Below are 131,771 nucleotides of genomic sequence, written 5' to 3' on the forward strand. Positions count from 1 at the left end.
CAGATGCTCTTTTTTTAGTTCGAGGCAGCTATCTGTGGCTACAGGTAGGCACACTGCCTGAGAGGGCTTGGGGTGATAAACTGGGGAATATCAATGTGCAATCCAGTCCTGAACCTGTGCACCAGGCGATCTCTTGGGGGCCAGCTGGACAGTGGTACCATGATTATCCAGCACTCCAACTGCCCCACCATTATTTTAATCTTCAGTCCTTGGCAGAACCTCTGATAGACCCCGGATCTTAGCAACTTGCTCCCTGCCTTCTTCCTCCTCACCCCAGTCACCCATCTGTCTCTCTCCACACAGAACTGAGGGGGTGCATGATCTGCACAAATCCTACTCTCTGCTCTGCCACAGGAACGATGAAGTCAATTGGTTCTGATGATGGATCTCAGCCCAACACATAGACTGTTCGTTTCCCTCCATAGATGCTGCATGTCGTACTGAGTTCCTCCAGAAAAGAAACAGCTCTCTCCGATGTAGAGGTTCAGAGGGAGTCAGTAGGCTATTATCTTAAGGACACGGTGTTAATGAGGAAGTGGAGACCACCTACTGTGCCTGTAAATGAGGATTGGGCCACTGTGCACCAAGGTTTGGTCCTGAAAGTGTAGAGGGCTGAAATTAGAAACATGGTTCATAATATGCCTTTAGGTGGACATTTTGGGGTGAATAAGACTGTGAAAAGGACTGTGAAGGAAATTTACTGGCTTAATTTAAGGAAAAATGTTGTGACTTTTTGCAAGACCTGTCACACTTGCCAAGTTGTCAGTAAACCTAATCAGGCCATCCCAGTAGCTCCATTTCAGGGGATACCTGCTTATGGTGAATCTTTTTCCAAAACCATTGTGGATTGCGTTGGCCCATTGCCAAAGTTTGCATCTGGCCATCAGTATTTGTAAACCATTATGTGTGCCGTGTCTAGGTTCCCCGAAGAGATTCCTCTCAGAAATATTAAGGCTAGAACTGTAGTGAAAGCTCTCATCAATTTTTTTTTCACTGTGGTTTGTCTGCCCAAAGAGATTCAATCTGACCAAGGCAGTAATTTTACCTCAGGAGTATTCCAACAGATAGTTTGTACCCTGGGAGTTAAATAAATTGTATCATCTGCATCGCACCCAGAATCCCAAGGAGCATTGGAAAGATTTCATTCTACCCTTAAGACTATGATTAGGAAATACTGTATTGAGAATGGGAAAGACTGGGATGAGGGAGTGCATTTATTTTGTTTGCTGTAAGAGTTTTGATCCAAGAATCCTTGGAGTTTAGCCCATTTGAAATTATGTTTGGTCACAGAGTGAGGGGACCTTTGACCTTGCTCAGACAGCAGTGGTCTGATGGGAAGGTGCAAGTAAGTTTGTTGAGTTGTTATGTACCCCTAGGGTTTGGACTGTTACTTTAAGGACAGAGAGAACTGTGACTGACTTTTGGACACTGTTCGAGCTGCTCCAGAGAGAGAGAGAGAGAGAGGTGGAGTTATTTGATGGACAATCGATGTTATGGTTTCACTGCAGCGTGTTTACTTTTTACAAGGACAGTTACAGACACAGAGAAGCACATGCTCAGAGTCAAGAAGGATTCGATCAATGAAAGACACCAGTGAGTGAGGTCCTGGTTTAAACTTACAGTAGACCAAAAGTGGTGAGTTGAGATCGATCCAGAGTATTGATAAATGACTCTCACAAGTTTTATGCAACTAGAAGAAGTTTGCAGAGGGGAGAGGAAGGTTTTAAACAGAAGAACCCTAGTGCAAAGAGGTCACTGTTTGGACTCTCTCCTCTGCAGCCCGTAAGGGTAAGTTTGAGTTCCAATTGAATATGAAGGTGTGATTGTCACCTAGTTAATCCACAGGAGTGGGTTCTCTGGTGAGGGGAGTACATTTGTGAATACCACTTGTGTGTTACCTTTGTTTGGGTGTAATAGTTCACTGAAGAAAGGCACTCCTGTGGAAAATCACTGTTGGAGTTATTTCGTATGTCATGGAACTGGATAAGTGGCTATCACGTTGTGTGCTTGGGGTAACCTTGTGGAATCTACCAGTCTGTCGACCTTTGCCTGGGTTGGTAGTTTTACCGCTTGAAGATGGTTCATCAGTGATAGCTACTATTGGTGATAATCTATACGTGGATTCTTTTTGAGTATCCAGTGGCCACCACTTTGGGATGACCCATAGCTGAATTCGGGTGTGGTATCACTTGTGTTGAAAGGATATTCATTGAAGATCACTGTCGGTGATACCTCGTGTGTGGAGCGGAACAACTTCGGAGATAAAACTTTCTACAATTGTTATTTTGTAATGCTGTCGTGGAGTATGTGGAATATTGATGTAATTGCCTTCTCACAACATTTGCCTTTGGATTACAAATATCTCTCATTAATTAACCTGAGCATTGAACTGAACTATCTTACATTCCATCGTAAGACTGTATCCCTTACCACCTAAGCTTGAAGAAGTTTGGTGTTCTATAGTTACACACCTGTATATGCATAAGTTCTGCTAACCTGTTTGATTTTCCTGGTTGCATATTACTGTTTTGCGTAGTTGCTAAGAAAAATAGCATTAGTTAACAGCAAAACCAGACTCCAGGTATTTTTCCATTTCTGCTGGTTCTATAACCTGTTACGGGGTACGTAGCAGAGTTATGTTTTGGAATTCAAAGACAGACTTAACAATGTTTGTGACCTTGCAAAGCAGAACTTGCAGAGTTCTCAGGGGCGGATGAAGGTCTGGTCGGATAAACCAGCTCGCGAACAGACATATAGTGTAGGAGATAAGGTCTTGGTGTGTTTCCAATTTTAACCAACCTGCTCCAAGCGAAGTTTAGAGGACCATACCAGATAATTAAGAAAATTGACTCTCTGAATTATGTTGTTGGAACATCCGATCGTAGGAAGGCCACTCAAGTGGGGGAGGGGAGGAGCAGATGGCAGCGCGACACAGCACGCGCAGTCGCTCCGAAATGATATCGTATGTGTTAACTAGGGGCCGTGCACAATCCTGATTTGATGGAGACAGACGTGAGAAGCACGGAGGAACACCTGGAGAAACTTCTGAAATGCCTGCTTTGCTGCCGTTGCAACTGTGTGATCGAGAGTCTCCGGAGGGGAAGGCCCCATATCCTCAGCTTTGCCTATTGCCTGTTGCCGGGGCCAGGGTCAAAGCGCTCGGCAGAGATGGTGCTCGGTGCTAGGTTTCGGAGGGCTGGTCGGAGGCTCGAAGTTTTCGGACGGGCTCAAGAGTCGGCTGTGGTCGGGTGCTTCCAGGATGCTGCATTGGCAAGTTTGCAGTGCTGGAAGCTCATGGCAGGAAGAGTTCTTTTTCTTCCTTCTACCGTCTGCATGAGATGATAGGACTTTCGAGAGACTTTGAGCCTATGTTTTACCATGCCTATGGTCTGTTCTTCATCAAATTACGGTATTGTTTGCACTGTTGGAACTATATGTTATAATTATGTGGTTTTTGTCAGTTTTTCAGTCAGTTTGTCTTGTGTTTCTGTGATATCGTTCTAGAGAAATATTGTATCATTTCTTAATGCATGCATTACTAAATGGCAATAAAAGAGGACTGCGTGTCCTCATAATCTAAAAAAAAGTGGTTCATCTCAACATGATAAAAAGTTATCATTGCCTAGACACAGTATCTGTGGGTATTGTTATGGAAACAAATGGGGCCGTGGAGACTGGGAACATGGTACCAGATAACTTTAATAAGCTGAATATTGTTCCTACCAGGCTAATGAATTCTGCTGTTTTGGAAAACATTAGCGATAAAGTAAAACATTTGGAGCCTGAGCAGCAACAATTGAAGGGACTAATTTTTAAGTATGAGAATTTGTTCCCTGATGTACCTAAATAATGTACAATTGCTGTACCTGACGTAAATGTAGGTCAAGCTGACCCAGTTAAACAGAACCCTCACAGATTGAATTTAGAAAAGAGTAAATTGGTTGAATGAGAGATTGAATGCATACTGAGAAATGGTATCATTAGGCCATCTACATCTGATAGAGTTTCGCCCTGCATTATCCTGCCAAAGCCCGATGACAGTGTGAGTTTCTGTACTGATTACAGAAAAGTAAATGCAGTGACAAAGACAGATGCTTACCCTATCCCTAGGGTGGATGATTGTATTGATAGGGTTGGGAAGGCTAAATTCCTTATGAAGATTGACTTGTTGAAAGGATACTGGTGTGTACCCTTGACAGAGAGGGCCAGAGAAATTTCTGCGTTTATAACAATCTCTGGATTGTATGAGTACAATGTTTTACTCTTTGGAATGAAAAATGCTCCAGGGACATTCCAAAGAATGATTAATTCTGTGATTCGAGGATTAGAAAACTTAGAGGCTTATACTGATAAAAAATGCTGGTGAACACAGCAGACCAGGAAGCATCTATAGGAAGAGGTGTAGTCGATGCTTCAGGCCAAGACCCTTTGTCAGGACTAACTGAATGAACAGATAGAAAGATTTTTGAAAGTGGGAGGGGGAGGGGTAGGTCCGAAATGATAGGAGAAAACAGGAGGGGGAGGGATGGAGCTAAGAACTGGAAAGTTGATTAGCCTAGGGAGAAAGAAAGGGGGAGGTGCCCAGAGGATGGGCAAGGAGTTATAGTGAGAGGGACAGAGGGAGAAACAAAGGGAGAGAAAATAAATAAATAAATAACAGATGGGGTATGAGGGAGAGGAGGGACATTAACGGAAGTTAGAGAAGTCAATGTTCATGCCATCAGGTTGGAGGCTACCCAGACAGAATATCAGGTGTTGTTTCTCCAACCTGAGTGTGGCTTCATCTTGACAGTAGAGGAGGCCGTGGATAGACATATCAGAATGGGAATGGGACATGGAATTAAAATGTGTGGCCACTGGGGGATCCTGCTTTCTCTTGCGGACAGAGTGTAGGTGTTCAGCGAAATGGTCTCCCAGCTTGCTCGGGTCTCACCAATATATAGAAGGCCACATTGGGAGCACCAGACGAGGTATGTCACCCCAGCCGACTCACAGGTGAAGTGTCACATCACCTGGAAGGACTGTCTGGGGCCCTGAATGGTGGTGAGGGAGGAAGTGTAAGGGCATGTGTAGCACTTGTTCCGTTTCATCTTGACAGTAGAGGAGGCCATAATCAGCCACACTCAGGTTGGAGGAACAACACCTTATATTCCGTCTGGGTAGCCTCCAACCTGATGGCATGAACATTGACTTCTGTAACTTCTGTTAATGCCCCACATCCCCTTCGTACCCCATGCTTTATCTATCTATCTATCTATCTATTTATTTATTTATTTATCTATTTATTTACTTTTCTCTCTTTTCTCTCCCTCTGTCCCCTCACTATAACTGCTTGCCCATATTGTATCATTTCTTAATGCATGCATTACTAAGTGACAATAAAAGAGGACTGCGTGTCTTCATAATCTAATCTAATCCTCTGGGCTCTCCTCCCACTTTCTTTCTCCCTAGGCCAATCAACTTTCCAGCTCTTGGCTCCATCCCTCTCCCTCCAGTCTTCTCCTATCATTTTGGATCTCCCCCTCCCCCTCCCACTTTCAAATCTCTTTCTACCTGTTCTTTCAGTTAGTCCTGACGAAGGGTCACGGCCCGAAACGTCGACTGTACCTCTTCCTAAAGATGCTGCCTGGCCTGCTGCGTTCACCAGCATTTTTTATGTGTGTTGCTTGAATTTCCAGCATCTGCAGATTTCCGTGTGTTTGTGAGGCTTAAATTGATGATTTGGTTGTATGGAGTTACACGTGGGAAGAGTATGTCTCAGCAGTAGAGAAGCTGTTTGACAGGCTTTCCAAGGCCAACCTTACCGTTAACCTCGCTGAAAGTGAGTTTGGCCTTGCCACAGTAACTTACCTTGGCTACGTAGTAGGCTGAGGCCAATTGGCTCCTGTTCAAGCCAAGATTCAGGCCATCGCTTGGGTTCCTGTTCCAATGGGCAAGAAAGCTCTAAGAAGGTTTTTGGTACGTTTGGGTATTACTATAAGTTTTGTAAAAACTTTGTGGATATCGCTCTCCCCCTAACGAACCGACTAAAAAAAATGGAAGGTTTGTTTGGAATGAGTCCTGTCAAGAGGCATTTGAACGACTGAAAACTATTTTATGTCATCAACCTGTGCTTAAAGCACCTGATTTTACAACACCATTTTCAATAGCTGTAGGTGCCAGTGATGAAGCTGCCGGGGCAGTATTGTTACAAAAGAGTGATGATGATAAGGAACATCCTGTAGCTTACTTTTCAAAAAAATTTAATGAGCATCAGAAGAATTATTCCACTGTTGAAAAACAGTTATTATCACTTATTTTGGTCTTACAACATTTTGATGTCTACATTTGTCCTGTGCAGAAACCACTTGTGATTTACACTGATCATAATCCATTAGTGTTTCTGAATAAGGTGAAGGATACGAATAGAAGGTTACTGAACTGGAGTCTGATCTTGCAGGGAATATGACATGGAAATAAAACATGTAAAAGATACTGACAACATTATAGCAGATTGTTTGTCCAGGTGTTAAGTTAAAGTCTGTGTATGCTTCTGTAACGTGTTACCTGATAATTACATATATATTGCTTTTCGCCTTGTAATCTATAGATGGAAAGAAGTTTGCTTCTTGATCAATTTTTTTTCCCCAAAAGGACGGAGGTGTCATGGAATCTTAAGTTTTATTCATTATGGACTCTGCCTTTAAGAATCATGCCTGTAAGAGAGAGAGAGAGAGAGAGAGAGAGAGAGAGAGAGAGAGAGAGAGAGAGAGAGAGAGAGAGAGAGAGAGAGAGAGAGAGAGAGAGAGAGAGAGAGAGAGAGAGAGAGAGAGAGAGAGAGAGAGAGAGAGAGGAGAGAGGAGAGAGGAGAGAGGAGAGAGGAGAGAGGAGAGAAGAGAGAAGTGGAGCTACATGATGGATAGCTGGTGTTCAGCACACCGGTATTTAAACAAGCGTAAACCGGCTATTTTGCGGGACACGTAGATGCCACTGAACTTTTAAGTGCCCACAAGGGTGGGGCTGAGGATCGATTAAGAGCAGTCGATCCGTGACTATCAGGGGGTGTAAGGGCGGCCCTGTGGGATCTACCGGTGTGTCTGACCCTTGCAGGGTTGGTAGATTATCACTTGAAGACGATGCTCTTCAGTTGGTGACGTTTGGCTAACTTGGAAGATTTGGAGGACATCAAGAAGGAGTGACGACACCTGTTTACTTGGATTACAAATCTCCTCTCTCTCACTTCAATCCCGTGGACTGAACTGACTATCCTTACCACACCATTGTAAGACTGTATCACTTACCGCCCTGGCTCTGAAGATGTTTGGGGATTTATATATGTACACCTATATATGCATAACACCATTACTCTTGGTTTACCTGGTTTAAGCTACTATATGATGTAGTTACTAATAAAATAGTGTTTTGTTAACAGCAAGAACAGACTCCAGGTGTGTCCTATTGCTGCTGATACTTTTACAGGGTTGCGTTTACATGACAGAACCAACAAACACCACACTATTCATGAAAGTTTGGCCACAATATGACCACTTCAATCACTTCGCACTAAAATGGACTTTGTTTCATTTTGATTTACTTGTGTCTTTTTCTTGTAAAATTTTATTAAACTTATGTTTAATTTATGTTTTTCTTGTGAATGCAGTGTGTATGATGCTATGTACCGATGATGCTACTACAAGTAGGTTTTTCATTGCACCTGTACATACAAATGTACTTGTGCATTTGACAATAAACTTCACTTTGACTTTGAGATACCATTTGTCCACAAGTGGGTCATGGTTAGGAGGGGGAAGGGGAAGAGTTAGGTACTACAGAGTACCCCAGTGGCTGTACCTCTTGAGAATAAGTACTCCTGTTTGAGTACTGTTGAGGGGGACAGCCTACCTGGGGGAAGCAACAGTGGCCGTGCCTCCGGCACAAAGTCCGGCCCTGTAGCTCAGAAGGGTAGGGAAAGGAAGAGGAGGGCAGTAGTAATAGGGAACTCGATAGTTAGGGGGTCAGATAGGTGATTCTGTGGACGCAGTCAGCGGACCCATGTGGTAGTTTGCCTCCCTGGTGCCAGGGTCTGGGATGTTTCTGATCACGTCCAAGATATCCTGAAGTGAGAGGGAGAGGAACCAGAGGTCGTGGTACATATAGGTACCAATGTCATAGGTAGGAAAAGGGAAGAGGTCCTGAAAGGAGAATATAGGGAGATAGGAAGGGTGTTGAGAAGAAGGACTGCAAAGGTTGTAATCTTGAGATTACTGCCTGTGCTACGCGACAGTGAGAGTAGGAATGGAATAAGATGGAGGATAAATGCGTGGCTGAGGGATTGGAGCAGGGTGCAGGGATTCAGGTTTCTGGATCATTGGGGCCTCTTCTGGGGCAGGTGTGAACTGTACAAAAAGGACAAGATGCACTTGAATCCTAAGGGGACAAATATCCTGGCAGGGAGATTTGCAAAGGCTACTGGGGAGACTTTAAACTAGAATGGTTGGGGGGTGGGAATCAAATTGAAGACACTAGGAGAGAGGAGGTTAGTTCAAAAATAGAGACAGCTAGTGTGAGGGAGGATAGGCAGGCGACAGAGAAGGGGAGTGCTCAGACCGAAGATGTAGGGGAGAAGGAAGAAAAAGATAATAAAATTGTTTGCACCATTAGGGATAAACAGAGAGTAAGAGGTGGAGAGTTTCTTAAATGCATCTATTTTAATGCTCGGAGCATTGTAAGAAAGGTGGATGAGCTTAGAGCATGGATTGATACTTGGAAATATGATGTTGTAGCAATTAGTGAAACATGGTTGCAGGAAGGGTGTGATTGACAACTAAATATTCCTGGATTTCATTGCTTCAGGTGTGATAGAGGGTCAAGAGGGGGAGGTGTTGCATTGCTTGTCAGAGAAAATATGACATCAGTGCTTTGGCAGGATAGATTAGAGGGCTCGTCTAGGGAGGCTATTTGGGTGGAATTGAAGAATGGCAAAGGTGTAGTAACACTTATAGGGGTGTATTATAGACCACCTAATGGGGAGAGAGAATTAGAGGAGCAAGTTTGTAAGGAGATAGCAGATATTTGTAGTAAGCACAAGGTTGTGATTGTGGGAGATTTTAATTTTCCACACATAGACTGGGAAGCCCATTCTGTAAAAGGGCTGGATGGTTTGGAGTTTGTAAAATGTGTACAGGATAGTTTTTTGCAGCAATACGTAGAGGTACCAACTAGAGGAGGGGCAGTGTTGGATCTTCTGTTAGGGAATGAGGTAGGTCAGGTGACGGAGGTATGTGTTCGGGAGCACTTCAGCTCCAGTGATCACAATGCCATTAGTTTCAATATAATTATGGAGAAGTATAGGACTGGAACCAGGGTTGAGATTTTTGATTGGAGAAAGGCTAACTTTGAGGAGATGCAAAAGGATTTAGAAGGAGTGGATTGGGACAATTTGATTCTTGGGAAGGATGTAATAGAGAAATGGAGGTCATTTAAAGGTGAAATTTTGAGGGTACAGAATCATTATGTTCCTGTTAGGCTGAAAGGAAAGGTTAAAAGTTTGAGAGAGCCATGGTTTTCAAGGGATATTGGAAACTTGGTTTGGAAAAAGAGAGAGATCTACAATAAATATAGGAAGCATGAAGTAAATGAGGTGCTTGAAGAATATAAAGAATGTAAAAAGAATCTTAAGAAAGAGATTAGAAAAGCTAAAAGAAGATATGAGGTTGCTTTGGCAAGTAAGGTGAAGATAAATCCAAAGGGTTTCTACAGTTATATTAATAGCAAAAGGATAGTGAGGGATAAAATTGGTCCCTTCAGGAATCAGAGTGGACAGCTATGTGTGGAATCAAAAGAGATGGGGGAGATTTTGAAAAATTTTGTTTCTTCAGTATTCACTAAGGAGAAGGATATTGAATTGTGTGAGGTAAGGGAAACAAGTAGGGTATTTATGGAAACTATGATGATTAAAGAAGAAGAATTACTGGTGCTTTTAAGAGGTCCTGACAGGATATTCCCTAGGACATTGAGGGAAGTTAGTGTGGAAATAGCAGGGGCTCTGACAGAAATATTTCAAATGTCACTGGAAACAGGGATAGTGCTGGAGGATTGGCGTATTGCTCATGTGGTTCCATTGTTTTTAAAGGGGTTCTAAGAGTAAACCTAGCAATTATCAGCCTGAAAGTTTGACCTCAGTGCTGGGTAAATTAATGGAAAGTATTCTTAGAGATGGTATATATAATTATCTGGATAGACAGGGTCTGATTAGGAACAGTCAACATGGATTTGCACGTGGAAGGTCATGTTTGACAAATCTTATTGAATTTTTTGAAGAGGTTACTAGGAAAGTTGACGAGGGTAAAGCGGTGGATGTTGTCTATCTGGACTTCAGTAAGGCCTTTGACAAGGTTCCACATGGAAGGTTAGTTAGGAAGGTTCAATCGTTAGGTATTAATATTGAAGTAGTAAAATTGATTCAGCAGTGGCTGGATGGGAGACGCCAGAGAGTAGTGGTGGATAACTGTTTGTCAGTTTGGAGGCGGGTGACTAATCGTGTGCCTCAGGGATCTGTACTGGGTCCAATGTTGTTTGTCATATACATTAATCATCTGGATGATGGGGTGGTAAATTGGATTAGTAAGTATGCAGATGATACTAAGGTAGGTGGAGTTGTGGATAATGAAGTAGGTTTTCAGAGATTGCAGAGAGATTTAGGCCAGTTAGAAGAGTGGGCTGAAAGATGGCAGATGGCCTGTTTCCATGCTGTAATTGTTATATGGTTATATGGAAGACTGGGGAGCATGGAATTTAGAATCTGGCCCTGTTTCATCCCAGCTCCCCTTCATCACATTTTTGTCATTCTTTATAATGTGCAGGGGTTTTCAATTTGCCCCTCCTTCTTCCCCTGGTTTTCTTAATCCGGAATTCCAAAAAAACAGAGCTGGCCCGGAGTTACATAAGGTACGGGGGACAAAAGAAAGAGAAGTTGTCAAGTCCCTCCAATTTACCACTTACCTATACGCTGGGGCCAAATAAAGTGAGACAATTAAAAACGTTCACTGGCAAACTGACCAATCAACTCCTGTGTCTTTGGAGTGTGGAAGGAAACCAAAGGACCCGGGAGGGTGTGGAAACCATGTGGTTACGGGACTCTAGACAGCAGCTGAGGTCAGGGTTGAACCTCCCTCTGCAATTCCATCCTCGACTTCCTAACTGGAAGACCACATTCTGTGCGGACTGGTGATAACATCTCGTTGATGATCAGCACTGGTGCACCTCAGGGGTATGTGCTTAGCCCACTGCTCTAGATGGAACATAGCCATGCCGGTGTGTCTAGGCATAGAAAGAGCTGATTGTGGACTTCAGAAAGAGTAAGACGAAGAAACACATACCAATCCTCATAGAGGGATCAGAAGCAGAGAGAGTGAGCAGTTTCAAGTTCCATGTTGTCAAGCTCTCTAAAGATCTAACCTGGTCCCAACATAACAATGCAGTTATAAAGAAGGTAAGACAGTGGCTATACTTCATTAGGAGTTTGAAGAGATTTAGCATGCCAACAAGTACTCTCAAAAACTTGTATAGATGTACCAAGGAGAGCATTCTGACAGGCTGCTGGTATGGGGAGGGGGCGGGGCTACTGCAGAGGCCCGAAAGAAGCTGCTGAGGGTTATAAGTTTAGTCTGCTCCATCCTGGGTAATAGCCTACAAAGCACCCAGGACATCTTCAAAGAGCGGTGCCTCAGGAAAGCAGCATCCATTAATAAGGACCTCCAGCACCCAGGGCATGCCCTTTTCTCACTGTTACCATTGCATAGGTGGTACAGAAGCCTGAAGGCACACACTCAGCGATTCAGGAACAGCTTCTTCCCCTTTGCCATCCGATTCCTAAATGGACATTGAACCTGTGAACAGTGCCTCACTTTTTAAATATATATTATTTCTGTTTTTTGCACAACTTTTAATCTATTCAATATACTTATAGTATTTATTTATTTATTTTCTTACTTATTTCCCCTTTTATATGAGGTATTGCATTGAACTGCTGCTGCTAAGTTAACAAATTCACATCACATGCCGGTGATTATGAACCTGATTGTGATTCACAGCCATGAGGCAGCAGCTCTACCCATTGTGTCACCCTCCTGCCCAGGGCAATGAAACCTGGGGGTTATTACTACTGATGGATCCTGGTGTGTCAAACCCCGGAGAAATTATATACATTGAGCACTTATTCTGCACTTGTCCATATCTCTAGATTGCAAACAAAACTGTCGTATCACTAAATCCGTGTAGCCAAACTCCACACTAATATAAGTATAAGAGTATAAGAAGTGCAAGAAAATACTTAAGAAAGAAATCAGGAGGGCTAAAAGAAGATATGAGGTTGCCTTGGCAGTCAAAGTGAAGGATAATCCAAAGAGCTTTTACAAGTATTTTAAGAGCAAAAGGATTGTAAGGGATAAAATTGGTCCTCTTGAAGATCAGAGTGGTCGGCTTTGTGCAGAACCAAAGGAAATGGGGGAGATCTTAAATAGGTGTTTTGCGTCTGTATTTACTAAGGAAGCTGGCATGAAATCTATGGAATTGAGGGAATCAAGTAGTGAGACCATGGAAACTGTATAGATTGAAAAGGAGGAGGTGCTTGCTGTCTTGAGGAAAATTAAAGTGGATAAATCCCCGGGATCTGACAGGGTGTTCCCTTGGACCTTGAAGGAGATTAGTGTTGAAATTGCGGAGGCCCTGGCAGAAATATTTAAAATGTCGCTGTCTACGGGTGAAGTGCCGGAGGATTGGAGAGTGGCTCATTTTGTTCCGTTGTTTAAAAAAGGATCGAAAAGTAATCCGGGAAATTATAGGCCGGTGAGTTTGACGTCAGTAGTAGGTAAGTTATTGGAGGGAGTACTAAGAGACAGAATCTACAAACATTTGGATGGACAGGGGCTTATTAGGGAGAGTCAACATGGCTTTGTGCGTGGTAGGTCATGTTTGACCAATCTGTTGGAGTTTCTCGAGGAGGTTACCAGGAAAGTGGATGAAGGGAAGGCAGTGGATATTGTCTACATGGACTTCAGTAAGGCCTTTGACAAGGTCCTGCATGGGAGGTTAGTTAGGAAAATCCAGTCGCTAGGTATACATGGAGAGGTGGTAAATTGGATTAGACATTGACTCGATGGAAGAAGCCAGAGAGTGGTGGTAGAGAATTGCTTCTCTGAGTGGAGGCCTGTGACTAGTGGTGTGCCACAGGGATCAGTGTTGGGTCCATTGTTATTTGTCATCTATATCAATGATCTGGATGATAATGTGGTAAATTGGATCAGCAAGTTTGCTGATGATACAAAGATTGGAGGTGTAGTAGACAGTGAGGAAGGTTTTCAGAGCCTGCAGAGGGACTTGGACCATCTGGAAAAATGGGCTGAAAAATGGCAGATGGAGTTTAATACTGACAAGTGTGAGGTATTGCACGTTGGAAGGACAAACCAACGTAGAACATACAGGGTTAATGGTAAGGCACTGAGGAGTGCAGTGGAACAGAGAGATCTGGGAATACAGATACAAAATTCCCTAAAAGTGTCACAGGTAGATAGGGTCGTAAAGAGAGCTTTTGGTACATTGGCCTTTATTAATCAAAGTATTGAGTATAAGAGCTGGAATGTTATGATGAGGTTGTATAAGGCATTGGTGAGGCCGAATCTGGAGTATTGTGTTCAGTTTTGGTCACCAAATTGCAGGAAGGATATAAATAAGGTTGAAAGAGTGCACAGAAGGTTTACAAGGATGTTGCCGGGACTTGAGAAACTCAGTTACAGAGAAAGGTTGAATAGGTTAGGACTTTATTCCCTGGAGCGTAGAAGAATGAGGGGAGATTTGATAGAGGTATATAAAATTATGATGGGTATAGATAGAGTGAATGCAAGCAGGCTTTTTCCACTGAGGCAAGGGGAGAAAAAAACCAGAGGACATGGGTTAAGGGTGAAGGGGGAAAAGTTTAAAGGGAACATTAGAGGGGGCTTCTTCACACAGAGAGTGGTGGGAGTATGGAATGAGCTGCCAGACAAGGTGGTAAATGTGGGTTCTTTTTTAACATTTAAGAATAAATTGGACAGATACATGGATGGGAGGTGGATGGAGGGATATGGTCCATGTGCAGGTCAGTGGGACTAGGCAGAAAATAGTTCAGCACAGCCAAGAAGGGCCAAAGGGCCTGTTTCTGTGCTCTAGTTTCTATGGTTCTATGGTTCTAATAGTACACAGTCAAATTAATGAATATTCTATGCACTATCACACAAATAGTACTCAGTCTCCTTGTGTGATCAAACAATAATAATCCTAATGCACGTTAAACTTCACCAAAGCAGCAGGGTAAAGAAGAATAGTTTTTCTTTTCCTCTATGACGTCCTTTGGATCTGGGCTTCCCAGCCTCGGTTATGCTATTAAGCAAGGGGTCCGTGGACCACAGGTTTGGAACCGTTGTTTTAGATGGTGTGTTGAAGCAAGAGCTATTTGGATGGTCTTATCTCTTTTTAAACGTGTACACTAAAGCTTTCCCCTTCGTCTGGGATTTTTCTACGTCCTTAAATAATTGCAATCATCCTCCCACCTCTGTCACATTTTTGGATCTTGACGATTTTGTGATCCAGAGGTTTGGAAGTCAAGTAAAAGTTGTTGCTCACAGCTGCTCATTGAATGTGACAAAGAAGTCTTGGTCCTCTTATGCAAAAACTAGTTTCAGTTAAAAAAAAAGCAACATTGCAGTGATAACAAAATAGCCATATTCAAGTAGCGTGATAGCTGTGACAGATAAACCAATAAGGTTCCAGAAAAATCAGAAGCACTTATGGTACAATTACGGGAAAATTCACTGAACAACTACATGTATATAGATGATTATATAAAAATACAAGCAAACATGGGAAAGATTAAACCAAGAGGAAAACAACAATTTCATAGACCAATCCGACACTGGAGATGATACAGCAGCTTCTCCGGTCACCTCATGATGAGAAGGATGTCGACGCTTTAGAGAGGGTGCAGAGACTGCAGCCTGGATTAGAGACCATGCCTCTTCAGGATAACTTGAGTGAGCTGGGGCTTTTCTCTTTGCAGCAAAGGAGCATGAGAGTGGACTTGATAGACGTGTACAAGGACAAGGTGATAAGACGCAATAAATGAAGTAAATAGTCAGAGACCTTTTTTCTCAAGGTGGAAATGGCTAATTCCAGGAGGCATAAAATTTCAATGGGATTGGAGTAAAGTATGGGGCGAGGGGCATGTTAGATACAGTTTTTTACACAGGCAGTGATGAGGGCGTGGAACTCTCTTCCAGGGGTAGTGATAGAAGTAGAAAAACTAGAGGCGTTTAAGAGAGAATGGTATTACAGGCCTTTGTCGGTACCTATCACAAAGTGCGAGTAAAGAATTATACTTCATAGCAATTTTTTTGTGTTGGGTTAGTAGAAAGAACTACAAGAAAAGGCGCCACGTAAGTAACTTATCAGTCTTCTGCGCATAATATTTTAATACATTGGAGCTCACGCCTCCGATTCCATCCACAAAGACCTTCCGAGACTCCGGGCACCCTCCGAACCCCCGAGGTTCGGTGTCCGCCGCCCGGGAACCCCGTCCGTTCCTCACACGTTCGTCCTCTCCGCTCGCCTCCCGAAAAAGCCCGCGCTCCTCAACTCAGCATACATATACAAGATAACAGAACGTGACTTCCATTGGCTAACAACTGAGTACAATACTGAGAGCCCTACACAACCTATCTGTATATTCGTATCCTCAGCCCTGCTCTGAGACGTCAATAGCGATTCTCTCAGAATAATAGTGCTGAGATTTTCCAATTCATTCGTTATGGTTTTGTACTGATGTCTTATAATCACCGCAAACAGCGCATTCCACACTCGGGAGTAAGTACAAACAAAAGGCTGGGGAGCCTTTGGCCAGTTGGTTGTTGAGGATATGGGACGAAGGGTACTGGGTTGAATCTAATAGACGAATGGGGTGCCCTAGGGAGCTTACCATCCCAACACGCGATCAATAACGCCTTGAGAACACTGCTTGCTTCCCTTCAGCATAATGCATCACTATAGGTTCAGCAACGGCTGCATTTAAATTTACTGAATGGAATTTAAAACCCCATGCGGAATGGAGCACAGTAGAGGAGGCGGCACCAAAGTTCTAGTCCAGTGGGCTCTTATCACAGAATTATACAGTACCCCGATAGTGGTAGCCCACCAGAGGGTATTGAATCAACTTCTGGAACGATAAGACACGTGCTTATGGTTGCAATTTTTCCAATAAAATGAGTAGTGCTGTCTTTAATAGCACCAGCTGTTGGCCATCCTATAAGTACAGAAATTGAATTATTACAAGGCTTAAGAGTATGCAGAAGAGGATGCGGGTAGCCGGGGATAGAGGTCGGAGAAGCAGACGGGGAGTGGGGACTCCGCGTGTCCCATGAGGAAATGTTTTTACTGTTGCTCAGAGCGGGGGTCCCAAAGGAGCATGTCAATGGGGTTCCCACCCCGACCCTCAGGTTCCTTAAGGTTGTTATTGCCGGAGGTGGTAATAGGGACAAGCTGCCACTACCTATTAAATGTTCCATTGGCGTACACCTCAAATAGCCTCTGACAACCAAGTCCAGGTCCTTGGCTTTCACGTCTGGTTTAGCTACTAATCCCAACGGAACCATTTCTACTGACAGGAGAAGCGGCAAGGGCGGTAACTGGCGCATTAATACTAGTTGCTTCGGGCAGAAGGGGCTCCTCAGCCGAGGTTGGCAGCTCATCTAGGTGACGAAAAACTCTGATCTCAAACCTCCGCTGCCTTGCTGCTGTACCCACTCACGGAGAAGGCTTCGGAGGTAAACCCCGAGGGAAAAATCCAGAGCTGGACTCCCTAAGGCAGTTCTAACGTTGAGTTCAATGCTGACCGGAAACTCCTCCGACGCTGCTGAAACCAAACTGTATTGGTCTCTGACGTTCCATTAGGTTCATCAGATAGGTGGAGAAGGGGAGCTTGCTATATGGGCAACAGCTTGTTCTCCATATCTCCAGTTGCTTTTCCCTTCTCAGTTGTTTTCTGATAAGTGTGTTGTTTCTTTGTGAGAAATTAACTCTCTGTATTAAGATTTTGCAGTTCCAAAAGAATTTTGAACTAAGAGGAGTACAGCTTGGCCTTTGTGTTTTGTATTCTAATCTGTTACGTTGTCTTATGTGTTTCTTTAGTCAGTTACTTTGTTTGGTATTTAAAAAAATCTGTTACGTGTTTACTGTGTTAATTTGTTACTTCTTTCCCCTTGCAATTGATTTTAAGGATGGCTTAATCCATACTGGCCATATGAAATTTGAGCTGATGGGGTAGAAATTTGGGGAACTTTATTCCGGATATCGGATGCCCACATTCCAGAAGGAATTGAGCATTTGGAGAGAAACTCTAGTAATTTTGTTGTGTTTCTGTTTTCTAAGTATCCAGTGACTAATCAGGGGCAAGTGCATTTGTATCTCCCAGCATTACAGAATGGCAAAGTGGTGGATGCTGAGTTGTGATGGCAGATCCTGTGATACATTCCTGGAGATAGCGTTTGATTTTGCATATCGGATCAACAGGTCAGATTGCTGAATTTGTATGAGGACTCCTTAGTGCAGCACGGAAGGGATGCCATGAATATTGATTCCTTTGACAAGGAAATTATCTGGCTTCTTGGGTTTTGGCCTTCTGTTTTGGAGGAGGTGAGAGGGAGTAGTCTATTCTAACCAAATTTTGATCCAGAGTATGGTAATAGCCTTAAGGGACTTGAGCCTTAATAACCATGGTGGAGTAAGTGCTTTAAGGGCTGGTATTTCCTTATTTACTCTTTATTTAATTGGAAGGTCCGGACTCTTAAAGTGATTTCCTCACTTGCCAGAGCGGTGGGGCACCAAGGGGCTGGTGGACTACTGCAGTGTACTGGGGTGATTATTTGGTTCACAGTACTGGGTTTTGTACTTTTGTATTTTATATGTTGACAGTTCACGAGAATCATACTAGTCTAAGTGTTGGATCATCGCATTAGCAACTTTTGAGGAGATGTGACCTATGGGGGCATGGCTTATTCTGCCTGTCGAAAGTTGCTTGTCATGATCGGTTAGTTTAGAAATTGCATCTGCTTTTCCCATCCGTTAGCCGCTTGGTATCCAGGTTCAAATGTCCTTGGTATATCGAGATCATGTGTGGATACTTCCCTTCTCTTCCCTTGTTTTAAGGTGAGCGGTGCCCAGGACCATTGGGAAGGTATGCCCTGCGAGCGCTTTCAGCTAAGGATGTTCGGTGAATATTAAGCTTTGTAGTTTCTGTTATTTGGGGGTATTTTTACTGTTGTACATAAAAGAGTAATACACCCATTCATAGTCAGTGCTTTTCATTTCACTTGCCAGACTCGCGAACCCGATTCAACGTTACACGACGCCAACCTCCGGGGTATAGACGTTCTTACTCTCCAGACTATGGGAGGCTGGCTCGACTCCTTTAAAGACACAGGCCCACCTGGCTAATTGGCAGCCCTGTTTTGGTGCCACGATTTTAATATTTAAAGAGCATCTGAACTGAGGTTTGGTGCTCAATCATCAGCTCGACATTGGGTTCTCATCTCACGTCTGGCTTAGAGCCCTGTCTTTATTTCAGTCTCGGTTCTAGCCTCTGATACCAGGGTCCTAACCATCCTCTTGCCACAGCTTCCTGACCCAGTGGTCTTTGGATAGACTGGAATGGGGAGGTCTTGGCCACCATGTACCGCCACGGCCTAAAAGATGTCCTTGCCTTGGGGGAGCTGTAGAGGATTTGGAGGCTCTGATTGACCAGTTCTCCCGCCTTGTTAATTGCCTAGCAGATCGAGAGTGGAATCACCTCAAGAGGTCGAAAAGGCCCCTCCCGAGCCCGGCGACAATACATCATGGTTCCAGTTCCCAACCTCTGACAATGAGCCTCCTGTCTCCTGCCCGGGATCCTGTCATGCCCATGCAAATGGACTGCACAAGACTCTCCACCAATGAGGGGTCCTGGCGTCAGAGTCGAGGTTGCTGCTATTACTGCGGGGAAGCAGCTCACCTGGGGAGGGTGAGTATCTGAATCTGCAGCCATCGGGAAACTGTCAAGATGGTCCAGTGTTGGGAGGACTGTGATGGTAGCAGCCACTACTCCCAATCCACGGATTCTGGTGTAATGCTGAAGGTGTGGGGTGAGAACCGACGAGAAGTGAATGGATTTGTAGACACTGGGGAAGCTGACAATTTCCTGGACTTGGGAACTGCCCGGTGACTCAGTATACCACTGCAGGATTTGAGCCAGCCCATGCCTGCACAGCCCTGGATGGTCGCCTTCCTAGTTCCAGGCAGATCCTGCAGCATTTTGTGAATGAAGATAGCAGAGCATGCGGAGGACATTTGTTTCTATATCATCAGATACCCTCACATACCCCTAATCCTCAGACACCATTGGCTGTCCCAGCATAACCATTCTGTAAACTGGAAGGAAGGGTGGATCGTTGCATGGTCAAGTCATTGCAAAAAGGAAGTGCTCGGCTTGGTGTTCCGACCCCCCAACTCTCCCGAGACTGGCAGCTGACGAAGTTGCAAACTTTTGTTCAGGACAGCCTGGAGACTTCGGGAGACCCGCCCTGCCTCCAAGGACAAACAAGCCAGCTCTGGCGAAACCTAAGAAATCAAGTTGCCAGGTCCCATTTAAGGGAGAGGCTCCTAAACTTGGAGCTTTGAGCCTTATCCAGGAGTACAAGGACCATTTGTAGCGCCTCGCTGCCAATGTCTGAGGGATATGGATGAGGATTTGGGCTCTGATTTGGCCTCTGCTTCAACCAAAGACTTTTGTGAATCTATGGAGGAACTATGAGGTCTGCCAAATCTCCCCCGGCTATCTGAGGAGCCTCAGGAGTCTCCTCGGAGGAAGGTTCAGGGGGTGGCGTAGTTGCAGCATCCGAGCTAGTCCAAATCCCTTCTGTCTACAAGGATTTGGAAGAGGACTTCAGCAAGGGAAAGGCATTGACTCTTCCAGCTCTGTGACTGTGCTGTAGATCTCCTGCCTGGTACTCATCCTCCGCAGGGTCGATTGTACACGTTCTCAGGCCAGAGAGAAGCACTATCGAGGAGTATATAAAGAGGCTGTTGCCATGGGAGCCATTCAGCCCTCCACCACACCTGCGGGCACAGGCTTCTTCTTCATACAGCAAAAGGACAGAAGCCTGTGACCATGCATTGATTATAGGGGGATAAATTGCATAATGGCCAAAAATCATTACCCCTTCCTCTCATGAACATTGCCTTTGAGATTCTTCAAGGGAAAAGAGCATTCTCGAAGCTAGACTTGTGGCGTGTGTACAATCTGGTCCGTAGAAAGGGTGATGAGTGGAAGACTGCGTTCAACGCAGGGCACAGTGAGTACCTGGTCATCCCCTTTGGCCTTGCGAGTGCTCCTGCATTTTTCCAGGCCTTGATAAACGGCATGCTCTGGGATGTTCTCCATAAGCACACCTTCGTCTATTTGGATGATATTTTAATCTTCTCCAAGTCCATGGAGGAGCATGTTGCTCAATTCAGGGACATCTTAAAAAGACTTCTAGATCGTGGACTTTATCGCAAGCTGGAGAAGTCCGAATTTCACATAACAACTGTTTCATTTTTGGGTTTTATCTTCTCTAATGGCAACCTCAAGGAGAACCCTACTAAGACATAGGCACTCAGAGATTGTCCACAACCATCCAGTGTGAACCAAGTCCAATGATTCCTGGGATTTGCCAACTTTTTCCTTCCTACAATTTAAAGTGGTACATAGGGCTCATATGTCTAAAGACAAGCTCTCTCGTCTTTTTGCAGATATATCTCCTTATTGTGACAGATGTAATAATGGTGAGGCTAAATTAATTCATATGTTTTGGACATGTTTGAGCCTTGAAAAATATTGGAAAGATGTATTCCAAACTTTTCCTGTACTTTAAAAAGTTAATTTTAAGCCAAAACCTTTGACTGCCTTATTTGGTATTGTTGAGGAAAGAGCTCTAATTTTGGAGCCTTCTCATCTGCGGGTACTGGCTTTTATTTCTCTTATGGCGAGGAGGGTGATCTTGCTTAAATGGAAGGAGGTTGTCCCCCCCACTGCACATGCTCAATGGTTATGCAATGTTATGTCATGTTTGAATTTAGTTTCGTTGTTTGATTTCTGATTCCAACCAAGATTTTCAAATGCTATGGGGACCCTTTCTGAACTATTTTAAAAATCTTTGAATTGTTATTTTTAATAGAGTATATATCTGGTCCATCATTATAAAACACTATATGGTAAAGTACTCTTCTTTTCTCTTTTTTCTTACCCACTAGCTTTGTCTTTGTAGTGGGTGTAGATTTTTTATACTATAATTAACTATATTATTGTATTTCATAATTCAACTTATTTTATTTTATTGATCATGAATATGGGATACAGTGATTGTGTCAGTGCGATTTATATATAGTGCATTTTGTGATATCTTATTTTGATTTATAATAAGTATCCCTCTGAATTCTGTAGTTGTGTATATGAAATTTAATAAAAAATATTGGAAAAATGATTTGCCAACTTTTACAGAACGTTCATCAGGATCTTCAGCTACGTGGTGGCACTGCTGACAGAACTAACTAAAAGATCCATAGGCTCTTTTGTTTAGACTAACAAAGCAGAGTCTGCTATTGCAGAGCTCAAACAGCAGTTCACAACAGTTCCCATTTCTGTTTCCCCTAACCCAGACCTTCCTTTCATCGCGGAGGTGGACGCCTTGGACGTCAGACTGGGTGCAGTGTTGTTCCAATGGACACCTTCGGACAATAAACTGCACTCATGTGCGTTCTTCTCCAGGTGGCTATCCCCAGCAGAGGTGAACTACAACATAGAGAGCAGCTCGTGGTGAAGTTGGCTTTGAAGAAGTGGCGTCACTGGCTGGAGGGGACCAAGAAGCCTTTTATTGTATGGTCAGACCACAACTGAGGTGAATGAACGCGTGTAAGTCAGCTGGCCCAGACAGAGTGCCCAGCCGAGTAATGAGAGCATGCGCCGACCAGCTTGCTGAGGTGTTTACAAGTTTATTTAACCTCTTACTGCAATAAGCTGTTGTTCCAACATGGCTTAAAACCTCCACCATCATCCCAGTGCCCAAAAAATCAGCTGTGAAGTGCTTGAATGACTATCGCCCTGTAGTGCTGACACCCACAGCCATGAAGTGCTTTGAGAGACTTGTGCTCTTACACATTAAGGCTGTAATCCCACCTGATCTGGACAAGCACCAGTTTGCCTACCAGGCAAACCACTCCACAGAGGATGCAATCACAACAGCCCTCCATATTGCTCTGATTCAGTTAGAGGAACCGAACACTTATATGAGGATGGTATTTGTGGACTTCAGTTCTGCATTTAATACAGTCATCCCCCATAAACTGGTCAGCAAACTGAACACTCTCGGCCTTGGTTCCTCCCTGTGCTCATGGGTCATGGACTTTCTCACAGACCGACCACAGCAAGTCAGAATTGCTAAGCACACCTCCACCACTCTCTTCTTAAGCATAGGCACCCCGCAGGGCTGTGTGCTGAGCCCTATGCTCTACACACTGTTCACACATGACTGCACCCCCATCTACACCTCCAACTCCATAACTAAATTTGCGGACGATACCACAGTGGTTGGCCTGATCTCGGACGAGGATGAAACAGCCGACAAGCTTGAGGTGGATCATCTGACGGAGTGGTGTAAGGACAATGACCTGGTCCTTAACACTTCTAATACAAAAGAGATGATCATTGACTCCAGGAGGTCAAAGGACAGAGTACACACCCCATCTATATACATGGAGAGGAAGTGGAAAGTGTGGAAAACCTAAAGTTCCTTGGAGTTATGTTGTCAAAACAGCTGACATGGACCACCAACACCGCTGCTTGTAAAAAAGGCACAACAAAGACTCTTCTTCCTCAGAAAGCTGAAACAGGCCAAACTCCCACAAAAGCTTAAACAGGAGGAATTCTGCAGAGTCTGGAATTTCAAGCATCACACATCAAAGTTGTTGGTGAACGCAGCAGGCCAGGCAGCATCTCTAGGAAGAGGTACAGTCGACGTTTCGGGCCGAGACCCTTCGTCTGGACTAACTGAAGGAAGAACTAGTAAGAGATTTGAAGTGGGAGGGGGAGGGGGAGATCCAAAATGATAGGACAAGACAGGAGGGGGGGGATGGTGCCAAGAGCTGGACAGGTGATTGGCAAAAGGGATATGAGAAGATCATGGGCAGGAGGCCCAGGGAGAAGGAAAAGGGGGAGGGGGGTGAAAAACCCAGAGGATGGGGAAGGAGTATAGTCAGAGGGACAGAGGGAGAAAAAGGAGAGGGAGAGAAAGAATGTGTGCATATAAAGAAATAACGGATGGGATACGAGGGGGAGGTGGGGCATTAGCGGAAGTTAGAGAAGTCAATGTTCATGCCATCAGGTTGCCATCAGGTCCCACAAAAGCTGTTGCTTAATTCCTACAGAAGCACAATTGAAACCATCCTGACCAACAGCGCCACAGTGTGGTATGCCAGCTGCACAGCCGCTGAGCGACAAGACCTGCTTGGCGCGGTGAAGGCGGCTCAGCGAGTTGTCAGGATGGGGCTTCCAGGTCTGGACACCATCTATTCCAGCAGACTCAGGAGGAAAGCAATCAGCATAACCAGAGACACCACACACCCCGGCCACTCCCTGTCTGACCCGCAGCCGTCCAGCAAAAGGTTCAGGATACTAAAAGCCAGACAAAGTAGACTGAGGAACAGCTTCTATCCCAGAGCTGTGGCCTCCATCACACCACTCCCACAGAACAATGACTGAAACTGTGAGCACACACATGCACACACAAGGACTCAAATACTTTCACTAACGACACTTTGTGCATTACTGTGATATTCTGGTGCTGCTGCAACTTATTTTCTGCTACTTATCTACTTAGTACTGTTTTTCTATTACTGTCTTGTTTTTATCTACCGCTTTATTTAATTGCCTGAGAGGAAGCCAAACAGAGTTTCATCGTACCTATGTATAATGACAATAAACATCATTCAATTCTCAATTCTCAATTCTGAGAAACTGGCTTATATTCAGGTGGCAAAAAGACTGAATTCCACGTAGACCTGGGAGATATTGTATGCCTCTACCCTGAAGGCTGAAGTAAAGGCTAACTGCAAGAAAAGACAGGGGCTAGCTTTGCAGCCTGGGCAACAGGTCTGGCTGTCTACTCAGGAATTGTCTCTCTGGGTGGAGCCTAGGAAGTTGGCACCCAAATTCATCGGACTCTTCAAGGTTCACAAGAACGTAAACCCAGTGGCTTACACCGTGCAGCTCCCCAAGATCCTCAAGATCGATCCCAGTTTCCACATTTCCGAATTTAAACCTGTAAACACCAATCCATTAGCCTCAAGACCATCGGCCCCGCTGCCACGCATGTTTGTTGATGGGGAACAGATCTTTACTGTAAAAAGAATTGTGGATTATTGAACTGTTCGGGATGTTTAGCAGTTCCCAGTGGACTGGGAAGAATTTGGACGCAAGGAATGGTGCTGGATTTCTGAAAGGGACATCTTGGACCCGGTTCTCATCCGTGACTACTATTATCGTCTCTCTGAGCAGCCAGGGCCGTCAGGAGTCGGCTATGTGGGTGGTGGTCCTGTTACGATACACACCTGAACACACCGGCCTCTGGGGTATAGGTACTCCACCTCTCCAGAATGTGGAGAGATTGTATGGCTCCTTTAAAGATTCAGGCCCGCCCTGCTAACTGGTGGCCATGTTTTTGGCTCCAGGAATTTAATATTTAAAGAGCACCTGAACTGAGGTTCGATGCTCAACCATCAGTACTGTATTGGATCCTCATCTGGTGTCTAGTTCAGAACCCTGTCTTTGTTTCAGTCTTGTATCATGTCTCGATTCTAGTCTCCGATACTCCAGCACTTGGGTCCTAACCATTCTCACCCAGGTCTGTCATCACTGATTCAGTCAGCAGTAAGGAAGGCAATTGCAATGTTAGCATTCATATTGACTGGACAGAAACATAAAAGCAAGGACATAATGCTGAGTCTCTGTAAGACACTGGTTGGACTGCATTTGGACTATTGTGAGCACCATTTCTAAAAACGTACATGCTGGCATTGGAGAAGAATAAAAGAGTTAATATATGAGAAGGATTTCAATGCTGGTGGTGGATGTGGTCTGCGTACCTGCAGCAAAGAGGCCTAGTAATGACCCAAACATCTTCTCCTCCAGGTGTGACAACAGACCAAATTATCAGGAGATTGATGCCGATAAGAGGACAATGGGAGAACATTCAGAAATGTTAATGAGAGATGAGAGGGATTAACGAAAAGGAGACACAGTTCCGAGTATTGTCAGAGACCGGTTGCATTTAACCCTGAACTGTTTAAAGTTTGATGGACAGGCAATACCCCAGTAGGGGGATAAAAAGGGACAGGTTCGCTAAGACACCACGAGGTAACGAGACCCTGGAAGCGGTGTGCCCCCACAAGTTGGCGGGAGTTGTTGGAGGTCTGGTCACGGGACCAGCCATAGACGCACAGGGTGGAAAGGTGCGGTCGGGCGGGAACCCGGTGTGTGTGTCCGCCCTTGCCTGGGTGCCAGGTTCACTGCAGAAGAACGATCGTATCTGGAATGGAGGGGTCACAGTCGGTGACCTCAGAAGATATTACAAGGGGCTCTCCCGAAAGCTAACTGCGAGGAATATCGAAGGTCTGTTTGGAATCTGATTTGCATATTCATTCGTTCTCTCTCTCTCTCCCCAACGGCATGATGGCGATTACTGCGAACTGAAACTGAACTGAACTCTGTGTCACTTGAGACTGATCATTTTACCCCTAGACTGCGATAGAGCTTGATTGATCCTATTATCATAGTTCCGTGTACATGTGTGTTTATTCATTGCTAACCTGTTGCATTTATATCCTTACTATTAGAGTACTGTGTTGTTTATTTCTTTAATAAAACTTTCATAGTTCTAGTAATCCAGACTCCAACTGAGTGATCCATTTCTGCTGGTTTGGCAACCCAGTTACGGGGTACGTAACACAGGAAACCTGTGTTCGGTGTGATCCTCATCTGAGATGCAGTTAGGGAAAGTAGTGTTAATGTATAGAACTGAAGGATTATTTTATGGGAGTACTGCTGAAGTCAGGCAGCCTGCTTTAAAGAGTATAACATTCTGGTGAGGTGTCAATGAACATTCAGTTCTGGTCAGGAATTTCTCGGAAAGGAAGGCCAGAGCTACAAGGAGAGATTGGATAGGCTTCATAGATAACAGGATGCTGAGGGGTGATAATATAGAGGTTTATCAGGGGCATTGGTAAGGTGGATAGTCACAGTGTTTCCCCCAGAGTTAGGAGTATCAAACTGGGGGACATTGGTTCAGGATGAGGGGGAAGAAATTTGCAAGAGAATTTCCACAGAAGGGATAGTGAGAATATGGAACAAGCTGCCAGAGGAAATGGTAGAGGTGGGTGCAATTATACCATTATTTGGCGATGTACAGGGAAGGAACGGAATAAATGGATTGGGATTAGCAGAGTTGTGCATCTTGATCAGAATGGGAAGGACTCTGTGAAAGGTGTGAAAGTGTGAAAGTCCTGGAGAGCTCACAAGAAGGATTTATTGAGGGTTTTCAGCTACAGAGTACAGACAAGTGAGAACCTGAGGAAAGTTGATGTGGTCTTGCTACCTAAACCAGTACTGAGTGTGGGACGCTGCAGTAACATTTCCTACTAAGGACCCAACAACGTGAGAAAGGTGGGAAATACAAGGACACAAATCACTGCCTCGTGGATGCTTTAGTAATCACCACTTACCTTCTCCTGTTGTGTTAAGAGAGCATCAGTAAAGTCCCTGGTATAATTTGGATCCCATGATTCCTTATGACGTGATTATTTCTTGCAAAAATTGAGCCATTTTGTGCTGATTTTGAAATATCTTATTTTGCGGTCCTGGGAGGTAATACAAGAAGGGGAACGCATTCACCAACTGCAACAGAAACAGATTTATAAATTATATACATCCTCTTCAGTTCTCCGACTTTTCTTAAAATAAAGAACGGAAATTTCAATGTTGACAGAAATACAGAATCAAGGCAGGGTGAGATGGGCTGGATTGGTGAAACCAGATCCAATAATCCATTTGAAAAACCCGATGGCTTAGCCGCTAGCTGATTGTCACAGTCCCTTTACATTCACTAGGCCCCAGTTCCCACTGCACCTCTGATACGTTGGGTCCCAGTTCCCACAACCCCTCTGATATGTGGGGGCCCCAGGTTTTACCACCCCATGATACATTGAAGCCCCAGGTCTCACTGCCCCCTCCCTCCGATGCACTGGTGCCCTGGTTCTATACTTAATTCCACACACAGAAATTCCAAAATCCCCCGTGTCTGTTGAAATCGCTGGAGCCCAGATTCATTTTCTCCCTTAAAACCCAAATCACAGGAGACTGCAGTTGCTGGACTACAGACTGAAGAACAAACTGCTGAAGGAGCTCAGAACGTCATGCAGCATCCGTGGAGGCAAATGAGTCTCTTCCTCAGTCCTGAAGAAGGGTCTCGGTCCAAAACTTTGACTGTTTATTCACTTCAATACGTGTTGCCTGACGGGCTGAGAGCCTCCAGCTTTTTTTGCATGTTGCTTGACTGAATCCACTTCCTGCACTCCCTTTAATCTTCACTGGACAAGTTATTGTATCACGTTCATTTTTCACAATTCCCAATGACTGGGAAAACCAATTAATCTGGCACCAAAGTCCCAGTGTCAGAGATGAAGGGAACTTTCTGAAAGAACACCATCTGACCTCTTGTGCTTGTGTGGCAATATTTGTTGTATCTAGCTTAGGACAGTACCAACTGTGACCATCTGTCCAAAATGAGAGTACAAGTGGTGGACAGCAGGTGGAAAGTAAACTGTAAGTTTTTAATCTTCACAGCTTGGACATTAAACTGAAATCTCCCATAATATTTGTGTCAATCAGCAGAATACAGACAGCCTGGGAGAAGGCTCATTGAGACAGCTGAATACAATCTTACTACAACAGTCCGGTGCTTCCCCTGGAGGGAGTATCCAGCTTTGAGTGACTGTTGGTACATTTAAATAAAAAAGGGCTATTATTCAGTATATAAGGAAAATGCCACACTGCCTGTCCAAGTGACCGGAGCCCAACATGGACAAACACAAAAAACAATCTGGAAATGGGATGCGGTGGTTGGGTCCCATTAGCAAATCCAGCTTCAGGAGAAGGTCAGAGTAGGTAAGGCACCAACACCTCCAGTATGTGGAGAAAATGAAGTCTCAGTTGACAGACAGAAACAACTGCAATGTAGGGAGAGGGAGATCTCACGTGTGTGTGGTTTCATATTGAGACCCTCCACCTGGACTGAAAGTTTGAAGAGAAAAGGTTGGTAAAAGAGATGAATGGATGGGGTGGAGCAAGAGTGGGCAAATATTAGGTGTATTTAGGTGAGGGATGTGGGATTGGGGTGGTGGACACAGATGGAGAAATAGGGAGTGGAGGTAGCCCCCTTCATACCGTTTCTTTCCCTTCCTCCAGCCAGTCCAACTACCCACATCTCGGGTCCACTCATCTCCTCCCTCACTTCACTCTCCCATCAGATTCAATCATCTGTCACCTCCACTTATCACCTCCCAGCCTCTGTGGCTATTCCTACTCTTCCCTCCTCCATCTGCCTATCACCTCACCATACCTCAATCTTTTCAGTCATGAGATTGATCAGAAATTTCCCACAACTGACAGACATCTTCACAAAGAAACTAACCCTGAGGCTTTACCAACTGACATCCATTTCATTGCAAACTATCAAAAGATTAACTACAATCATCTTATCTATTAATGAATCACAACATGTTCCTTTCAGCTACCAAGTTTTATGGCCTTTTTAAAATATACGAATTTGCTAACATGGATGAATTTATAACACAAGCAACTAATTACCTCATTTGAATTACAAAGGTGAAATTTTAAATGATCCACTGAAATTCTTTATACATAATAAATATTAACTGTCTGAATATCATTAAGATTCACCGGGTTGTCACAATTATTCCACGGAGTGTGACACATTTCTCACACTCTGATCTCAAACCACTGCTGCCTTGCATATGTTTGGGCTTCAATATATCAGCTAGTTTTAGATGTTTCTTCTGCGGTCGATGAAGTAATGAAGGGCAAGAGGCCTACAACAGCAACTATCACTTGTCAGTGGCAGCAGTACTTTCTCTAGTGGGGCAGAATCATTTCCTGGTTTTGTTCTGCACCCCACTATCTGGATGAGATTATACCTGGACTGCTTTCACTGGAGCATCAGAGGCTGTGAGGAGAACTGACTGAAGTTTATAAAATTATGAGCAGATAAGACAGTGAGTTTGTTTTCCCGGGGTAAAAATGTAGAAGGGAAGGTATTCAAGGTGAGAGGGGGAAAAGTTTAAAGGAGATGTGCAGGATATGTTTAGTTTACAATGAGTGGTGGGGGCCTGGAATGTACTGTTGGAGGGGGGTGGTGGTGGAAGTAGACACGAGAGAACCATTGACGCTTTTTGAATGAGGCCTTCGTTGGTCGGAGTTGAACATGGATTTTGTGTCCCAGCTCTCTAACAACAGTCTCGATACACAAGCCAACTCAGTACGATACGATTAGCAAGCTGCTACTCATGCAGCAGACTCCCCCTCTCCACGCAGCTGGAGAATCCAAAGGAATGGAAGAGACCGATAACAGTTTGTTACCAGCAGCAACACAGGAGCTGCTAGTCAACGTTGACCTCAACGTAAGACTGTGTTAGGACTCCAGCTCGGGATTTTACCTCAGGGTTTGCTCCCAAAGCCTTTCCCATAAGTATGAATAGTTGCAAGGCCACAGGGGTTTGAGGTCAGAGTTTTCTTTCTCCTTGATGAGTTGCCAACCACAGTTGACAAGCTCCATCTGCCTGAAGTGACTTGTTTTAAGGCATCAGTAGTTTGCATTGGCCCCCTTCTCCTGACTGTAGAAATTATTCTGTCAGGCTTCGTAACTAAGCCACACGTAAAGACCAGGAGCTGGACTTGGTTGTCAGAGGCCATCAGAGATGCACCACTGGGAGCATTTAATAGATAGTGGAGTTCATCCCCACTGCTCCCACCCCACAACTCCGGCTATGACAATCTCAAGGAACCTCTGAGGAAAGCTTTTAGATAGGCACATGAAATTGCAGAGTTGATATCAGAATGATATAGGTCTGAAGAGATTTGTTATCATGCTTGGCACAAACATCATGGCCAAAGGATCTGTTCCTTTGCCAGACTGTGTGCCAAACAATCTGTTCTCCTCTTTCGATGGGTGCCACTTTGGAAGATAGCCCGCCTGCTTGTAGTGCAGGGATCTTATGAAAGCTGAACCTGAGGGAAGCTCACGCCAGAATAATTTGTGTTAGCACTATCCTTCCCACCCCAACACCTTCAGGACACAGTAATGCATTTCTTCATTCCCCTCAGCCGTGAGCAGCACAAGTACAAGGACTGAGAGTCTCTTTACTCAGATACCCAATCCTAACCCTGTTGTCTTTCCTTTAAGGAATTCCTTCCTGACATCTGCTCTATTTTCACCACATAATAATATTTCACAGGATGTCTGTCCTTAAAATTTTGAAAACTCAAAGTAAAATCTGCAGATGCTAGACATTGGAAGTAAAAACAGAAAATGCTGGAAACTTTCTGCAGGCCGGGGTACTTACAGAAACATAGACTTTGTGCTGGTGCTTAGAATTGCGAAAGACAGAAAACAAGTTAGTTTAAAATTGCAGATTGCAGAAATGATGTGCGTACAGGTGGATCAATCCGGCAAAAGGATCAAGGTGAACTTGTGAACTGATGGTTTTATTGACTCTCAACGAAGCCAACTGATCACCGAGGATAGAGAGAGACAGAGGAAGGAACATGTGCAAGTAGGAAATATCCAGCGAATCAGACAGAGTTAGTGGTGTCAGAGAGAGAAAAATCATAATTTAGTCTTCCATTCTGAACAATCTGTCTGTGGCCTCCAACACTGATACATCAGCTTAAGGAAAATCACGTCAACTTCCATCCAGACCTGTTCCTACCTTCTGGACCCAACATCAAGGACAACAGTTTCAGATAACTTGTTTCTTCTGGTGGGCTCAGTTGCAGGTTGTCCACCTGCATTAATGACTCAGTTCTTCTCTCTCCACTACTGCAGACTGATGGAAACTTGCGGCTGACTAATACGGCAGTAGCCCACAATGTCCACAAGTGTTCGTGCATTATTGAATGAACAGTCTTCCTTACCTGTCCCCAAAATCCACCTTCCAACACAAAGCTTTCTTCAAGCATGTGCAAAAGTTGAAGGAACTTTGTATCACTGTAATCAAAACATTCACCAAAGACAATGGAGCAGATGATATTCGAGGTCGCAAAAGTTAAATGGAAATGTGGACCAGAAGGTAGACCTGAATAAATAATAAGAAATTAGTTCTTTCAACCTCTTTCAACTTTTGCAATCTCTGCCACTCTCTCCCGCACTATAACTCACTGCGAACTTTTCTTCTACCTAATCTCCAGAGACTTCTACCATTTTCTTCATTGCAACACCAGCTGCACCTTCCACTGACTCAGTTCAATATTCACTTGGGCTACAGGAGAATCAAGGGTTCCGGGAATGCCTTATGAGCAAAAGCCAAAATTCAAGTCACCTATAAGGGAGGAATACTTCAGTTCCCTCTCTGTGTGTCCATTCAACCAGGTCACTTCCAGTTCTGAACCTCTGGAAACCTTTGATCCATGTTTGGTCACAATGCCAAATGTACCTCTGTTGACTAATATGCTGTTTTTGATCTGGGTACTCTTCTATGAAGCTGTTTGGAACTACATCACTTTGTTAGAAGGGGAACATCAATAGAAATGGTTGTCATTTGCTTCTGAACACCAACAGAAGCAGCTGACAGGTCTTAATTCCTCTACAGGAGGCCCGTAACACCCTAAAAGGGAGTTTGCTTATTAACACATCCTCCATCCTGGGTGATAGCTCTGGCTCCAAAGCCCCTCTTTCCCTTGGCATAAACACTAGGGAACTGGAGATGATTTGAGCTGAAATGGTCAATCCCTTTGAAATGCCCATGTAGATGAGAGTGGAGAGGGCTATATTCTCTCTTCTCTCCACTTCCACTGGGCAACAGATCTAAAAAACTGAAAGTGCATACCTCCAGACTAGAGGACAGCCCCTATCTTTCTGTTGTGTGTCTATTGTACGGGCCTCTCACATAATCAGATGATTTCTTCATCTCACAGTCTATCCTGTTTTGGACCTCACAATCTATCTTATTGCCTACCTGCACTGCACTCTCTGTAACAGTAATACTGCATTCTGCATTGTTGAATTTTCTCTTGTACTACCTCGGTGTGCTGATATCATGAAATCGTCTGTATGGTTGGATGGCAAGCAAATCAAAGTATTAGACTGCATCTTAGTACATCCCATAGAGTACTACAGCCCCCAAACAGGCCATTCAGTCCATCTAACCCATAGAAACTTGGCTTTCTGCATAGTCCACCTACCCGCATCAGAACACTGCCCTCCATACCCCTCTCATCAGTATATCTGTGCAAATGGCTCTTAAATGTTGCATTTGAAACTACATCTTTCACTTCTGCTGGCACCTGATTCCACACTCACACCACCATCTGAGTGTGACAAATAATAAACCATTTACCCGAACTGCAGGTGCTCGCCCCTGCCCTGCTGTCCTTCCGTGACACACTGGCTTTACCAAGGTGTCAGACCACCAACCGTAGCACAAGACCGAAGAACAGCAGTTGTTCCTCAGAATCACCCACCTTGTTCACTTTCAAAACCTTCAATTAAAAATTCAGCCTCTTCCACAATTCGCAATTCGAGGAACTTCTTTCCGAGCCCAAAGTTCTTCAGGGTCAAGAATGAAAATTTCCTTTGTTGTTTCCTCCAGTCTCCGTACTTTGCAAACACGATACCTGGATGGGTATAGCGAGAATGTCATTTAATTCATCTTCATTTTCATCCAGTCCTTCATCGAGGATCTAAATGAGAAGTTGAAATAGCAAGATAGAGAAGGCTACAGGCTAAGTACTGGGAAATCTGTTAGTATTGATGGTCACCATGGAGATGGTGGGCTGAGGTTATAAGAAAGGGCGGAGCTACAATGGTGCTTAACAGCGACTCTTTACAGCTCATCGGCAGAAACAGCTTAATTTCAACCTTTGATGTCTCTCTCTTTTTCCTTTTCAGGGTGGATGGGGTTCTGTCGGAGACCCTGACCTGGAGTTATCCTCAGAATTTGGTTCTTTGCACTGGTGGGACCCTCTATCGGCTGCCTTTTGAAATCCCAAGGACACCGCCGAGAAGGTGCACCTTCAAGATTTCAAGGGTTCATGGCCCTGTGGACGAGCCGAGCCTATGCCAGTGCCACTGACTGAAGCATCACAGGAGAAAATAGAATATTGGGAACAGCTGATCAGCAGTTTAGGGGCTCTATACTCAACAAATCGCATGCTCTCATTAAAGCTATCATTAAAGAAGAAATAATACAGCATCTGAGGAGAAATGGATTCTTCAGGCAGACACAGCATGGACTCAGTAAAATAGAACATAAGGTAGAGTCCTTGAAAGTGAGTCCATACATTGTGAGAATATTTCAGTGATGGGGCAAGAGAAGTTGAGTGAAGTTATCCCCACTAGTTTAAAATCCTGATGTTGGAGGGGTTCCTGAGCCTGATGGTGTGAATCCTGAGGCTCCTATACCTTCTTCTTGATGGAAGCAGTGAGAAGAGTGCATGACCTGGGTGGTGCACCAGAGGGAGGTGATGAAGATAAGGTGAGAGAGGGAAAGGGGATGGAGAATGATGAAGGAGAGGGGGTGGGCATGACCGGAAGTTTGAGAAATCAATGTTCATGCCATCAGGTTGGAGGCTACCCAGACATGATATAATGTGATGTTCCTCCAACCTAAGTGTGGCCTCATCACAACAGTGGAGGAGGTCATGGATAGACATAGCGGAATAGGATTGGGAAGTGGAATTAAAATGAGTGGCCACTGGGAGTTCCTGCTTTTTTTTGTGGACAGAGCGTAGGTGATTGGCGAAGCAGTCTCCCAATCTACGTCGGGTCTCACTGATATACTGGACACCGTATATTACCCCAACAATCTCACAGGTGAAGTGTCACCTCACCTGTAAGGGCTGTTTAGGGCCCTGAATGGTAGTGAGGGAGGAGGTGTAGGGGCAGGTGTAGCACTTGTTCCACTTGCAATGATAAGTGCCAGGAGGGAGATCAGTGGGGAGGGATGAATGACAATGGAGTCGCTAAGGGAGCGATCTCTACAGAAAGCAGGAAGTGTGGGGGGAGGGGGGAAGATGTGCTTGCTGGTGGGATTCCATTGGAGATAGTGGAAATTACGGAGAATTATGTGCTAGATGCAGAGACTACTGGGTGTTAGGTGAGGACAAGAGGAAACCTATCCCTGGTAGGGTGGTGGGAGGATGGGGTGAGAGTAGACATGTGTGAAATGGAAGAGATGAGGTTGGACACATCGATTTCTCGAACTTCCCGTAATGCCCACCTCATCTCCTGCACCATTCCCCAAACCCTCTCACCTTATCTGCTTGCCCAACCATCACCTCCCTCTGGTGCTCCTCCCCATTTTCTTTCTTCCATGGCTCTCTGTCCTCTTCTATCAGACTGCTCCTTCTCCAGCCCTCTAGCTCTTTCACTAATCAACTTCCCAGCTCTTTACTTCATCCCTCCCTCTTCAGGTTACACCTATCACCTTGTGTTTCTCTCTCCCCTTCCCCCTACCTTTTAAATCTACTCCTCAGTTTTTTTCCTCCACTCCTGCCAAGGGTCTCAACCCAAAATGTCGACTGTACTCCTTTCCATAGACACTGCTGGGCCTGCTGATCTCCTCCAGCATTTTGCCTGTAGGTTTGGAGCTGTTTTAAAATTATTACCACACAGCTCTTTTGTGCATGCAGCTCATCAGCCCTTTTGCTACACTGTGCACACATGCCTTTTAAACCCATCGGTGTCCTCCCTGCACTCTCGTAAGCAACCACCAATATCTCAAGCTCTTCACATGAAGGACAGCTGCTCATCAGCTTGTTGTCCATTCAATTCCCATCATCCAAAACAGAGTTACAGATTTCAACCAAAAGTTCCTGCACACTGTTGCTTTCAAAAGGCTCCATTTTCCCAATTACTCTAGTGGTTACAAGATGTTACGTGTTGCGTCACTCATTAGCATTAGGAGAACAGTCCTCTTTGACCTTATCACTATGAACTCTGCTGTAAATGAGTGTTGTTGAGCAGTCAGAACCTACAATTGTAATCAAATCAATTCAGACTTTATTCTTTCTTCAGGCAGTTTGGCCAAGCTCAGGAACTCATTGTTCCATTCCTGCTCCTCAGAGAGACAGCGGGCATAATCGAAGACCTTCCCACTCCAGTTATTCTCTCTTCTCCCACTCCCAACAGGCCGAAGACGCGAAAGCCTGAAAGCACTTGCTACCAGACTCAAGGACAGCTTCTATTGACCTATTTTATGAGAACATGGACTTTTGACTTTGCAATGCACTTTGTCACAGCCCTTGCACCCTGTTGTCGGCCTGCACTGCACGTTCTCTGTTACTGGAACACTTTATTCTGCATTCTCTTCCTACTTTTTTCGTCAAACTACTTTGATGAAGTTATCTGTATGAATAGCACAGAAAGACAAGTCCTTTGTGGTTCCTCAGAACAAAGGACAACAATAAACCAATTTACTGTATGAAATGAGATTTATTCTGATTAGATTTACTATCTCAGCACATCGGCAATTGCACTTCAGGTTCAGACTCTGATGGATTTGCTTTACACGTCCTTTATTTTATATCTTCAAACAATTTTGGAAACCATAATAATTAGGCCATCGCTCAGCTATTTAATGAAATATGCATATTAACATGACATTCAGAGTGATTGGTCCAAACTAAACAATATGCCAAAAGAATTTGATCAGCTTTCTGGTAAAGTTTGTTCTGCTTGATTGCTGTAAGTTAAAAATCAGTTGATGAATGAATACACTGACAGAATAATTGTCCAGGAACTACTCAGTAATTCTGAAGACATTGCTTAGAGAGGAAATCACATGGTTTGGCAGATCCAAAGCATGATTGAAGAACATGCCCACTGACTGCTCTGAAGTGGTGAAGTTGGTGATGGGGCAAGCCAAGTCATAGGTGGGATGAAGGTGGTACCAAGCAAGGTACCACCTTCATCCCACCTATGCCTTTAAGGGATAGGAGCAGAATTAGGCCATTCAGGCCATCAAGTTTTCTCCACCATTTGATCATTGATGATTTATTGTCCCTCTCAACCCCATTCCCCTGCCTTCCCCCTGTAACTATTCACCTCCATACTGATCAAGAACCTATCAACCTTTGCTTTAAATATGTCCAATGACATGTTCTATACTGTTGTCTGCAGCAATGAATTCTGGCTAGAGAAATTCCTCCTCATCTCTTTTCTAAGGGGATGTCCTTGTTTTCTGAGCCTGTTCCCGCTGGTTCTAGACTCCACCACTTTTGGAAATATCCTCTCAATATCTACTGTATGTCAGCCTTTCAATATTCGATTAGATCTCCTCATTTCTCTATGACACTGAATTCCACAGATTCACCACCCTCTGGCTAAAAAAATTCTCCTCATCTCTGTTGCAATGGGATGTCCTTCTATTCTGAGGCCTTGTCCTCTGGTCCTAGATTTTTCCACTGTTGACTTCCCTGCATGTCCAACCTATCTGCTTCTTTCAATATTTGGTAGGTTTAAAATGAGATCCTCTTCCCATTCTTGTAAAAACTCCAATACGTAGAGGCCCAGAGTCATAAAATATTCCTCATATGTTAATCCTTTCAACCCTGACATCATTCTCCTGAACATCCTCTAGACTCTCTCCGATGCCAGCATATCCTTTCTTCGATAAGGGGTGCAAAACTGCTCGCAGTACTCCAAGTGTGGATACACCAATACACGAATGCTTTTACATTCTAGTCCTCTTGAAGTGAATGCTAACATTGCATTTGCTTACCTTACTACCAACTCATCCTGCAAGCCAATTGTTAGGAAATCCTGATCTATAGCAACTAGAACGAATTATCTATCTAATGGCTGCTCAGAACACTCAACAAACATATATCCTGCTTCACCATTAGCAGAAAGAAGAACCATCTTCAGAGTGTTTTTTTTCCACCAAATCTTGGCAGATGGTTCCTGTTGAAGCAGAGTTTGGTTGCTAGAAGCTGTGGGGTCTTGCTCTGGAACACCACCCGAAATATAACCATGAAAGTACGTTTGGAATTCTGTGCAACAGTAAGGATATCACACTTTTAAAAAATTACTACTTCGTTCACTTTCTAGTTAAAGAGTATCTCTCCCTGTTTCTTCTGTATAAATTATATCTTGTGATGATAATGCGTGTGCCCATTCTGAAGTCAAGACCTTAGGTCTCATAGAATTCAATCAGCACCCTCACCTCAGGCAGATTATACTGTATCATTCTATAATGCAAATAATTAACTACTTTATCTCTTTTCTGAAGGAGTTTAGCTGTCAATAATTACTCTTTTGAGTGATGAGATCCCCCCTCTTAACTAATGAAGACATGGTTTCAGCTACAAAAAAGATTAAACAAACAGAACACATTTATTTTGAGGAGTAATTGTAATAGAGATTAGGATCTATAAAGGATTTCCAATCATAAGTATAATTCTTCACAAACTAGATGAGTTGCAGATGAATAAGCTGTCTGCCAATGAAAGACAGGTCTGCGAAGAGATGACTCTCAGATCGAGGATGAGGAACAGTTGATACACTTTCACATTTGTCACTCCATTCCTTCGCTGCCTTCTAATGTTTATGTCGGTGCTTTTCTTGCCTGTCGTCTAGTGATGCCCACATCCACATTTGATAATTTCACAACTACATTGATCAGGTCGGACTGTAGGAGCCTCAGTTTAACACAGACAACAACAGGGAACCATGGTATTGAAGTGGTTAGCACGATGCTATCACAGCTCGGGATGTTCTGGAGTTTGGACCTTATTTCCGGCCCCTTTCTGCAAGAAATCGCTGTATGTGCTCCCCCGTGGAAAGTGTGGGTTTTCACCAGATCCAAAGACATAACCTGTCGGGTTGGCCAATGGGCTATTGTAAATGTGGTTAGGTCAGGGTTAATTGGGTTTGTCGCAGGTTGCTGTGGATCGAAAAGCTGGAAAGGCCTACTCCACGCTGTATCAATAAATAAGTATTCTTTCTTCTCATTAGGTCATAGTCCCAATTGATTCAATGGAACGTTTCCTAACCTTGGACAGGATTGCTTCTCAAGAGGACTGGTAAATTAGTACTAATTAAAGATGAACAATAAGTATCTTCTTTTCAATATTTTTATTAGTTTCTACATAAAAGAATACAGAGTACGAGAAAGTATATATAAAGGTCGATAAAAACAACTACCAAATACATTATATCTATTCAAAAAGCCAAAAAGCAAAACGCCTCCTGACCCCAGACGGTGAATACCTATCCCTATCTGGCTTTAACACAGAGCCGATAGGGCAGTGGGCAGAGGGTAATTCCGAACCGAGCTTCCTTGTAGCTTGGTCTTGCCTCATTTGCCGGGAGAAACAACGTGAATCTTTGGAGCATGGATGTGAAAAAGATGAAGAGCTCTGTCTTTGCCAGCTGCTCCCCCAGACACATACGATGACCTGTAGGGTGAAGGGCAAGAGAGGTTAATATCACAGCAAAAAGAGTGACAATCACATCAGGGTCACACTGAACAACAGTGACGACCTATATAGTCTCGAAGTCCTAATATAATTTGCCGTATCCAACACCATCTCATCTCTTAGAGAGGTAGTACACTTCCAGACTTTATCAAAGTTAAACAAATGTTTATTCTATTCATTGTAATTAGTTAATGCATGAAGTTCTCTTTCAGCGCTGGGGTGGTGGGAAAGGGTTTTGGGAGTTAACTTAAATCTTGAAGTTAATGAAGCGAATGCTACAAATGCAGGAATCAGCCAGCAGCGTCCTTCTCCAGAGCACGGGAGATGAAGCTTGGATATCCACAACCACAGCTCCAAACTTTGGTACATTTAATGATCCACAAACCCTACATTACCTGCCGAGAATGGGATGAAGGCTTCTGGCTTCACAAACTTCCCGTCGGAATCGAGGAAGTGTCCTGGATTAAACTGATGTGGAGTCAACCAAATATCTTCATCAAGCAAGGCAGAGGAAATGTTTGGAATGATCATTGTTCCCTAAAGATTAATCAAAGAGATACATTAGGGAACTATTAGTAACAGACCCACAGAGCAATGAAGAGAATTATATTCTGGTCTTTGGACTGGGAGCTATGGCTTGTAGTCCAATGATTGTAAGTCATCATAGACAGAAGATATTCAACCTAATTCTGCAGTACACTTCGCCTTCACTGCTACCACAAACGTAGGGTGCATTAGTAATGCTTTGAGAGGTTTGTTGGCTCAAAGTGAATAAAGCAATCTTCACTCAGAGTGTCATAAAGCACAGAAATGGGCCCTTTGGCCCAAATGGCCTGTGCTAACCAAGATTCTCATCTGAGCTAGTCCCATTCATCCACATTTGGCCCAAATCCCTCTGAACTTTTTTCCTATCCATGTACCTCTCCAAGTGCCAGTCATCTATACAGCAAAGTGATCTGCATTACAGTTTAATTTCTCTAGTAATGAGGATAATTTCCAAGCAAATGCACTGATTTCATCATCACCTGCCCAGTGACTTCTTCAGGACTGGCACCTCGTTGGTCTATGAGAACATTAGTCTGTCTAGAGCCTGGTCCTGCTGTTGCAGATAGCAAGCCTGGACCAAGAGGCCAGCAAGGTCACTTTGGACAGAGGAGGTATGAAGGTCCAAGAGGTTTCCCTGGTTCACCTGGTCCAATTGATCTCCAGGTGAGTATCTGATGTAGAATAATGAAACAGTGAGCAGAGTGATGTTATGCCTGGGGATGGGGTGATGGAATGGGATTGTAACGGATTGGTGTGTAATGGAGATCAAAGGTGAGTAGGTGGGGGTTCAAATTAGGCACCTGGCAGAGCAGTAATCTAGTCTATTGTAGACTAGGTGGGAGAGGAGAGAAATGGGGATGGACTCTGAAGAGGAATGAATAAACATAGGACATCGAAAGGCTACAGCACAATACAGGCCCTTCAGCCCACAAAGCTGTGCCAAACATGTTCTTCCCTGAAAAATTACCAAGGGTTACCCATAGTCCTCATTTTTTCTGAGCTCCATATACCTGTCCAGAAGTCTCTTAAAAGACCCTATCGTTTCCGCCTCCACCAACGCGGCCGTCAGCTCATTCCACGCACTCACCACCCTCTGCGTAAAAAAAATTACCCCTGATTACTCCTCTGTACCTACTTCCAAGCACCTGAAAACTGTTCCCTCTTGTGCTAGACATTTCAGCCCTGGGAAAAAGCCTTTGACTATCCACACGATCAATGACTCTCATCATCTTATACACCTCTATCAGATCACCTCTCAACCTCCGTCGCTGCAAGGAAGAAAGGCCAAGTTCACTCAACCTATTCTCGTAAGGCATGAACTCCAATCCAGGCAACATCCTTGTAAATCTCCTCTGCACCCTTTCTATGGTTTCCACATTCTTCCTATAGTGAGGAGATCAGAACCGAGCACAATGCTCCAAGCAACGCACATAAAAGTTGCTGGTGAACACAGCAGGCCAGGCAGCATCTCTAGGAAGAGGTGCAGTCGACATTTCAGGCCGAGACCCTTCGTCAGGACTAACTGAAGGAAGAGTGAGTAAGGGATTTGAAAGTTGGAGGGGGAGGGGGAGATCCAAAATGATAGGAGAAGACAGGAGGGGGAGGGATGGAGCCAAGAGCTGGACAGGTGATAGGCAAAAGGGATACGAGAGGATCATGGGACAGGAGGTCCATGCAGAATATGACCCGTCAACAACCACTCTTTGCATTCTGTGGCCAAACCAGTTCTGAATCCACAAAGCAATTGCCCCCTGGATCCCATGCCTCCTTACTTTCTCAATAAGCCTTGCGTGGGGTACCTTGTCAAATGCCTTGCTGAAATCCATATGCATTACATTTAGTGTTCTACCTTCATCAATGTGTTTAGTCACATCCTCAAAAAATTCAACCAGGCTCGTAAGGCATGACCTGCCTTTCACAAAGCCATGCTGACTATTACTAATCATATTATACCTCTCCAAATGTTCATAAATCCTGCCTCTCAGGATCTTCTCCATCAACTTACCAACCACTGAAGTAGGACTCACTGGTCTATAATTTCCTGGGCTATCTCTACTTCCTTTCTTGAATAAGGGAACAACATCCGCAACCATCCAGTCCTTCAGAACATCTCACATCCCCATTGATAATGCAAAAATTATCACCAGAGGCTCAGCAATCTCCTCCATCACCTCCCACAGTAGCCTGGGGTACATCTCATCCAGTCCCAGTGACTTATCCAACTTGATGCTTTCCAAAAGCTCCTGCACATACTCTTTCTTAATATCGATATTCTCAAGCTTTTCAGTCCGCTGCAATTCAACCCTACAATTGCCACATCCTTTCCTGCATTGAATGCTGAAGCAAAGTATTCATTAAATACCTCTGCTATCTCCTCTGGTTCCATACACACTTTTCCACTGTCGCACTTGGTTGATCCTATTCTCTCACGTCTTATCTTCACGGAGGAGGGGAGGAGAAGATGGTTGCATGACGCAGTGCGCGTGGCCGCTCAGAATTGATATCGTATTTGTTAAATAGGGGCCGTGCACAATCATGATTTGATGGAGAGTGACGTGAGAAACACAGAGGAACATCTGGAGAAACTTCTGAAATGTCTGCTTCGCTGCCGCTACTGTGCGATCGAGAATCTCCGGAGGGGAAGGCCCCAAATCCTCGGCTTTGCCGATTGCCGGGGCCGGGGTCGAAGCGCTCAGCAGAGATGGTGCTCGGTGTTGGAGAGCTGGTCAGAGGCTTGAAGTTTTCAGACGGACTCGGAGTCGGACTGTGGCCAGGTGCTTCCAAGGTGCTGCATCGGCAAGTTTGCAGCACTGGAAGCTCATGGCAGGAAGAATTTTCTTCCTTCAACCATCTGCGTGAGATTATGGGACTTTCGAGAGACTTTGAGACTTTTTTTACCATACCCATGGTCTGTTCTTTTATCAAATTACGGTATTGCTTGCACTGTTGTAACTATATGTTATAATTATGGTTTTTGTCAGTTTTTTTTGTCTTGGTTTGTCTTGTATTTCTGTGATATCATTCTGGAGGAACAAATTGTATCATTTCTTAATGCATGCATTACTAAATGACAATAAAAGAGGACTGCATGTCCTCATAATCTAATCTAATCTAATCTTGCTCTTAACATACTTGTAGAATGCCTTGGGGTTTTCCTTAATCCTGTCCGCCAAGGCCTTCTCATGGTCCCTTCTGGCTCTTCTAATTTCTTTTTTGAGCTCCTTCCTGCTAGCCTTATAATCTTCTAGCTCTCTATTATTACCTAGCTTTTTGAACCTTTTGTAAACTCTTCTTTTCGTCTTGACTAGATTTACAACAACCTTTGTACACCACGGTTCCTGTACCCTACCGTACTTCCCCTGTCTCATTGGAACATACATATGCAGAACTCCACACAAATATCCCCCGAACATTTGCCATATTTCTGCCATACATTTCCCTGAGAACATCGGTTTCCAGTTTATACTTCCAAGTTCCTGACTGATAGCCTCATATTTCCCCTTAATCCAATTAAACGCTTTCCTAACTTGTCTGTTCCTATCCCTCTCCAATGCTATAGTAAAGCAGACAGAGTTGTGATCACTGTCTCCAAAATGTTCTCCCACTGAGAGATCTGACACCTGACCAGGTTCATTTCCCAACACCAGAACAAGTACAGCCTCTCCTCTTTTAGGCTTAGCTACGTATTGTGTCAAGAAACCTTCTTGAACACACCTAAAAGCTTCACCCCATCTGAACCCCTCGTTTTAGGAACATGCAAATCAATATTTGGGAAATAAAAATCTCCCACCACAACAACCGTTATTATTACACCTTTCCAGAATCTGTCTCCCTATCTGCTCCTCGATTTCCCTGTTACTATTGGGTGGTTTATAAAAAACACCCAGTAGAGTTATCGACCCCTTCCTGTTCCTATCTTCCACCAATAGAGGCTCCATAGACAATCTCTCCATCCCTTCCTCCTTTTCTACACCCGTGTCACTATCTCTGATCAACAGTGTCATGCCCATACCTCTTTTGCCTCCCTCCCTGTCCTTTCTGAAACATCTGAAGCCTAGCACTCGAAGTAACCATCCTTGCACCTGCACCATCCAAGTCTCTGTATTGACCACAACATCATAGCTCCAAGTACTGATCCACACTCTAAGCTCATCCGCTTTGTTCGTAATACTCCTTCCATTAAAATAGACACATCTCAAACCACCAGTCTGAGAGCATCCCTTCTCTATCACCTGTCCATCCTCCCTCTCACACTGTCTCCAAGCTTTCTCTATTTGTTAGCCAACCGCCTCTCCTCCGTCTCTTCAGTTTGGTTCCCATCCGCCCCAGCAATCCTAGTTTAAACTCTTCCCAATGGCCTTAGCAAACCTCCATGCCAGGATATTGGTCCCCCTGGGATTCATGTGCAACCTGTCCTTTTTGTACAGGTCACTCCTGCCCCAAAGTGGGTCCCAATGATTCAGAAATCTGAATCCCTGCCCCCTGCTCCAATCCCTCAGCCATGCATGTAAGGGGTTTCTTCTTTCATGTTATTTGCTAAGGCTAATAAAATGGCTTCTTTGTTATGTGATAATAAAATGGCTTCTCTGTAATGTTAACTGCTGAGTTAACGGTAGCGGCTTGTTTCAGTTATAATTACTGATAATGGGAATTATATTCATTTGCTAACCAATTGGGATAGATGTTATTATTTCTTGTGCGTCTGTAAGCTATTGATTTCACGGGCTTTGGTAGAACCGAAGAGGAAGGACGTGCTGGACGCGCTCTGGTCGACCACCGTGGTTGGTCCCAGGCGGCGGGTCGAGGAGGTCGGATATGGGAAGGAAGGTTCCATTAATTGAGCTCCAACGGTTGTGCATGAACTGGTTGAACTTTGATAAGTTTGGCGCCTTTTAATTTCCTTTTATATTGTATGTCTATTAATTACATAGTTCCAGTAAGATCTATAAAGTGTAATCTGTAAATCGCACATTGTGCACTGCCTGCTAATGGGCGGTGTGGGGTACATCACATGGCATCCACACAAACTTGATTACCCAGTTTGGCGGGGCCGAAAAGGCTGCTCCCCCTAGACGAAAGCGAGTTGAGTGACCCTGAGGCTTACCAGGAGCCTACGCTCATTTATCCTCCACTTCACTCTATTCCTATACTCACTGTCATGTGGTACAGGCAGTAATCCTGAGATGACTACCTTAGTGGTCCTGCTTCTCTACTTCCTTCCTAACTCCCTGTAGTCTGTTTTCAGTACCTCCTCACTTTTCCTGCCTATCTCGTTGGTACCAATATGTACCACGACCTCTGGCTGTTCTCCTTCCCACTTCAGGATATCCTGGACACGATCAGAAACATCCTGGACCCTGGCACCTGCGATGCAAACTACCATCCGTGCTTCTTTCCTGCATCCACAGAATCGCCTGTCTGACCCCCTAACTATAGAGTCCCCTATCACTGCTGCCTTCCTCTTCCTTTCCCTACCCTTCTGAGCCGTAGGGTCAGACTCTGTGCCAGATGCGCAGCCACGGTTGCTTCCCCCAGGTAGGCCTTCCCCCCCAACAGTACTCAGGCAGGAGTACTTATTGCTAAGGGGTCAGCCACAGGGTTGCTCTCTAGCCTCTGACTCCTGCCCTTCCCTCTCCTGACTGATAACCACTTATCTGTAACCCCAGGCCCCAGTGTGACTACCTGCCTATAGCTCCTCTCTATCACCTCCTCACCTTCCCTGACCAGACGAAGGCCATCAAGCTGCATCTCTAGTTCCCTAACACGGTCCCTAAGGAGCTGCAGCTTGACACACCGGGTGCAGATGTGGCCGTCTGGGAGGCTGGAAGTCTCCCGGACCTCCCCCATCTGACACCGAGCACAGAAAACCGGTGTCACACACATACTTCTTGTCTGTATTCTACTCAGGCAATTTACCTCACCTCAAACTGTTATTGCCTAAGCCCCGTTGAGACAAAGCCTTCCTTCTCCGTCGCCTGCTCCTCTGATGCCCGCTCTACAAGGCTGTCTCCTTTTAAACTCTTTTCACTGTTCTCACTGGCTGGAGGAGAAGTGGGGCTCCTAACTAGACAGGGTAGGAGAAATGAGATCAGTACACCAGCAGGGGAAAGGGAAAGTTGTACATGATCCAGTGGGAGAAAATGGGATTTCCAGTAAGCAAGTGTGAGATCCAGAATAAAATATGGAATAAATATGTTTACCACTGAACATAAGAATGCAAGAAAATAGGAGCAAGAAGTAGGTCACTCACCCCCTCAAGCCTTCTCTGCCATTCAGCTTCATTGTGACAGATCTACCCTAGGTTTTATCTCATCTCCTATACAAATACCTCGATTATCTCGATTATTTCTAAATTGACCTATCCCCAACTGAAAGTGAGGACTGGAATCTGTCCGACAAACTTTTATTTGTTCTCCAAAAGCCCATTTATGGGGATTCAATTCCATCTGCCATTCTTTGCCCACTTTACCAACTCATCAGCCTGATGTGGTGGCCTATGAAGCTGCTGTAAGGTGAGGGAGGAGGGTTTAAGGGGATCTGAAGGGGACATTTATCACCCTGTTGTAGTATCTGGAATGAACTGCCAAAGGCTGGAACTCGAATAACATTTGAGAGACATTTTGCCAGTTACTTGAACAGATAGGATTAGAGGGATATGGCATTCATGTAGCTTCATTATTTTCTTTTGCACTTCTATATTTCGTAATTTGTAGTATCGTTTATGCCGTGTCCTGTCACTAAACAACAAGTTTCACAGCATATGTCAGTGATTATAGACCATAAACTGAAATACCTCTCCCACACGGCTGACCCTTCCCGTCACTATGTATGGCTGTTGTGTCTGCTTACTGGGAAAGTGTCTTTGAGGGCTGATATTCTCCTGGGGTTGATGTATAGCAGAGTGGATATCATTCCTCTTAGTGCATTGTGTGCCTTGTGAAATAGTTCACATTTTACTGCATAGTTCTGGGTGAACCATACACATATACTTTTCAGGTACTTCACAATAACCTCACAATTGCTTGTAAAAACTCCTGTGGACATTATTTCCCACTTAGCACACCAAAAACATCTGAAGCCCAATTTTTAGGTAACTGCTTTCGGATCATTCAGAGTATTGAAGGTCAGAAAGGGAATGATGAAGATTAACTCCAGATTGTACCTTCGGGATGGTGTATCCCATGACTGTGGTATCTCTGTACGTTTCATGTGGCAGTGAGATTGGTACAATATTTCCTAAGCGTTGTGTTTCATGGATAACCGCGTTCGTGAATGGCATTTCCTCCCGGTCTTCCAATCTTGGCCTTCTACCCTTCCCAATCACTCTGTCAATCTCCTCGTGAACCCGAGCTGCAGGAACCAAACAAGAACAGATTTCAAGCTTTGACTGAAAGGAGGAACTCATGTTTTATTCATATGTTTCATCCACTCAAAAATCCTAACGTGTCTTATTACGAAAGGAAACTTTGACAATGTGGTCACTGTTGAATGTTAGGAGGTACAGCAACCAATCCAATAATAGCAAAGTCCTAGAAATACCAGGCAGATAGTGCTTAACAAAGGGGTTTCATTAACTTAGAGATTCAAATCCTGTTGCTAATATTTGGATCTTTAGCCTGAAAATTAATAGTTTTACTTATAACATTCTTCAGCCTCTCCCGATACTGTTACACTCGTTCTCCACACCTTCCATTCACACCAATGCACAGCTGGTGAAGGGCCTGGCAGAGACATTGTTATACTTACACTGCACATCTGGATGTAACACCATGAAGAGCAAGCCCCAGCTTAGGGTGGTGGACGTGGTCTCTGTACCTGCAGCAAAGAGGCCTAGTAATGACGTAATCATCTTGTTCTCCAGGAAACTTGTGTTCGCTGTGTTCCTCATCTGAAATGCAGTCAGGGAAAGTAGTGTTAATGTATAGAACTGAAGGATTATTTTGTAGGAATAGTGCTGAAGTCAGGCAGCCTGCTTTAAAGAGTATAACATTCCAGTGAGGTGTAAATGAACATTCAGTTCTGGTCAGGAATTTCTCGGAAAGGAAGGCCAGAGCTACAAGGAGAGATTGGATAGGCTTCCTAGATAACAGGATGCTGAGGGGTGATATTATAGAGGTTTATCAGGGTCATTGATAAGGTGGATAGTCACAGTGTTTCCCCGAGACTTAGGAGCATAGAACTAGGGAACATTGGTTTATGATGAGAGGCAAAAGATTTCCAAGAGATTTTCCACACAAGGGATAGTGAGAATATGGAACACGCTGCCAGAGGAAATGGTAGAGGTGGGAGCAATTATAACATTATTTGGCGAGGTACAGGGAAGGAAAGGAATAAGGGCATTGGGATTAGCAGAGTTGGGGATCTTGATTAAAATGGGTGAGTTGAGCATAGATGCAGCCTCCCTAATGTAGGACTCTGTGAAATGTGTGAAAGTCCTGGAGAGCTAACAAGAAGGATTTCTTGTGGGTTTTCAGCCACAAAGTTCAGACAAGTGAGAACCTGAGGGAAGTTGATGTGGTCTTGCTACCTAAACCTGTACTGAGTGTGAGATGCTGCAGTAACATTTCCTACGAAGAACCCAACAACGTGAGAAAGGTGGGAAATACAAGGATACAAATCACTGCCTCTCGGATGCTTCAGTAATCACCACCTACCTTCTCCTGTTGTGTTAAGAAAGCATCAATAAAGTTCCTGGTATAATTTGGATCCCATGATTCCTTATGACTTTTGATTATTTCCTGCCAAAATTGAGCCATTTTGCAGTGATTTTGAAATATTTTGTTTTGCGGTCCTGGGAGGTAATACAGGAAGGGGAACACATTCACCAACTGCAACAGAAACAGAGTTAAATACATCCTCTTCAGTTCTCCAACTTTTCTTAAAATAAAGAACGGAAATTTCAATGTTGACAAAAATACAGAATCAAGGCAGGGTCAGATGGGTTGGATTGGTGAAGCCAGATCCAATAATTCACCTGAGTATTTGAAAAACCCGATGGCTTAGCCGCTAGCTGATTCCCACAGCCCCTTTACATTCACTAGGCCCCAGTTCCCACAACCCCTCTGATACATTGGGTCCCAGTTCCGACCGCACCTCTGATACGTAGGGGCCCCAGGTTTTACCACCCCATGATACTTTGGGGCCCCAGGTCTCACTGCCCTGCTCACCCCGATGCACTGGTGCCCTGGTTCTACACTTTATTCCACACACGGAAGCTCCAAAATCCCCCGGGACTGTTAAAATCGCTGGAGCCCAGATTCATTTTCTTCCTTAAAACCCAAATCACAGGAGAGTGCAGTTGCTGGAGTACGGACTGAAGAACAAACTGCTGAAGGAGCTCAGCACGTCATGCAGCATCTGTGGAGGCAAATGGACGGTTGAAGCTTCCAGTCGAGACCTTCAGCTAAATTCAGCAAACGCTATTGGATAGTTTGTCTCCCGAGGTGGAGACAGAGGGAAAAAGAAAAGGTAGAGAGGTGAGGGAAATAGTTCCAGTTAATTTGAGGGCAGGCTGGAAGTTGGTGGAAAGTTGAAGTTAACAAGTACTGCATAGGTACAGGAAAACAAGCTGATGCAGTTGTCAATGTAGCAGAGAAAGAGTTGGGTTGGAGGTGCTTCGTGAAGTGTCTTGACTGGAAATATCAGTTACCATTTTCCCTCCACAGATGCCGCCCAGCCCACTGGGTTCGATTAACAGCTTCTTGTTCCCTTGAAACTCTTCTGAGTCTCTTCCTCAGTCCTGAAGAAGAGTCTTGGTCCAAAACTTTGACTGTTTATTCACATCCATACGTGCTGCCTGACGGGCTGAGCGCCTTCAGCTTTTAGTGCGTGTTGCTTGACTGAATCCACTTCCTGCATTTCCTTTAATCTTCACTGGACAAGTTATGGTGCCACATTGATTTTTCACAATTCCCAACGACAGGGAAAACCAATTAATCTGGCACCAAAGTCCCAGTGTCAGAGATGAAGGGAACTTTCTGAAAGAACACCATCTGACCTCTTGTGCTTGTGTGGCAATATTTGTTGTATCTAGCTCAGGACAGTACAAACTGTGACCATTTGTCCAAAGGGTGAGTAGAAGTGGTGAACAGCAGGTGGAAAGTAAACTGTAAGTTTTTAATCTTCACAGCACTGTGGACATTAAACTGAAATCTTCCATAATAATTGTGTCAATCAGCACAATACAGACAGCCTGGGAGAAGGCTCATTGAGACAGCTGAATACAATCTTACTACAACAGTCCGGTGCTTCCCCTGGAGGGAGTATCCAGCTTTGAGTGACTGTTGGTACATTTAAATAAAAAAGGGCTATTATTCAGTATACATGGAAAATGTCATACTGCCTGTCCAAGTGACCGGAGCCCAACATGGACAAACACAAAGAACAATCCGGAAATGGGATGGGGTGGGTGGGTCCCATCAGCAAATCCAACTTCCGGAGAAGGTCAGAGTAGATAAGGCACCAACACCTCCAGTATGTGGAGAAAATGAAGTCTCAGTTGACAGACAGAAACAACTGCAATGTTGGGAGAGGGAGCTCTCACGTGTGTGTGGTTTCATATTGAGACCCTCCACCTGGACTGAAAGTTTGAAGAGAAAAGGCTGGTAAAAGATGAAAGGATGGGGTGGAGCAAGAGTGGGCAAATGTTATGTGGATTTAGGTGAGGGATGTGGGATTGGGGTGGTGGACACAGATGGAGGAATAGAGAGTGGACGTAACCCCCTTCATACTGTTTCTTTCCCTTCCTCCAGCCAGTCCAACTACCCACATCTCGGGTCCACTCATCTCCTCCATCACTTCACTCTCCCATCAGATTCAATCATCTGTCACCTCCACTTATCACCTCCCAGCCTCTGTGGCTATTCCTACTCTTCCCTCCTCCATCTGCCTATCACCTCACCATACCTCGATCTTTTCAGTCATGAGATTGATCAGAAATTTCCCACAACTGACAACCATCTTCACAAAGAAACTAACCCTGAGGCTTTACCAACTGACATCCATTTCATTGCAAACTATCAAAAGATTAACTACAATCATCATATCTATTAATTAATCGCAACAACAGCAACTATCACATGTCAGTGGCAGCAGTACTTTCTTTATCTGGGGCAGAATCATTTCCTGGTTTTGTCCCGCACCTCACTATCTGGATGAGATTATACCTGGACTGCTTTCACTGGAGCATCAGAGGCTGTGAGGAGAACTGACTGAAGTTTATAAAATTATGAGCAGATAAGACAGTGAGTTTGTTTTCCCAGGGTAAAACTGTTGAAGGGCAGGTATCCAAGGTGAGAGGGGGAAATGTTTAAAGGAGATGTGCAGGATATGTTTAGTTTACAATGAGTGGTGGGGGCCTGGAATGTACTGTTGGAGGGGGGTGGTGGTGGAAGTAGACATGAGAGAACTATTGACGCTTTTTGAATGAGGCCTTCGTTGGTCAGAGTTGAACATGGATTTTGTGTCCCAGCTCTCTAACAACAGTCTCGATACACAAGGCAACTCAGTACAATACGATTAACAAGCTGCTACTCGTGCAGCAGACTCCCCCTCTCCACGCAGCTGGACAATCCAAAGGAATGGAAGAGACCGATAACAGTTTGTCACTGGCAGCAACACAGGAGCTGCTAGTCAACGTTGACCTCAACGTAAGACTGCATGAGGGACTCCAGCAGGGGAATTTTCCTCAGGGTTTGCTCCCAAAGCCTTTCCCATAAGTGCATATAGTTGCAAGGCCACAGGGGTTTGAGGTCAGAGTTTTCTTTCTCCTTGATGAGCTGCAAACCACAGTTGACAAGCTCCATCCGCCTGAAGTGATTGGTTTTAAGGCATCACTAGTTTGCATTGGCCCCTTCTCCTGACTGTAGAAATTATTCTGTCAGGCTTAGTAACTAAACCACAAGTAAAGACCAGGAGCTGGAATTGGTTGTCAGAGGCTATCTGAGATGTGCCACTGGGAGCATTTAATAGGTAGTGGAGTTCATCCCCATTATCCCTCCCCACAACTCCGGCTATGACAATATCAAGGAACCTCTGAGGAAAGCTTCTAGATAGGCACAGGAATTTGCAGAGAATAGAATGATATAGATCTGAAGAGATTTGTCATCATGCATGGCAAAAACATCATGGCCAAAGGATCTGTTCCTTTGCCATACTGTTCTCAGTGTTCTATGTGTGCCAAACAACCTGTTCTCCTCTTTCGATGGGTGCCAGTTTGGAAGATAGCCCGCCTGCTTGTAGTGCAGGGATCTTTTAAAAGCTGAACCTGAGGGAAGATCACGCCAGAATAATTTGTGTTAGCACTATCTTTCCCACCCCAACACCTTCAGGACACAGTAATGCATTTCTTCATTCCCCTCAGCCGTGATCAGCACAAGTACAAGGACTGAGAGCCTCTTTACTCAGATACCCAATCCTAACCCTGTTGTCTTTCCTTTAAGGAATTCCTTCCTGACATCTGCTCTATTTTCCCACTTGCTAATATTTCACAAGATGTATGTCCTTAAAATTTTGAAAACTCAAAGTAAAATCTGCAGATGCTAGACATCGGAATTAAAAACAGAAAATGCTGGAAACTTTCAGCAGGCCGGGGTACCTACAGAAAAGTAGACTTTGTGCTGGAGCTTCGAATTGCGAAAGACAGAAAACAAGTTAGTTAAAAATTGCAGATTGCAGGAATGATGTGTGTACAGGTGGATCAATCAGGCAAAAGGAACAAGGTGAACTTGTGAACTAATGATTTTATTGACTGTCAACGAAGCCAACTGATTACTGAGGATGGAGAGAGACATAGGGAGGAACATGTGCAAGTAGGAAATATCCAGTGAATCAGACAGTGTTAGTGGTGTCAGAGAGAGAAAAATCATAAGTTTAGTCCTTCATTCTGAACAACCTGTCTGTGGCCTCCAACACTGATACATCAGCTTAAGGAAAATCACCTCAACTTCTACCCAGACCTGTTCCTACCTTCTGGACCCAACATCAAAGACAACAGTTTCAGATAACTTGTTTCTTCTGATGGGCTCAGCTGCAGGTTGTCCACCTGCATTAATGACTCAGTTCTTCTCTCTCCACTACTACAGACTGATGGAAACTTGCGGCTGACTAATACGGCAGTAGCTCACAATGTCCACAAGTGTTCGTGCATTATTGAATGAACAGTCTTCCTTACCTGTCCCCAAAATCCACCTTCCAACACAAAGCTTTCTTCAAGCATGTGCAAAAGTTGGAGGAACTTCTTATCACTGTAATCAAAGCGTTCACCGAAGACAATGGAGCAGATGATATTCGAGGTCGCGTAAGTTAAATGGAAATATGGATCAAAAGGGAGACCTGAATAAATGATAAGAAATTAGTTCTTTCAACCTCCTTCAATTTTTGCCATCTCTGCCACTTTCTCCTGCGCCATAACTAACTGGGAACTGTTCTTCTACCCAATCTCCAGAGACTTCTACCATTTTCTTTATTGCAACACCAGCTGCACCTTCCACTGCCTCAGTTCAATATTCACTTGGGCTACAGGAGAATCAAGAGTTAAGGGGATGCCTTATGAGTGAAAGCCAAAATTCAAATCACCTATAAGGGAGGAATACTTCAGTTCTTTCTCTCTGTGTCCATTCACCCAGGTCACTTCCAGCTCTGACCCTCTGGAAACCTTTGATCCAGTGTTTGGTCACAATGCCTAATGTACCTCTGTTGACTAATTTGGTGTTTTTGATCTGGGTACTCTCCTATCAAGCAGTTTGGAGCTACTTCACTTTGTTGGAAGGGCAACATCAATAGAAATGGTTGCGAGTTGCTTCGGAACTCCAAAGGAAGCAGCTGACAGATCTTCATTCCTCTACAGGAGGCCTGTTACACCTTAAAGGGAAGATTAGACATTAACATATCCTCCATCCTGGGTGCTAGCTCTGGCTCCAAAGCCCCTCTTTCCCTTGGCATAAAGACTAGGGAACTGGAGATGATATGAGCTGAAATGGTCAATCCCTTTGAAATGCCCATGCAGAGGAGGATGGAGAGGGCAGCATTCCCTCTTCTCTCCCCTCCCATTGGGCGGTAGATCTAAAAGCCTGAAAGTGCATACCTCCAGACTCCAGGACAGCTCCTATCTCACTATTGTGTGTCTATTGAATGGGCCTCTCATATAATCAGATGATTTCTTCATCTCACAGTCTATCCTGTTCTAGACCTCATAATCTATCTTATCGCCTACCTGCACTGTACGCTGTAAGAGTAACACTGCATTCTGTATTGTTGTATTTTCCCTTGTGCTACCTCGGTGTGCTGATATCATGAAATGGTCTGTATGAATGGATGGCAAGCAAATCAAAGTATTAGACTGCATCTTAGTACATCCCATAGAGTACTACAGCCTCCAAACAGGCCATTCAGCCCATCTAACCCATAGAAACTTACCTTCTGCAAAGTCCACCTACTCGCATCAGAACACTGCCCTCCATAGCCCTCTCATCAGTATATCTGTGCAAATGTCTCTTAATGTTGCAATTTAAACCTCATCTTTCACTTCTGCTGGCAGCTCATTTCACACTCACACCATCATCTGAGTGTGACAGTAATAAACATTTACCCGAACTACAGTTGCTCACCCCTGCCCTGCTGTCCTTCCGTGACACACTGGCTTTACCAAGGTGCCAGACCACCAACCATAGCACAAGACCGAAGAACAGCAGTTGTTCCTCGAGATCACCCACCTTGTTCACTTTCAAAACCTTGAATTAAAAATTCAGCCTCTTCCACAATTTGCAATTTGAGGGTCTTCTTTCTGAGCCCAAAGTTCTTCAGGGTCAAGATTGAAAACTTCTTTTGCTGATTCCACCAGTCTCCGAACTTTGCAAACACGATACCTGGATGGGTATAGCAGGAATGTCATTTCATTCATCTTCATTTTCATCCAGTCCTTCAACAAGGATCTAAATGAGCACTTGAAATAGCAAAATATAGAAGGCTACAGACTAATTACTGGGAAATCTGTTAGTATTGATGGTCACCATGGAGATGGTGGGCTGAGGTTATAAGAAAGGGCGGAGCTACCATGGTGCTTAACGGCAACTCCTTCGAGCTCATCTGCAGAAACAGCTTTATTTCAACCTTTGATGTCTCTCGCTTTTTCTTTTTCAGGGTGGATGGGGTTCTGTCGGAGACCCTGACCTGGAGTTATCCTCAGAATTTGGTTCTTTGCGCTGGTGAGACACTTTACCGGCTGCCTTTTGAAATCCCAAGGATGCGGCCTAGGAGACAAGTGCACCTTCAAGATTTCAAGGGTTCATGGCCCTGTGGATGATCTGAGTCTATGTCAGTGCCACTGACTGAAGCATCATGGGAGAAAACGGAATATTGGGAACAGCTGATCAGCAGATTAGGGGCTCGACAAATTGCATGCTCTCATTAAATCTATCATTAAAGTAGAAATAACAAGGCATCTGGGGAGAAATGGATCCTTCAGGCAGACACAGCATGGATTCAGCAAAGGCAGGTCCTGCTTGACAAACTTACTGGAGTTCTTTGAGGATATAACGAGTGCACTGGATAGAGGGGAACAGGTGGACATTATTTACTTGGATTGTCAGAAGGCATTCATGAAACTGCCACATAAAAGACTTATCCATAAGATAAGGATGCATAGAGTTGGGGCTGATGCATTAGCATGGATAGAGGATTGGTTAACTAATACAGGGCAGAGAGTTGGGCTCCATGGGTGTTACTCTGGTTGGCAATCAGTGGTGAGAGGTGTGCCGCAGGGGTCAGTGCTGGGTCCACAACTTCTCGCGATGTACATTAACAATCTGGAAGAGGGGACCAAACGTTATGTTACTGAATTGAGTGGAAAAGCAAACTGTGCGGAAGATACAGAGAGTGTGCAGAGAGATGTAGATAGGTTAAGTGAATGGGCAAGGGTCTGGCAGATGGAGTACAATGTTAGTAAATGCGAAGTTATCCGCTTTGGAAGGGAGAATGAAAGAGCAGATTATTATTTAAGTGGTAAAAAATTGCAGCATGCTGCTGTGTAGAGGGACTTGGGAACGCTTGTGCATGAATCACAAAAGGTTGGTTTGCAGGTGCCGCAGGCTCTCAGGAAGGCAAATGGAATCTTATGGAAACATATAAAATTATGAAAGGGATAGATAAGATAGAGCCAGGAAATTTGTTTCCCCTGGTAGGTGAGACTAGAACTAGGGGACATAGCCTCAAGATTCGGGGTGTAAATTTAGAACGGAGTTGAGGAGGAACTATTTTTCCCAGAGAGTGGTGAATCTGTGGAATTCTCTGCCAGGTGAGGCAGTGGAGGCTGCCTCAGAAAATATATTTAAGGCCAGGTTGGATAGATTATTGCATAGTAGGGGATTTAAGGGTTATGGGGAAAAGGCAGGTAGGTGGAGATGTGTCCTTGGCCAGATCAGCCATGATCTTATTGAATGATGGAGCAGGCTCAATGGGCCAGATGGCCGACTCCTGCTCCTATTTCTTCTGTCCTTATGTCCTTATGTTCCCTCTCTCTCTGTCGAGCGAGAGACAGAGAGAGAGAGAGAGATAGAAAGAGAGTTTGCTGCCGATTCTTGAGTCAGAGAATTCAGAGAAAATCTGACGTGGTAGACTTTATCACCACAAATCAGCGGGTTGATTTGTTACGTCTGACCTTTCACTCAGTGACACCTCTCCGACTCTTTTTAGACAGAGAGAGAGTGCCTGTGACATGAGAATGGTTAGTTTATGCTGAACGACAGATCATGGTCTTTATTGGGAGTTTTGCCATTGCTTGATTGGTGGGTAGAGGGTGCTGATGCTTGTTTTTGCTGAAGTAGGTGAGGGTGGGGAGAAATGTTGCTTTGCTGCTACTTGTGTGTGGGAGGGGGGAGTAAGGGGGTTCTTTGGGGTTCTAGCAGTTTTACTGTCACATTCTTTGGGGAACTCCTCTGCTTTTGTAGATGTCTGTGAAGAACAAGAATTTCATGATGTATATTGTATACATTTCGCTGATATTAAATGGAACTATTGAACTATTGAAGGGCTTTTTTCTCTGTTCATTGGCTTCTAGGACTGGTTCATTTTAATTTACAATTAGATATTACCCAGATCCTAAAGAATCAGGATGATATTTTGAGCTGTCTGGGTCTGCGTGCAAAAGTGGGTCATCCAAAACTTTCCTACCCACCATAATCTGTTGTAATATCATCACCAGAAAATAAAGTACACACAGGCAGCACTTGTTCAAGTTTCCCCCAGCTCTCACCCCCTCTGGGCCACAGTATTTGGTGTATCCTGGGAGACTGGAGCCAGTGTGTCCAGGGGAAATTCAGCCAAAAATACAGGGACCACAGTACACGCATCGGTACAGAACTCACTGTTTCTGGTGACCAGTGTGTCTGGGGAGAAAGGGGGACAATATTCCGTGACCCATTGGCGTTTGAATAATTTTTCATCATCCTAAAGACACAGTCGCTGAGCCCCTCGAGGGTCACTGGCTGCATTTCCCTGGGCACAGTGACATGCCCCCAAAATGGTGGTGAGGTTTTGGGCGCAGTACTCATTCACAGAGACATCCAAAGTTCAACAGATCCCGATCCCTCCCACCTGGTGCCCAGGATAGTCTTTGCACCCAGCTTCACACTCACCTTCCCCATGCTGCTCAAAGAACTTCTCATAAATTGGAAGGCTGGGTCGGTCCACAAAGTCTTCCGATTTCTTCACCAGAGCCTCTTTCAGGGTCTTGTAGCCACTCAGCACCACCAGGTTTGTCCACCCAAACTCTAAGCTCACCACATCGCCGTACTTCTTCCACAGCTGAAAGAGAAAGCACCAGGACGTTACCGTAACTCTCAGAGACCGAACACAGAAAAGAACAGAGACTGCACCATTGCTGAGTTCTCAGTCAGACCCAGCAACTATTTACTCTGCTCCACTGCTGCTGTTAGCTCTCCGGCCCCATTGCCACTGAACTCAACCGGCTGGATTCCTTGGGTCATTGTTTCCCCACTCACTATTCATCCCTAGATGGGCCAGTACCAAATCCTGCCACAAATGCTGTGCTTCAAAGGCAAATTTATTGTCATGTAAAAATAATATACAGGTGCATTGAAAGACCAGCTGCAGCAGCACCAGGGGCACACAGCTTTTGAGAAACGTTCTCAATGCCGATACGATGCCAGAGAACCACAACGACATTCGGTGCATGCTAGATATGGCGATCAGCCCCGAAGGTTTCTCAATTCACTGGATGGACTGAACTACCGGTTCAGAATAGGCAAAAGGAGGAGGTGTGTGTTTTATCATACGCTCTCATCGGTGCTCCGATGTGCTGATTTTGTCAAACTCATGCTCCCCCTCAGACTTTAAAAGCTAATGATCAAACACCATCCATTCCATTTATCCAGGGAGTTCATCCGTGATCCTCGCTGGAGTTTAGGTCCCACCAGAGGCGTACTATAACCAAGTGTTTGAGATACTGCACGATGCCATCTACAAACAAGAAGCAGTCTGTCCCAACACATTTCAAATCATAGATATAGACTTCTATTTGTTTGAAGAAATCCCTGCCCTATTACTATCAGTGTATAAACTGTATCACCAGAGGTCCCAATGCTCTGGACCCCTGTTACACTAAGATAAGGAATGCCTACCATTCCATACCCAGACCACATTCAGAAAAATCTGGTCACTTGGCTGTCCTTCTCCAACCTGCATACAGGCAGAAGCTAAAGAATAAAGTTCTAGAAATTAGAGCAACAAAGAGGTGGTTGCACGAGGCAGAGGAGCAACTACTAGATTGTTTTGAGTCGGTCGACTGGGCTGTGTTCAAGGATTCATCTATGGATCTGAACGAACACACTATGGTTGTTATGAACATTATTAAAACAGCTGTAGATAAGTTTGCCGAACAAAATTATTCACAGTCTTCCCCAACCGGAAGGCTTGGATGAACGGTGAGTTCCACAATCCACTGAGGGTCAGATCAGAGGCATTTTAGTCTGGTGACCAAGGAAGTTACAAGAGGTCAAGGTATGATCTCTGGAAAGCCATCTCAAAGTTCAAAATAAAATTTGTTATCAGAGTGCATACATGTCACCACATCCAACCCCGAGATTCTTTTTCTAGTCATAGTCATAGTCATAGTCATAGTCATACTTTAATAATCCCGGGGGAAATTGTTTTTTGTTACAGTTGCTCCATAAATAATATAGTAATAGAACCATAAATAGTTAAATAGTAATATGTAAATTATGCCAGTAAATTAAGAAATAAGTCCAGGACCAGCCTATTGGCTCAGGCTGTCTGACCCTCCAAGGGAGGAGTTGTATAGTTTGATGGCCACAGGCAGGAATGACTTCCTATGACGCTCTGTGTTGCATCTCGGTGGAATGAGTCTCTGGCTGAATGTACTCCTGTGCCCACCCAGTACATTATGTAGTGGATGGGAGACATTGACCAAGATGGCATGCAACTTAGACAGCATCCTCTTTTCAGACACCACCGTGAAAGAGTCCAGTTCCATCCCCACAACATCACTGGCCTTACGAATGAGTTTGTTGATTCTGTTGGTGTCTGCCACCCTCAGCCTGCTGCCCCAGCACACAACAGCAAACATGATCGCACTGGCCACCACAGACTCGTAGAACATCCTCAGCATCGTCTGGCAGATGTTAAAGGACCTTAGTCTCCTCAGGAAATAGCGACAGCTCTGGCCCTTCTTGAAGACAGCCTCAGTGTTCTTTGACCAGTCCAGTTTGTTGTCAATATGTATCCCCAGGTATTTGTAATCCTCCACCATGTCCACACTGACCCCCTGGATGAAAACAGGGGTCATCGGTACCTTAGCTCTCCTCAGGTCTACCACCAGCTCCTTAGTCTTTTTCACATTAAGCTGCAGATAATTCTGCTCACACCATGTGACAAAGTTTCCTTCCGTAGCCCTGTACTCAGCCTCATCTCCCTTGCTGATGCATCCAACTATGGCAGAGTCATCCAAAAACTTCTGAAGATGACAAGACTCTGTGCAGTAGTTGAAGTCTGAGGTGTAAATGGTGAAGAGAAAGGGAGACAAGACAGTCCCCTGTGGAGCCCCAGTGCTGCTGATCACTCTGTCGGACACACAGTGTTGCAAGCACACGTACTGTGGTCTGCCAGTCAGGTAATCAAGAATCCATGATACCAGGGAAGCATCCACCTGCATCGCTGTCAGCTTCTCCCCCAGCAGAGAAGGGCAGATGGTGTTGAATGCACTAGGGGAGTCAGAAAACATAACCCTCACTGTGCTCGCTGGCTTGTCCAAATTGGCATTGACACGGTTCAGTAGGAAGACGATGGCATCCTCAACTCCTAGTCGGGGCTGGTAGGCGAACTGGAGGGGATCTAAGTGTGGCCTGACCATAGACCGGAGCAGCTCCAGAACAAGTCTCTTCAGGGTCTTCATGATGTGGGAGGTCAATGCCACCGGTCTGTAGTCATTGAGGCCGCTGGGGCGCGGCGCCTTCGGCACAGGGACGAGGCAGGACGTCTTCCACAATACAGGAACCCTCCCGAGCCTCAGGTTCAGGTTGAATACATGGCAAAGTACTCCACATAGCTGAGGGGCACAGGCTTTGAGCACCCTGGTACTGACACCATCTGGTCCTGCAGCCTTGCTTGGGTTGAGATGTTTCAGCTGTCTTCTCACCTGTAGCGCTGTGAAGCCCACCGTGGTGGTTTCGTGTGGGTAAGTGGTATGGTCATGAGAGCAGGGTAGGGGGACTGTGAGGAGGGGTAGGAGGGGAGAGTGGAATATGTGTTGGTTGGGGACCGACAACAGATGGCTCATGTGTGGGATGGACAGGGGCCACACTGTCAAATCTGTTAAAAAACAGGTTCAGTTCATTGGCCCTGTCCACACTGCCTTTCTGCAGGCATGCTTAGTGGCAAACTTAAATCAGCAAAGGATGCTCCACAGTTGTGGCAGGCATTGAATGCTCTCAATGCTGATAAAGTAAAATCAAGTGACATAGGTGACGATAGGACTTCACTTACAGATGAGTTCAATGTCCTTTAAGCTTACTTTGACCATTAAAACATGAAGGAACCATCACAAACTTCCACAACCTTCGATGATCCTAAGATTTCAGTCTCTGAGGCCAACACACGAGCATTCTTCAGGAGGATGAAACCCCAAAAAGCACCCAGCCCAGGCAGAGTAACTAGCCAAGTACTAAAGACCTGTGCTGATCAATTGGCTGGAGTGTTCACTCAGATCTTTAACCTCGCGCTTTGGCAGTCAGAGGTACCAACCTGCTTCAAGCAAGCTTCACCTACACTGGTGCCTAAGAAGAACGTGGTAACCTGCCTCTATGATTATTGTCCAGTAGCACTTATATCCGCTGTGATGAAGTGCTTTGAGATTTTGGCGATGAAATATACCTACTCCTGACTGAGAAGTGATTTGGATCCACTCCAATTTGCCTACCAAAATATCAAATCCACAGTAGATACTATCTCGTTGTTTCTTCACTCAACCCTGGAACATTTGGACAGCTAAGATACATACACCAGGATATATACACAAGAAAGTCTGCAGATGCTGAAAATCCAAAACAACACACACAAAATGCTGGAGGAACTCAGCAGGTCAGGCAGCATGTATGGAAATAAATAGATAGTTGGCGTTTCAGGCCAAGACCCTTCTTCAGGAATGAGAAGAAAGGGGGAAGATGCCTGAATAAAAAGGTGTGGGAGGTGGGAAAGAGGCTAGCTGGAAGGTGATAGGTGAAACTATGAAGCCAAATGGGTGAGAAAGGTCAAGGGCTGGAGAAGAAGGAATCTAATAGAAGAGGAGAAAAGATTATAGGAAAAAGGAAAGGAGGATGGTACCAAGGGGTAAGTATTAGGCAGGTGAGAGGAAGTGAAGGGTCAGAGTTGGGAATGGAGATGGGCGTTGTGATGGTGAAGGAGAAAACCATTTTCATGCCAACAGGTTAGAGGCCACCCAAATGGAATGTAGGTCTTGCTCCTTCACCCTGTCCCAAGATGAAGCCATGGACTGACACGTTGGAATGGGAATGGGAATCAGAATTAAAATGTTTGGCACCCAGGATATTGTGGCGGATATTGTGGAGATGCTTGACGAAGCAGTTCCCCAATTTACGACAGGTCTCACCGATGTAGAAGAGGCTGCATCAGGAGAACTGGACACAATAGGCAACTCCAGCAGATTCTCAGGTGAAGTGTTCCTCACCTGGAAGCACTGTCTGGGGGCCTGAATGGAGGTGAGGAAGGAGGTGTACGGACAAGTGTTGCACTTAGGTCATTTGCAGGGATAGATGTCAAGACGAAGATTAGTCGGGAGGGATGAATGGACAAGGGGATCATGGAGACAACAATCCCTGCAGGAAGGGGAGGGGGAGGTAAAGCTATGTTAAGTGGTCTCATCCCTTTGAAGATGGCAGAAGTTGCAAAGCATAATGTGCTGGATGCAGAGGATGATGGGGTAGGAGGTAGAGAACAAGAGGAACTCTATTACTGTTAAGGCTGTGGCAGGATGGGGTGAGTGTGGGTGTATGCAAAAGGGAGGAGATGCACGTAAAGGGCAGCATCAATAGTGGAGGAATGCAAAGTCTGCTCTTTGAAGAAGGAGGACACTTCTGATGTCTTGGAATGGAAAGCTGGGCCCTGGGAATAGATGTGGCTGAGGTGAAGAAACTGAGAGAAGGGACTAGCGCTTTTACAGGAGATTGTATTGGAAGAGATAGAGTAGAGATAACTGTGGGAATTAGCAGGTTTGTAGAAGATGTCAGTTGACTAAGAGATCAAAAAAAGGGAGGGAGGTGTCAGAGATAGACGAAGTGAATTTAACTGTTGAAAGTGTTCTGAATGGTTACATTGTGGTCTAGTACAGCAATTTGAATAAGCTGGAACAATGAAGCTGCAGATAGTAGTGGACTTTAACCTTATAGGAAAGTAAAGATGTTCCAGAAACATAGGAGACATGCACAGGGCATGTAGAAATGCAAGCCAGAATCTTGCTTCATTTTCAATGGATATAGTTCTGTATTAAGGCATTGTTTTAATATTGATTTCATCAAAGGACTACTCTTCCTTATCTGAAGCAGAGAAACCAGTTGGCTGCACCTGGAGTACTGCGTGTAGTTCTGGTCTCCTTACCTGAGGAAGGATATATTGGCTTTGGAGGCGGTGCGGAGGAGTTTCACCAGGTTGATTCCAGAGATGAGGGGTTTAGACTATGAGAGATTGAGTACCTGGGACTGTACTCACAGGAATTCTGAAGAATGAGACGAGATCTTACAGAAACATATAAAATTATGAAAGGGATAGATAAAATAGAGGCAGGAAAGTTGTTTCCACTGATAGGTGAGACGAGAACTAGGGGATATAGCCTCAAGATTCAGGGGAGTAGATTTAGGATGGAGATGAGAAGGAATTCCTTTTCCCAGAGGGTGGTGAATCTGTGGAATTCTCTGTCCAATGAAGCAGTGGGGGCTACCTCAGTAAGTATATTTAAGGCAAGGTTGGATAGGTTTTTGCATAGTAGGGGAACTAAAGGTTATGGGCAAAAGGTAGGTAGGTGGAGATGAGTCCATGGCCAGATCAGCCATGATCTTATTGAATGATGGAGCACTTTCAACAGGCCAGATGGCCTACTCCTGCTCCTGTTTCTTATGTTCATATGTTATTATGTATGGTTGTCACAAAGAAGAAAGAAATACAGAAATGCAAACTGAAAGAGGGCAATGAAACAATTAAACAAACATAGAAATTCAATTATGCAGGGAGAACAATAACATCTGACGGGAGGGCTGGTGTTGAAATTAGAAGGAGGAATGGGATTGCTAAAAGCATGTTCCGAGTGTTTCAGCAGGATATTAAAGAATAACATCATTTCTATGGGTATGAAACTCAGTGTAGTGGTGTTACATTCATTCCACATGAACATGTGGAAGCAGACTTTGGACAACATCAAAACAAAATGAGGACGTCTCAAAGGTACAGAGATATGTTTTTTGAGAAGAATGTTGAAAATGTCATGGAAGGTCGGAGTAACAAATGAGGAAGTGTTGCAAAAAGCTGGAATAAGAAGAGAGCTGATGTCCTCAATTAGGAAATGGCAGACAGAATTTCTGGGACATGTGCTGAGGAAAGAGAACCTCGAACGTGTTGAAGTGACGGAAAACATTGAGGGAAGAAAAAGCCGCAGTTGACAGCAACGACATTCATGAGTCACATCAAGGGATGGGCAGGCAAAAGTTTTGAAGAGCTTATTAGAACTTCTCAGATTAAAAAAAAACAGATGGAAGACCGTGATCGCCCATGTCATGTCACATGCTGATGGTGATGATGTAGGATCTAAAGACAAACCTGGTTAAACAGGGTTGCGTAGGATTGATCTGAACAACAGTAATTTGATCCCATTTAAATGAATAAAAGGAAGTTTGGGCAAGTTCTCTAATTGCCAGAATGGTATTCACATGCAATTTACCCTCTGTACAATTATTTAAACTGCGTTAACAACTGTGGGTTTGGAAATTCTAGATCAAGATCTCCGTAGCGCACAATGGACCTTTTTAAGATCGATTGTCACCAGAGAGCAGCTGTGCATCTCCATTCCCTGAGTATATTCAAGGCAGAGGTTACAGATTGTCCGATGTTAAAGGAATGAAGTGTAAGACAGTGCTGCTGAGGTAAAAGATCAACTATGACATAATGAATGATGCAGCAGGTACGAGGCGCCAAACGGCCGACTTTGCTTTTAATTGACTAATTCGTATAATCTGAGAGGAAGCAACGTGAAGCCTACGGTCCAAAGCCCGGGTTACTTTAATGCCTGGGCGTTGATTTTTTTCTCCATTACCCTCAGCAATCAGAACGCCTAGGAACATTTAGAAATATTTATAAGTGATGAAAATAGTGCTGGTTTTATGGTTAAAGTTTAATTGTCAATCACACACGAATACCGCCAAACGAAACAGCGTTACTCCGATGCCAAGGTGCAACACACAGAACCAACAGTCACACGCAACACAAAGCACACACAGCACATATAAAATAGCAAGCACGTAAATCAGTAAAATGCAGTCACATCAAAATATAGTCCAAGAACCAGAGTATATGAATGTTTCAGAAATCTGTAGTCAAACACAATACGGCTTGTCTTCAACCGAACAAACTCTGGGGGTGGGCGGGGGAGAGGACCGACTCAAGCAACACACACAAATTGCTGGTGAACGCAGCAGGCCAGGCAGCATCTCTAGGAAGAGGTACAGTCGACGTTTCGGCCCGAGACCCTTCGTCAGGACTAACTGAAAGAAGAGATAGTAAGAGATTTGAAAGTGGGAGGGGTATGGGGAGATCCGAAATGATAGGAGAAGACAGGAGGGGGAGGGATGAGGCTAACAGCTGGAAAGTTGGTTGGCAAAAGGTATACAAGGCTGGAGAAGGGAGAGGATCATGGGACAGGAAGCCCAGGGAGAAAGAAAGGGGGAGGGGAGCTCCAGAGGAAGATGGAGAGCAGGCAAGGAGTTATTGTGAGAGGGACAGAGAGAGAAAAAGGGGGGGAATAATGAATATATAAGGGATGGGGTAAGAAGAGGAAGAGGGGCATTAACGGAAGTTAGAAAAGTCAATGTTCATGCCATCAGGTTGGAGGCTACCCAGACGGAATAGGTGTTGTTTCTCCAACCTGAGTGTGACTTCATCTTGACAGTAGAGGAGGCCGTGGATAGACATATCAGAATGGGAATGGGACTTGGAATTAAAATGTGTGGCCATTGGGAGCTCCTGCTTTCTCCGGCGGACAGAGCGTAGGTGTTCAGCGAAACGTCTCCCAGTCTGCGTCGGGTCTCGCCAATATATAGAAGGCCGCACCGGGAGCACCGGACGCAGTATATCACCCCAGCCGACTCACAGGTGAAGTGTCGCCTCACCTGGAAGGACTGTCTGGGGCCCTGAATGGTGGTAAGGGAGGAAGTGTAAGGGCATGTGCAGCAATTGTTCCGCTTACAAGGACAAGTGCCAGGAGGGAAGTGGGAAGGGATGGGGGTGGGTACAAATGGGCAAGGGAGTCGCATAGGGAGCGATCCCTGCGGAAAGCGGGGGGGGGGGTGGGAGGTGGAGGGAAAGATGTGCTTAGTGGTGCGATCCCGTTGGAGGTGGCGCAAGTTACGGGGAATTATATGTTGGACCCGGAGGCTGATGGGGTGGTAGGTGAAGACAAGGAGAACCCTATCCCTAGTGGGGTGGCGGGAGGATGGGGTGAGAGCAGATGTGCGTGAAATGGGAGAGATGCGTTTGCGAGCAGAGTTGATGGTGGAGGAAGGGAAGCCCCTTTCTTTAAAAAAGGAATACATCTCCTTCTTCCTGGAATGAAAAGCCTCATCCTGAGAGCAGATGCGGCGGAGACTTAGGAATTGCGAGAAAGGGATGGCATCAAGCTTGACTCAAGTTTGGATGCCGCGCCACGGCGGCTCCGACGCCGCTCTCCAAACCAGGATTTGGAGACCCGACAGGTTGCCTGGTAGTGACGGAGACAGCCAGGAAGGGTTAATAATTAGGATTAAGATTGTAAAGCTGGCTATGTATCCCATCACCTGGACAGACGGATAGCTTCACAACATTTACGGAATGTAGAATAAGGAAAAGGTGTAATGTGCAACAAATATGCAAAGTGGGAAGAAAGCAACCCAGATAACAATCAGAATGGAAAAAACAGAAAGAGAATTGATTAACTGATTCAGAGATAACCACCGGAGACAGATTCTGACGAGAAATCAATGTTTTTAATCGAATTCGCTGCCTGACGAGCTAAATATTTCCAACGCTCCAGTTTTGCTTTCAGGTATCCAGTACCCGCATCTTTTTAGGAGTAGGCACACACAAAATGCTGGAGGAACTCAGCAGGTCAGGCAGCATCAATGGAAATGAATAAACACTAGCGTTTCGGGCCGAACCCCGTCCTCAGGACTGTAACCAATTGTGCGTTGATGCATATTACAGTATTTGGATTTTCTAAATAAATAAACATACCATAGCCTTTCCTTTGAAACATTGTGCGGCGTATTTATATTGTAACTTGAAACACTGACAAACTAACAATAAACAATAGATGTCGGAAGCTCTTTGTGAATAAACCGCTGGCCAGTTTCTAGTGCTGACTGCGAACTTGGACTCAGTCTTACAAATTCAAATGTAAATCCGGAAACAGACTAGAGATGGACCATTCTGATGAACTAACGAGGATGAAGACGTATCATTCATCTTGATGCCAAATGAATCTGGTCAATGTTTATAAACAATGGATTTGTAAAAAAGATAGACGAGGTAAAGTTTATAAAACCTGAAAGATTTTCTTTGTTGTATTGTAATTCACTGTACCCTTCAATTAATAAATAGCAACACAATTATGTGACTTTCATTGTAAATATTCATATTGTGCCTATTACAAAAACACACACGCACACATTTAAATTGCCGCACAGCTTTCAGGTTCCTTGGTGTATGGCTGGGAACGTGCTCCCCCAGAGACACCTGGTCGTTCCCTCACTGGGTTTCCAATAAACTTTCCCAACGATTCTCTCTGCTCAGGTGCCCGGGGACTCGCTCTCCTTCTCGAGTGACACCGGCTGCCAGCAGCCCTCCGCATTGCTCGTCCCCTCAGAGGATCCGCCCCCCTATCAGCTCCATCATATGGGGGGGGGTCACACCCGGGGATAACAACCGGGACATCTCAGTTCTCAACTCGACCACAACCTCCTCTACCTCTCCCCGGGGCAGGCTATCCGTGGTCACTTCACCGCAGGGGACCACTACCGAGGAGTCGAGGACTGTACCCTGCTGACGGAGACCTCCCGCGCCCCTGACGCATTCTTCTCCTCTCGCACCTCTCTGATCAAGTTCAACAAAAGAGGGAGGGGGCACGTCTTACGAAACAGTCGAATACCCCAAGCAATCAGGTCCTGGCACTGGGCGCCCTTTGCCATCTGGTCCACTCTTAACTGATCCACCTTAGCCTCCTGAATGGCCCCTCTGCGTCACAAGTAATTTAGCTGCCTCTCTAGCTGAAAAATGTAAGCAGAAAGCTTCTCCCCCTGCTCCAGCTGCATGATCTGTAACCCCGTCGTTCGCTCCATTGGAATTCCTGTACTGTAGTGCCAAATGCCTTTTCCAATGCCCCCATATAATCAACTGCTTCAGCTACGGGGTACCGGAACTTCACGACAGCCCGCCCACTCAAACTTTCAACCAATCGCTGTCGCATTACGTCATCAGAGCACTGCCAATCATCCAACAACAGCGAGGTCTTCCCCACGAGTCTCATACTCCTCCCCTTTAGGGGTGGGTGTTACTCCAGAGAACAGGCGGAGCCGAGCATAACTGGGACTTTGGACACGGGCATTTTTTCACTTATTCGCCAGGGAGGTAAGAGCGCATCCTAACTCAGAACTCTCACTCTTCCCTGGAGGACGGGGACTAATTAAACATTCCAAATCCGACCACACCTTCCTCTCACTCCTCAGAAGGATAGAACCTGTCTTTGAAGTCTCCGTCCCCCGCTACGGGAAACTGGTGGATCCGAGCAGCTGAAAAAAATGGTTGCTTCTGGCTTTCATCAATTTCTGAGCTGCACTTTACCTGCCGTTGGTCGATGTACCTGTTCCATCTTGTTCCTTTTTTGTGCCGGAGGAGGGATTGGGGTGTGGGTGGGGCTTGATGATCGTGCTGCTTTTCTTTTCCTTCTTGGTTTCATGGCTACCCGGAGGACAAGAATTTCAAGTTGAATACTTTAATAATAAATGAACCTTTGAAACATTCCATCCCAGGCCAGAGGAAGATATGGATAACTAAAACATGTATATGAAGGAAAATAGGGAGCAAAGGAACACTGGAGAATAAAATTGAAAGGGTGTAAAGGAGACACAATTAACAGGATAGAAGTATGGGAGTGGTGGTCATTCAAAGGCAGACAAGAAATGGCAAGGGTTAATGGTGTCCTGCGGTCTGGGAGCCACGATCTTAACAAAATCTCATTCTCTCTCGATCTTTACCTTTGTGAATGACAGGTGAGGGTTGCTCAGATCCACTTGCAGGATGTTCCCGACGAAAGGGAACCCCCAGGGCCCGGGAGGGTAGTTCCCACACGTCTTCCACCTCTTCATGAAGTCAAAGACCAGACAAAAGGCGGTGCAGAACACGGCCAGCACCGTGAGCCTGTCAAAGAGATTGAGCAGGAGCTGGGGGAAAGCCAAGATGTCCATGTTCTCCAGAGCAAACGAGCAGTAAACAAACTGCGCACAGAGCATGCGAGGAAGGTGAATTGGAGGTGTTGGAGATGTCTACACTGCCGCTCCACACTCACACTAATGTAAGGAGTGTGTCCCAGAGACCAGAGACTGCAATTGCTGGATTCTGGATCAGGAGGAAAATCACCAGAGGAAGTCAGCAGCCTTTCTGGAGGGGAATGGACATTCTCTTCGGGTGAAGAGGGAGATATATAAAGGTGTGCGGGGAGCTCACAAGCTATTGGTGGATCCACGTAAGGAGGGGTGATTGGCAGATGGAGGTGGAAAGAGCAGAAACAGTAACAGGAGCTAATAGGTGGAACTGGCAGGTGTGGAACCGGATAGAAGACGAAAACCTGAAACGTCAAACCAAATAAGGGAGTTGGACAGATGGAAACAGCGGAAGGAGGTTGGGGACCTAGTGGGAGGATTCTCTGTGGACGATGAGCAGATGGAGTGGACGGGACAGGTGAAGTTAAAATTGGTAACAAAGGTCAGGTGTATTGGTCGAGTGGTTGTAGGAGGAACTGTGAAGATCAGTTTGAGAGAGAAAAGGGGGCAGAAGAGAAAGCATTTTATCTAAAATTGGAGAACTCAATGTTCTTGATAGAACATCCAGGTGTAACGGGAGACACTGTTCTTTTTGTTTGCATTTAGTTGGTGTCTTGACACAATGTTGTACACAGTCGGTATTGCAGCAGGTATGAGATCAATAATTGCTTCACTCCTTTTCTTCCGAGTTCCTGATCTGGAGTCACGGGGATGTGTAAATGGCTGACCGTGGTCTGAATCATGGAAATGCATACATGGATGACAGTAGTCTGGAGTCATGGGGATGTGTAAATGGCTGACCGTGGTCTGGAGTTAATGGGATCCGTCTGTAACCCTCAGGTTTGGTAGGCTGCGTTAGTCTGGGGAAAGACGCTCTCCAGCCCGCCAAACTTGTGAAATCTCGTTTGTGTGGATGCTGCGTGACGTTTTCCCCAGTTACAAATCAGTACCACGAAATAGCAAACAGTACACCGTATGCAATTAAACAATTGAGCTTTATAATTCTTATATGGTTAGTGAAGAAAACAAAACGAAAAGGGTCATTTCAATGAAACACTCTAATTCGCACATTGGAGCTCACAACTTTCCCGTCCGGTTATTCTCCATCGATTTCCCCCGAGCGTCGTCTACTCCCGACTCCACTCCACGCCCACTCAGTTCTGCAGTCTACCACCTCTCCGTTTTGGCGTCTTCTCTCTCCATCTTCCGCCGAGCCAAAATCCCGCGAATACCTCCTCTCAATCACACAAGAAAAAACAACACACCTCTCATTGGATAGCGCACATTCTAAAGCCCCCGTTATCTCCACTCATAACCCAAACACTGCTGTTCCAGAGAAACTATTACATTAGGAGTGAAAACTCACAGATAAACCTTTACATTCGCAGTGAAATCTAACCGAGAGCTACACGTAAATGGCTGATCACGATCTAGAGTCACGGGGGAGCAGCTCGTCTCACCTGGTTTGGAGATAAATGCATCCCAGATAAGGATGGGAATATTTTAATTTAGTTTGTGTTAGTTATTGTTATTGCTTCTAGTGTTTTTATGGTGGTGTTGTAAATTTTATAGATCATGAAATAAACATATTTGAAGAGACACAGAACATTACGTAAAACCCAGAACAGGCTCATCGATCTGTAATGTCTTAGCCAAGCACAATGGCAAATGAAACGAACTCACTTTTGCATATGGCTAATCCACATCCCTCTGTTCCCCATATATTCCAGCGTTTACCTCATGAATACCTCCATAGTATCTGTTTCAGCCAAATCCCCTGGCAGTCCATTCCAAGCACCTACATGCACTCAGTGTAAAAAAACATTTCCTGCACATCCCCTTTAAACTTCCCCCCCCCTTACCTTAAACTTCTGCCCCCTTTGTATTGAAACACTAAAATAATCCTGGTAATCATCATCCCAATGGTAACCTTTAGAACACATAAACATAGTAACAGCAGGGACCAATTGGTTACTAGTGCATAAGATCATTTGCACCAACGCTGGAAAGAGGTGCATCAAGAAGGTGACACCCATCATTAAGGACCCTTATCTTCTCATTCCCACCAACAGAGAGGAGGCTCAGGAGTCTGAAAACTCACACTCAAAAGTTTAGCAACAGCTTCTTCCCCTCCTCCATCAGATCTCTGTACAGTCAATAAACTCACAAACATTATCTCACTATTCTTCACTTGCACTGTCTATTTATTTATTTATGGAACATAGAATAATTTCTACTGTATGTATCGTGCTGTTCTGCTGCTGAAAAACAATGAATTTCATGACGGATGTGAATGATAATAAACCCAATCTGATTCTGATTCTGGGATCTTTGTGAACATGGTCAATGCACGTTGTGAACTTTTTATTCACGTAGAAGATATGGGTAACGCTGGCCATACAGGCAAATATTACAGGAACCAGCTCTTGGATTGCTGCAGACTGCTTGCTAGGTGAGGAACTGAAGCTGTTCAGTACAGGTTGGCGTGTCGAAAACTTACCACTTACTGACAATCTCGTGTGTGTGTGTGTGTGTGTGTGTGTGTGTGTGTGTGTGTGTGTGTTTGTTTAGCGCGCGCTCTGGCAGGTTGGGGGTGGGGTGAGGTGGGGGACAGGACGATGTCTTGGAGCCAGTGCAAAAGATAGGAAGCGATCCCAGGATGTGGGCTCATTTATGAAGGTTGTAGGCTTCGCTGACAGGAAGTCCATGGCCAGTTGAAGACTGGAGAGCATGGAGTTTAGAATCTGGCCCTGCTTCATCCCAGCTCCCCCCCATCATATTTTTGTCATTCTTTATAATGTGCAGGGGTTTTCAATTTGCCCCTCCTTCCCCTGATTTACTTAATCCAGAATTTCAAAAAACAGAGCTGACCCGGAGTTACACAAGCTACGGGGGACAAAAGAAAGAGAAGTTGTCAAGTCCCTCCAATTTACTACTTACCTATACGCTGGGGCCAAATAAAGTGAGACAATTAAAAATGTTCACTGGCAAACTGACCTATCAACTCCTGTGTCTTTGGAGTGTGGAAGGAAACCAGAGGACCCGGGAGGGTGTGGAAACCATGTGGTTACAGGGACTCTAGACAGCAGCTGAGGTCAGGGTTGAACATCCCTCTGCAATTCCATCCTCGTCTTCCTAACCGGAAGACCACATTCTGTGTGGACTGGTGATAACATCTCCTCATTGAGGATCAACACTGGTGCACCTCAGAGGTGTGTGCTTAGCCCACTGCTCTGGTCTGTATTTTCCCATGCCGGTGTGGCTCGGCATAGAAAGAGCTGATTGTGGACTTCAGGAAGGTTAAGACGAAAGAACACATACCAATCCTCATAGAGGGATCAGAAGCAGAGAGAGTGAGCAGTTTCAAGTTCCAGGGTGTCAAGATCTCTGAGGATCTAAACTGGTCCCAACATATCAATGCAGTTATAAAGAAGGCAAGACAGTGGCTATACGTCATTAGGAGTTTGAAGAGATTTAGTATGTCAACAAGTACTTTCAAAAACCTGTATAGATGTACCACGGAGAGCCTTCTGAAGAAATCATCTGATTATATGAAAGGCCCATTCAATTGACACACAACAGTGAGATAGGTGCTGTCCCAGAGTCTAGAGGTATGCACTTTCAGGCTTTTAGATCTGCTGCCCAGTGGGAGGGGAGAGAATAGAGAATGTTGCCCCTACACTCTCCTCTACATGGGGATTTCAAAGGGATTGACCACTCCAGCTTAAATCATCTCCAGTTCCCTAGTGTTTTTGCCAAGGGAAGGAGGGGCTTTGGAGCCACAGCTAGCACCCAGGATGGAGAATGTGTTAATGTTTAGTCTTCCCTTTAAGGTGTTACAGGCATCCTGTAGAGGAATGAAGATCTGTTAGCTGCTTCTGTGGGTGTTCAGAAGCAACTGGCAACCATTTCTATTGATGTTGCCCTTCCAATAAAGTGAAGTAGCTCCAAACTGCTTCATAGAAGAGTACCCAGATCAAAAACACCAAATTAGTCAACAGAGGCACATTTGGCAATGTGACCAAACCCTGGATCAAAGGACTCCAGAGGTTCAGAGCTGGAAATGACCTGGGTGAATGGACACACAGAGAGGGAACTGAAGTATCCCTCCCTTATAGTTAATCTGAATTTTGTCTTTCACTCATAAGGCATCCCCCGAACTCTTGATTCTCCTGTAGCCCAAGTGAATATTGAACTGAGTCAGTGGAAGGTGCAGCTGGTGTTGCAATGAAGAAAATGGTAGAAGTCTCTGGAGATTGGGTAGAAGAACAGTTCCCAGTGAGTTATAGTGCAGGAGAAAGTGAAAGAGATTGCAAAAATTGAAAGAGGTTGAAAGAACTAATTTCTTATCATTTATTCAGGTCTCCGTTTTGATCCACATTTCCATTTAACTTATGCGACCTCGAATATCATCTGCTCAATTGTCTTCAGTGAACGCTTTGATTACAGTGATAAGAAGTTCCTTAGACTTTTGCACATACTTGAAGAAAACTTTGTGTTGGAAGGTGGAGTTTGGGGACAGGTAAGGAAGACCGTTCATTCAATAATGCACGAACACTTGTGGACATTGTGAGCTACTGCCGTATTAGTCAGCTGCAAGTTTCCATCAGTCTTTAGTAGTGGAGAGAGAAGAACTGAGCCATTAATGCAGGTGGACAACCTGCAGTTGAGCCCACCAGAAGAAACAAGTTATCTGAAACTGTTGTCTTTGATGTTGGGTCGTCGTGGCTATCCCTCGAGTTCGAAGATTATGGTCTTCATTCTGAAGAAGTGGCCCACAAAGTGAAGATGCCTGTGCGTGTAGTTGTTTAACGTACTTGATGTTGCGCTCCAAGAAGCACACAATAATTCACAAATCAATCAACTGATTCCAATGGCATGGAAACCACGACGATTGGAGCTGATGGATTTGTTGCAGCCTTCATCCGCCTTCACAGCTATTGAGTTTGAAGTAACTTCGTCTGCCTGTTCCACCATTGAGGTCTTGGTTGGATTGTTCTTTGTCAGGGACCTCACCCTCGACCTTACCACCATGGGTGACCCTACCAGGAGCATAGCTCCAGACGGCATTGCTCTTGGGATCACAGGACCACAGAAGCTTCTCCAGCATGACAAGGTGACAATCCACGGAGAACTGGTGTTGGGTACAGAAGGTAGGAACAGGTCTGGATGGAAGTTGATGTGATATTCCTTAAGCTGATGAATCAGTGTTGGAGGCCACAGACAGATTGTTCAGAATGGAAGACTAAACTTATGATTTTTCTCTCTCTGACACCACTAACACTGTCTGATTCGCTGGATATTTCTTACTTGCACATGATCCTCCCTATGTCTCTCTCCATCCTCGGTAATCAGTTGGCTTCGTTGACAGTCAATAAAACCATCAGTTGAGAAGTTCACCTTGTTCCTTTTGCCGGATTGATCCATCTGTACACACATTATTTCTGCAATCTGCAATTTTTAACTATTTTGTTTTCTTGCATTTGCAATTCCAAGCTCCAGCACAAAGTCTACATTTCTGTAAGTACCCCGGGCTGCTGAATGTTTCCAGCATTTTCTGTTTTTACTTCAGATGTCTAGCATCTGCAGATTTTACTTTGAGTTTTCAAAATTTTGAGGACAAATATCCTGTGAAATATTAGCAAGTGGTGAAAATAGAGCAGATGTGAGGAAGGAATTCCTTAAAGGAAAGTCAACAGGGTTAAAAGTGGGTATCTGAGTAAAGAGACTCTCAGTCCTTGTACTTGTGCTGCTCACAGCTGAGGTGAATGAAGAAATGCATTACTGTGTCCTGAAGGTGTTGGGGTGGGAAGGATAGTGCTAACACAAATTATTCTGGTGTGAGCTTCCCTCAGGTTCAGCTTTCAAAAGATCCCTGCACTACAAGCAGGCGAGCTATCTTCCAAACTGGCACCCATCGAAAGAGGAGAACAGGTTGTTTGGCACACATAGAACACTGAGAACAGTATGGCAAAGGAACAGATCCTTTGGCCATGATGTTTGTGCCAAGCATGATGACAAATCTCTTCAGACCTATATCATTCTATTCTCTGCAAATTCATGTGCCTATCTAAAAGCTTTCCTCAGAGGTTCCTTGAAATTGTCATAGCCGGAGTTGTGGGGAGGGGTAGTGGGGATGAACTCCACTGCCTATTAAATGCTCCCAGAAGGGTGCATCTCAAATACCCTCTGTTAACCAAGTCCAGCTCCTGGTCTATACATGTGGCTTAGTTACTAAGCCTGACAGAGTAATTTCTACAGTCAGGAGAAGGGGGCCAATGCAAACTAGCAATGCCTTTAAACAAGTCACTTCAGGCGGATGGAGCTTGTCAACTGTGGTTGGCAGCTCATCAAGGAGAAAGAAAACTCTGACCTCAAATCCCTGTTGCCTTGCAACTATACCGACATATGGGAAAGGCTTTGGGAGCAAACCCTGAGAAAAATTCCCCTGCTGGAGTCCCTAATGCAGTCTTACATTGAGGTCAACGTTGACTAGCAGCTCCTGTGTTGTTGCCGGTGACAAACTGTTATCGGTCTCTTCCATTCCTTTGGATTCTCCAGCTTGGTGGAGAGGGGGAGTCTGCTGCACGGGTCGCAGCTTGCTAATCCTATCATACTGAGTTGGCTTGTGTATCGAGACTGTTGGTAGAGAGCTGGGACACAAAATCCATGTTCAACTCCGACCAACGAAGGCCTCATTCAAAAAGCGTCAATGGTTTTCTCATGTTTCCTTCCACCACCACCCACCTCCAACAATACATTCCAGGCCCCCACCATTCATTGTAAACTAAACATATCCTGCACATCTCCTTTAAACTTTTCCCCCTCTCACCTTGGATACCTTCCCTTCAACAGTTTTACCCTGGGAAAACAAACTCACTGTCTTATCTGTTCATAATTTTATAAACTTCAGTCAGATCTCCTCACAGTCTCTGATGCTCCAGTGAAAGCAGTCCAGGTATAATCCCATCCAGATAGTGGGGTGCGGGACAAAATCAGGAAATGATTCTGCCCCAGATAAAGAAAGTACTGACATGTGATAGTTACTGTTGTTGCGATTCATAATAGATAAGATGATTGTAGTTAATCTTTTGATAGTTTGCAATGAAATGGATGTCAGTTGGTAAAGCCTCCGGGTTAGTTTTTTTGTGAAGATGGTTGTCAGTTGTGGGAAATTTCTGATCAATCTCATGACTGAAAAGATCGAGGTATGGTGAGGTGATAGGCAGATGGAGGAGGGGAGAGAAGGAATAGCCACAGGGGCTGGGAGGTGATAAGTGGAGGTGACAGATGATTGAATCTGATGGGAGAGTGAAGTGATGGAGGAGATGAGTGGACCCGAGACGTGGGTAGTTGGACTGGCTGGAGGAAGGGAAAGAAACGGTATGAAGGGGGTTACCTCCACTCCCTATTCCTCCATCTGCGTCCACCAACCCAATCCCACATCCCTCACCTAAATCCACCTAACATTTGCCCACTCTTGAAACACCCCATCCGTTCATCTCTTTTACCAGCCTTTTCTCTTCAAACTTGCAGTCCAGGTGGAGGGTCTCAATATGAAACCACACACACGCGAGATCTCCCTCTCCCAACATTGCAGTTATTTCTGTCTGTCAACTGAGACTTCATTTTCTCCACATACTGGAGGTGTTGGTACCTTATCAACTATGACCTTCTCCTGAAGCTGGAATTGCTAATGGGACCCACCCACCCACCCCATCCCATTTCCGGATTGTTCTTTGTGTTTGTCCGTGTTGGGCTCCAGTCACTTGGACAGGCAGTGTGACATTTTCCTTATAGACTGAATAATAGCCCTTTTTTATTTAAATGTACCAACAGTCACTCAAAGCTGGATACTCCCTCCAGGGGAAGCACCGGACTGTTGTAGGAAGATTGTATTCAGCTGTCTCAATGAGCCTTCTCCCAGGCTGTCTGTATTGTGCTGATTGACACAAATGTTATGGGAGATTTCAGTTTAATGTCCACACTGTGAAGATTAAAAACTTACAGTTTACTTTCCACCTGCTGTTCACCACTTGTACACACTCTTTGGACAGATGGTCACAGTTTATACTGTCCTAACCTAGATACAACAAATATTGCCACACAAGCACAAGAGGTCAGATGGTGTTCTTTCAGAAAGTTCCCTTCATCTCTGACACTGGGACTTTGGTGCCAGATCAATTGATTTTCCCAGTCATTGGGAATTGTGAAAAATGAACGTGACACAATAACTTGTCCAGTGAAGATTAAAGGAAGTGCAGGAAGTGGATTCAGTCAAGCAACACGCACAAAAAGCTGGAGGGACTCAGCCTGTCAGGCAACACGTATTGAAGTGAATAAACAGTCAAAGTTTTGACCCGAGACCCTTCTTCAGGATTGAGGAAGAGACTGAGATGTGTTTCAAGGGAACAAAAAGCTGTTAAATGAACCCTGTTTGTTGTGCAGTCCATAGTCCAGCAACTGCAGTCTCCTGTGATTTGGGTTTTACGGGAGAAAATGAATCTGGGCTCCAGTGAGATTAAAAGACACGGGGGATTTTGGAGCTTCTGTGTGTGGAATGAAGTGTAGACCAGGGCACCAATGCTTCGGGGGCACGGGGGTAGTGAGACCTGGGGCCCCAAAGTATCATGGGGTGGTAAAACCTGGGGACCCAACGTATCAGAGGTGCAGTGGGAACTGGGGCCTAGTGAATGTAAAGGGACTGTGAGGATCAGCTAGCGGTAAGCCATTGCGTTTTCCAAATGGATTATTGGATCTGGCTTCACCAACCCAGCCCATCTTACCCTGCCTTGATTCTGCATTTCTGTCAACGTTGAAATTTCTGTTCTTTATTTTAAGAAAAGTCGGAGAACTGAAGAGGATGTATATAATTTCTAAATTTGCAGTTGGTGAATGCGTTCCCCTTCCTGTATTAACTCCCAGGACCGCAAAACAAAATATTTCAAAATCAGCACAAACTGGTTCAATTTTTGCAAGAAATAACCACAAGTCATAAGGAAACATGGGATCCAAATTATACCAGGGACTATATTGATGCTTTCTTAACACAACAGGAGAAGGTAGGTGGTGATTACTGAAGCATCCGAGAGGCAGTGATTTGTGTCCTTGTATTTCTCACCCTTCTCATGTTGTTGGGTCCTTAGTAGGAAATGTTACTGTAGAATCCCACACTCAGTAGTGGTTTAGATAGCAAGACCACATCAACTTTCCTCAGGTTCTCACTTGTCTGTACTCTGTGGCTGAAAACCCTCAATAAATCCTTCTTGTGAGCTCTCCAGGACTTTCACACTTTCACACCTTTCACAGAGTCCTTCCCATTCTGATCAAGATGCACAACTCTGCTCATCCCAATCCCCTTATTCCGTTCCTTCCCCATACCTCGCCAATAATGTTATCATTGCACCCACCTCTACCATTTCCTCTGGCAGCTTGTTCCATATTCTCACTATCCCTTCTGTGGAAATTCTCTTGCAAATCCTTCCCCTCTCATCTTAAACCAATGTCCCCTAGTTCTATGCTCCTAACTCTGGGGGAAACACTGTGACTATCCAGTTTATCAATGCCCCTGATAAACCTCTATATTATCACCCCTCAGCATCCTGTTATCTTGGAAGCCTATCCAATCTCTCCTTGTAGCTCTGGCCTTCTTTCCGAGAAATTACTGACCAGAACTGAATGTTCCTTTTACACCTCACCAGAATGTTATACTCTTTAAAGCAGGCTGCCTGACTTCAGCACTACTCCTATAAAATAACCCTTCAGTTCTATACATTAACACTACTTTCCCTAACTGCATCTCAGATGAGGAACACACCAAACACAGGTTTCCTGGGGAACAAGATGATTGGGTCATTACTAGGCCTCTTTGCTGCATGTACAGAGACCACATCCACCACCAGCATTGAAATTCTTCTCATATATTAACTCTTTTATTCTTCTCCAATGCCAGCACGTCCTTTTTAAGAAATGGTGCTCACAATAGTCCAAATCCAGTCCAACCAGTGTCTTACAGAGACTCAGCATTACATCCTTGCTCTTATGTTTCTGTCCAGTCAATATGAATGCTAACATTGCAATTGCCTTCCTTACTGCAGACTCAATCAGTGATGACAGACCTGGGTGAGAATGGTTAGGACCCAAGTGCTGGGGTATCGGAGACTAGAATCGAGACATGATACAAGACTGAAACAAAGACAGGGTTCTGAACTAGACACCAGATGAGGATCCAATACAGTACTGATGGTTGAGCATCGAACCTCAGTTCAGGTGCTCTTTAAATATTAAATTCCTGGAGCCAAAAACATGGCCACCAGTTAGCAGGGCGGGCCTGAATCTTTAAAGGAGCCATACAATCTCTCCACATTCTGGAGAGGTGGAGTACCTATGCCCCAGAGGCCAGTGTGTTCAGGTGTGTATCGTAACAGGACCACCACCCACATAGCCGACTCCTGACGGCCCTGGCTGCTCAGAGAGACGATAATAGTAGTCACGGATGAGAACTGGGTCCAAGATGTCCCTTTCAGAAATCCAGCACCATTCCTTGCGTCCAAATTCTTCCCAGTCCACTGGGAACTGCTAAACATCCCGAACAGTTCAATAATCCACAATTCTTTTTACAGTGAAGATCTGTTCCCCATCAACAAACATGCGTGGCAGCGGGGCCGATGGTCTTGGGGCTAATGGATTGGTGTTTACAGGTTTAACTTCAGAAATGTGGAAACTGGGATTGATCTTGAGGATCTTGGGGAGCTGCACGGTGTAAGCCACTGGGTTTACGTTCTTGTGAACCTTGAAGAGTCCGATGAATTTGGGTGCCAACTTCCTAGGCTCCACCCAGAGAGACAATTCCTGAGTAGACAGCCAGACCTGTTGCCCAGGCTGCAAAGCTAGCCCCTGTCTTTTCTTGCAGTTAGCCTTTACTTCAGCCTTCAGGGTAGAGGCATACAATATCTCCCAGGTCTACCTGGAATTCAGTCTTTTTGCCTCCTGAATATAAGCCAGTTTCTCAGAATTGAGAATTGAGAATTGAGAATTGAATGATGTTTATTGTCATTATACATAGGTACGATGAAACTCTGTTTGGCTTCCTCTTAGGCAATTAAATAAAGCGGTAGATAAAAACAAGACAGTAATAGAAAAACAGTATTAAATAGATAAGTAGCAGAAAATAAGTAGCAGCAGCACCAGAATATCACAGTAATGCACAAAGTGCCGTTAGTGAAAGTAATTGAGTCCTTGTGTGTGCATGTGTGTGCTCACAGTTTCAGTCATTGTTCTGTGGGAGTGGTGTGATGGAGGCCACAGCTCTGGGATAGAAGCTGTTCCTCAGTCTACTTGGTCTGGCTTTTAGTGTCCTGAACCTTTTGCTGGACGGCTGCAGGTCAGACAGGGAGTGGCCGGGGTGTGTGGTGTCTCTGGTTATGCTGATTGCTTTCCTCCTGAGTCTGCTGGAATAGATGGTGTCCAGACCTGGAAGCCCCATCCTGACAACTCGCTGAGCCGCCTTCACCGCGCCAAGCAGGTCTTGTCGCTCAGCGGCTGTTCAGCTGGCATACCACACTGTGGCGCTGTTGGTCAGGATGGTTTCAATCGTGCTTCTGTAGAAGTTAAGCCACAGCTTTTGTTGGAGTTTGGCCTGCTTTAGCTTTCTGAGGAAGAAGAGTCTTTGTTGTGCCTTTTTTACATGCAGCGAGGTGTTGGTGGTCCATGTCAGCTGTTTTGACAACATAACTCCAAGGAACTTTAGGTTTTCCACACTTTCCACTCCCTCTCCATGTATATAGAGGGGGTGTGTACTCTGTCCTTTGACCTCCTGGAGTCAATGATCATCTCTTTTGTATTAGAAGTGTTAAGGACCAGGTCATTGTCCTTACACCACTCCGTCAGATGATCGACCTCAAGCTTGTCGGCTGTTTCATCCTCGTCCGAGATCAGGCCAACCACTGTGGTATCGTCCGCAAATTTAATTATGGAGTTGGAGGTGTAGATGGGGGTGCAGTCACGTGTGAAGAGTGTGTAGAGCATAGGGCTCAGCACACAGCCCTGCAGGGTGCCTATGTTTAAGATGAGGGTGGTGGAGGTGTGCTTAGCAATTCTGACTTGCTGTGGTCGGTCTGTGAGAAAGTCCATGACCCATGAGCACAGGGAGGAACCAAGGCCAAGAGTGTTCAGTTTGCTGACCAGTTTATGGGGGATGACTGTATTAAATGCAGAACTGAAGTCCACAAATAACATCCTGATATAAGTGTTCGGTTCCTCTAAGTGAGTCAGAGCAATATGGAGGGCTGTTGTGATTGCATCCTCTGTGGAGTGGTTTGCCTGGTAGGCAAACTGGTGCTTGTCCAGATCAGGTGGGATTACAGCTTTAATGTGTGAGAGCACAAGTTTCTCAAAGCACTTCATGGCTGTGGGTGTCAGCACTACAGGGCGATAGTCATTCAAGCACTTCACAGCTGATTTTTTGGGCACTGGGATGATGGTGGAGGTTTTAAGCCATGTTGGAACAACAGCTTATTGCAGTAAGAGGTTAAATATACTTGTAAACACCTCAGCAAGCTGGTCGGCGCATGCTCTCATTACCCGGTTGGGCACTCCGTCTGGGCCAGCTGACTTACACGCGTTCATTCACCTCAGTTGTGGTCTGACCATACAATAAAAGGCTTCTTGGTCCCCTCCAGCCAGTGACACCACTTCTTCAAAGCCAACTTCACCACGATCAGCTCCCTATGTTGTAGTTCACCTCTGCTGGGGATAGCCACCTGGAGAAGAGCGCACATGAGTGCAGTTTATTGTCCGAAGATGACCATTGGAACAACACTGCACCCATTCTGACGTCCAAGGCGTCCATCTCCGCGATGAAGGGAAGGTCTGGGTTAGGCGAAACAGAAATGGGAACTGTTGTGAACTGCTGTTTGAGCTCTGCAATAGCAGACTCTGCTTTGTTAGTCTAAACAAAAAGGCTGATGGATTTTTAGTTAGTGCTGTCAGCAGTGCCACCACGTAGCTGAAGATCCTGATGAACGTTCTGTAAAAGTTGGCAAATCAATTTTCCAATATTTTTAAATTAAATTTCATGTACACAAATATAGAATTCATAAGGATTCTTATTATAAATCAAAATACGATAGCACAAAATGCACTATATATAAATCACACTGACACAATCACGGTATCCCATATTTATGATCAATAAAATAAAATAAATTGAATTATGAAATACAATAATAAGGTTAATTATAGTATAAAAAATCTACACCTACTACCAAGACAGAGCTGCTGGATAAAAAAAAGAACGAGGAAAAAAAGAGTACTTTACCATATAGTGTTTTGTAATAATAGCCCAGATCTATATTCTATTAACGTTAACAATTCAAAGATTTTTAAAATAGTTCAGAAAGGGTCCCCATAGCATTTGAAAATCTTGGTTGGAATCAGAAAACAAACAACGAAACTAAATTCAAACATGACATAACATTGCATAACCATTGAGCATGTGCAGTGGGGGGGGGACAACCTCCTTCCATTTAAGCAAGATCGCCCTCCTCGCCATAAGAGAAATAAAAGCCAGTACCCGCAGATGAGAAGGCTCCAAAATTAGAGCTCTTTCCACAACAATACCTAATAAGGCAGTCAAAGGTTTCGGCTTAAAATTAACTTTTAAAAGTACAGAAAAAGTTTGGAATACATCTTTCCAATATTTTTCAAGGCTCAAACAAGTCCAAAACATATGAATTAATTTTGCCTCACCATTATTACATCTGTCAAAATAAGGAGATATATCTGCAAAAAGACGAGAGAGCTTGTCTTTAGACATATGAGCCCTATGTACCACTTTAAATTGTAGGAGGGAAAAAGTTGGCAAATCCCAGGAATCATTGGACTTGGTTCACACTGGATGGTTGTGGACAATCTCTGAGTGCCTATGTCTTAGTAGGGTTATCCTTGAGATTGCCATTAGAGATGATAAAACCCAGAAATGAAACAATGGTTATGTGAAATTCGGACTTCTCCAGCTTGAGATAAGGTCCACGATCTAGAAGTCTCTTTAAGATGTCCCTGAATTGAGCAAAATGTTCCTACATGGACTTGGAGAAGATTAGAATATCATCGAAATAGACGAAGGTGTACTTATGGAGAACATCCCAGAGCACGCCATTTATCAAGGCCTGGAAAACTGCAGGAGCACTCACAAGGCCAAAGGGCATGACCAGGCACTCATTATGCCCTGCGTTGAACGTAGTCTTCCACTCATCGCCCTCCTTCATGCGGACCAGATTGTACGCACTCTGCAAGTCTAGCTTCGAGAAAGCTCTTCTCCCTTGAAGGATCTCCAAGGCAATGTTCATGAGAGGAAGGGGTAATGATTTTTGGCCGTTATGCAATTTATCCCCCTATAATCAATGCATGGTCACCAGCTTCTGTCCTTCTCCTGTACGAAGAAGAAGCCTGTGCTGGCTGGTGAGGTGGAGGGCTGAATGACTCCCATGGCAAAGGCCTCTTTATATACTCCTCCATAGCGCTTCTCTCTGGCCTGAGAACGCGTACAATCAACCCTGCGGAGGATGAGTACCAGGCAGGAGATCTACAGCACCGTCATAGAGATAGTGTAGTTGAATAGTTGATGCCTTTCCCTTGCTGAAGGCGTCTTCCAAATCCTTGTAGACAGAAGGGATTTGGACTAGCTTGGGAGCTGCAACTACCCCGGAGCCTTTCTCCGAGGAGACTCCTGAGGCTCCGTAGATAGCGGGGAAGATTTGGCTGACCTCATAGCCCCTCCATAGATTCACAAAAGTCTTTAGTTGAAGCAGCGGTCAAATCAGAGTCCAAACCCTCATCCATATTCTCAGACATCGGCAGCGAGGCGCTACAAATAGTCCTTGTACTCCTGGATGAGGCTCAAAGCTCCAAGATTTCGAGCCTCTCCCTTAAACGAAACCTGACAACTTGATCTCTTAGGTTTCGCCAGAGCTGGCTTGTTTGTCCTTGGAGGCAGGGTGGGTCTCCCGAAATCTCCAGGCTGTCCTGAACCAAAGTCTGCAACTTCATCGGCTGCCAGTCTTGGGAGAGTTGGGGGTTGGAACACCAAGCCGAACACTTCCTTCTTGCAATGACTTGACCATGCAATGATCCACCCTTCCTTCCAGTTGACAGAATGGTTATGCTGGGACAGCCAATAGTGTCCGAGGATTAGGGGTATGTGAGGGTATCTGATGATATAGAAAAAATGTCCTCCGCATGTTCTGCAATCTTCATTCGCAAAACTGAAGCCTGCTGCAGGATCTGCCTGGAACCAGGAAGGCGACCATCCAGGGCTGTGCGGGCATGGGCTGGCTCAAATCCTGCAGTGGCATACTGAGTCACTGGGCAGTCTCCAAGTCCAGGTAATTGTCAGTTGCCCCAGTGTCTACAAATCCATTCACTTCTTGTCGGTTCTCACCCCACACCTTCAGCGTTACACCAGAATCCGTGGATTGGGAGTGGTAGCTGCTACCATCACAGTCCTCCCAACACTGGACCGTCTTGACAGTTTCCCGATGGCTGCAGATTCAGATATTCACCCTCCCCAGGTGAGCTGCTTCCCCGCAGTAATAGCAGCAACCTCGACTCTGATGCCAGGACCCCTCATTGGCGGAGAATCTTGTGCAGTCCATTTGCATGGGCACGACAGGATCCCGGGCAGGGGGCAGGAGACAGGAGGCTCATTGTCTGAGGCTGGGAACTGGAACCATGATGTATTGACGCCAGGCTCGGGAGGGGCCTTTTCGACCTCTTGAGGTGATTCCACTCGCGATCCGCTAGGCAATTAACAAGGCGGGAGAACTGGTCAATCAGAGCCTCCAAATCCTCTACAGCTCCCCCAAGGCAAGGACATCTTTTAGGCCGTGGCGGTACATGGTGGCCAAGACCTCCCCATTCCAGTCTATCCAAAGACCACTGGGTCAGGAAGCTGTGGCAAGAGGACTCTGGTATCAGAGGCTAGAATCGAGACTGAAATAAAGATAGGGTTCTAAGCTAGAAGTGAGATGAGAACCCAATGTCGAGCTAATGATTGAGCAGCAAACCTCAGCTCAGGTGCTCTTTAAATATTAAAACATGGAGCCAAAACAGGGCTGCCAATTAGCTGGGTCGGCCTGTGTCTTTAAAGGAGTCGAGCCAGCTTCCCATAGTCTGGAGAGTAAGAACATCTATACCTCGGAGGCTGGCGTGGTGTAACGTTGAATCAGGTTCACGAGTCTGGCAAGTGAAACAAAAAGCACTGACTATGAATGGGTATATTAATCTTTTATTTACAACAGTAAAAATTCGACCAAATATTCATGATCCCCAAGTTACAGAAACTACAAAGCTTAATATTCACCGAACCTCCTTAGCTGAAAGTGCTCGCAGGGCATACCTTCCCAATGGTCTTTTGCACCGCTCACCTTAAACAAGGGAAGAGAAAGGAAGTACCCACACGTGCTCTCGATATACCAAGGACATTTGAAACTGGATACCAGGCAGCTAACCAATGGGAAAAGCAGATGCAATTTCTAAACTAACCGATCATGACAAAGCAACTTTCGACAGGCAGAATAAGCCACACCCCCACAGGACACATCTCCTCGGAAGGTGCAAATGCGATGATCCAACACTCAGTCTGGTATGATTCTCTTGAACTGTCAACATATAAAATACAAAAGTACAAAACCCAGTCCTGGGAACCAAATAATCACCCCAGTACACTGCAGTAGTCCACCAGCCCCTTTCTTCCCCAAAAGGCCACCAGCCCTAGGAGTGTAATAGCCAATTAGATGTCCCCCACTTAATCTTATATACAGACTCTGAGATAACATCACCAGGTGAGTGATGTTACCCTACCTGTCAGGGATTTAGGTATAGCAATCTTGACCAATAACAATACAAGTGCCACCTTCCTTTGTGAACACGTAATCTAAGGTAAACAAAATCAGTTCGGCCGCTCATGCCAAGAAGAGCTATCATTCAAAACTTTCCTTCCTTTGTTATAGCCCTCTTACCAACCAGCATGGGCACTGGGGTGGCACTGCATATCAACTGCACCACCCTGTGGGAACCACACGTAGGCTTAAGAGCTGCATATCCATTAAGTGCTATTCAGTATCTAACAAGTGCCCAGCATCTAACAGGTGCCCATCTTCATAATACCATTTGGCATAGACACAGCCATCCCAGGATACCCCTCCTGCTGACACTTGCCATCCTCCTTGCGTCTTATACCTGCACTCACATACCTCATACACCACCGCTCTGGCAAGTGAGGAAATCACTTTAAGAGTCAGGACCTTCCAATTAAACAAAGAGTAGATAAGGAAATACCAGCCCTTGAAACACTTATTCCACCAAAGTTATTAAGGCTCAAGTCCCATAAGGCTATTACCATACTCTGGGTCAAAGTTTCCCTCTCACCTCCTCCAAACCAGAAGGCCAAAACCCAAGAAGCCAGGTAATCTCCTTGTCAAAGGAATCAATATTCGTGGCATCCCTTCCGCAGTGAGCTAACGAGTCCTCATACAAATTCAGCAATCTGACCTGTTGATCCGATATGCAAAATCAAACGCTATCTCCAGGAATGTATCACAGGATCTGCCATCACAACTCAGCATCCACCACTTTGCCATTCTGTAATGCTGGGAGATACAAATGCACTTGCTCCTGATTAGTCACTGGATACTTAGAAAACACAAACAGAACAAAATTACTAGAGTTTCTCCCCAAATCCTCAATGCCCTCTGGAATGTGGGCATCTCATATCCAGAATAAAGTTCCCCAAATTTCTACCCCATCAACTCAAATTTCATATGGCCAGTATGAAAAAGCCATCTGTAAAATCAATTGCAAGGGGAAAGAAGTAACAAATTTACAGATTGAGACACAATAAACACGTAACAGATTTTTTAAAATACCAAACAAAGCAACTGACTGAAGAAACACATAAAACAACGTAACAGATTAGAATACAAAACACAAAGGCCAGGCTGTATTCCTCTTGGCTTAAACGTCTTTTGGAATGGCAAAATCTTAAAAAAAGACACTTAATTTCTCACAAAGAAACAGCACACTTATCAGAAAACAACTGAGAAGGGAAAAGCAACTGGGTGGGGCCCAACACATCTGCAGAATCTCTTGTAGGCAAATTCTCACACACACACACACACACAAGAGCAACTTGACGAATGTGGCCACATCTCGCATTAAAAACATACGCACTCTATTTACAGGCAAGAGCGATAGAGGTCAAATGACCACCTCCCTCTAACAATGAGATGCGAATGTGCAAAGCACCTCCTGATTCTCACAGCTGGCGAAAATTAGCCACTGCCCTTTGTAGGGAATCTTGAATGGAATGCAAAGAATCTGGCAGAGGACAAAGAAAACCCTTAACAGCAGAGGTCATGTAGAATGACACTTCTCCCTCAATAGCCTTCCCATCTTGCTTCCCCAGAGAGAACTTCCTCCACATTGCATAGAGGATGGACGTGAGGTGAGAGCCTCCGTCGGTCAGAGTTGATCATGGATATTACGCAATCCTGGGCAGATCGAGATGGAGAACAAGCTGTTGCCCATATAGCAAGCTCCCCTTCTCCACGTATCTGATGAACCTAAAGGAACGTCAGAGACCAATACAGTTTGGTATCAGCAGGGTTGCAGGAGTTTCCGGTCAGCATTGAACTCAACGTTAGAACTGCCTTAGGGAGTCCAGCTCTGGATTTTTCCCTCGGGGTTTACTTCCGAAGCCTTCTCCGTGAGTGGGTACAGCAGCAAGGTAGCGGAGGTTTGAGATCAGAGTTTTCCATCACCTACATGAGCTGCCAACCGCGGTTGACGAGCCCCATCTCCCTGAAGCAACTGGTTTTAATGCGCCAGTAACCGGGCCTTGCCCTTTCCCCTGTCAGTAGAAATGTTTCAGCTGGGATTAGTAGATAAACCACACGTGAGAGCCAAGGACCTGGACTTGGTTCTCAGAGGTATTTTGAGGTGTACGCCAATGGGAGCATTTAATCGGTAGTGGCAGCATTTAAGGCCGTGAGAGGATGGAGTGACTGTTGCTGTATGCAAATTGGAGGAGATGCACATTACGGCAGCATCAATAGTGGGAGAATGCAAAGCCTGTTCTTTAAAGAAGAAGGATACTGCTGATGTCCTGGAATGGAAAGCTGGGCCCTGGGAATAGATGTGGCTGAGGCGAGGAAACTGAGAGAAGGGAATAGCACTTTTACAGGAGATTGTATGGGAAGAGATAGAGTAGAGAGAACCGTGGGAATTAGCAGGTTTGTAGAAGATGTCAGTTGACAATTGATAGAGACCAAGAGATCAAACAAGGGGTGGGAGGTATCAGAAATGGACCGAGTGAATTTAAGGGTGGGGGTGGAAGTTGATAAAATCGATCAGCTCAGCGTAGGTGCATGAAACAGCACCAATGCAGTCTTCAATGTAGCAGAGGAAGAGTTGGGGAATGCTTCAAACATGGACTGTTCTACGTAGCCAATGAAGAGTTCGGCATAGCTGGGGCCCATGCGTGTGTCCATGGCTACCCCTCAACCAAATATTCTAACTAACTTCTACAGATAAACTGTTGAAAGTGTTCTGAACGGTTACATTGTGGTCTGGTACAGCAATTCGAATAAGCTGGAACAATGAAGCTGCAGGGAGTAGTGGACTTTAACCTTATAAGAAAGTAAAGATGTTCCAGAAACGTAGGAGACATGCAAACGGGGTGTAGAAATGCAAGCCAGAATCTTGCTTCATTTTCAATGGATATAGTTCTGTATTAAGGCATTGTTTAATGTTGATTTCATCAAAGGACTGCTTCACTCCTTATCTGAAGCAGGGAAACCAGTTGGCTGCACCTGGAGTACTGCTTGTAGTTCTGGTCTCCTTACCTGAGGAAGGATATATTGGCTTTGGAGGCGGTGCGGAGGAGTTTCACCAGGTTGATTCCAGAGATGAGGGGGGTTAGACTATGAGAGATTGAATCGCCTGGGACTGTACTCACAGGAATTCTGAAGAATGAGAGGAGATCTTACAGAAACATATAAAATTATGAAAGGGATAGATAAAATAGAGGCAGGAAAGTTGTTTCCGCTGATAGGTGTTTCCATCTGGCAAAAGGTATCGAAGCATTCGGGCTCTCATGACCAGAGGACTCTGTAACTGTTTCTTCCCCCAAGCCATTAGACTCAATTCCCAGAATCTAGTCTGACACCAACCTACACACACAGACACACACACACACACACACACACACACACACACACACTCAACTTAACCCCACTCCACTCCCTTTGCAATTTTTGCTCATTTCTTTCTCAATTCCTGCTAAAAAATTGTTTACATATACATTTACATCATTAATTATTATATTGTAATTTATCCTTTACTGTGCCTATTGTCTTGTTCATTAATTATTGTATTGTCTTGCACTGTTCTGTGTACTTTACGTAGTCCCGTGTAGGCCTGAAGTCTAATGTAGTTTTGTGTTGTTTCACGTAGCACTATGGTCCTGGAGGATCGTTGATTTATTTTTACTGTGTACTGTACCAGCAGTTATGGTTGAAATGACACTAAAAGTGACGACTTGACTTGAGGTGAGACTAGATATAGCCTCAAGATTCAGGGGAGTAGATTTAGGATGGAGGTAAGGAGACATTGCTTTTCCCAGAGAGTGGTGAATCTGTGGAATTCTCTGTCCAATGAGGCAGTGGCGGCTACCTCAGTAACATCCAGGGTTGAAATCTCAGGATCGCTACCTGTGCCACGTGCTAGTGAGCCTAGAAATAGAAAGATAATGCAGCTAAATACATGGCTAAGGAGTTGGTGCAGGAGAGAGGGCTTCATGTTTCTGGACAATTGGGCCCTGTTCCAGGGAAGGTGGGACCTGTTCCGACAGGGCAGGTTGCATTTGAACTGGAGGGAGACTAACATCCTTGCGGGAAGGTTTGCTAGTGCTGCTCCGGTGGGTTTAAACTAGATTTGCAGGAGGAGGGAAACCAGAGTGTTAGAGCAGGTAGTGAAGTGGAGAAGGATAAAGGTCGTACGAGAACTGCAAGTATAGTGCATGGGATAAAGCCAGATCTAACATATGAAGAGGCTTTGAGGAAAGAGAAGCAGAATAAAGGGAGTAAAGGTACTAAGGTAGAAGGGCTAAAGTGTATGTACTTCAATGCAAGAAGCATCAGGAACAAAGGTGATGAAATGAGAGCTTGGATACATACATAGAATTATGATATAGTGGCCATTACAGAGAATTGGCTGGCACCAGGGCAGGAATGGATTCTCAATATTCCTGGATTTCAATGCTTTAAAAATGGATGGGGGGGGGGAGGGGGAGGAGGGGTGGCATTACTGGTCAGGGGTACTACTATAGCTACAGAAAGAGTGGGTAATGTAGCAGGATCCTCTTTTGAGTCAGGATGGGTGGAAGTCAGGAACATGAAGGGAGCAGTTACTCTATTGGGGGTATTTTATAGGCCCCCTGGTAGCAACAGATATACGGAGGAGCAGATTGGGAGGCAGATCTTGGAAAGGTGCGAAAATAACAGGGTTGTTATCATGGGTGCTTGGGTTCCTCGAGGCGAGGACACGGCGAGGCTTGGGTTCCTCGAGGCGAAGACACAGCGAGGCTTGGGTTCCTCGAGGCGAAGACACGGTGAGGCTTGGGTTCCTCGAGGTGAGGACACGGCAAGGCTTGGGTTCCTCGAGGCCAGGCCATGGCGAGGCTTGGCTTCGGACTCCAAGCGAGAGACTGGACAAGGACCCAGAACCTAGGTCTTGATTCGGGCTCGGACTCCAGAACTAGGCGAAGACATGATGTGATCTTGGGAGACAGGACTAGGTGAGGCTACAGGACAGAACGAGAGGCTCCTGGGCAAGACGAGGGAACTCCAGTACAGGACTAGGGATCTCCAGCACAGGACGAAGCACATAGACAGGACGAGAACAAGAAGCCATGACTTGGTACTCAGGAACAGCCGATCCTTGGACCTGGGACGACAGGAACGCAGAACACAGAGCCTTGGTCTTGGGGAGGGCAGGAACACAGAGCCTTGGCCTCAAGCACAGGAACATGGAACACAGAGCCAGGACCCTTCCATCAGAACAGGACTTGGGGCCGGGGTTCTACACAGAATGCTGAACATGACGAAATGGTTCCCAACACTCGGTAGCAGCAAATGGCTGGACCTACCTAGCAAAGGCGTGGACACAGAGACAGTTCTAACTCAACAATAGACAGTTCCTTATCTTGACAGAGCAAGGCTTCAGTCTCACTCCGGTGGTAGAACTTGACAAGGTTGCAGGGAAAGGCTCCAGACACAGATGGTAGGCAAAGCCTTAAGAATGACGGTGAAGGCAACAGTCCAGCAAATGAAGATGAAGCTGAGAGCTATTTATGTAGCCAGCCCAAAATCAGAATCATGTGCCTCAATTAAGGCACACAACAGGGCAAGAGAAAACCGGAAAACCTGGAATACGGATCCATGGACCAGAGCATGAACCAGAATGCGGACGTCACGGACCGGACCATGACAGGTGAAGTTAAAATTGGTAACAAAGGTCAGGTGTATGGGAGTGATGACCATTCAAAGGCAGACAAGAAACGACAAGGGTTAATGGTGTCCTGGGGTCTGGGAGCCATGATCTTAACAAAATCTCATTCTCTCTCGATCTTTACCTTTGCGAATGACAAGTGAGGGTTGCTCAGATCCACTTGCAGGATGTTCCCGTCGAAAGGGAACCCCCAGGCCCAGGAGGATAGTCCCCACATGTCTTCCACCTCTTCATGAAGTCAAAGACCAGACAAAAGACGGTGCAGAACACGGCCAGCACCGTGACCCTCTCAAAGAAACTGAGCAGGAGCTGCGGGAAAGCCAAGATGTCCATGTTCTCCAGAGCAAACGAGCAGTAAACAAACTGCGCACAGAGCATGAGAGGAAGGTGAATTGGAGGTGTTGGAGATGTCTACACTGCCGCTCCACACTGACACTAATGTAAGGAGTGTGTCCCAGAGACCAGAGACTGCAATTGCTGGATTCTGGATCAGGAGGCAAATCACCAGAGGAAGTCAGCAGCCTTTCTGGAGGGGAATGGGCATTCCCTTCGGGTGAAGGGGGAGATATATAAAAGAGTGCGGGGAGCTGGCAAGCGATTGGTGATCCAAGTGAGGAGGGGTGATTGGCAGATGGAGGTGGAAAGAGCAGAAACAGTAACAGGAGCTGATAGGTGGAACTTGCAGGTGTGGAACCCGATAGAAGACGAAAAAGTGGACCGTCAAACCAAATAAGGGAGTTGGACAAATGGAAACCGCGGGAGGAGGGTGGTGACCTAGTGGGAGGATTCTCTGTGGACGATGAGCAGATGGAGTGGACGGGACAGGTGAAGTTAAAATTGGTAACAAAGGTCAGGTGTATTGGTCAAGTGGGTGTAGGAGGAACTGTGAAGATCAGTTTGAGAGAGAAAAGGGGCAGAGGAGAAAGTATTTTATCTAAAATTGGAAAACTCAATGTTCTTGACAGAACATCCAGGTGTAACGGGAGACACTGTTCTTCTCGTTTACATTTAGTTGGTGTCTTGACACAATGTTGTACACGGTCAGTACTGCAGCAGGTGTGAGATCAATCATTGCTTCACTCCTTTTCTTCCGGGTTCTTGATCTGGAGTCACGGGGATGCGTAAATGGCTGACCGTGGTCTGAATCATGGAAATGCATACATTGATGGCCATGGTCTGGAGGCACGGGGATGTGTAAATGGCTGACTGTGGTCTACAGTTAATGGGATGTGTCTGTAACCCACAGGTTTGGTAGGCTGCGTTAGTCTGCGGAAAGACGCTCTCCGGCCCGCCAAACTTGTGAAATCTTGTTTGCGTGGATGCTGCATGATGTTCTCCCCAGTTACAAATCAGTACCACGAAATAGCAAACAGTACACCGTATGCAATTAAACAATTGAGCTTTATAATTCTTAATTTGACTATAGGGTTAGTGAAGAAAACGAAAAGAAAAGGGCCATTTCAATGAACCAGTCTAATTCGCACATGGGAGCTCACAACTTTCCCGTCTGGTCATTCTTCCTCCATTTCCCCCAAGCGTCGTCGACTCCCGACCGCACTTTGCGCCCACTCAGTCCTGCAGTCTATGACTTCTCCGTTTTGGGGTCTTCTCTCTCCATCTTCTACCGAGCCAAAGTCCCGCGAATACCTTCTCTCAGACACACCAGAAAAAAACAACACACCTCTCACTGGATGGCGCACATTCTAAAGCCCCCGTTATCTCCAGTCATAACCCAAACCCTGCTGTTACAGAGAAACTATTACATTAGGAGTGAAAACTCACAGATAAACCTTTACATTCGCAGTGAAATCTAACCGAGAGCTACACGTAAATGGCTGATCACGATCTAGAGTCACGGGGGAGCAGCTCGTCTCACCTGGTTTGGAGATAAATGCATCCGAGATAAGGATGGGAATATTTTCATTTAGTTTGTGTTAGTTATTGTTATTGTTTCTAGTGTTTTTATGGTGGTGGTGTAAATTTTATAGATCATGAAATAAACATATTTGAAGAGACACAGAACATTACGTAAAACCCAGAACAGGCTCATCGATCTGTAATGTCTTAGCCAAGCACAAGGGCAAACGAAATGAACTCACTTTTGCATGTGACTAATGCACATCCCTCTATTCCCCATATATTCCAGCGTTTACCTCATGAATCTGTTTCACAGTATCTGTTTCCACAGTATCTGTTTCAACAACTCCCCTGGCAGTCCATTCCAAGTACCTACATGCACTCAGTGTAAAAAAACATTTCCTGCACATCCCCTTTAAACTTCCCCACTTACCTTAAACTTCTGCCCCCTTTGTATTGAAACACTAAAATAATCCTGGTAATCATCATCCCAATGGTAACCTTTAGAACACATAATCATAGCAACAGCAGGGACCAATTGGTTACTAGTGCATAAGATCATTTGCACCAACACTGGAAAGAGGTGCATCAAGAAGGTGACACCCATCATTAAGGACCCTTATCTTCTCATTCCCACCAACAGAGAGGAGGCTCAGGAGTCTGAAAACTCACACTCAAAAGATTAGGAACAGCTTCTTCCCCTCCTCCATCAGATCTCTCTACAGTCAATAAACTCACAAACATTATCTCACTATTCTTCACTTGCACTGTCTATTTATTTATTTATGGAATATAGAATAATTTCTACTGTATGTATCGCGTTGCTCTGCTGCTGAAAAACAATAAATTTCATTACGGCTGTGAATGATAATAAACCCAATCTGATTCTGATTCTGGGATCTTTGTGAACATGGTCAATGCGCGTTGTGAACTTTTTATTCACGTAGAAGATATGGGTAACGCTGGCCATACAGGCAAATATTACAGGAACCAGCGCTCGGATTGCTGCAGACTGCTTGCTAGGTGAGGCACTGAAGCTGTTCAGTAGAGGTTGGCGTGTCGAAAACTTACCACTTACTGTCAATCTCGTGTGTGTGTGTGTGTGTGTGTGTGTGTGTGTGTGTGTGTGTGTGTGTGTGTGTGTGTGTGTGTGTGTGTTTCAGCACACGCCCTCGTAGGTGTGGAGGACAGGATGATGTCCAGGAGCCAGTGCAAAAGCTAAGAAGCGATCCCAGGACGTGGGCTCATTGACGGAGGTTGTCGGCTTGGCTGACAGGAAGTCCATGGCCAGTGGAAGACTGGAGAGCATGGAGTTTAGAATCTGGCCCTGCTTCATCCCAGCTCCCCTCCATCACATTTTTGTCATTCTTTATAATGTGCAGGGGTTTTCAATTTGCCCATCCTCCTTCCCCTGGTTTTCTTAATCCGGAATTCCAATAAACAGAGCTGGCCCGGACTTACACAAGCTACGGGGGACAAAAGAAAGAGAAATTGTCAAGTCCCTCCAATTTACCACTTACCTATACGCTGGGGCCAAATAAAGTGAGACAATTAAAAACGTTCACTGGCAAACTGACCAATCAACTCCTGTGTCTTTGGAGTGTGGAAGGAAACCAGAGGACCCGGGAGGGTGTGTGGAAACCACGTGGTTACGGGACTCTAGACAGCAGCTGAGGTCAGGGTTGAACATCCCTCTGCAATTCCATCCTCGTCTTCCTAACCGGAAGACCACATTCTGTGTGGACTGGTGATAACACCTCCTCACTGAGGATCAACACTGGTGCACCTCAGGGGTGCGTGCTTAGCCCACTGCTCTAGTCTGTATTTTCCCATGCCGGTGTGGCTCGGCATAGAAAGAGCTGATTGTGGACTTCAGGAAGGTTAAGACGAAAGAACACATACCAATCCTCATAGAGGGATCAGAAGCAGAGAGAGTGAGCAGTTTCAAGTTCCAGGGTGTCAAGATCTCTGAGGATCTAAACTGGTCCCAACATATCAATGCAGTTATAAAGAAGGCAAGACAGTGGCTATACGTCATTAGGAGTTTGAAGAGATTTAGTATGTCAACAAGTACTTTCAAAAACCTGTATAGATGTACCGCGGAGAGCATTCTGAAGAAATCATCTGATTATATGAAAGGCCCATTCAATTGACACACAACAGTGAGATAGGTGCTGTCCCAGAGTCTAGAGGTATGCACTTTCAGGCTTTTAGATCTGCTGCCCAGTGGGAGGGGAGAGAATAGAGAATGTTGCCCCTACACTCTCCTCTACATGGGGATTTCAAAGGGATTGACCACTCCAGCTTAAATCATCTCCAGTTCCCTAGTGTTTTTGCCAAGGGAAGGAGGGGCTTTGGAGCCACAGCTAGCACCCAGGATGGAGGATGTGTTAATGTTTAGTCTTCCCTTTAAGGTGTTACAGGCATCCTGTAGAGGAATGAAGATCTGTTAGCTGCTTCTGTGGGTGTTCAGAAGCAACTGGCAACCATGTCTATTGATGTTGCCCTTCCAATAAAGTGAAGTAGCTCCAAACTGCTTCATAGGAGAGTACCCAGATCAAAAACACCAAATTAGTCAAGAGAGGTAAATTAGGCAATGTGACCAAAACACTGGATCAAAGGTTTCTAGAGGTTCAGAACTGGAAGTGACCTGGGTGAATGGACAGGCAGAGAGGGAACTGAAGTAAACATCCCTTATAGGTGATTTGAATTTTGGCTTTTGCTCATAAGGCATCCCCCGAACTCTTGATTCTCCTGTAGCCCAAGTGAATATTGAACTGAGTCAGTGGAAGGTGCAGCTGGTGTTGAAATGAAGAAAATGGTAGAAGGCTCTGGAGATTGGGTAGAAGAACAGTTCCCAGTGAGTTATAGTGCAGGAGAAAGTGAAAGAGATTGCAAAAATTGAAAGAGGTTGAAAGAACTAATTTCTTATCATTTATTCAGGTCTCCGTTTTGATCCACATTTCCATTTAACTTATGCGACCTCGAATATCATCTGCTACATTGTCTTCAGTGAACACTTTGATTACAGTGATAAGAAGTTCCTTAGACTTTTGCACATGCTTGAAGAAAGCTTTGTGTTGGAAGGTGGATTTTGGGGACAGTTAAGGAAGACCGTTCGTTCAATAATGCACGAACACTTGTGGACATTGTGAGCTACTGCCGTATTAGTCAGCCGCAAGTTTCCATCAGTCTGCAGTAGTGGAGAGAGAAGAACTGAGTCATTAATGCAGGTGGACAACCTGCAGTTGAGCCCACCAGAAGAAACAAGTTATCTGAAACTGTTGTCTTTGATGTTGGGTCGTCGTGGCTATCCCTCGAGTTCGAAGATTATGGTCTTCATTCTGAAGAAGTGGCCCACAAAGTGAAGATGCCTGTGCGTGTAGTTGTTTAACGTACTTGATGTTGCGCTCCAAGAAGCACACAATAATTCACAAATCAATCAACTGATTTCAATGGCATGGAAACCACGACGATTGGAGCTGATGGATTTGTTGCAGCCTTCATCCGCCTTCACAGCTATTGAGTTCGAAGTAACTTCGTCCGCCTGTTCCACCATTGGGGTCTTGGTTGGATTGTTCTTTGTCAGGGACCTCACCCTCGACCTTACCACCATGGGTGACCCTATCAGGAGCATAGCTCCAGACGGCATTGCTCTCAGGATCACAGGACCACAGAAGCTTCTCCAGCATGACAAGGTGACAATCCACGGAGAACTGGTGTTGGGTACAGAAGGTAGGAACAGGTCTGGATGGAAGTTGATGTGATATTCCTTAAGCTGATGTATCAGTGTTGGAGGCCACAGACAGATTGTTCAGAATGGAAGACTAAACTTATGATTTTTCTCTCTCTGACACCACTAACACTGTCTGATTCGCTGGATATTTTCTACTTGCACATGATCCTCCCTATGTCTCTCTCCATCCTCGGTAATCAGTTGGCTTTGTTGACAGTCAATACAACCATCAGCTGACAAGTTCACCTTGTTCCTTTTGCCGGATTGATCCACCTGTACACACATCATTTCTGCAATCTGCAATTTTTAACTATTTTGTTTTCTTTCATTCGCAATTCCAAGCTCCAGCACAAAGTCTACATTTCTGTAAGTACCCCGGGCTGCTGAATGTTTCCAGCATTTTCTATTTTTACTTCAGATGTCCAGCATCTGCAGATTTTACTTTGAGTTTTCAAAATTTTGAGGACAAATATCCTGTGAAATATTAGCAAGTGGTGAAAATAGAGCAGATGTCAGGAAGGAACTCCTTAAAGGAAAGTCAACAGGGTTAAAAGTGGGTATCTGAGTAAAGAAACTCTCAGTCCTTGTACTTGTGCTGCTCACGGCTGAAGGGAATGAAGAAATGCATTACTGTGTCCTGAAGGTGTTGGGGTGGGAAGGATAGTGCTAACACAAATTATTCTGGTGTGAGCTTCCCTCAGTTTCGGCTTAGTTGCTATGCCTGACAGAATAATTTCTACAGTCAGGAGAAGGGGGCCAATGCAAACTAGTGATGCCTTTAAACAAGTCACTTCAGGCAGATGGAGCTTGTCAACTGTGGTTGGCAGCTCATCAAGGAGAAAGAAAACTCTGACCTCAAATCCCTGTTGCCTTGCAACTATACCGACATATGGGAAAGGCTTTGGGAGCAAACCCTGAGGAAAATTCCCCTGCTGGAGTCCCTAACGCAGTCTTACGTTGAGGTCAACGTTGACTAGCAGCTCCTGTGTTGCTGCTGGTGACAAACTGTTATCGGTCTCTTCCATTCCTTTGGATTCTCCAGCTGCGTGGAGAGGGGGAGTCTGCTGCACGGGTAGCAGCTTGCTAATCCTATCGTACTGAGTTGCCTTGTGTATCGAGACTGTTGTTAGAGAGCTGGGACACAAAATCCATGTTCAACTCCGACCAACGAAGGCCTCATTCAAAAAGCATCAATGGTTCTCTCATGTCTCCTTCCACCACCACCCACCTCCAACAGTACATTCCAGGACCCCACCTCTCATTGTAAACTAAACATATCCTGCACATCTCCTTTAAACTTTTCCCACTCTCACCTTGGATACCTGCCCTTCAACAGTTTTACCCTGGGAAAACAAACTCACTGTCTTACCTGCTCATAATTTTATAAACTTCAGTCAGATCTCCTCACAGTCTCTGATGCTCCAGTGAAAGCAGTCCAGGTATAATCCCATCCAGATAGTGGGGTGCGGGACAAAATCAGGAAATGATTCTGCCCCAGATAAAGAAAGTACTGACATGTGATAGTTACTGTTGTTGCGATTCATAATAGATAAGATGATTGTAGTTAATCTTTTGATAGTTTGCAATGAAATGGATGTCAGTTGGTAAAGCCTCCGGGTTAGTTTTTTTGTGAAGATGGTTGTCAGTTGTGGGAAATTTCAGATCAATCTCATGACTGAAAAGATCGAGGTATGGTGAGGTGATAGGCAGATGGAGGAGGGAAGAGTAGGAATAGCCACAGAGGCTGGGAGGTGATCAGTGGAGGTGACAGATGATTGAATCTGATGGGAGAGTGAAGTGATGGAGGAGATGAGTGGACCCGAGATGTGGGTAGTTGGACTGGCTGGAGGAAGGGAAAGAAACGGTATGAAGGGGGTTACCTCCACTCCCTATTCCTCCATCTGCGTCCACCAACCCAATCCCACATCCCTCACCTAAATCCACCTAACATTTGCCCGCTCTTGAAACACCCCATCCGTTCATCTCTTTTATCAGCCTTTTCTCTTCAAACTTGCAGTCCAGGTGGAGGGTCTCAATATGAAACCACACACACGCGAGATCTCCCTCTCCCAACATTGCAGTTATTTCTGTCTGTCAACTGAGACTTCATTTTCTCCACATACTGGAGGTGTTGGTATCTTATCAACTATGACCTTCTCCTGAAGCTGGAATTGCTAATGGAACCCACCCACCCACCCCATCCCATTTCCGGATTGTTCTTTGTGTTTGTCCGTGTTGGGCTCCAGTCACTTGGACAGGCAGTGTGACATTTTCCTTATATACTGAATAATAGCCCTTTTTTATTTAAATGTACCAACAGTCACTCAAAGCTGGATACTCCCTCCAGGGGAAGCACCGGACTGTTGTAGGAAGATTGTATTCAGCTGTCTCAATGAGCCTTCTCCCAGGCTGTCTGTATTGTGCTGATTGACACAAATGTTATGGGAGATTTCAGTTTAATGTCCACACTGTGAAGATTAAAAACTTACAGTTTACTTTCCACCTGCTGTTCACCACTTGTACACACTCTTTGGACAGATGGTCACAGTTTATACTGTCCTAACCTAGATACAACAAATATTGCCACACAAGCACAAGAGGTCAGATGGTGTTCTTTCAGAAAGTTCCCTTCATCTCTGACACTGGGACTTTGGTGCCAGATCAATTGGTTTTCCCAGTCATTGGGAATTGTGAAAAATGAACGTGACACAATAACTTGTCCAGTGAAGATTAAAGGAAGTGCAGGAAGTGGATTCAGTCAAGCAACACGCACAAAAAGCTGGAGGGACTCAGCCTGTCAGGCAGCACGTATTGAAGTGAATAAACAGTCAAAGTTTTGACCCGAGACCCTTCTTCAGGATTGAGGAAGAGACTGAGATGTGTTTCAAGGGAACAAAAAGCTGTTAAATGAACCCTGTTTGTTGTGCAGTCCATAGTCCAGCAACTGCAGTCTCCTGTGATTTGGGTTTTACGGGAGAAAATGAATCTGGGCTCCAGTGAGATTAAAAGACACGGGGGATTTTGGAGCTTCTGTGTGTGGAATGAAGTGTAGACCAGGGCACCAATGCTTCGGGGGCACAGGGGCAGTGAGACCTGGGGCCCCAAAGTATCATGGGGTGGTAAAACCTGGGGACCCAACGTATCAGAGGTGCAGTGGGAACTGGGGCCTAGTGAATGTAAAGGGACTGTGAGGATCAGCTAGCGGTAAGCCATTGCGTTTTTCAAATGGATTATTGGATCTGGCTTCACCAACCCAGCCCATCTTACCCTGCCTTGATTCTGCATTTCTGTCAACATTGAAATTTCTGTTCTTTATTTTAAGAAAAGTCGGAGAACTGAAGAGGATGTATATAATTTCTAAATTTGCAGTTGGTGAATGCGTTCCCCTTCCTGTATTAACTCCCAGGACCGCAAAACAAAATATTTCAAAATCAGCACAAACTGGTTCAATTTTTGCAAGAAATAACCACAAGTCATAAGGAAACATGGGATCCAAATTATACCAGGGACTATATTGATGCTTTCTTAACACAACAGGAGAAGGTAGGTGGTGATTACTGAAGCATCCGAGAGGCAGTGATTTGTGTCCTTGTATTTCTCACCTTTCTCATGTTGTTGGGTCCTTAGTAGGAAATGTTACTGTAGAATCCCACACTCAGTAGTGGTTTAGATAGCAAGACCACATCAACTTTCCTCAGGTTCTCACTTGTCTGTACTCTGTGGCTGAAAACCCTCAATAAATCCTTCTTGTGAGCTCTCCAGGACTTTCACACTTTCACACCTTTCACAGAGTCCTCCCATTCTGATCAAGATGCACAACTCTGCTCATCCCAATCCCCTTATTCCGTTCCTTCCCCATACCTCGCCAATAATGTTATCATTGCACCCACCTCTACCATTTCCTCTGGCAGCTTGTTCCATATTCTCACTATCCCTTCTGTGGAAATTCTCTTGCAAATCCTTCCCCTCTCATCTTAAACCAATGTCCCCTAGTTCTATGCTCCTAACTCTGGGGGAAACACTGTGACTATCCAGTTTGTCAATGCCCCTGATAAACCTCTATATTATCACCCCTCAGCATCCTGTTATCTTGGAAGCCTATCCAATCTCTCCTTGTAGCTCTGGCCTTCTTTCCAAGAAATTACTGACCAGAACTGAATGTTCCTTTTACACCTCACCAGAATGTTATACTCTTTAAAGCAGGCTGCCTGACTTCAGCACTACTCCTATAAAATAACCCTTCAGTTCTATACATTAACACTACTTTCCCTAACTGCATCTCAGATGAGGAACACACCAAACACAGGTTTCCTGGGGAACAAGATGATTGGGTCATTACTAGGCCTCTTTGCTGCACGTACAGAGACCACATCCACCACCAGCATTGAAATTCTTCTCATATATTAACTCTTTTATTCTTCTCCAATGCCAGCACGTCCTTTTTAAGAAATGGTGCTCACAATAGTCCAAATCCAGTCCAACCAGTGTCTTACAGAGACTCAGCATTACATCCTTGCTCTTATGTTTCTGTCCAGTCAATATGAATGCTAACATTGCAATTGCCTTCCTTACTGCAGACTCAATCAGTGATGACAGACCTGGGTGAGAATGGTTAGGACCCAAGTGCTGGAGTATCGGAGACTAGAATCGAGACATGATACAAGACTGAAACAAAGACAGGGTTCTGAAATAGACACCAGATGAGAATCCAATACAGTACTGATGGTTGAGCATCGAACCTCAGTTCAGGTGCTCTTTAAATATTAAATTCCTGGAGCCAAAAACATGGCCACAAGTTAGCAGGGCGGGCCTGAATCTTTAAAGGAGCCATACAATCTCTCCACATTCTGGAGAGGTGGAGTACCTATGCCCCAGAGGCCGGTGTGTTCAGGTGTGTATCGTAACAGGACCACCATCCACATAGCCGACTCCTGACGGCCCTGGCTGCTCAGACAGACGATAATAGTAGTCACGGATGAGAACCAGGTCCAAGATGTCCCTTTCAGAAATCCAGCACCATTCCTTGCGTCCAAGTTCTTCCCAGTCCACTGGGAACTGCTAAACACCCCAAACAGTTCAATAATCCACAATTCTTTTTACAGTGAAGATCTGTTCCCCATCAACAAACATGCGTGGCAGCGGGGCCGATGGTCTTGGGGCTAATGGATTGGTGTTTACAGGTTTAACTTCGGAAATGTGGAAACTGGGATCGATCTTGAGGATCTTGGGGAGCTGCACGGTGTAAGCCACTGGGTTTACGTTCTTGTGAACCTTGAAGAGTCCAATGAATTTGGGTGCCTACGTCCTAGGCTCCACCCAGAGAGACAATTCCTGAGTAGACAGCCAGACCTGTTGCCCAGGCTGCAAAGCTAGCCCCTGTCTTTTCTTGCAGTTAGCCTTTACTTCAGCCTTCAGGGTAGAGGCATACAATATCTCCCAGGTCTACCTGGAATTCAGTCTTTTTGCCTCCTGAATATAAGCCAGTTTCTCAGAATTGAGAATTGAGAATTGAATGATGTTTATTGTCATTATACATAGGTACGATGAAACTCTGTTTGGCTTCCTCTCAGGCAATTAAATAAAGCGGTAGATAAAAACAAGACAGTAATAGAAAAACAGTATTAGATAGCTAAGTTGCAGCAGCACCAGGATATCACAGTAATGCACAAAGTGTCGTTAGTGCAAGTATTTGAGTCCTTGTGTGTGCATCTCTCTGCTCCAGTTTCAGTCATTGTTCTGTGGGAGTGGTGTGATGGAGGCCACAGCTCTGGGATAGAAGCTGTTCCTCAGTCTACTTGGTCTGGCTTTTAGTGTCCTGAACCTTTTGCTGGACGGCTGCAGGTCAGACAGGGAGTGGCCGGGGTGTGTGGTGTCTCTGGTTATGCTGATTGCTTTCCTCCTGAGTCTGCTGGAATAGATGGTGTCCAGACCTGGAAGCCCCATCCTGACAACTCGCTGAGCCGCCTTCACCGCGCCAAGCAGGTCTTGTCGCTCAGCGGCTGTGCAGCTGGCATACCACACTGTGGCGCTGTTGGTCAGGATGGTTTCAATTGTGCTTCTGTAGGAATTAAGCAACAGCTTTTGTGGGACCTGATGGCAACCTGATGGCATGAACATTGACTTCTCTAACTTCCGCTAATGCCCCACCTCCCCCTCGTATCCCATCCGTTATTTCTTTATATGCACACATTCTTTCTCTCCCTCTCCTTTTTCTCCCTCTGTCCCTCTGACTATACCCCTTTCCCATCCTCTGGGTTTTTCACCCCCCTCCCCCTTTTCCTTCTCCCTGGGCCTCCTGCCCATGATCCTCTCATATCCCTTTTGCCAATCACCTGTCCAGCTCTTGGCTCCATCCCTCCCCCTCCTGTCTTCTCCTATCATTTTGGATCTCCCCCTCCCCCTCCCACTTCAAATCTCTTACTAGTTCTTCCTTCAGTTAGTCCAGACGAAGGGTCTCGGCCCGAAACGTCGACTGTACCTCTTCCTAGAGATGTTGCCTGACCTGCTGCTTTCACTAGCAACTTTGATGTGTGTTGCTTGAAATTCCAGCCTCTGCAGAATTCCTCGTGTTTAAGCTTTTGTAGGAGTTTGGCCTGTTTCAGCTTTCTGAGGAAGAAGGGTCTTTGTTGTGCCTTTTCTACAAGCAGCGGTGTTGGTGGCCCATGTCAGCTGTTTTGACAACATAACTCCAAGGAACTTTAGGTTCTCCACACTTTCTACTGCCTCTCCTGTCCTTTAATCTCCTGAAGTCAATGATCATCTTTTTTGTATTAGAAGTGTTAAGGACCAGGTTGTTGTCCTTACACGATTCCGTCAGATGATCCACATCAAGCTTGTAGGCTGTTTCATCCTCATCCGAGATCAGGCCAACCACTGTGGTATCGTCCGCAAATTTAATTATGGAGTTGGAGGTGTAGATGGGGGTGCAGTCATGTGTGAAGAGTGTATAGAGCATACGGCTCAGCACACAGCCCTGCGGGGTGCCTATGTTTAAGAAGAGAGTGGTGGAGGTGTGCTTACCAATTCTGACTTGCTGTGGTCGGTCTGTGAGAAAGTCCATGACCCATGAGCACAGGGAGGAACCAAGGCCAAGAGTGTTCAGTTTGCTGACCAGTTTATGGGGGATGACTGTATTAAATGCAGAACTGAAGTCCACAAATAACATCCTTATATAAGTGTTCGGTTCCTCTAACTGAATCAGAGCAATATGGAGGGCTGTTGTGATTGCATCCTCTGTGGAGTGGTTTGCCTGATGAGCAAACTGGTGTTTGTCCAGATCAGGTGGGATTACAGCTTTAATGTGTGAGAGCACAAGTTTCTCAAAGCACTTCATGGCTGTGGGTGTCAGCACTACAGGGCGATAGTCATTCAAGCACTTCACTGCTGATTTTTTGGGCACTGGGATGATGGTGGAGGTTTTAAGGCATGTTGGAACAACAGCTTATTGCAGTAAGAGGTTAAATATACTTGTAAACACCTCAGCAAGCTGGTCGACACATGCTCTCATTACCCGGCTGGGCACTCCGTCTGGGCCAGCTGCCTTACTCGCATTCATTTTCCTCAATTGTGGTCTGACCATACAATAAAAGGCTTCTTGGTCCCCTCCAGCCAGTGACACCACTTCTTCAAAGCCAACTTCACCACGAGCAGCTCTCTATGTTGTAGTTCACCTCTGCTGGGGATAGCCACCTGGAGAAGAATGCACATGAGTGCAGTTTATTGTCCGAAGATGACCATTGGAACAACACTGCACCCATTCTGACGTCCAAGGCGTCCAGCTCCGCGATGAAGGGAAGGTCTGGGTTAGGCGAAACAGAAATGGGAACTGTTGTGAACTGCTGTTTGAGCTCTGCAATTGCAGCCTCCACTTTGTTAGTCTAAACAAAAAGGCCAATGGATCTTTTAGTTAGTGCTGTCAGCAGTGCCACCACGTAGCTGAAGATCCTGATGAACGTTCTGTAAAAGTTGGCAAATCATTTTTCCAATATTTTTTATTAAATTTCATATACACAACTACAGAATTCAGAGGGATACTTATTATAAATCAAAATAAGATATCACAAAATGCACTATATATGAATCGCACTGACACAATCACGGTATCCCATATTCATGATCAATAAAATAAAATAACTTGAATTATGAAATACAATAATATGGTTAATTATAGTATAAAAATCTACACCCATTACAAAGACAAAGCTAGTGGGTAAAAAAAACAAGAGAAAAATAGAGTACTTTACCATATAGTGTTTTATAATGATGGACCAGATATATACTCTATTAACAATAACAATTCAAAGATTTTTTAAATATTTCAGAAAGGGTCCCCATAGCGTTTGAAAATCTTGGTTGGAATCAGAAATCAAACAACAAAACTTCTCTAAATTCAGACATGACATAACATTGCATAACTATTGAACATGTGCAGTGGGGGGGAAAACCTTCTTCCATTTAAGCAAGATCGCCCTCCTCGCCATAAGAGAAATAAGAGCCAGTACCCGCAGATGAGAAGGCTCCAAAATTAGAGCTCTTTCCACAACAATACCAAATAAGGCAGTCAAATGTTTTGGCTTAAAATTAACTTTTAAAAGTACAGAAAAAGTTTGGAATACATTTTTCCAATATTTTTCAAGGCTCAAACAAGTCCAAAACATATGAATTAATTTTGCCTCACCATTATTACATCTGTCAAAATAAGGAGATATATCTGCAAAAAGACGAGAGAGTTTGTCTTTAGACATATGAGCCCTATGTATAACTTTAAATTGTAGGAAGGAAAAATCCTAGTAATCATTGGACTTGGTTCACACTGGATGGTTGTGGACAATCTCTGAGTGCCTATGTCTTAGTAGGGTTCTTCTTGAGATTGCCATTACAGATGATAAAACCCAGAAATGAAACGATGGTTATGTGAAATTTGGACTTCTCCAGCTTGGGATAAAGTCCACGATCTAGAAGTCTTTTTAAGATGTCCCTGAATTGAGCAACATGCTCCTCCATGGACTTGGAGAAGATTAAAATATCATCCAAATAGACGAAGGTGTGCTTATGGAGAACATCCCAGAGCATGCCGTTTATCAAGGCCTGGAAAAATGCAGGAGCACTCGCAAGGCCAAAGGGGATGACCAGGTACTCACTGTGCCCTGCGTTGAACGCAGTCTTCCACTCATCACCCTTTCTACGGACCAGATTGTACACACTCCACAAGTCTAGCTTCGAGAATGCTCTTTTCCCTTGAAGAATCTCAAAGGTAATGCTCATGAGAGGAAGGGGTAATGATTTTTGGCCATTATGCAATTTATCCCCCTATAATCAATGCATGGTCTCAGGCTTCTGTCCTTTTCCTGTACGAAGAAGAAGTCTGTGCCGGCAGGTGAGGTAGAGGGCTGAATGACTCCCATGACAACAGCCTCTTTATATACTCCTCCATAGTGCTTCTCTCTCTGGCCTGAGAATGCGTACAATCGACCCTGCGGAGGATGAGTACCAGGTAGGAGATCTACAGCACAGTCATAGAGCTGGAAGAGTCAATGCCTTTCCCTTGCTGAAAGCCTCTTCCAAATCCTTGTAGACAGAAGTGATTTGGACTAGCTTGGGAGCTGCAACTACCCCACCCCCTGAACCTTTTCTGAGGAGACTCCTGAGGCTCCTCAGATAGCCGGGGGAGATTTGGCAGACCTCATAATTCCTCCATAGATTCACAAAAGTCTTTGGTTGAAGCAGAGGCCAAATCAGAGCCCAAATCCTTATCCATATCCTCATACATCAGCAGCAAGGCACTACAAATGGTCCTTGTTCTCCTGGATGAGGCTCAAAGCTCCAAGTTTAGGAGCCTCTCCTTTAAATGGGACCTGGCAACTTGAACTCTTAGGCTTGGCCGGAGTGGGCTTGCTTGTCCTTGGAGGCAGGTCGGGTCTCCCAAAATCTCCAGACTGTCCTGAACAAAAGTCTGCAACTTCGTCGGCTGCCGGTCTCCGGAGAGTTGGAGGTTAGAACACCAGGCTGAACACTTCCTTCTTGCCATGACTTGACCATGCAATGATCCACCCTTCCTTCCAGTTGACAGAATGGTTATGCTGGGACAGCCAATGGTGTCCGAGGATTAGGGGTATGTGAGGGTATCTCATGATATAGAAACAAATGTCCTCCGCATGCTCTGCTATCTTCATTTGCAAAATGCTGCAGGATCTGCCTGGAGCGAAGGAAGGCGACCATCCAGGGCTGTTGCAGGCATGGGCTGGCTCAAATCCTGCAGTGGTATATTGAGTCACCGGGCAATCCCCAAGTCCAAGTAATTGTCAGCTGCCCCAGTGTCTACAAATCCATTCACTTCTCGTCGGTTCTCACCCCACACCTTCAGTGTTACACCAGAATCCGTGGATTGGGAGTGGTAGCTGCTACCATCACAGTCCTCCCAACGCTGGACCGTCTTGACAGTTTCCCGATGGCTGCAGATTCAGATACTCACCCTCCCCAGGTGAGCTGCTTCCCCGCAGTAATAGCAGCAACCAGGACCCCTCATTGGTGGAGAGTCTTGTGCAGTCCATTTGCATGGGCATGACAGGATCCCGGGCAGGAGACAGGAGGCTCATTGTCTGAGGTTGGGAACTGGAACCATGATGCATTGACACCGGGCTCGGGAGAGGCCTTTTCGACCTCTTGAGGTGATTCCACTCTCGATCCCGGAGAACTGGTCGATCAGAGCCTCCAAATCCTCTACAGCTCCCCCAAGGTGAGGATATTTTTTAGTCCATGGTGGTACATGGTGGCCAAGGCCTCCCCATTCCAGTCAACCCAAACACCATTGGATCAGGAAGCTGTGGCAAGAGGATGGTTAGGACCCTGGTATCAGAGGCTAGAATCGAGACTGAAATAAAGATAGGGTTCTAAGCTAGACGTGAGATGAGAACCCAATGTCGAGCTGATGATTGAGCACCAAACCTCAGTTCAGGTGCTCTTTAAATATTAAAACATGGCACCAAAACAGGGCTGCCAGTTAGCCAGGTGGGCCTGTGTCTTTAAAGGGGCCGAGCCAGCCTCCCATAGTCTGGAGAGTAAGAACGTCTATACGTCGGAGGCTGGCGTGGTGTAACATTGAATCAGGTTCATGAGTCTGGCAAGTGGAACAAAAAGCACTGACTATGAATGAGTATATTACTCTTTTATTTACAACAGTAAAAATTCCCCCAAATAACAGAAACTACAAATATTCACCGAACATCCTTAGCTGAAAGCGCTCGCAGGGCATACCTTCCCAATGGTCTTTTGCACCGCTCACCTTAAACAAGGGAAGAGAAAGGAAGTACCCACACGTGCTCTCGATATACCAAGGACATTTGAAACTGGATACCAGGCAGCTAACCAATGGGAAATCAGATGCAATTTCTGAACTAAACAATCATGACAAGCAACTTTCGACAGGCAGAATAAGCCATGCCCCCACAGGACACATCTCCTCGAAAGTTTCAAATGCGATGATCCAACCCTCAGACTAGTATGATTCTCGTGATCTCCCAACATATAAAATACAAAAGTACAAAACCCAGTATTGTAAACCAAATAATCACCCCAGGACACTGCAGTAGTCCACCAGCCCCTTTGTGCCCCACCGCTCTGGCAAGTGAGGAAATCACTTTAAGAGTCAGGACCTTCCAATTAAACAAAGGGTAGATAAGGAAATACCAATCCTTAAAGCACTTACTCCACCATGGTTATTAAGGCTCAAGTCCCTTTAGGCTATTACCATACTCTGGGTCAATGTTTGACTGGAATAGACTACTCCTTCTCACCTCCTCCAAACCAGAAGGCCAAAACCCAAGAAGCCAGATAATTTTCTTGTCAAAGGAATCAATATTCGTGGCATCCCTTCCACAGTGCGCTAAGGAGTCCTCACACAAATTCAGCGATCTGACCTGTTGATCCGATATGCAAAATCAAACGCTATCTCCAGGAATGTATCACAGGATCTGCCATCACAACTCAGCATCCACCACTTTGCCATTCTGTAATGCAGGGAGATACAAATGCACTTGCCCCTGATTAGTCACTGGATACTTAGAAAACAGAAACACAACAAAATTACTAGAGTTTCTCTCCAAGTGCTCAATTCCTTCTGGAATGTGGGCATCCGATATCCGGAATAAAGTTCCCCAAATTTCTACCCCATCAGCTCAAATTTCATATGGCCAGTATGGATTAAGCCATCCTTAAAATCAATTGCAAGGGGAAAGAAGTAACAAATTAACACAGTAAACGCGTAACAGATTTTTTTAAATACCAAACAAAGTAACTGACTGAAGAAACACATAAAACAACGTAACAGATTAGAATACAAAACACAAAGGCCAGGCTGTACTCCTCTTAGTTCAAAATTCTTTTGGAACTGCAAAATCTTAATACAGAGAGTTAATTTCTCACAAAGAAACAACACACTTATCAGAAAACAACTGAGAAGGGAAAAGCAACTGGAGATATGGAGAACAAGCTGTTGCCCATATAGCAAGCTCCCCTTCTCCACCTATCTGATGAACCTAATGGAACGTCAGAGACCAATACAGTTTGGTTTCAGCAGCGTCGGAGGAGTTTCCGGTCAGCATTGAACTCAACGTTAGAACTGCCTTAGGGAGTCCAGCTCTGGATTTTTCCCTCGGGGTTTACCTCCGAAGCCTTCTCCGTGAGTGGGTACAGCAGCAAGGCAGCGGAGGTTTGAGATCAGAGTTTTTCGTCACCTAGATGAGCTGCCAACCACGGTTGACGAGCCCCATCTGCCCGAAGCAACTAGTTTTAATGCGCCAGTTAACCGCCCTTGCCGCTTCTCCTGTCAGTAGAAATGGTTCCGTTGGGATTAGTAGCTAAACCAGACGTGAAAGCCAAGGACCTGGACTTGGTTGTCAGAGGCTATTTGAGGTGTACGCCAATGGAACATTTAATAGGTAGTGGCAGCTTGTCCCTATTACCACCTCCGGCAATAACAACCTTAAGGAACCTGAGGGTCGGGGTGGGAACCCCATTGACATGCTCCTTTGGGACCCCCGCTCTGAGCAACAGTAAAAACATTTCCTCATGGGACACGCGGAGTCCCCACTCCCCGTCTGCTTCTCCGACCTCCATCCCTGGCTACGCGCATCCTCTTCTGCATACTCTAAGCCTTGTAATAATTCAATTGCTGTACTTATAGGATGGCCAACAGCTGGTGCTATTAAAGACAGCACTACTCATTTTATTGGAAAAATTGCAACCATAAGCACGTGCCTTATCATTCCAGAAGTTGATCCAATACCCTCTGGTGGGCTACCACTATCGGGGTACTGTATAATTCTGTGATAAGAGCCCACTGGACTAGAACTTTGGTGCCGCCTCCTCTACTGTGCTCCATTCCGCATGGGGTTTTAAATTCCATTCAGTAAATTTAAATGCAGCCGTTGCTGAACCTATAGTGATGCATTATGCTCAGGGGAAGCAAGCAGTGTTCTCAAGGCGTTATTGATCGCGTGTTGGGACGGTAAGCTCCCTAGGGCACCCCATTCGTCTATTAGGCTCAACCTGGTACCCTCCGTCCCATATCCTCAACAACCAACTGGCCAAAGGCTCCCCAGCCTTTTGTCTGTACCTACTCCCGGGTATGGAATGCGCTGTTCGCGACGATTATAAGACATCAGTACAAAACCATAGCGGATGAATTGGAAAATCTCAGTCAGCACTGTATTATTCTGAGAGAATCGCTATTGACGTCTCAGAGCAGGGCTGAGGATACGAATGTACAGATAGCGTGTGTAGAGCTCTCAGTATTGTATTCATTTGTTAGCCAATGGAAGTCACGTTCTGTTATCTTGTATACGTGTGCTGAGTTGAGGAGCGCGGGCTTTTTCGGGAGGCCAGCAGAGAGGACGGAAGTGTGAGGAACGGACGGCGGTTCCCAGTTGGCGGACACCGGACCTCGGGGGTTCAGAGGGTGGCCGGAGTCTCGGAAGGACGTGTGGATGGAATCGGAGGCGTGAGCTCCAACGTATTAAATTATTATGTGCACAAGACTGATAAGTTACTTATGTGGCGCCTTTTCTTGTAGTTGTTTCTACTAACCCAACACAATAAAATTTGCTATAAAGTATAATTCTTTACTCGCACTTTGTATATTGTTTCATATTTGTGCCGTGGCTGATCATTGGGCGGCTCACACCTTATCCACACCAAAGCAATTGATCTGTTGGCGGAGTTAACGGCTACTCGCCCTAGGCAACGGGGTGTCAGTGGGGGCAAAGACCCTTAACATTTGGGGGCTCGTCCGAGATTTTAAATCTGTCAGGATAGGGGTTAAATCGCCCGGGTTGAATTAAAAGGGATGGACACGGATAAGATCGAACTTTGGTGTGAGATCGAGAATGTTCCGGTTACTCGTGCCTGCGTATTAAGAGGGTGGATATACGTACCCCCGATGATGTGTTAATTCGATGTTTGAGTACAGTCAGAGCGATCGGTAAAACTGAGATTAGAAGCAGAGAGATTGGTAAAGCCAGCAACTCAGCCTTTGTGCTGGTACAGACGGGTGCTGGCGTCAAGGACTTGGGACTGCTGCCGTGTATCGGTGACCTCGGTGAGGCGGGACCATGGGGCGTGCACGCTGTCACAGAGGAATGGTTTGAAGAGACACTAGAGGGGATGCCCGAAGCTAGGGGCGGAGATTTTAGCCAGCGGGTCCAATCGTTTTTGAGGAACGAAGGAAGGGAGAGGTCAGACTTGGAGAATGTAATTAGTTCTCATTCCCCACGGAAGGGGGAGGGCTCTGAGTTGGCCTCAGCCATCAATTCTTTGGTGAACCGGGCGGTGGAGCCGCGACAGAAGTTAAGAGTTTTCTCCGGGAGGCTACCCATCCGCGATGGGGAGGATGATTACGAGTCCTGGATAGAACATACCTCTCAGTTGCTGGGTGAGTGGCAGTGTTCTGAGGAGGAGAAGCGGCAAAGATTGGGGGACAGTTTGAGAGGGGCGGCAGCTGTCATGGTGAAAGGGGTGACAGTTAACCAGCCCCTGGCTTCTTGGAGGGAGCGTCTAGTCGCCAAGAGGAGGCGTTTGGGCTGACGAGAAGCCCGGGGGAGCTTTTAGGGGCGATTCAGTATCTGCATCAGGAGAAGGGGGAAAAGCTTTCTGAGTATCTTCTCCGATTTGAGCGTAGGCTAAATTACTTGAGGCGCCAGGGGGGGGGGGGGGGTCATTTCGGCAACTGAGGTGGATCGGATAAGGATCGACCGGGTAGTCAGGGGCGCGCAGAGACATTATGCGATCGCTAAGAGCCTCAGGCAGTCTCATTGAGCGCTTCCCCACCCCGCCCCCCTCCCATCTTTTGTTCAGTTGCTCACAAAGGTAAGGGAGGAGTAGGACGAATTGTAAACGGAAAAGGGCTCCGTTTACAAGGTACAGTCCTCGGTAGTAGCCCCCTGTGATGAAATGACCGGGGCCAGCTCCACGCGGGAGACACATAAGAGGGTCGCGGCAGGTGGGGTCCCTCTATGGGAGGGGACTAGTGGAGAAGGCCCCTCCCAGAAGGGACGGACGGCACTGAGGCCAGGCGGAGGCCGGGGTCCGGCGAGGCGAGGCGTGTGCTATAACTGCGGGGAAGAGGAGCACTTCAGGCGGGAATGTGAACGGCAGGGAGCCCCTCGGAGGTAGAGTCCCCGGGTGTTCCAGCAGAAAGGGGGGGGGGGATCATGAAACTTAGAGGGGACTCAGAGAGGGAACGGACTGGAGTCTCTGGGAAAATAAGTTCCCAACCATGTGCCGCGGGATCCTCGAGAGGAAAAGACCCTGTCCCAGAAGGATTGGTGGGGCTCCGATCCAGTGTGTCGATACGGATCGAGGGGATAGATGCAAAAGCCATACTCGACACGGAGGCGCAGGTCACATGACTGTACCGGTCGTTCTACGATCAGTATCTGGCGCATTTACCCATGACACCTTTCAGTTCACTGGAGATATGGAGCATCAGTGATGGTGATTACCCGTACGATGGTTATTTGTCTGTGAAACTGGAGTTCCTGGAAGCTAAACTGGAGGTGTCTGAGGCTCATGAGAACCTGATACTGGTTTGCCCAGACCCCGGTGAGACTGGGGGTGTGTCAATTGTGGTGGGAACCAACACCACTATTGGGCGGGGACTCCTGGGAGCCTGCAAGGAGAAGGCGGGTGAAGACTTTTTGGAGACCCTGTCAGTGCACCCAGTGTTCCGAGCTGCTTTTGAGGAAGCGTGGGGTCGCCCTGGGCTGGACGCGGCGTGTGAACGAAGCACTGTGTGGTGTGCCCAGTCGAAGCCCAGGGTGGTGCGGCCGGGTGAAGTAGCGAGAGTGATGGGGATCCCTAGGTTCCCGGGGGTGCCTGAGGGTGAAGCACTTTTAGTGGACACCCCGGAAGATCTCGAAGGGGAGTCGAGATTCCCTGATGGGGTGCTGGTGCGACCCGAGTTGCAGAAGCCCAAGGGATACAGGCACGGAGGCTAGTGGTGATCGTCAGGAACACTACTGCACGGGAGGTCATCTTTAAGAGAGGAATGCCTCTGGCGTATTTGTTCCCGGTGACGGTGATGCACAGCGCCCCCGTGAGGCCAGTTGGGGAAGAGCAGTCGGGAAAGAGGCCCAAGTTGACTGCTGAAGCTTTTAACTTTGGGGCATCATCTGTACCGGAGGGTTGGAAGCAGAGGCTGGTGGAGAAGATGTTGACGATGACAAATGTTTTTTCCTTTGACGAATTTGATGTGCGTAGTTCCAGGAGCACTCGCCACACCATACGGGTGACTGAGGATACTCCGTTTAGAGAACGATCATGGCGACTGACCCCTGCGGATGTGGAAGACGTGCGGCAGCATTTGGGCAAGTTGAAGGAGGTCGGGATCATCACGGAGTCCGGAAGTCTGTATGCGTCTCCTATCGTAGTGGCCCGGAAGAAGAATGGGAAGGTTTGTATGTGTGTGGACTATAGAACATTGAACAGGCGCACAGTCCCAGATCAGTACACGGACCCCAGGGTGGAAGAAGCGCTGGCCTGTCTGAGTGGGGCGAAGTGGTTTACTGTGCTGGATTTGAGGAGTTGGTATTACCAGATCACGATGAGTGAGGCCGATAAGGAGAAGACAGCCTTCATTTGCCTTTTGGGTTTTTACCAGTTCGAAAGGATGCCCCAGGGCATATTGGGGACCCCTGCCACGTTCCAGAAGGTCATGGAGAAGACAGTGAGGGATATGAACCTGCTTGAATTGTTGGTATATTTGGATGATCTCATGGTATATGGATCCACCTTGGAAGAACACGAAGCAAGGCTAATGAAGGTGCTCACCTGGCTGAAGCAGGAAGAGTTGAAGCTTTCCCCAGACAAGTGCCAGTTCTGCCAGACGTCTGTTAGCTATGTTGGACACATTGTCTTGCGGTATGGTGTAGCGACCGACCCGGCTAAGATCAAAGCAGTGATCACTTAGCCGAGGCCCCAGACCGTGGGTGCTCTGCGCTCGTTCCTAAGGTTCTGTGGCTACTATCTGAGATTCATGAAGGGCTACGCCAAGGCGAGTCATCCCTTGAACCAGTTTCTGCGTGGCTACCCTCCCCTGGGACAGAGGGGGAAGGGGAGGAAAGGACAGGAGGTGGGAGAGTATTTGAACCCGTCAGAGCCATTTGGGCAGAGATAGGATGACAAATGTGAAGCGGCTTTCCAAGTCACTGAAGGAGATGCCGACTCAGGCGCCGGTGCTGGCTTTTGCAGACCCCCGGTTGCCTTACGTGCTACACACTGATGTTAGTCATGAGGGGTTAGGGGCCGTTCTGTATCAGGATCAGGGCGCGGGCCTGAGGCCTGTAGCGTTTATCAGCCGGACTTTGTCACCTTCAGCGAGAAACTATCCCACTCACAAGTTGGAGTTCCTGGCATTGAAATGGGCGGTGGTGGATAAGGTGAGTGACTATCTCTACGGGGCCAAGGTTGAGGTGCGGACCGCAGCAATCCGCTCACTTACATCTTGACCTCGGCGAAACTGGATGCCACAGTCCATCGGTGGCTGGCAGATTTGTCTTCATATGATTTCAGCCTGAAGTACCGGCCTGGGAGCCGGAATGTCGACACGGATGCGCTGAGCCGACGGGGCCATGAGGAGCCGGGGAAGGACGAGGAGTGGAAGAGTGTTCCTGCATCCGGGGTGAAGGCGGTGTGCCAGTTTGCTATCACCGTGCAGGCTGAGCAGAAGGAGAGGCCAGATCGAGCAGTGGACTCATTGGGGGCATCCGATGACACTCTGCCCCTAGTGTACTGTGACATGACTGCTCTGAAGACCACGCAGCTGCCAGGGTTAAGCCCTGGGGAAATAGCCGCTGCGCAGCGAGGTGACCCAGACATCGGCCCGGTCTGGCATGCCGTGGATGAGGGGGATGTGACACGGGCGGAGAAGGCCAAGCACGGTTCCGTGTCCCCGTTACTGAAAGAATGGCTTCGATTGAGGTTGAAGACCCAAATGTTGTACCGGGTAACATCACCCCTGGACCGATCTCGGTGTTGGCAGCTGGTCCTGCTGGAGAAGTATCGGATGGTTGTGTTGAAGTCCCTCCATGATGACTCTGGACATTTGGGAGTGGAAAAGACCTATGGATTGCTCAAGGATCAGTTTTACTGGCCCCTAGTGAGGACGGAGGTTGAAGAGTACTGCAAGTCCTGCATTCGTTGCATACGGCGGAAGACGCTGCCTTGGCAGGCTGCCCCTTTGTCCCACTTGCAGAGTGCGGGGCCTTTGTGTATGGATTTCCTGTCCATAGAACCCGATGCCAGCAACACGGCAAATGTCTTGGTCATCACGGACCACTACACCAGGTATGCTCAAGCTTTTTCTACTGCGGATCAGAGGGCGACTACAGTGGCGAAAGTGCAATGGGAGAAGTATTTTGTGTATTATGGTCTTCCTCGGCGGAGCCATAGTGACCAGGGACGAGGCTTTGAGAGTAAACTCATCTATGAGTTACTGGGCATGCTGGGGGTTGAGAAATCGAGGACCACCCCCTATCATCCGCAGGGTGATCCCCAGCCGGGAAGGTTCAATCGGACGTTACTAGACATGCTCGGGACTCTGGAGATCAGCAAAAAGAACCGTAGAAGTTGACATATTGGGCATCTTGTTCACTCTTACAACTGTCCCCGCACTGAAGCTACTGGTGACTCGCCCTATTATCCTATATTTGGGCGCGAGGCAACGTTGCCCATTGACCTTAGTTTCGGGACTGATGCGGGTGAGGTGTTGCCAACGCCTTACTTAACTATGTGTCTGATATGAGGCAAGAACTGAAAAGAGCTTACGAGTTGGCCGGGGAGGCTGCCGCTCAGCAGAATCAGGGCAATAAGAGGAGCTACGACCAGAAATTAAACTTCTCTCAACTCCTGCCGGGAGACGGAGTCCTCATTAGGAATCTGGGATTACCGGGGAAACACAAACTGACTGATCGCTGGGCAGCCACGCCCTATGTGATGGAAAGTCAGATGCCAATCCTGCCGGTTTTCCGGGTACGGCATGAGGATGGAAAGGGGCCTGTCAGGATCCTCCATCGGAATCACCTGTTGCCCATGGGGGCAAGTTGTGCGGGTAGAGCAGGAGCCTGAAGAGGTGGCTGCACCCAGTACCAGGACTCTGCGTCCCCGCAGGATTTCAAAGAGTCCCCTGTGGTGTCCGAGGCAGAAGGGGTAAACGAGGGGGTGCGTAGGCCTCAGAGGAGTCGGAAACCCCCAGAGAGGTTGGCCGACGTAGCACCCGGGGAACAAGGTGTGATATCTGCTGTGTTGGGGAGTCAGATCACGTGGTTTGGGCTGTGTGTTCTGCAGGAAGGGGTGGCGAATTATCTGAGCGTCATGGGGGCATGACTTATTTCGACGGGGGTGGGGGGGGAGAATATAGGGCTCTCAGTATACTAGATGGACTGTTAACTGTTGATCGCTTATTACCAAAATGACTTCTCTGAAGTGTTATATTAAAATGGCTTCTCGCAATTTTAACTGCTGAGCAAGGGGTTCTCTGTAACTGCCATGTGTGGGTTATACAGTGTGATAATGGAGATTGCATTCATTTGTTAGCCAATGGATGTCACGTTCTGTTATCTTGTATATGTGCGCTGAGTTGAGGAGCGCGGGCTTTTTCGGGAGGCGAGCAGAGAGGATGGACGTGTGAGGAAAGGACGGCGGTTCCCGGACGGCGGACACCGGACCACGGGGGTTCGGAGGGTGGCCGGAGTCTCAGAACGTCTTTCTGGATGGAACCGGAGGCGTGAGCTCCAACTTATTAAAATATTGTGCGCACAAGACTGATAAGTTACTTACGTGGCGCCCTTTCTTGTAGTTCTTCCTACTAACCCAACACAAAAAATTTGCTATAAAGTATAATTCTTTACTCGCACTTTGTATATTGTTTAATATTTGTGTCGTGGCTGATCATTGGGCGACCCACACCTTTTCCGCACCAAAGCAATTGATCTGTTGGCGGGGTTGACGGCTGTTCACACCAGGCAACGGGGGGGGTCAGTGGGGCAAAGACCCTTACACTTGTCAGCTAATGACGCCACATCTCTTAGACGCCGCCCGCCGACATGGATGGCAGCCTGACCCCGTTAAGGTTCGAGCCACGATACCGCGGGGCGATAATCCTACTGTGCGGCTGGGGGATGGGAACGTCTGGGCGGATAATGAACATGAAGGACAGAGGCTAACTTGAACCCTTCGGATTAATCCTCGAAATGATCGCCCTCTCCCTTGCGTGTCCGAAACAGGACAGACCCGGCCGGTGATCACGTGTTCCCACGCCCGCCTTGGGCGTCATCTTTCCGCCTCTTCTTCCTCCTGGGAGGGTGATAGCTACCGACAAGGGGCTGTAATACCATTCTCTCTTAAATGCCTCTAATTTTTCTACTTCTATCACTATCCCTGGAAGAGAGTTCCACGCACTCATCACTGCCTGTGTATAAAACTGTATCTGACATGCCCCCTCTCCACGCCATACTTTACTCCAATCCCACTGAAATTTTATGCCTCCTGGAATTAGCCATTTCCACCCTGAGAAAAAAAGTCTCTGGCTATTTACTTCATTCTATTGCGTCTTATCACCTTGTCCTTGTACACGTCTATCAAGTCCACACTCATCCTCCTTTGCTGCAAAGAGAAAAGTCCCAGCTCACTCAAGTTATCGTGAAGAGGCATGGTCTCTAATCCAGGCTGCAGTCTCTGCACCCTTTTTAAAGCGTCGACATCCTTCTCATCATGAGGTGACCGGAGAAGCTGTTGTATCAGCTCCAGTGTCGGATTGGTCTATAAAGTTGTTGTTTTCCTCTTGGTTTAATCTTTCACATGTTTGCTTGTAATTTTATATAATCGTCTATATACATAAGAGGACCAAGGCTTCTTTGTCACATTCAATGAGCAGCTGTCAGCAACAACTTTTACTTGACTTCCAAACCTCTGGATCGCAAAACCGTCAAGATCCAAAAACGTGACAGAGGTGGGAGGATGATTGCAATTATTTAAGGACGTAGAAAAATCCCAGACAAAGGGGAAAGCTTTAGTGTGCACGTTTAAAAAGAGATAAGACCATCCAAATAGCTCTTGCTTCAACACACCATCTAAAACAGCGGTTCCAAACCTGTGGTCCACGGACCCCTTGCTTAATAGCATAACCGAGGCTGGGAAGCCCAGATCCAAAGGACGTCATAGAGCAAAAGAAAACCTAATCTTCTTTACCCTGCTGCTTTGGTGAAGTTTAACGTGCATTAGGATTATTATTGTTTGATCACACAATGTGACTGAGAACTATTTCTGTGATAGTGCATAGAATATTCATTAATTTGACTGTGTAGTATTGGTGTGGAGTTTGGCTACACGGATTTAGTGATACGACAGTTTTGTTTGCAATCTAGAGATGCGAACAAATGCAGAATAAGTGCTCGATGTATATAATTTCTCGGGGGGTTGACACACCAGGATCACCGGGATCCATCAGTAGTAATCATCCCCAGGTTTCATTGCCCTGGGCAGGAGGGTGACACAGTGGGTAGGACTGCTGCCTCACGGCTGTGAATCACAATCAGGTTCATAATCACCGGCATGTGACGTGAATTTGTTAACTTAGCAGCAGCAGTTCAATGCAATACCTTATATATATAGAAGCGCGGGGTGGGGGGATAAATAAATAAATAGACAAACAAACAAACAAATAAACAAACAAATAAATAAATTACAATATACGTGCACTAAATTGATTAAAAATTGTGCAAAAAGCAGAAATACTGAATATTAAAAAAGTGAGACAGTGTTCACGGGTTCAATGTCCATTTAGGAATCGGATGGCAGAGGAGAAGAATCTGTTCCTGAATCGGTGAGTGTGTGCCTTCAGGCTTCTGTACCTCCTACCAGACAGAAACAATGAAAAAAGGGCATGCCCTGGGTGCTGAGGGTCCTTAATAATGGACGCTGCCTTTCTGAGACACCGCTCCCTAAAAATGTCCTGGGTGCTTTGTAGACTGGTACCCAGGACGGAGCAGACTAAATTTATATCCCTCTGTAGCTTCTTTCGGGCCTCTGCAGTAGCCCCGCCCCCTCCCCATACCAGCAGCCTGTCAGAATGCTCTCCATGGTACATCTATACAAGTTTTTGAGAGTACTTGTTGACATACTAAATCTCTTCAAACTCCTAATGAAGTATAGCCACTTGTCTTGCCTTCCTTATAACTGCATTGAATTTTTAGGACCAGGTTAGATCCTCAGAGATCTTGACACCCTGGACCTTGAAACTGCTCACTCTCTCCGCTTCTGATCCCTCTATGAGGATTGGTATGTGTTCCTTTGTCTTACCCTTCGGCTAAGCACACTCCCCTGAGGTGCATCAGTGCTGATCGTCAGCGAGGAGATGTTATCACCAATCCGCACAGAATGTGGTCTTCCGGTTAGGAAGACGAGGATGGAATTGAAGAGGGAGGTTCAACCCTGACCTCAGCTGCTGTCTAGAGTCCCGTAACCACATGGTTTCCACCCGCTCCTGGGTCCTCTGGTTTCCTTCCTCACTGCAAAGACACAGGAGTTGATAGGTCAGTTGGCCAGTGAACGTTTTTAATTGTCTCACTTTATTTGGCCCCAGCGTATAGGTAAGTGGTAAACTGGAGGGACTTGACAACTTCTCTTTCTTTTGTCCCCCGTAGCTTGTGTAACTCCGGGGCAGCTCTGTTTGTTGGAATTCCGGATTAAGAAACCCAGGGGAAGAAGGAGGGGCAAATTGATAAGATAAAGAATGCACATTATAAAGAATGTCAAGAATGTGATGAAGGCGAGCTGGAATGAAGCAGGGCCAGATTCTAAACTCCATGCTCTCCAGTCTTCCACTGGCCATGGATTTCCTATCAGCCAAGCCGACAACCTCCGTCAATGAGCCCACGTCCTGGGATCGCTTCCTATCTTTTGCACTGGCTCCAAGACATCATCCTGACCCCCACTCCACCCGTCCCCCCAACCCCAACCTACCAGGGCGCGTGCTGAAACACACACACACACACACGAGATTGTCAGTAAGTGGTAAGTTTTCGACACGCCAACCTCTACTGAACAGCTTCAGTGCCTCACCTAGCAAGCAGTCTGCAGCAATCCAAGAGCTGGTTCCTGTAATATTTGCCTGTATGGCTAGCGTTACTCATATCTTCTACGTGAATGAACAGTTCACAACGCGCATTGACCATGTTCACAAAGATGCCAGAATCAGAATCAGATTGGGTTCATTATCATTCACATCCGTCATGAAATTTATTGTTTATCAGCAGCAGAACAACACGATACATACAGTAGAAATTATTCTATATTCCATAAATAAATAAATAGACAGTGCAAGTGAAGAATAGTAAGATAACGTTTGTGAGTTTATTGACTGTACAGGGATCTGATGGAGGAGGGGAAGAAGCTGTTCCTAAGCTTTTGAGTGTGAGTTTTCAGACTCCGGAGCCTCCTCTCTGTTGGTGGGAATGAGAAGATAAGGGTCCTTAATGATGGGTGTCACCTTCTTGATGCACCTCTTTCCAGTGTTGGTGCAAATGATCTTATGCACTAGTAACCGATTGGTCCCTGCTGTTGCTATGTTTATGTGTTCTAAAGGTTACCATTGGGATGATGATTACCAGGATTATTTTAGTGTTTCAATACAAAGGGGGCAGAAGTTTAAGGTAAGTGGGGGGGAGATTAAAGGGGATGTGCAGGAAATGTTTTTTTACACTGAGTGCATGTAGGTGCTTGGAATGGACTGTCAGGGGATTTGGCTGAAACAGATACTATGGAGGTATTCGTGAGGTAAACGCTGGAATATATGGGGAATAGAGGGATGTGGATTAGTCACATGCAAAAGTGAGTTCGTTTCGTTTGCCATTGTGCTTGGCTAAGACATTACAGATAGATGACTCTCTTCTGGGCTTCACGTAATGTTCTGTGTCTCTTCAAATATGTTTATTTCGAGATGTATAAAATTTACAACACCACCAGAAAAACACTAGAAACAATAACAATAACTAACACAAACTAAATTAAAATATTCACATCCTTATCTAGGATGCATTTATCTCCAAACCAGGTGAGACGAGCTGCTCTCCCGTGACTCTAGATCGTGATCAGCCACTTACATGTAGCTCTCGGTTAGATTTCACTGCGAATGTAAAGGTTTATCTGAGAGTTTTCACTCCTAATGTAATAGTTTCTCTGTAACAGCAGTGTTTGGGATATGACTGGAGATAACTGGGGCTTTAGAACGTGCGCCATCCAGTGAGAGGTGTGTTGTTTTTTCCTTGTGTGTCTGAGAGAAGGTATTCGCGGGATTTTGGCTCGGCGGAAGATGGAGAGAGAAAAACCCAAAACGGAGAGGTGGTAGACTGCAGGACTGAGTGGGCTTGGAGCGGGGTCGGGAGTCGACGACGCTCGGGGGAAATCGATGGAGAATGACCGGACGGGAAAGTCGTGAGCTCCCATGTGCGAATTAGAGTGTTTCATTAAAATGGGCCCTTTTCTTTTTGTTTTCTTCACTAACCCTCTAGTCAAATTAAGAACTATAAAGTTCAATTGTTTAATTATATACGGTGTACTGTTTGTTATTTCGTGCTACTGATTTATAACGAGGGAAAACATCACGCAGCATCCACACAAACGAGATTTCACAAGTTTGGCGGGCTGGAGAGCGCCTTTCCCCAGACTAACGCAGCCCACCAAACCTGAGGGTTACAGACGCATCCAATTAACTCTAGATCACGGTCAGCCATTTACACATCCCCGTGACTCCAGACCACGGTCATCCATGTATGCATCCCCATGATTCAGACCACGGTCAGCCAATAGACACAAAACTTACTCAAGGATAGATTTTTTCCTATTATCAATCAATATTGACCACAGAGTGAAAAATATGGAATATAAAGCAAGAATATTGTCAGATCACTCTCCTTTATTAATGACAATAATAATGACTGATAAGGAAGAAGTGACTTATAGATGGAGATTTAATTCCACATTATTAAAACGTCAAGATTTTTGTGATTTTATGAAAAAAACAGATCCAATTTTTTTTGGATACAAACTCTCATTCAGTGGATGATAAATTTATACTATGGGATGCAATGAAAGCATATTTGAGGGGTCAGATAATAAGTTATACGTCTAAAATTAAGAAAGAATATATGGCAGAACTAGATCAATTGGAAAAAGAGATTACAAAATTAGAAAAAGAATCTCAAAGACATACGACAGAAGAAAAACGAAGACAACTTGTCAATAAGAAGTTACAATATAATACGCTTCAGACATATAGAATGGAAAAAAGCATGAGAACTAAGCAAAGGTATTATGAGTTAGGCGAGAGAGCACACAAAATTCTTGCTTGGCAGTTGAAAACAGAACAGGCTTCCAAAACGATAAATGCAATTAGAACAAGTGCAAATAAAATTACTTATAAACCTTTAGATATTAATGAATCTTTCAAAAGTTTGTATTCTGAATTATATCAATCGGAATCACAAAATGATGGTAATGAGATAGAAAGGTTTTTATCATAAGTAACTCTTCCAAAATTGAATGCGGAGGAACAGAAGGGATTAGATATGCCTTTTACATTAAAAGAGGTTGGAGAAGCTTTAGGATCACTTCAAAGTAATAAATCTCCAAGAGAAGATGGATTTCCACCTGAGTTTTATAAAAACATTTAACGATTTATTATTTCCTCCTTTTATGCAGTTAATATGTCAAGCAGAAAAAATACATAAACTCCCAGAATCTTTCTCAACAGCGATTGTAATAGTATTGCCAAAAAGAGATAGAGATCCTTTAAAACCAGCATCATATAGGCCTATTTCTTTGTTGAACACGGATTATAAAGTAATAGCAAACATTTTATCGAATAGATTATCTAAATATTTACCAAAGTTAATACATATGGATCAAACAGGATTTATTAAAAATAGACAACTGGCAGATAATGTAACTCAGCTACTCAGTATAATTCATTTGGCACAAAAAAGGGAGGAGATGAGTATAGTAGTAGCCTTGGATGCAGAAAAAGCATTTGATAGATTGGAATGGGATTTTCTATTTAAAGTATTAGAAAAATATGGGTTAGGAACACCTTTTATAAACTGGACTAAAACTTTAAATACTAACCCTAATGCTAAAGTAGTGACAAATAGTCAAATTTCAATACTATTCCAGTTAAAAAGGTCAACTAGACAAGCAACACACATCAGAGTTGCTGGTGAACGCAGCAGGCCAGGCAGCATCTCTAGGAAGAGGTACAGTCGATGTTTCAGGCCGAGACCCTTCATCAGGACTAACTGAAGGAAGAGTTAGTAAGAGATTTGAAAGTGGGAGGGGGAGGGGGAGTTCCAAAATGATAGGAGAAGACAGGAGGGGGAGGGATGGAGCCAAGAGCTGGACAGGTGATTGGCAAAGGGGATATGACAGGATCATGGGACAGGAGGTCCGGGGAGAAAGACAAGGGAGGAGGGAACCCAGAGGTTGGGCAAGGGGTATAGTCAGAGGGACAGAGGGAGAAAAAGGAGAGTGAGAGAAAGAATGTGTGTATAAAATTAAATAACAGATGGGGTACGAGGGGGAGGTGGGGCATTAGCGGAAGTTAGAGAAGTCAATGTTCATGCCATCAGGTTCCCATTCTGACATGTCTATCCACGGCCTCCTCTACTGTAAAGATGAAGCCACACTCAGGTTGGAGGGACATTCACCAGCAACTTTGATGTGTGTTGCTTGAATTTCCAGCATCTGCAGAATTCCTGTTGTTTGCATTTTTAAAATTCAACTAGACAAGGTTGTCCATTATCACCTGATTTATTTGTATTGGCGATAGAACCATTAGCAGAACTAATTAGAATTGATTCAGATATTAAGGGTTTTAGAGTTAATCAGGAGGAATATAAAATTAATCTATTTGCTGATGATGTTTTGATTTACTTAACAAACCCACAGCATTCATTACATAAATTATCTTCTAGATTGGATGAATATGGGAAAGTATCAGAGTATAAAATAAATTGGGATAAAAGTGAAATTTTACCTCTTACTAAAAGAGACTATAGCCAATGTCGATTAGTAACCCAATTTAGATGGCCGATAAATGGCATAAAGCATTTAGGTATAAGACTTGATAATGATGTAAAGAATTTATATAAATTTAATTATTTACCACTATTCTTTCTTTTTAAATCTTTTTATTGAATAAGTATACAAAAAGGTAAGCCATATAGGCACTAATACACTGTTAGAATATAATAAGATTACAGGAGATATTAATACAAAAAAAATACAAACAATGTAATTTAAACATAACGTACCAAGGTAACATAATAGTATACTAATTTTTATATATATCAATAGAGAAAAGGAAAAAAAAACCCCAAAAAAACCCCCCGTGCAACTAACTAAAAGCAAAGCAAAGCAATGGGCTAACTTGAAACCAAACAGAGTTAAAAAAACTTAAAATCACGTCCTCAATCCCGACCTCCATTAAAAACAGTAAAAAAAAAACAAGAAGGGTATATATTACATTAAATGAAAATATTGAATAAAAGATCTCCAGGTCTGTTCAAATTTAAATGAAGAGTCATAAAGATTGCTTCTAATTTTCTCCAAATTCAAGCATAATATCGTCTGAGAAAACCAAAAAAAGGTAGTTGGAGCATTAAGCTCTTTCCAATGTTGTAAAATACATCTTTTCGCCGTTAAAGTAAGAAATGCAATCATTTTACGGGCTGAAGGAGAAAGATTACTGGAAATTTTAGGTAGTCCAAAGATAGCAGTAATAGGGTGAAGAGAGATATCTATATTCAATACCTTGGAAATAATATTAAAAATGTCTCTCCAAAAAGTTTCCTAATATTAAAAATGCCTCTCCAAAAAGTTTCCAGAGTAGGACAAGACCAAAACATATGAGTTAAAGAAGCTATCTGCCCCGGACATCTGTCACAAAAAGGATTAATATGAGAATAAAAGCGAGCTAATTTATCTTTGGACATATGTGCTCTATGAACAACTTTAAATTGAATTAGGGAATGTTTAGCACAGATAGAGGAAGTATTGACTAATTGCAAAATTTGCCCCCAGTCATCCACGGAAATAATAGATCCCAATTCTTGTTCCCAATCTGACCTAATCTTATCAAATGGAGCTTTCCTTAGTTTCATAATAATATTATAAATAAAAGTTGATGCACCTTTCTGACATGGATTAAGGTTAATTATAGTATCTAAAATGTATGGAGGAGGAAGCATTGGAAAGGAAGAAAGTATAGTACTTAGGAAATGTTTAACTTGTAGATATCTAGAAAAATGTATTCTTGATAAGTTATATTTATTAGATAATTGTTCAAAAGACATAAGGGAACCATCTAAAAATAAATCCAAAAACCGTGAAATACCCTTAGTCTTCCAAATTTGAAAAGCATGATCCGTAAAAGAGGGAGGAAAAAATACGTTACCTAAAATAGGAATCGCTAGCCCAAATTGGTTAAGATCAAAAAATTTTCTGAATTGAAACCAAATACGTAAGGTATATTTAACTATCGGGTTAGACAGCTGTTTAAGGCATTTCAAATCAAAAGGAAGAGAGGAACCTAAAATAGAGCCAAGTGTATAGCCCTGAACAGATTGTAATTCCAATGCTACCCATTTAGGAATGGATAGTATATCCTGGTCAAGTAACCAAAATTTCATATGTCGAATATTAATTGCCCAATAATAAGATCTAAAGTTAGGTAATGCTAAGCCTCCATCTCTCTTAGCTTTCTGTAAATGTATTTTACCCAGTCTTGGATTTTTATTTTGCCAAATAAATGAAGAAATTTTGGAGTCAACTTTATCAAAAAAAGATTTTGGAACAAAAATTGGTAATGCCTGAAATATATATAAAAATTTTTGCAAAAAACACATCTTAACTGCATTAATATGACCAATCAAAGTTAAATATAAAGGAAACCATTTAGATGAAAGTTGAATAATATGGTCAATTAAGGGTAAAAAGTTAATCTTAAATAAATCTTTGTATTTACAAGTAATTTTAATCCCAAGATATGAAAAATAATTATTAATCAATTTAAAAGGAAAGTTATGATATAAGGGAAGTTGTTTATTAATCGGGAAAAGTTCACTCTTACTAAGATTTAATTTATAACCTGAAAAAAGACCAAATTGTGCTAATAGCTCTAAAACAGCAGGGATGGATTTTTGTGGATTAGAAATATATAAAAGTAAGTCATCAGCATAGAGTGATATTTTATGGGACCTTAAGCCCCGAGTTATCCCAGTAATATTTGGAGATTCTCGAATGGCAATTGCAAGAGGTTCTAATGCAATATCAAATAATAAAGGACTAAGAGGACACCCTTGTCGAGTACCTCGAAAAAGAGGGAAAAAAGGTGAGCTTAAAGAGTTAGTACGGACCGAGGCCACAGGAGAATGATATAACAATTTAATCCAGGATATAAATTTCGAGCTAAAATTAAACATTTCAAGCACCCTAAATAAATAAGGCCATTCTACTCTATCAAAAGCTTTCTCAGCATCTAAAGAGATAACACACTCAGGAACATTTTGTGAGGGGGTATAAACAATATTTAACAGCATGCGAATGTTATAAAAAGAGTAACGATCTTTAATAAAACCCGTTTGGTCTTCCGAAATAATAAAAGGAAGTACTTTTTCTAATCTATTTGCTAATAACTTAGAAAAAACTTTAGAATCAACACTTAATAAAGATATTGGTCTATAAGATGCACATTGAGCAGGATCTTTATCCTTCTTTAATATTAGAGAGATTGACACTCTATTGAAAGATTCAGGAAGTTTACCAAGTTTTAATGAAGCCTCAAAAACCCTACAGAGCCAAGGGATTAATGAAGGTGCGAAACATTTATAAAATTCTATGGTAAACCCATCAGGGCCAGGAGCTTTCCCCAAATTCATAGAGAAAATAACATTCTTAATCTCATCCGTGGTAATGGGAGTATCTAACATAGAAGACATATCCTGTGAAATCTCAGGGAAGTCTAGATTATCAAAAAAATCATTCATATATTTAGAATCTCGAGGAGACTCTGATTGATATAAGGAAGAATAAAAATCACAGGAAGTTTGATTAATCCCCACATGGTCAAGTATCAGTCGGTCATTTTGGTTATAAATCTGATTAATTTGAGATTTAGCATAATTAGACTTCAGTTGATTAGCCAACAGTTTGCCAATTTTGTCACTGTGTACATAAAATTCACTTCTTGTTTTCTTTAATTGGTTTACAATCGAGGACGAAAGTAATAAACTGTGTTCCATTTGAAGTTCAGCTCTTTGTTTATATAACTCCTCAGAAGGAGCTATAACATATTTCTTATCAATTTCCTTAATCTTGTCCACGATTACCAACTCCTCCTGCTTCAGCTTCTTCCTCAAGGCAGCAGAATACGAGATAATCTGACCACGAATATAAACTTTTAAAGTATCCCAAAGAAATATCCTCTGTATAGTTAATTGTAAAAAAAGATCAATCTGTTCATTCATAAAGTTAACAAAGTCCGAGTCCTGAAGCAACAATGAATTAAAACGCCATTGTCTATTATTTTGTGTATTGGCCTGAATTTTAATAGAAAGCTTAAGTGGAGCATGATCCGAAATGGTTATAGAGTCATAATCACATTTAATCACTGAAGAAATAAGACGAGAATCAATAAAGAAATAATCAATTCTTGAATAGGAATGGTGAACATGTGAAAAAAAAGAAAAATCTTTTTCCTGAGGATGCAAAAAATGTCAAACATCCGTCGACCCAGAATCAGAGAGGAATGAATTAATCAAAGTTGCAGATTTATTAGGTAAAGTCCGTAGAGGAGCCGAACGGTCCAAAGCTGGAGATAAACAGGTATTAAGATCTCCGCCCCAGATCAATGAAAACTCATTCAAATTCGGGAACTGATTGAATAATGATTTATAAAATTCCGGACAGTCCATATTAGGAGCATAAACATTAACCAAAACTACCTTTTTATTAAATAGTAGACCACTAACCAATAGAAATCTACCATTCGGATCAGAAATAATATCATGTTGTATAAAAGTAACTGAGGAGTCTATAAAAATAGAGATGCCTCAAATCTTAGCATTGGATTTCGAATGAAACTGTTTATCCTTCCAGAATTTAAAAAACGTAGTCTGTCCCCCCTCCGCACATGGGTCTCTTGTAAAAATAAAATTTGTGCTTTAAGTCTCCGGAACACTTTAAAAACTTTTTTCCTTTTAATAGGATGATTAAGACCATTAGTATTCCAGGAGACAAAATTAATAATAGACTCCATAAACCCTAAAGTCAACCCGTATCAAGGAGGATTGACGATAGGCTCGACCCACGAACCCGGAAAGGGAACAGAACAAATAAGAGATACCGGGTAGAAGAACGCAACCAATACTTCAATAATGTACATAGCCCAAAAGGAAAGAAACTAAAACGTGAAGCCCCACCCCATGACCGCAAGGCTAAATCTAACGCAGACCAGCCCGAAAGAAGCAAGCACTAAAACTACCCCCATGACTTCCGGTATACGCTCCCTAAAAAAAGTGTAAATATAAAAAAATCAGCTAATTATAAAACAGTAAGAGAATAAAAAAAGGTAACTCAATTAAAAAAAACACATAATATAACAGAGTAAAAGACAGAAAATATAAAAAAACGCATCAAACCCCAGACCCTATAAGTAAATAAAACAAAAAAAATGAGATTATTAACATAAACTAGTTATGAAAACCTACAAAACAAAGTAGATTTAAAAAAACTACAAAATTTAAGGCCACAAAGGAAATACGTAAAACGACGGTGAGGGAATAACCACCCAGAATCCTCTGGGAAAAAGAAAGGAACTACGCAGTTAAAAGGAAAGTTTAGCAACCATATTAAATAATCAAATATAAACTTTTCTGCCCATATAGGACAATAGAAAATTAAGACTGACAAATTCACAACCTCCGCACAACGGAGATAGTTAAAAATTACGATTAAGATGTTGAAGGTGAAAATTGATCCAGATAACTCTGGGCATCCGAAGGAGATTCAAAAAAGCGGAGGGCTCCATCCGACGTACGAATCCTTAGACGTGCAGGGTAAAGCAGCGCTGGTTTTAAATCCATCTTGTAGAGTTCCGACATCACAGATCTGTAACGAACCCGTTGATCCCGGATTGGTTTACTGAAATCTTCCACGAATCGGAACTAAAGATCCAGAACATCAATATAACCTTTAGATCGAACGAAACGAAACAGTTTCTCCTTGTCTTGAAAGTAATGAAAACGTAAATGACATGTCGAGGTTTATCTGACCTAAGCGAGTATGATGGAACTCTGTGAACGATTATTATTTACCACTATTGAAAAAAATTCAAGAAGATCTTGACAAATGGATGATACTACCAATAATGTTAGTGGGTAGAGTCAATGTTGTAAAAATGAATATATTTCCTAGATTACAATATTTGTTTCAAACATTACCAATACAATTGCCACAGAAATTTTTTCAAGAGTTAAATAAATGTGTGAGAAAATTTCTTTGGGAAGGTAAGATGTCAAGAATATCACTGGAAAAATTGACATGGAAATCTGAGTTAAGAGGGTTACAACTTCCAAAAGAATTATTATAAAGCAAATCAACTTAGATTTATTGCATCTTTCCTTGACGAACAAAAACTGGCATGGTTTAGAATAGAATTAGATAAGATAGGAGAAAATAAACCCGAAGATTTTATATATAAATGGGAATCTAAATGGATACGGGAAAAGAAAGAATCTCCTATATTAAAACACTTGATTGATCTATGGAATAAGATAAACGTTGATAATGAAATAAAGACATCTTTATTAGCAGGGAGACCTTTGATTCAAAACAGACTTATTCCTTTTACAATGGATAATCAACTTTTATATAATTGGTGCCAAAAAGGGATTAGATCTATAGGAGACTGTTATGAATGAGGTACATTGATGTCATTTGAACAATTAATGAATAAATATAACAAATATCAAATAACACTTTCTTTTGTTACCTTCAATTAAGGGCTTACTTAAAAGACAAACTGGGTCAAACAATGTTTTTGCCAAAACCCAATGAAATTGAAATTTTAATTCAAAAAGGAAAAATTTAACAAATTATTTCTTTTATGTATAATTTGATTCAAAAACAGACAATTGAACAAGGAATCCACAAGTCAAAACAAAAATGGGAAACAGATCTGAATATTAATATTGATGAAACAAATTGGTCAAGACTGTGTCTTGACAGTATGACAAATACAATAAACGTTCGACTTAGATTAGTACAATATAATTTTTACATCAATTATATATTACACCGCAAAAAATAGATTAAGTTCAAACTTATCTGATCAATTCTTTCAGTGCAATCAAGAAATTGGTACTTCTTACATTCTAATTGGTCTTGTTCCAAAATTCAACCTTTTTGGATAAATTTAAGAGTTTTATTGGAACAAATTACTGGAACTGAACTTCCACATAACCCCATAATATTTCTATTAGGTGATATTGAAGGGATAAAACCGAAACTTAAACTGAATAAATATCAGAAAGAATGTATAAAAATTGGATTGGCAGTAGCCAAGAAGGCTATTGCAGTTACTTGGAAATCGGATTCGTATTTAAGTATGGATCGCTGGAATAATGAAATTTCTAGTTGTATTCCACTCGAAAGAATTACTTATAATTTAAGAGATAAATACGATACATTTTTGAATATTTAGCGCCCATATTTACAAAAGATAGGATGGCATATTTAGTTGCTCCGATGATAAAGATGTTGGTCCCTTGGGGAAAGTAATAAGTAAATATACTAAATGTATTTTGAATCCCATGGAGCATACCCAGGCAGTTCTTCTTTCTTTTCTTTTTTTTCAGGTAGGGGTATACATCGGGGGGAAGGGTTAAGGGGAGGGGGAGGGTAGATATTATCATTCCACGTAATCATTCGAAAACTCAATAAAAATTATATTAAAAAAGAGAATGACCGGACGGGAAAGTCGTTAGCTCCAATGTGCGAATTAGAGTGTTTCATTAAAATGGACCCTTTTCTTTTTGTTTTCTTCACTAACTCTCTAGTCAAATTAAGAATTATGAAGTTCAATTGTTTAATTGTGTACGGTGTACTGCTTGTTATTTCGTGGTACTGATTTGTAACGAAGGAAAACATCACGCAGCATATACACACAAACGAGATTTCACAAGTTTGGCGGGCCGGAGAGCGTCTTTCCCCAGATTAAGGCACTCCACCAAACCTGAGGGTTACAGACGCATCCCATTAACTCTAGACCACGGTCAGCCATTTACACATCCCCGTGACTCTAGAC

The 131,771-nt window shown here is 44.7% G+C and overlaps 1 protein-coding gene and 1 pseudogene across 1 annotated transcript; one reads left to right on the plus strand and one right to left on the minus strand.

Annotated features, from left to right (window-relative positions):
* The first annotated feature begins 7,663 nt into the window (after positions 1 to 7,663).
* LOC140187648 (uncharacterized) lies at positions 7,664 to 31,322 on the plus strand (annotated as a pseudogene).
* Positions 31,323 to 38,516: 7,194 nt separating this feature from the next.
* LOC140187778 (cytochrome P450 2J2-like) lies at positions 38,517 to 68,931 on the minus strand. The gene is made up of 9 exons (XM_072243492.1): positions 68,422 to 68,931; positions 57,016 to 57,184; positions 54,097 to 54,249; positions 52,557 to 52,717; positions 48,040 to 48,213; positions 47,132 to 47,273; positions 46,548 to 46,735; positions 39,235 to 39,376; positions 38,517 to 38,818 (listed from the first exon to the last, which is right to left on the minus strand). The coding sequence occupies exons 1-9, from the start codon at positions 68,674 to 68,676 to the stop codon at positions 38,637 to 38,639; spliced, it is 1,566 nt and encodes a 521-aa protein (XP_072099593.1). The 5' UTR covers positions 68,677 to 68,931; the 3' UTR covers positions 38,517 to 38,636.
* Between the last annotated feature and the right edge of the window lie 62,840 nt (positions 68,932 to 131,771).

This window comes from Mobula birostris, chromosome 25 (assembly GCF_030028105.1).
Source record: "Mobula birostris isolate sMobBir1 chromosome 25, sMobBir1.hap1, whole genome shotgun sequence".
NCBI classification, from domain to species: domain Eukaryota; kingdom Metazoa; phylum Chordata; class Chondrichthyes; order Myliobatiformes; family Myliobatidae; genus Mobula; species Mobula birostris.

What these genes read in the sequence shown, in the direction of transcription:
- LOC140187778 (XM_072243492.1), bottom strand. Translation starts at nt 68,676, where the DNA reads ATGCTCTGTGCGCAGTTTGTTTACTGCTCGTTTGCTCTGGAGAACATG. An exon ending in TCTTAACACAACAGGAGAAG is followed by an intron (nt 47,274 to 48,039) that starts GTAGGTGGTGAT and finishes ACTGCATTTCAG; the next exon opens with ATGAGGAACACAGCGAACAC. An exon ending in CTTCATCCCATTCTCGGCAG is followed by an intron (nt 38,819 to 39,234) that starts GTAATGTAGGGT and finishes TTCACCCTACAG; the next exon opens with GTCATCGTATGTGTCTGGGG.